General features: G+C 38.6%; 1 protein-coding gene across 1 annotated transcript; it reads right to left on the bottom strand.

Moving 5' to 3' along the window:
• Positions 1–35,538: 35,538 nt before the first annotated feature.
• LOC124621982 (ubiquitin-like protein 7) lies at positions 35,539–106,755 on the bottom strand. Its single transcript, XM_047147520.1, has 8 exons — positions 106,452–106,755; positions 94,600–94,701; positions 78,894–78,997; positions 73,673–73,806; positions 67,544–67,712; positions 63,111–63,210; positions 49,102–49,202; positions 35,539–35,991 (listed from the first exon to the last, which is right to left on the bottom strand). Exons 1-8 carry the CDS (start codon positions 106,591–106,593, stop codon positions 35,785–35,787), a joined length of 1,059 nt encoding a protein of 352 aa, XP_047003476.1. The 5' UTR covers positions 106,594–106,755; the 3' UTR covers positions 35,539–35,784.
• Positions 106,756–144,179: the final 37,424 nt, after the last annotated feature.

The following is a 144,179-nucleotide window of genomic DNA, read 5'->3' as shown; positions in this document are numbered from 1 at the left end:
CAATTTACAAAAGAGGGAAGTAAGTGAATGACTAAAGGAAGTCATACATGTATGTATTGCAAAAAAGCTGGATACTACTGCAAACTACAGAAAGCGCATGGACGCAGAAGAAGCAAAAGCGACAGCCAACAACAATAATAATTCTAGTTCTAGTTTAAAAGTGAGCTGCATTTCAAGTGTATTTCTACCCACTAGCTTGTTGTTTCATGTTAATTTTGATAGTACTCTGGCACGACACATTATATTTCGCCAAATAAATGGGATTTCGCTATATTCGAAAAGTTTCTGATTTCACAAAGTGTACAGACAGCAGGCAAAGAAGTTAGTTTTGCACATGGGACTGGCAGTATTCACACTGAAATATTCATAAACTTTAGGTGGACACCTGCTTTGCTTGAAAATGTCTGGTATGTACCTAATGTCATAAAGATGCGAGTTTGTCGACTGGGTTCACAAGTATTTATTAACTTTACCAACTTCAGAAGAACAACTACAATGTAGGCATGAGAGATTCTGTCATCAAGATAAATGTCATGTGCAAGATGTCCTCTCTCATTTCGGTATATCAGTTAAGTGCCCTGATACCACTTCGTTTTGTGTTGGATGTGTACTTGGCAAACCGCATCGCAAACCATTTAGCCATAGCAGATATTATCCACAAACTGTCGGCAAGTTGATCAATGTGGACGTTAACGGAACCATGTCTGTTGACTCTATAAAAGTTTTTTTTACTATGTGATTTTCAAAGATGATTATTCTCGTTTAGTATGGATATATTTCATGCGAAATAAATCTGGAGTGGCTAACAAAATGATAACATTTTTGAAGGAGTGTGATGCTGTTTGTTATCAGTTAAAAGTATGTCAATCTGACAGTGGAGGAGAGTTTAATAGTAACATGGTAGCTGCAGTGCTATGAGACAGTGGTTGTTGCTGAACAGGCAAATCAATACATAGTTAAATTAGCTCGCTCAATGTTAACATCTAGCGAGTTAACTAGATCATTTTGGGCTCATGCATGTGACACAACCGATTTTCTACTCAATCGTAATGGGAAGTCAAGTGTTAAAGGTAAAAAACCTTTACAATTGTGGACTGGCAAAATGTTTAAAAGTTTTAGCTATCTACATATTTTTGGATCAAAATGATATGTTTATTAGTCAAAGAAGTTTCGTTCTATGTTCGATGGCAAGGCTATACCTGGTCTTTTCATTGGCTACGTCAATGACAAAAATGATTATAAACTGTGGATTCCATCAGAACATCGCGTGATGAAATCACACAATGTCGATTTTCAACCAGAAAAGCTACATACAACTGGAAATTCGATTGACTTGGAATTTAATTGCCTACCTTAAGAAACAGGAGAGAAACGCTAATCTCCTGTTAACCAGATTGGAACTAGTGTAAATGAATATTCAAATGAGGTACCAAATCGACATCCAGTTCGTGAAATATGTTCCCCAGTAAAATATAGCGACTAGGAATTGGGATACCAGCCTCACCACTCTCAATAAGCAAATGCATTAGTCTCTCCAACAAAAGCTCTTCATAAAGAGCTTGCACCAACAAACTACAATGAAGCTATGGAAAATTGTAGTTACAAAAAATGGTTTAATGCAATGAAAGAAGAAATGAAGGCATTTGAAGAAGACGATATATGGGATTTGGTAGAACTGCCTAAAGAGAAACGTGTTATCGATAATCGATGGTTACTTTGTATTATATATAATATGGATCAGTATTTGCAGGGCAACAGTCTCGATGATTGACTGATCTGGCCTTGTAACACTAACCAAAATGGACTTACTGTTCTGGTACTGCAAACAGCTGAAAGGAATGGGAAACTATAGCTGTAATTTTTCCCGAGGGCATGCAGCTTTTCAGTATGATTAAATGATGATGGCGTCCTCCTGGGTAAAATATTCCAGAGGTAAAATAGTCCCCCATTTGGATCTCTGGGCGGGGACTACTCAAGAGGACGTTGTTATCAGGAGAAAGAAAACTGGCGTTCTACAGATCGGAGCATGAAATATCAGATCCCTTAATCGGGCAGGTAGGTCAGAAAATTTAAAAAAGGCAATGGACAGGTTAAAGTTAGACATAGTGGGAATTAGTGAAGTTCGATGGCAGGAGGAACAAGACTTTGGTCAGGTGAATACAGGGTTATAAATACAAAATCAAATAGGGGTAATGCAGGAATAGGTTTAATAATGAATAAAAAAATAGGAGTATGGGTAAGCTACTACAAACAGCATAGTGAACGTATTATTGTGGCGAAGATAGACACGAAGCCCACACCTACTACAGTAGTACAAGTTTATATGCCAACTAGTTCAGCAGATGACGAAGAAATTGATGAAATGTATGATGAGATGTATGAAAAAATTATTCAGGTAGTGAAGGGAGACGAAAATGTAATAGTCATGGGTGACTGTAATTCGGTAGTAGGAAACGGGAGAGAAGGAAAGATTGTAGGTGAATATGGATTGGGGCTAAGAAATGAAAGAGGAAACTCCCTGGTAGAATTTTGCGCAGAGCATAACTTAATCATAGCTAACACTTAGTTTAAGAATCATGAAAGACGGTTGTATACTTGGAAGAACCCTGGAGATACTAAAAGGTTGTTGTTGTTGTGGTCTTCAGTCCTGGGACTGGTTTGATGCAGCTCTCCATGCTACTCTATCCTGTGCAAGCTTTTTCATCTCCCAGTACCTACTGCAGCCTACATCCTTCTGAATCTGCTTAATGTATTCATCTCTTGGTCTCCCTCTACGATTTTTACCCTCCACGCTGCCCTCCAATACTAAATTGGTGATCCCTCGGTGTCTCAGAACATGTCCTACCAACCGATCCCTACTTCTAGTCAAGTTGTGCCACAAGCTCCTCTTCTCCTCAATTCTATTCAATACCTCCTCATTAGTTATGTGATCTACCCATCTAATCTTCAGCATTCTCCTGTAGCACCACATTTCATAAGCTTCTACTCTCTCCTTATCTAAACTATTTATCGTCCACGTTTCACTTCCATACATGGCTACACTCCATACAAATACTTTCAGAAACGACTTCCTGACAATTAAATCTATACTCGACGTTAACAAATTTTTCTTCTTCAGAAACGCTTTCCTTGCCATTGCTAGTCTACATTTTATATCCTCTCTACTTCGACCATCGTCAGTCATTTTGCTCCCCAAATAGCAAAACTCCTCTACTACTTTAAGTGTCTCATTTCCTAATCTAATTCCCTCAGCATCACCCAACTTAATTCGACTACATTCCATTATCCTCGTTTTGCTTTTGTTGATGTTCATCTTATATCCTCCTTTCAAGACACTGTCAATTCCGTTCAACTGATCTTCCATGTCCTTTGCAGTCTCTGACAGGATTATAATGTCATCGGCAAACCACAAAGTTTTTATTTCTTCTCCATGTATTTTAAAACCTACTCCGAAATTTTCGTTTGTTTCCTTTATTGCTTGCTCAATATACAGATTGAATAACATTGGGGAGAGGCTACAACCCTGTCTCACTCCCTTCCCAACCACTGCTTCCCTTTCATACCCCTCGACTCTTATAACTGCCCTCTGCTTTCTGTACAATTATATAATGGTAAGGCAGAGATTTAGGAACCAGGTTTTAAACTGTAAGACATTTCCAGGGGAAGATGTGGACTCTGACCACAATCTATTGATTATGAACTGTAGATTAAAACTGAAAAAATTGCAAAAAGGTGGGAATTTAAGGAGATGGGACCTGGATAAACTGAAAGAACCAGAGGTTGTACAGAGTTTCAGGGAGAGCATAAGGGAACAATTGACAGGAATGGGGGAAAGAAATACAGTAGAAGAAGAATGGGTTGCTTTGAGGGATGAAATAGTGAAGGTAGCAGAGGATCAAAATAGGGCTATTAGAAACCCTTGGGTAACAGAAGAAATATTGAATTTAATTGATGAAAGGAGAAAATATAAAAATGCAGTAAATGAAGCAGGCAAAAAGGAATTCAAATGTCTCAAAAATCATATCGACAGGCAGTGCAAAATGGCTAAGCAGGGATGGCTAGAGGACAAATGTAAGGATGTAGAGGCTTATCTCACTAGGGGTAAGATAGATACTGCCTACAGGAAAATTAAAGAGACTTTTGGAGAAAAGAGAACAAATTGCATGAATATCAAGAACTTTGATGGAAACCCAGTTCTAAGCAAAGAAGGGAAAGCAGAAAGGTGGAAGGAGTATATAGAGGGTCTATACAAGGGCGATGTACTTGAGGACAATATTATGGAAATGGAAGAGGAGGTAGATGAAGATGAAACGGGAGATATGATACTGCGTAAAGAGTTTGACGGAGCACTGAAAGACCTGAGTCGAAACAAGGCCCCCAGAGTAGACAACATTCCATTAGAACTACTGACAGCCTTGGGAGAGTCAGTCCTGATAAACCTCTACCATCTGGTGAGCAAGATGTATGAGACAGGCGAAATACCCTCAGACTTCAAGAAGAATATAATAATTCCAATTCCAAAGAAAGCAGGTGTTGACAGATGTGAAAATTACCGAACTATCAGTTTAATAAGTCACAGCAGCAAAATACTAAAGCGAATTCTTTACAGACGAATGGAAAAACTGATAGAAGCTGACCTCGGGGCAGATCAGTTCGGATTCCAGAGAAATGTTGGAACACGTGAGGCAATACTGACCCTACGACTTATCTTAGAAGAAAGATTAAGGAAAGGCAAACCTACGTCTCTAGCATTTGTAGACTTAGAGAAAGCTTTTGACGATGTTGATTGGAATACTCTCTTTCAAATTCTGAAGGTGGCAGGGGTAAAATACAGGGAGTGAAAGGCTATTTACAATTTGTACAGAAAACAGATAGCAGTTATATGTGTCGAGGGCCGTGAAGGGGAAGCAGTTGTTGGGAAGGGAGTGAGACCAGGGTGTAGCCTCTCCCCGATGTTATTCAATCTGTATATTGAGCATGCAATAAAGGAAACAAAAGAAAAGTTTGGAGTAGGAATTAAAATCCATGGAGAGGAAATAAAATCTTTGATTAGATGGGTAGATCACATAACTAATGAGGAGGTATTGAATAGAATTGAGGAGAAGAGGAGCTTGTGGCACAACTTGACTAGAAGAAGGGATCGGTTGATAGGACATGTTCTGAGACATCGAGGGATCACCAATTCAGTATTGGATGGCAGCGTGGAGGGTAAAAATCGTAGAGGGAGACCAAGAGATGAATACACTAAGCAGATTCAGAAGGATGTAGGCTGCAGTAGGTACTGGGAGATGAAGAAGCTTGCACAGGATAGAGTAGCATGGAGAGCTGCATCAAACCAGTCCCCGGACTGAAGACCACAACAACAACAATGGATCGATTGATCGATACTGTGCTCGCTTCCTTGTGCGCAATATGATTCAACATGGCGGACTTGATTATGATGAGCCTTTCAGTCCAGTTGGACATTATGACATTATTCATGTCCTAAGAGCGATTGCAACAGAAGAAATCTTGAAACTTGGTCAATTCGACGTCGGAACTGCATTTTATTTGGTGACTTGGTTACAGAAATGTACATGACTCAGCCAGAAGGTTTCGATCACAGGTCAGGTCGTATCTGTCACTTCAAGAAATCATTGCATGGACTTAAGCAATCACCTTGTTTCTGGAATTTCATTCATTCATGGGAAAAAATAGCTCTATTAGTTTGACAGGAGATCCTTGCATTTAGTTTCGACAAAGCGAAACAGAACAATTGCTGACTGTTATTTACGTCAATGATGGCCTTATTGCAGGGACAACTAATAGTACAGTGAATTCATTTTCAGATACATTAAAGTCAGAATTAAAATGAACATTGGGATCATTAGACTCATTTTTAGGCATGCAAATAGAGCATCGAAAGTCAGGCTTGTTTATTTCGCACTGAGCATAGACAGAGAAGATTCTACATCGTTTTAACATGGCTGATTTGAAACCATTAAAAACTCCCTGTGATAATGAACAATTAGACAATGAATATAGTAATACTCATGACAACAACGTTTCTTATTGTTGGGCTGCGGGATCAATAATGTACCACGCTCTACTTGTACAGATCTCACTTATTCTGTTTCAAAAGTTGTTTCATCTATGGCTAAACCTACTTCTTCTGAATAGAACGCTGTAAAACGCATTTTCAGGTATCTTTGTGGTACTTAAGACTTAGGTTTCTTCTGTACTTCATCTAGCGGTAAATTTCGTACTTATGCTAATGCTGACTTTGCTGGCAACACTAAAACAGATTAGATTAGATTAGTACTTCTTCCATAGATCATGAATACGACACTTCGTAATGATGTGGAACGTGTCAGGTTAATAAAAGGTGTGTGTACAAGATATTACATTAGACAAAATATTACATGACACTCAATATTTTATTCCTTTTCTTTGTTTCTTTTTTTGTGGGGTTGGGAAATTACCCACTTACTGTATCCAAAAATACATCTAATGAGTAGAAGTAGTTGCCATTAAGAAATTCTTTTCATTTCCTTTTAAATGCTATATGGCTATCTGTCAGACTTTTGATGCTATTAGGTAAGTGACCAAAGACTTTTGTGGCAGCATAATTTACCCCCTTCTGAGCCAAAGTTAGATTTAACCTCGAGTAGTGAAGATCATCCTTTCTCCTAGTGTTGTATCCATGTACACTGCTATTACTTTTGAATACGTTCGGATTGTTAATAACAAATTTCATAAGTGAATATATATTCTGAGGCTACAGTGAAGATTTCTGGCTCTTTAAATAAGTGTCTGCAAGATGATCTTGGATGAGCTCCAGCAATTATTCTGATTACACGCTTTTGTGCAATGAACACTCTTTTACTCAGTGATGAGTTACCCCAGAATATGATGCCATACAAAAGCAGAGAATGAAAATAGGCGTGGTAAGCTAATTTACTCAGATGTATATCGCCAAAATTTGCAATGACCCTAATAGCATAAGTAGCTGAACTCAAATGTTTCAGCGGATCCTCAGTGTGTTTTTTCCAGTTCAACCCTTCATCAATGCATACACCTAGAAATTTTGAATATTCTGCCTTAGCTACCGATTTCTGATCGAAGTCTATATTTATTAATGGGGTCATTCCATTTACTGTGTGGAACTGTATATACTGTGTTCTGTCAAAGCTTAATGAGAGCCCATTTGCAGAGAGCCACTTAATGATTTTCTGAAAAACATCATTTACAATTTCACGAGTTAATTCTTGTCTGTCGGGTGTGATTCTATCATCGGCAAAAAGTACCAGCTTTCCATCTTCGTGAATATAGAATGGCAAGTCATTAATATATATTAAGAACAGCAGAGGACCCAAGACCGAACCTTGCGGCACCCCATTATTGGTTGTTCCCCAGTTTCAGAAATCACCAGTTTTTTGCATATTATGTGAACTGCTTATTTCAACTTTCTGCACTCTTCCAGTTAGGTATGATTTAAACCATTTGAGCACTGTCCCCTTCACACCACAGTACTTGAGCTTATCTGTTCCAATTACACAATCAAAAGCCTTTGATAGATCACAAAATATCCCAAAGGGTGACTTCCGGTTACTCAGAGCATTTAATATTTCATTAGTGAAAGTATATATAGCATTTTACGTTGAGAAACCCTTCTGGAAACCAACTGACATTTTGTTAAAACTTTATTTTTACAAAGGTGTGAAGCTACTCTACAATACATTACTTTTTCAAGGATTTTGGATAAGACAGTCAGAAGAGAGACTGGGCGGTAGTTGTTGTCATCAGTCGTATATCCTTTTTTTATGCAGTGGTTTAACAATGGCATACTTCAGTCTGGGAAAATGCCCTGCTTCAGAGAGCTACTACATATGTGGCTGAGAATCCCACTTATTTCTTGGGAACAAGCTTTCATTATCCTGCTGGAAATGCCATCAATTCCATGTGAGCTTTTATTCTTGAGAGAGTTGAATTGTATCAAATGGTGTGGGTAAGGCCTCCTCCATTAACTGCCTTGCTTCTTCTAATGAACATTTAGATCCTATTTTCTCTACAACATTTAAAAAATGATTATTCAATATGTTTTTGACTTCCGGCTTGTTGTTTATCAAGTTTCCATTCGCTTTGATGGTGATACCGTCATCCTGTACTCTTGGTTGTCCTGTCTCCCTTGTAATAATATTCCAAATTGTTTTGATTTTGTTATCAGAGGTATTAATCTCAGACATGATGCACATGCTTCTGGACTTTTAAATAACCTTTCTAAATGTAGCACAGTAGTTTTTACAATATTTGGTCGTTTCTGAGTCATTACTCTTTCTTGTTTTTAGATACAGTTCCCATTTGCAGTTACAAGATATTTTTATTCCTTTAGTAAGCCAAGGTTTTTTGCATGGTTTCTTATAATTAGATTCAACTACTTTCTTGGGGAAACAGTTTTCAAATTCTCTTACAAGTCTATCATGAAATAAGTATTTTAAATTAGCATCGGGTTCCTTGTACACCTCATCCCATTTTAACTGCTGAAGATTTTCTCTGAAATTTCTAATTATTGAGTCATTAACTGAATGCACAACATTGGAGGGTAGTTTTGAATTACTGAATGGAGCTATGTTATGTACTGTAATTAGCTGAGCATTATGATCAGAAAGCCCATTCTCAACAGGACAAGAATTTATGTTTTTAAACCTCTCTTGGTCTATAAAAGTGTTATCTATCAATGTGCTGCTGTCCTTTACTACGCGAGTAGGAAAATTAATGACAGATGTCAAACTGAAAGAACCGAGGAAGACTTCCAGGTCATTCTTCCTATTACACTCTTTCAGTGAATCAACATTGAAGTCCTCACAAATTACAATTTGCTTTCCCCTATCTGACAGATAGCACAACAAGGCATCCAAGTTTTCCAGGAATAAATGAAAGTTTCCTGAAGGGGACCTATATACTGTTACAATTATAAAAGAGCCCTCCTTCAGTTTAAGTTGACAGGCACATGCTTCTATATGTTGCTCTAGACAATACTATATTGTATCTAAGCTTTCTACACAGTGATAACTTTCGACATATACAGCAACTCCTCCTCCCACCTTATTCTCTCTACTCACATGTGCACCTAGTTTATAACCACTGATATTTACCTTTTCCGTATCAGACACAATGTGATGCTCAGACAGGCGTAGTATATCTATTACATTATTAGATTCAATGTCATCTAAACAAACCAGGAGCTCATCTACTTTATTCTTCAATCCCAGAATATTTTGGTGAAAAATGGTAACATTATTTTTTACTTTGCTTTTGTGAGAATCTACTTTTTTCTTTAATCCACCAATATTTTGGTTAAATATGGTTACATTATTATTTACTTTCCTGTTGTGAGAATTTTGTGAGTTTTGGACCTCTTTATCACCTGCCTGCCTGAACTTCTCATTGGACACTGATATTAGGCTAAAAAAGAGGTACATCCATGAGTACTAGTGTCCCCCCTTACGGATTTCGCTAAAAACACTGCCAGTTTACCATTCCCTTTCCTATTGAGATGTAGGCCATGAGGCCATGACTTGTGAAATCTCCCCTATCAAAAAATGGTTCTGTTTAAATCATAGCGATACAGCTATATTATTGACTTGTCAACTGCAGAAATCCACTACTGCAGCGAAGTTCGTCATCGCAACTGAAGGAGCCAAGGAATTAATACGGCTTAATAAGCTGCTGTTGCAGATCAGAGGAAAAAGAAACATACCTGTATTGTTAATTGAGAATGCGAGTGCCATTAAATTATTGAAAACTGCAGAGTTTCACAAACGCGCTAAGCACATCGAAGTACGACATTATTTTGTGTGAGAACTCTGCCAAATTGGGGAATCAATGTGGAATATGTTTGTTCTTAAAATCAACTTGATGATATGTTTACAAAGCCTTTAAAATCAAACAAAATTAAAAGAATGTCTACCAAGATACAACTTAGTAACTAATGTGTTTTGACTTCTTATTTTCTTATATTTAATTTGTACAAATAATTACAGGTTTTAGGAAGGCAGTCGACATGAGAAACCTAGTTCACAGTTATGTTAATAATGATTCTATGCTACAGTTTTTGGAATCTTTTAAATGTTGGTTAAGCAGGTGGCAGCCATTAAATATAAAGGGTTCATCACTTTCAAAAGAAACACACTAATGAAGTTCTTCTGAGCATTATTCAGTTATGTTTTAATAATTCTAAAATACAGTATTTTCGACTGGAAAGTTTCAGACTGATAATTTAGAAGCAAGATTTGGATTGTACAGACAACTGTACACAGCAAATTATCATGACTCATACACTCCAATTTCACAATCTGAAAAAGAAGAGGAAAATTTCATGTCAAGAGTTTATTTGGGCTATGGTCTTCATGATAAGGAAGCATTTCTTTCAACAACTAGATTTTGAATGGTGATTTTGGAATGGTCCAGTCTGATTGTGGTGATGTGGATGACTGCATTTTTCTAGCAAATCCAAAATTTGAAGAGTCATTTATCAAAGTAACGAATAAAAATGATACAACTAATAATAATCCTCCTTTGTTTGTTTGTTTATGTTTGTGGGTGCGCAGCACAGAAGGCTTTACAAAATAGGTCTTGTGAAACTTTTGTTGCAGTCAGGTGAATGCTGTAGCCTGTATTTTCACATTTTCAACAAGGGTAGCTTACTGTGCCATCCTTGGCTATTATAAAAGTATGCCACCTGGGTTGGAGTATTGTTTGTGTAATGATATTAGATTCCTACAAATCACATTTTTTAAAAATGTGTAACCAAAAGCGAGTTCTAAAGTTAGTTTTGAAAAAGTTCTTTTGTCAGACACCAATGTAAACTTCGTTCTTCATGATACATGTTTGTGTGGTGGCGCTCTAAGCGACATATGAACATATAGCCAATGCATTGTGCAATATTATGCTGAATAATCATGCCATACAAAAAAAGACAACATCCAGTCAAAAAATAGCAAACAAAAATTCATTGAAGCTTGATGTATTTCAAGAAAATAACGATTTAGTTACGTTTTATTTGTGGTGTAACATTTTATCCAAGTAATTTCACGTTTTGCTCTTACATATTGGAGTCTGGTTTTTGCTTGTTGAGTATCCTGATTACAAAGTGTTGTATAAGGAAAGTAAAAAGGTTATATTAATATTCATATTAAGCTACATTATATGAAATTTTTCCTAGCAAAAGTTTACAGGCAGTTACTTAAAGGATAGTTATTTTCAAATTGCAACTTTTCCTCAAATTCCCAAATCTGTGAACTTTTGTTGTGACTAATTGCAAATGGATTTATAAACATCAAGAAAGCTGTCAAAATAGCTCATGGAAAATATGCCGCTTTCTATCATCAAAATAGAAATGTTAAATGCTTCCTACAGTGAACAATGTGGGAAATTTCATTAAAATTCTAATGAATTAAGCGACTGTGAAATAATGTTACAAACCCATTGGTGCACATTTAATTTAATACACAATAGCAAGTTAATATTTTCTTTTACGTGGGAAACATTTTTTTAAATGTAATTACATATTAATCATGCTGTTCTATACAGCTGCACAGTATTTTGTTTTCGGGAATCTAATAAGCTCTCTCATATTAAAATTCGACTCCTGGATATTTGAATGGGAAGAGTTATAGTAATTTCTTTGTGCACACTTCTGCCAATCGTAGAATTGAGGTGGTTAATGTGCATACTACACATCATACAGTAGATTTTATTTATGTACTAGTTATGTTTTTGAGTACTACATTTTACGACACCTGTTGAAACTGCATTCGCCGCTATTTAAATATTAAGAATATAAGTGATTTGTTGTTGTCTGTTTCCTATAATAATATAATAATGTGCGACAAGACGTCTGGTTTGGAAAGCCAGCTATCTATTTGACAGCTGTGTGATGTTGTCACATTGCAGGTTCCAGCTTGTGTAAAGTCCAAAGTGGCCATGCTTATTTCCTCGACCAAAAATACATTCCATTCTAAAGATAAGTCTCAACAGTGCACTCAACCAATTAAAATGTTTGGCGCGAATCGACTGCAAATTAAAGCCTGTTGTTTAACAAATGTTTGTGTCCCAATAAGTGATCAAGGAATAAAATAAATATTCGTTACTAAATGGCTGGGAGTTTCAAAAGCTACAACTCGTTCCAGTTCAGCAAACCATGAAACTCTTTGCGCTGCCTCCTTTTATCGACACAAAACCATCATATTGCAAGATATTTAATGTTTTGTGTTTGCTTGTTGATGTTGTAAGGTGAAATTCATTGAAACTGTGAATATGAAGAAGATGCCAGGTGAAAATTAACGGCTGTGGCGTCATAAACATTGTGCATCAATGAGAAACGGTACGAGTATTCAGACCACCACAAATCCAAGAAAAAATTCCACCTATGTTGGCCTAATTTGATTTTGTATTCTGGAAGTCAATAAAACCTTGAATAAAGATTTGCTGCATTATAGAGCATGTTTTCTTGTTTAACTGCTGCAGCAGCTTTTGGTGGCATTGGTGAATATTCTAAAAAGCGAATGACAAAAAAAATCGTGGATCGATACTTCGATTACAAAAACACATCATTCTTGCAATGATTTATTACAATTAATGCTGTAACAAATTTTCCAACTGTTAATGCCTTTATATTAGAGTGCTCTCATAGGAGTCAGTTATTGTCGTCAATAATTTAAAATTTAAGCATGAAGGTCAATTCACACTGGCCTCCATGGAACCATCACATCAATGTATACTCAGTATCCATCAAGTCACATATCGTGAAGTAAGTGCAAGTCACAAGATCTCAGCTCACAAGGTTGTTCTCAAATGTATTTTTCGCGCAAATTTAGATCCTTGTAAGATGATTTTCAACTGTTTTTTCACGTGGAAGTATACATACGTAATGCAGAAGCTTATTTGTGTGTATGCAGGTGTGCACATTTGTACGAAAATGACATTTATTGGACACGTGTTTTTTAGCGAGCAGGGATAGCTTGTATATTACACAAGAAAGACAAAGGTATAAAGCAACACAAAAAAGTGTGGGCCCAAGGAATGTCATTACATGGTACAGAAGGGGAATTTCACACAGTATGCAAGGGGCTTTAGGAAGAGGACTCTGCATCTTATGTTTTAGAAAGTCGAAGCGTCAGGTTTTTTTCATTTTTTACGTCAAATTCCACCCATAATTACTAAAAGAAACACGGTTTTATGAGCTGCCATCACATCTCTTGAAAATTTGGTTTCTTTAAATTTAGTGACATGTCCCTCGATACCTGTCCCTACAGGATTTATAGATTTTCTTTGAAGATTTCGAAATGTGGTGCTACAGAAGAATGCTGAAGATTAGATGGGTAGATCACATAACCAATGAGGAGGTACTGAATAGAATTGGGGAGGAGTTTGTGGCACAACTTGACTAGAAGAAGGGGTCGGTTGGTAGGACATGTTCTGAGGCATCAAGGGATCACCAATTTAGAATTGGAGGACAGCGTAGAGGGTACAAATCGTAGAGGGAGACCAATAGATGAATACACTAAGCAAATTCAGTAGGATGTAGGCTGTAGGCTGCAGTATGTACTGGGAGATGAAGCAGCTTGCACAGGATAGAGTATCATGGAGAGCTGCATCAAACTAGTCTCAGAACTGAGGACCACAACAACAATAAGATATCTTGTATTTGGCTTTTAATAGTTCGAATGCCTTATTTGTTCTGGGGTTACCTAGTGAAATGACATAAATATTGAGCACTAACGCTTGCAAAACAGTTTCACATACAACCCAGAGAACTGCTTAACAGTAAATAAGCCTGCTAGAAAGATATATGTAAATAAGCAACTAAAATCCACTTTATGAGGTCTGTTCAAAAAATTCTGGAACTTCTTCCACAGCATTTTTCTACACTTACCTTTCACTTACTGTGCTAGGTCTCGTTCGAAGTACTCTCTCCCATCATTGTTACACCGTTCCAAACGCCATTTCCACTTCCAGAAGCAGTCTTTGTACACCTATTGCTGGACCACACAAAAAGCCATATACGAAATTTCTTTTATTTCGTCTATAGTTGCAAATTTTCGACCTTTCAATAGGATTCTCAACTTCGGAAATTAAAAAAAAAGTCAACATGGGCCAATCTGGAGAGTATGGAGGATGAGGCAGCATAGTGATTTTTTTTTTTTTTTTTTGTACAACAGTGAAGCACCAACTGGGATGCATGTGTGGGTGCATTATCGTGGTGCAAGAGCTATGAATTGCCTCACCGCATTTCAGGCCATTTCCTTCTCATATTTTACTAGCAGGCTTTGCAACACTCCCCGATAGTAGTACTGATTAACAATTTGTCCCTGTGGCACGAATTCATGATGAACTAATCCGTCACCAAGTCAAAGAAAACTGTCAACATTGTTTTGACATTTGACCTGATGAGGTTTTTTTTTTAGTCTTGGACAACATTTTCTGGCCCACTGTGAAGATTGAACCTTGGTCTCAACATCTTAAGCGTAGACCAACATCTCATCACCAGTTATGATTCTCTTAAGGAACATCTCGTTCTCATTTGTGAGGGCTTTCTGGTCTTGACTCATGAGCTGTGGGACGATCTTGGCTGCAACACCATGCACTCTAAGATGCTGTGTCAGGATTTCATGAGATGATCCAACTGAAATGTTACATTCTTCTGCAATCTCTCTGACAGTCAATCCTCGATTGGCACGCATAATTTCGTTCACGTTCCTGACATAAGCGTGGTCAAAAGATGTCGAAGGGCGTCCTGAACGACGACCATCTTTAACTTCCATCTGGTCAGTTTTAAATCATGTGAACCATTCGTAGCAAGGAGTACAGCTTAAGCACTCATCGCTGTAGGCTTCCTTCACCATTTTGTGTGTCTCTGTAAAGATTTTCTTGAGTTTAATGCAAAATTTAATTCACACACGTTGTTTCTCTAACTGTGCCATCTCGAAATTCGCAAACTATGCGACACAATATTCCACTCAGTACAGCACTGGAACAATAACTAACAGACATACAACAACGACACTTCTGGCAGTTACAATTTAATCACAGGCGTCTGCAGGTATGCCAACCGCATTTCACTGCAACACACCACTGGCACAAAATTACAAATATTCCGGAAACTTAGAGCAGACTTCATATAAATGTAGCAGACTGCAAGTAATTTAGTACATTCATGTCGTATAATTCAGACTGTAACCTCACTGCTTCAATTAATCTTTCATCAGTTTTTATAAATTTTAACAAAAGAAATAATGAAATGAAACAACTTATAGCAAATAGCTGATATCAACCACGAAAACCACGACAAAACAGTATATTGAGGTTGTTCTTGGCTGTGTATCAGATGGAAATGAGCTTAGGTGTCATGTGATCAATAATGGACAGATGACATCGACTATCAGAACTTTCTTCTTCAGAAACCTTGACGATGCAATGATGTGACACAATGGGACGGTATGGCTGGTGTGGATGCTGGCATTTGAAATGCATTTCAGAATGTTTTGACGGGGTAGGATGTGACGTGACTGCAAGTGTGAATTGGCCTGGAAAGACGCTTGTTTCACAATTTGCAGTATGCTGTTTCAAGGTAATGAAGCAGTAAGAACTTATCACAAACACATCGCCACTATCATTAAATGTCACTTAATAACACAGCAACGATATAAGCCTTGAAGAGGGAATATGATAGCCAAACCAGGAGCAAATAGCACGTGATTTGTTGCTACTGTAATTAATAAAGTGGTGATTTCTGCACTCGAAAGTTGTGGGCTCACACCCCATTACATGTAATTTTTTTTCTTGTTAGCGTTGTTAACAAATTCTGAGACTTTATTATGAAAGTGATACAAATATGTTCAGCAATATTAGATGTTTTTTGCGACCAGTCTGATTTACACAAAGGCTGAAATACATATTTAGCGGATTCTGAGCATGTGGCTAGATAGGAACCTAAGAGGACTGCTTAAATTGCTGTGAGTGAATCGCGGCGCTATAAAAGCCAATTCACACTGACCGTCACGGCACCATCACGTCATGGAACCTTCATATCGAGGTGTATCCTAACTGTCCGTCCCGTCATAGAATGTCAAGGATCTCAAAGGAAAAGGAATCTGTATTTTATACGTATTTTAGGAACTCGAAGCACTAGTTGTTTCGTTTTTTTACATTAAATAATATCCAGAATTATTATAAAGAACACAGTGTTACGAGCTGCAATCATATCCTGTGAAAAGTTGGGTTGTGTAAGTTTAAGTTTAGTTGCCAGTTCAGTGCAAATTTTTGTGTAGTAATCGTATCCCAAAATATCTTTCCCTTTAAGATTTATAGGTTTTTTGGGTCAATTATAGTGTCCAATTCCACTCATCGGCTTTGAGCAATGATGTCATACCTAAGGCAGAGGTGCTATATAGACACAGTATTCGAAAGCAACTTATCATATTCATAAACAAACGAATATAGCATATGATAAAATTACAAATAAAGTTCACCTGATTAATTACTTAGCCACAAATTATACTGAAAAGAATTAAAGGCAACAAAAATAAATAAGAACAGAAAGAGATAAGTATACATGTCTGAAATAAATTATTATTGTAATTTATGTAAGAAAAACACAGAGAACCTTTAAACCCAGTACAGTACACCGCATGGTGAAGTCATAATATTATGAATCAGCATTAACTTTTAACAGTAATTGTGAAATCTAATGGGACGAGTCCACAAGTAACGAAATTTGACAAAAACTAGGGTCCAACAAATACTGTAATCAGTAACTGGAACTGACCTGTATAGGTTAATTCTAATTACCGATTCCAACCATTCCACATTTCGCTATTTAGATCCTTTTAAGAACAAGTGTGTGCACGAAAGTGTTACAGGATTTCTACATATTGTTTTACTATCTTCATTGCTATTAAAAAAAAAAAAAAAAAAAAAAAAATGGTAGCTGTACCAACAATATTTATTAGTTATTCGTAGTATTTCTGAGATCAATAAGAAATCCAGAAATCCTACAAAAACGCAATCCACAGATTTACTGCAGAAATGTGCAAAATTATGAACCATCGAAAAGCTGGAATCGGTAACTAGAATTGACTTCCTATATATGTCAATTCTAGTTAGTGATGCCAGCCATTCGGTGATTCATTAATTAGATTTTATTTTTAGCACATGTGCGCCCTAAAATGTAGGCTAATATGAGTTCTGCATTTCTAATTGCTCTCTGAACTACTGCTAAAGAGGTACTAATATTGGAATCGGTAACTAGAATTGATCTATATATAACGTCAGTCCTAGTTACTGATTCCAATTTTTGTTATGCACCACAGTGGTTTTACAGAGTCGTTACAAATGTAGAAATTGTATTACGTTTCAGTGCATAAAACTGCAAAAATAATTTACATATAACTCATGGAGCAGTTAGAATCTGTAACTAGAACTTACCTACATAGTCTGATTCTAGTTATCAGTTCCTATATTCTTTATTTTTTGTAGATATTTGTCTGTTGTGTACTGGCTTTTCTTTTATAATTCAGTGCATTGTTTTCTCCACTTTTTATGCTATTATTTCGTATTTGTTGTCATTCATTTAATTTTCCCGTTTTTCTCACACATTTTAGTTTCCCCTGCCCAGAACCCCCAATTTCCTGTGCTTCTCCCATTAGATTCAGTAATTAATATAAAATTAACACAACTGTATAACAGTATGCCTTCACCATGTGCTTTACTGTAATGCAATTTACACTCGGCAGTCGCTACATATTCGGAAATAAAGAGCCAAATATCAGTGAAAAGGCAGAATATGAATTTTATTGCTGCGCGTTTCAGTCGTAGAAATTTAAGTTGTCCTCTTAGGTTCCAGCCGAACCACATGCTCGGAAATCACTAAACATTTATTTCACAGCTGTTAAGTCTCATAGTGCTCAGAGCCAGCCATTTATTTCAGGCTTCATTCTTAGATAAAAGTGAATGTAAATAGCAGCCTATATTGCAGGGCATACTTTTTTAAAATCACAAGAAAGCAACAGAGAGATTGAACAATGCTAACATGAAGAAAATTACATGCAAGGGGATGCGAACTAAAAGCTTTTGACTTCAAAAAATACGACGTTATCCATTACGCTAGCTCTTAACCAGGTGATGTTTAACTCCAATTTTAGTTATCATATTCTCTCTTGAAGGCTTGCATCGTTGATGCATTATTATGTGGCATTTAATGATAATGGTGATGCATTTGTGACAAATTTTCAACGCTCTGTTACATTGAACCAGCATATTGCAAATTATAAAACAAAGGTGTTTCATCCTTAATTTGTATATTGTTGACGATAACATGTCGCCCTTAAGAGAGCATTCTTATATAAAGGCATTAACCATCGATTAACCATTACGTGACCTTTTATTATAGTAATAATCCTGATAAGTTATTCCAAGAATGACTGTTTTTGTAAATCTCCGGTAGGCGCCCATGAAATCTCGTGAGAGACCCCTATCGAATGCTAACCAAAGTCGATCGTGCGGTCGTCGATACTGTGTGTGACGTCAGAATGAAGTCACGTTTGCGGGAATTGTTGGGGGAGCAAACGTTAGACGTATATTTATTCCAAGAAATAATTTTTGTTCTCAAAGCTCTCGCCTTCAAAATTTTAATTTACCTTCCTCGTAATACGAGTTATTTTCCTTTTATGATTGCACTTGCAATTGTATACTGAGAGTCTAGTCTAAGTTACCCATAAACAAACATGTCATCATTCAAAAGAAAAAGCAATTCATTCTTTGTCGGCAGTGGCTGAAAGAATATTAAAGCAGTGGGAAGCCCCCTTCTATTTTTTACCGATGTCACGATAAATCGTGTATATAAAGCCAAAGCCGATGTGCTAAATCTGGCAGTATTTATTTCTGAAAAACTTTATTTTTGTTTCCTTGAATGGTCGGTCCCTTTATTTAATAAATTCAGCCTGGAATTTCAAAGCGAGAAAGTAGTTATTCACTATCTACAAGAGAAAATACGTGAACTCTACCAGGAAATTCCGTTGTGTTATTTACAACGCGAATATGTCATCAAGCCAAACCGAGGTGCAATAGACCCTGAAAGTCAGCGACATCAATTCAATAACAGTGAACTGTATCTTGGTGTCAAAGTGTACAAGCTCTTAAAACATGCAGGTGTGGTCAGACATCCTGCAGATATTAATAATTCTTCTAATGGTGCAAAAATTCCTACAAAGTTGCTGCTACAGATACAACATGGAGGACCCCGTGTCGTCAAAGTTACCTGTTTTCAAACAAGAATCAGCGCGCTCTTACAATTTCTGAAGCCGTTTCCCCAACACCAATGCCTCGGCTGCCAAACGCTCAAGTTCAATATCCTGAAGGATTGAATGAAATTAGTCAGCCAGATAAGTTTTGGGATCCCTTACTGAAAACTGAAGATTTTTCTGAGCTGGCTCTTTTTGCTATAAGTGCACGGTCCCTACCTCATACAAATGCTGACTGTGAGCGAGTTGTAAGGTTAATTTCATAAAAACATACACAAGAAACCGGCTAACTGTGGAAAATGTGAATGGGCCACTTCTTGCAGTAGAGAGCGTAAAAGGACCAACATGTACTGGAAATTGTGTCAATTTTGAACCGACAAAAAGACATGTATAGCCTTACCACTAGGGAAAAATTATACGGCAACATAAATGGAAATGATGTCATTGAGGCTGAGGATGTACCTGATATTATATTTGGAGACATAAACTAAAACTAGAAAATAAAACAAAAAAATTCATAGTTGTATGCAAATGTAGGTTAGATGTTGCCGCAGTTGAGTGGTCTGTGAGTGTGTGTTGTGGCGTAAGTTGTACCTCTAATGGCAGACCAGGAATGAAAAATGCTTCACCGTCACCAAACATTTGGCATAGCAATGAAGAGGTTTTTTCCCGTCAATGAGAGGGAAACATATTCCAGTCAGCTAACAACACAGTTAACTAAAGAGACTTAAAGATAGTCTAAATAAAAATAATATATCATGTACCAGAGTAACTTTATAAATGAATAAATTATCACCTGATTGTTATATCTCATGGTTAAATTATCTATTGAATTGTATTCTCATTTAACCTCAATGTATAATGTGCTTCTGCAAATCCTTCTTGCTTCCGAGAATGAAATAAAAATATATCGTAGTCGTTATCGATACTAAGCATTCACGCATTCCAGTATGTCTCATCTCATTGACTCTTCCCCTTGTTTAATTCAGAATTTTTAATTTACCAAATGCCTGCTAAATTCAAACCCATTTAATTTTTGGTTTTATAACATTTTAAATCCTTGATAAATGTAAGGATGTAGAGGCTTGTCTCATTAGGGGTAAGATAGCTACTGCCTACAGGAAAATTAAAGAGGCTTTTGGAGAAAAGAGAACCACTTGTATGAATATCAAGAGCTCAGATGGAAACCCAGTTCTAACCAAAGAAGGGAAAGCAGAAAGGTGGAAGGAGTATATAGAGGGCCTATACAAGGGCGATGTACTTGAGGGCAATATTATGGAAAAGGAAGAGCATGAAGATGAAATGGGAGATATGATACTGTGTGAAGAGTTTGACAGAGCACTGAAAGACCTGAGTCGAAACAAGGCCCAGGGAGAAGACAACATTCCATTAGAACTATTGACTGCCTTGGGAGAGCCAGTCCTGACAAAACTCTACCATCTGGTGAGCAAGATGTACGAGACAGGCGAAATTCCCTCAGACTTCAAGAAGAATATAATAATTCCAATCCCAAAGAAAGCAGGTGCTGACAGATGTGAAAATTACCAAACTATCAGTTTAATAAGCCACGGCTGCAAAATACTAACACGAATTATTTACATACGAATAGAAAAACTGGTAGAAGCCGATCTCGGGGAAGATCAGTTTGGATTTCATAGAAATGTTGGAACACGTGAGGCAATACTGACCCTTCAACTTATCTTAGAAGCTAGATTAAGAAAAGGCAAACCTACGTTTCTAGCATTTGTAGACTTAGAGAAAGCTTTTGCCAGTGTTGACTAGAATACTCTCTTTCAAATTCTTAAGATGGCAGGGGTAAAATACAGGGAACGAAAGGCTATTTACAATTTGTACAGAAAGCAGATGGCAGTTATAAGAGTCCAGGGGCATGAAAGGGAAGCAGTGGTTGGGAAGGGAGTGAGACCAGGGTGTAGCCTCTCCCCGATGTTATTCAATCTGTATATTGTGCAAGCAGTAAAGGAAACAAAAGAAAAGTTTGGAGTAGGTATTAAAATCCATGGAGACGAAATAAAAACTTTGATGTTCGCCGATGACACTGTAATTCTGTCAGAGACAGCAAAGGACTTGGAAGATCAGTTGAACGGAATGGACAGTGACTTGAAAGGAGGGTATAAGATGAACATCACCAAAAGCAAAACGAGGATAATGGAATGTAGTCGAATTAAGTCTGGTGATGCTGAGAGAATTAGATTAGGAAATGAGATGCTTGAAGTAGTAAAGGTGTTTTGCTATTTGGGGAGCAATATGACTGATGATGGTCGAAGTAGAGAGGATATAAAATGTAGACTGGCAATGGCAAGGAAAGCGTTTCGGAAGAAGAGAAATTTGTTAATTGAGTATAGATTTAACTGTCAGGAAGTAGTTTCTGAAAGTATTTGTATGGAGTGTAGCCATGCATGGAAGTGAAACATGGACGATAAATAGTTTGGACAAGAAGAGAATAGAAGCTTTCGAAATGTGCTACAGAAGAATGCTGAAGATTAGATGGGTAGATCACATAACTAATGAGGAGGTATTGAATAGAGCTGGGGAGCAGAGGAGTTTGTGTCACAACTTGACTAGAAGAAGGGATCGGTTGGTAGGACATGTTCTGAGTAATCAAGGGATCACCAATTTAGTATTGGAGGGCAGCATGGAGGGTAAAAATCGTAGAGGGAGACCAAGAGATGAATACACTAAGCAGATTCAGAAGGATGTAGGCTGCAGTACGTACTGGGAGATGAAGAAGCTTGCACAGGATAGAGAAGCATGGAGAGTTGCATCAAACCAGTCTCAGGACTGAAGACCACCACAACAACAACAACAACAACAACAACATCAACAACAAATATACAAGGCTTGAAAGCCAAAGTACGAGATTTTTAGTTGTTTATGTACGAGGAAAAAGTTCTATGGTTGATGACCCTGTTCAACGTAGAGAACTCTATTAACTTTGGATTGTGTAAATCTGATTTTTTTCATAAAATTGTCGAATGTACAGTTCCAAGTTTTTCGTGCCTGGTTCAGTCCGTATAAATCTCTATTGAGTGTTGTATACAAAACCTTCCTTACTCTTTACACATTGAGGAACTAACATTTTAATTTCTTCTGTCATATCTCCATGCAGGAGCTTATTTTGTACATCCATTTGTTCTATAAGCAAATCATATTCATTCACCTCACCAAAAAAGTTCTCAGTGTTGAGAGTCTAGCAGCTGGAGCATGTGTCTGCTCATAGCCGTATCCTTTTTCCTGAGCATGACTTTTAATAACTGAAAAAGCCTCATACTGTTTAGTATTTCCAGATCCATCTCTTTTTACTTCGAACATTCTCTTACTGTCAATGGCGCATGTATTTGCTGGAAGTGGTGTGCAAGTTTAAGTTCCACTAGATGACAGAGTGTCAGATTCTTCCTTAATTGTTTTTGTACAGCCTTCTTTATCATGTTGACTCTTCACATCTTCAAAATTCTGGGATAAGTTTTCCGCAAACACATCTGCATTCAAGGCGAACACTGCATAATCATCAAAGAATCTAGGTTTTCTTGTTATTCCATTGCTTTTTCACAGAGGTTCTGCTTTCTCCACTTCTAAAGACAAGGGCCCTGAGGTATCTTCAATATTTTGTTCAGTTTCCTCAACATTACTTTCCGTAAGGTTCCTTTGTCTTATGCTATGTTCTGTGTTGTGTTGTCCGTTTGAACAATCTCCTTCAAGATCCTATCATCACTACTTCCACCTTCAACCAGAAACTTTTCTTCTTCAAAAATTACATATCTTACAAATACAATCTTGTGTTGTTTGGGACATCAGTAATTATTTTGACTATATCCAGTAATGAAACATTTTGATGACGTGGTGTCAAACTTACTTGCCAGTAGTTCCTTTGGAAGGTATAAGTATGCCTCACACCCAAACACAAATAGTTTCTTCAAATTTGGCTACTTTGTATACCATAGTGTTGCCGGAATTTCTTCTAAAGGTGAAGTGGTACTACAATTAATGATAAAAACAACTGCCAGTGTCATTTCTGACCAAAATTGCTTTCCAGGTTTGCATACAAGAATCATACAATGAACTTTTTCAGTGATAGTACAATTTAGTTGTTTTGCCGTTCCATCTTGCTGAGATATGTGCCTTATAGTAAACTAGAACTGCACTCCCTTTCTTCAGAGAATTTTGTCATTTCATTTTAAATGTATTAACAACCACCATCACCTCTAAATTTGCTGATTTCCATGTTAAAATGAGCAGTAGCCATTCCATAGCATACTTTAAAATAATGAAATACTTTAGACTTTGACTGAAGAGTATAAGCTGCTGTAAAGTGAGTATAATCATCATTGAAAGTCACCACATATTTCTTTCCTCCAAAAGAAAGAGGCATTATAGGGCTGAGCACATTACTACGTGTAAGTTCAAGTTATCATTTGGCTCGAACACTAGACTGAATATGTGGTACTTGTTTTTGTTTACCCTCTGTGGAGGTCAAACATTTGTTTAGAGGTTTAGAAAACTTTACTTTGTCCATTACCTCTGCTAGATAATGAAGTTTCATATTCGAGGTTCGAATGTCCTATTTTCATTTTACAAGTAGCCAGCAGAGCCTTGCGCTCTGGCCTATATATTGAGCAGTTTCAAACGGGGGTGCAACCGGTAGGCTGTGTACGCAACTGCTGTCATATTAGCAGGTCAGGTGGCCTCTAGTGGCTGAATCAACACAAACTTCATGCGCAAAGAATGAAGTGGTACACTCACAAAATTGGTAGTTATGGGGGTACAAATGCCCAAATCTCTTCTGTGAGTTACAGCTTTAACTTTACCACCGTTTCAAATTGAACCCACTGGATTTTCAAAAACAATGCAGTATGCTACCATCTCTAGTTATTATTTAGTAAATGTGACACTATACTAACATCTTTTATTTTTATTTGAAATTTCTTTCCAGAAACAATGCTTTCAACATGAACTGCTCCAGTAGTTTCTAAGCCCTCTGTTACCTTTTCTATTTTCACTCAGTGACTTTGTTCTTGAAACCAGCGTTGTCTATAATTTTTACATCCAGCTTCAAATCTTTCACAGAATATTTTTGCTGCAGATTTCACTTATTTATTTATTTTTTAAAAGCAGAGTAGAATATTTCTCATTAACATCACTGATCTGGAATACAAAACAAAATTAATATCTTTTCAACAATGAAGGAACCCAGCACGAGACCCCAAATCTAACCAGCCCCATCCCCACTGTCCGTACAATACAAAGGTAATAAACTGATGAAATTTAAGTTTTAAAGTAACATTCTTCTCTGAAGAATCAGACATGTAAATGTTATTCAGTACACATGTATGATTGTGAAACTGCACATTAGAATACATTCTGAAGCTGATTGATGAATAGCTTAAAAAACAGTGAAAATACTCATCTGGAATATTCAATGAAATTCATGACCCAGCTCAATGCCCAATACATTTTGCTATATGATTCTTGATGAGACCCGGGCTTGTCATGCTTCTGAAAAGATATTAATGTGTTCAAAATAAATTATTCTAGATTCTAGAATATTATCAGGGTCCTAAGATTTCACTGTCTTACATAAAAGCATGTCCCAGTTCTTCCTTCCCACAACTGTTCATAACTAATATTCATGCTACCAATTCAACAAATATACCACAGTTCAATGATGAAAAGAATCAGCAATCTGTTATTTACAATAAGTCTACATTAACATTTCTAAAAAATGTGATATTCAAGATATTAACAATTTTTACAGAGATAAAACAGTTTTATATCCTTAAACATAAATCTGTAATGAAGATTTGGTGATGGAATAATGGTAAATACATAACTGCCAGTTACTGAAATATTTGGACTATTATAAGATAAATTAATATTCTTAAAAGTTAAAAAATTACAGAAATGTATTTTCAAAATATTGTAGAAAAGATATAAAGCATTGAAGGAGATTTCAAACAAAGGTTTCCAAATAACATATTGTTCCCGAAAGCTCCCTATAAGAACATAACATGCAATTTTCAAAAAACATGGATTAAAAATGAATGGAATCAGAGAATGCATTAAATGGAAAATATAATGGCATTTACTATGTTGATGCATAAGTTTATAGTGTTTTTGTTTCGTATGCTGGTATTCTGGTTGCTAGAAAATGGAATGCCAAGTCGAGAAATCTGAATATTTCCGACATAGTCTTCTGCTCGAGTTTGGTGACGGGGTGAGAGCAGCAGAGGCAGCCAGAGACATCCCTGCTGTTTATGAGGTTAATGCCATTGACCAGAACACACCAAGAAAATAGTTTTCTTGTGTTAAGGAGGATCGTTTTAACATTAGCACCCCTCCACATTCAGCAAGACCATCGGGATTTGACGAAGATTGTTTAAAGGATCCACATCAGTGCACTTAAAAACCGGCAAATGTGATGAACTTTGATTGTTAAACAATGGAAATGCCAGGTAAGAACATCAACAATGTAGGAAAAGATGGACTGCTTCTTACTGCAAAGAAGACACATTAAGTTGCAGACAGGCGTAATTAAAAGATACTTACATAAACTTTTCAGCTATAGTCTTCGTCAGCAAAAGAGAAACACATAACATTCACTCCACCATCTTGTGAAATTTGCACGCAGTGGAGAAAGTTAAAAAAAAATCAGGTGTTACCGCATGTTCTAAGCCAAAATCACAAAAATCAGCTGATGGCCATATGTGCATCTCTGCTTGCTCATCATCAGTTGGCCTTGAAAAGCACCAACCATTCCTACCTTGTATCATTACTCGCGAGAGATTGTGTCTTTATGCTAACAAAGGGAAAATAAAGGAATGGTTGGCTGAAAACAAAGCAACTCGCTATACAAAGACTTGTCTGGATCAACAAAAGATAATGTTATGTATCTGGTGGAACAACGAAGGTGTGGTGTTCTACAAATTGCTTCCTCCAGGTGTAATTATCAGTGCTGACATTTATTGTAAACAACTGAGATGTCTTTTCATACACAGTCCAAGTACAATGACCAGGAAGACTGCATGAAGTGATGCTACTCCATGATAATGCCCTCCTGCTTTCCGATGGACTGAGAAAAAACACTATACAGGAGATGAGTTGCAAAGTCATTCCACACCCACCTTCTTCACCTGATCCTGCACCCTTAGATTTTCACCCTTTCCTCTCTATTTTACAACCTGCAAGAAACTTCCCTTCTGGATGAAAATGCGCTCCGAACATGCCTCGGCGAGTTCCTCGCCCTGAAACCACATGATTTCTACAGTCCCAGAATTGACAAGTTACCCCAGCATTGGTAGACTGTCGTAAAAAGTGAAGAAGAATATATTATTGATAACTAATATTTCTGTTATGCGTATCTGTTGTGTATATTGAACTTATGGAAAAATGCTACAAACTCATGCACCGACCCAATAATACGAACAGAGATCCCTCTGGTACAGACTCAGCATATGATTCATATTCTGTGTTGACAGGACACCAAGTTTCAAAACCTGGATGTCAATGCAGTGTTTGTCGATCTTGCTGGCAATGGCACGGAATAGCATGCTATCGTTGTCCATTGTCTCAGTACGGATTGATCCGTTTGTCAAGAATACTGGTCAAAGCAAGGCAAAAAATTCTTGATTGGGGTAACCAATGATCCAGGTTACAAAGATAAGCCAAATAAGTTATGGTATGCATCTTTTAAACATACAAAATTGACTTTTATTTGCCAATGAAAGCAAGAACATATGGTAAAGAAGATAGTGAAAAGACTGAATTTACAGGGTCACGGTAAAGGTAAAAAAGGTTTATCAGAGAGGTAATTCACAACACACAAACACAAATACATTACTACCACAGAATATTTAATGACTTGCTTCATAATACCCTAATATATTCTGCATTCTGAAGAACCTCCATCCAATATTCTACCATTTATGCTGAAATTGAACATAATAAGCCTATAATTTGTATGAGGTATGATACGCAGAACAATAATGTGTGTGCCTGTTTATAACTTAAACAAAATGAAGTACTTCCAGCTTCAGGAACCATGCGCATGTTTATAATTTAAATAAAATGAACTATGTCCAGCCAGAGGAACAATCACTACCTGTTTAGCAACAATGCAACCAACACAATGCATAAAATTCCACCACTTCTAAAAATCATTCTCTAGAGAGAAACACTCATACTCTGTTTCACAAACATGAAAAATGAGTTATCCTGATGTTAAAAATGTTACCTAAAATTACAAATGACCATTAGAATGAAAAAAAAAAAAATTGAATTGCAACATTTATTGTAGCTGATAATTTGCAGCTGACGGTACAGACGTGTCCTTTTTACAATTTAATAGGCAGACAGACTAAGACAGTGTAACATTTTCTCCGACTCTACCATTTGTCTCACTGCCATAATAGTTTGAGATATACACCGGGTGTCCCTTCTGGAGTTTGTTAATACATATCGATAAAACATATACTGTACTGGACCAATCTGGGACTGTTCCATCACATGGATGTGTAAAATTCTGCCTTTAAAAACAAACTTCCACATTCTGTTGATGCTGGGCTTAGCATGGAAGACCTGATGAATGGTATTTGTTTAGGGTGACTCCAGGTACACACTGCAAAAACATAATTGCAAATATCTGCTGAAACATCTGAGGAACATACAGTGAGTGTGTGTGTGTGTGTGTGTGTGTGTGTGTGTGTTCAAAACTCGGTAAAAGCTACATAGTGGACAGACACCTCCTGCATTTTTCATAGTGTATGTATGTAATGCGTGTCAAAAACTTGTTGCAGATTTTTCCATTATCTAATGTATGTTTTCTGAATTTACCATGTACTTTTAGTTTTCATGATGAAAACTGCATCAAATATGGCATGGACATGGACATGAACATTACACTACACCACAGATCAGTCTATTACCACAACCGTTATTTGGCTTTCATGTTCATTGGCTCTGCCAACTCACAAAAAAATTATCACATTTCAACTTAATCTAGACTTCAAGGTACACTCCAAATTAGTCTGTCACCACAACCAAGAATTCAGAAGGTGCAAAATCACACTTCATGTCAAAACTTGTCTACAGGCCTGTATTTCGGCTATAATTATACCTTCCTGCTCTTGAACTTCCCTGTTTTGTGGTAGCATGAGCCCATAGTACATTGCCCTGAGAACAATAACTTTTGCTGTTTTGCTTATAAAGATAATTCGCGTGTTTATATGTGTGCACAGCGCATCTATATGCCGCCCCCCCTCCCCAAGACAAATGTTTATTTATAATAGTTACTACATGTACAGGGTGTCACTGGAAAAATGGTCAGTATTCAGGGATACAATAGGAACAATCATTTGAAGCCAAAAAAGCAAAATGGGCTTTAAAATGAATTCCTTAAAAGCTATGAGCACATGTTCAGTAGAAGACATTTGTTTCACAGAAGTAAAGATGAACAAGTGCTCACAGCTCTTACGGTGTGCACTTCAGAACCAATGTTTACTAGTCATTTTTCCTTGTTTTGGCCCGTACCACCACTTTTCAAAATATGGGAAGCAAAGAGCTTACAGTAGAAGAGATTTGTTTCACAGAACCGAAGATGAAGTGCTCATAGCTCCTAAGGTAAGGATTTTGGAGGCCATGTTTACTAGACTTTTTTGCTTTGAATGGTTATTCCTGTCATATCCCTGAGTATTGACCAATCCTCCAGGAACTCCCTCTATAGTGCTGTATACTTCTTTCATTGCTCCTATTTATGTTAATATTTACATTAAACTTTTCATTCTGATTTGGAACGCTGCTTACATGTTTTAGACTGATTTATAGAAAGATTGTTTCATATTACATACTTGTTTCTATTTTCAATATTCAGGAGTGTTAAACCTTATTTACAGGATTTAGTTGTCATGGTACTGTGTCTGTCAACAGCCTGCAAAGAGTTTGAGGTGGACCTACAAATTCATTACCCATCACAGGCATATGAAATTACCAGTATTCCAAGTACCAATATAGGAAAGTATCTCATGAAATTGAAAGAAAGACAAACTAGTGCCAAAAGGTGCAGTACTGCCAAAAAGACTCAAGTGTACTCAGTGCTGGAGCCATTAGTGAAGACCACAAGAAACTAAAGAAAGAATGCAGACATGACATTTTTGAAACACAAGTTGCCGCCAAAATGGGAGACCTTTTCACTCAAAATGTAGACTCTGAGCAGAAAAATTTATAAATGGCACCTTATTTATGGTGGAAATGGCTCAGTTAAAACCCACACATACTGTATGAGAGATTAGTGTTGCATTTAGTGGTCACTTGTATTATTCATAGCAAATTTTAGTAATGCTTAATCTGTATATTAATCACCATTTTTTCCCTTTGTGCATGTCATTTACCTATAAATAAAAGAGTTATTGTAAAAAAGCTTTTGACTTAGGTTAACTGAATCTTCCGTCGGTTCTTGGTAGAACTACATTATAATTAATGAAAAGTGCCAGTTTGCTTTTGTTCTATAACAACATATTGTAGTACAAAAGCATGCATTTGATTTATATTTAATGAATTATTTTTGAGCACCATTTTGATAGCGTGGCAGGTTTTCTGGCACTATGACACTCAATGCCTGTAGCAAAATTTTATATGTGTACTTGAGGTCTTTATAACTCCGTCTGGTCATGAGAAATTTCTAGGTTCCTGGTAGTAATGCTGTGTTACAGCCACCCTCATGACTGTGTCCTGCTTTATAATCAAAGGTGTAAGCAGTGACAGAAGGTTCAAATACACTTATTCATTTAGAGGGTGTATACGTGAACAAGGAAAAAAAATTCCAGGATTTCCCGGTTAAAAATACACTTTCTTCCGCTTGGAAACATAGTTTTTCCCCATTAATTAACAGTATATTTTCTCTCGGAACTGTATAACTTATCAATCTTTGAATGGTTATGGTTTTATACCTGGGCGTAGAATTTCCCGGCACTTTAGAAGATGAAACACCTTTTGGAAAGATGTTTGATGTGCAGTAACATGTTTGCTGCATATTTTCGTATTACGAAAGTATAAATTCGGATTCCACCAAACACCGCATGTTACTTTCCGAAGCATTGAAATCGAGATTGCGATGCGTATTTGTAAGCCAGTCACAGCTCATGTCACGTGATCTCGCCAGCCAATGACAGCGGATATTCAGAGCTTCGGACACGTGGTGTACTCAGCCAATAGCAACATCACTGTTAAGTAGCGCGAACACACGAACAGGAGAAGTTAATGGTTTAAATTAATATATATAATGTTGCTACAAGAAAAACAAAGCTTTCACATATAATATTGGTCTCTAAGGCCAATACGCTGCAAGAGAAGCTAAGCTTTCACATATAATGTTGGTCTTTAATGCACATATTACATTTTAAGATATATCACACAAATGTGCCAGTAAATTTTTTAATAACGACATAAAAGTGTGATCTTCTGGGCTATAACTTCTTCTAAGTGGCTCATCATCAAAGTGCTGATTTTTAAATGAGTCCCAGATTCCCAGTGAAGTAGGCATCGACCTGATATTAAGTTTTTCAATGTGATTTCGGGATGTAAATTTCCTTGGGTACCAGTACTTTGTTATCTCATGCCTGGTTCTTTGTTATGGCATAATGCCATACGTGCTAGAAGATGAAAACGTACACTTGAAATGCACCGAACAGTTGAAACTAGCCAATAGTTTGAAATTAAACCCTTTGTTTCAAATATATTGACTGCCTCAGTAGAAAAGATTAGTAAAAGAAAATTTCTCCAGCAAACCGATAAAAATAACTTCATTGTTCTGCATGGCAATTAATGCTTGACTGTCAGAAAGGCGGAAATAAAATAAAATCTGAAAATAATAACGTATTTCAGCCTTCCGTAATTATGTGAATGTATTTTAATTCACATGATAGCTCCCGGCCAAAGAAATCAATTTTGTATTCATTTGACGTGAGTGCAGTAGACAAAGAGGAAACAGCAAAATCACTAAATGTAAACACGGGTCACATGGAGACCACCCGCTTCCCTATTATAACTCAAGACTGCTCTATGCATCAGACCTGTATCTACGATATTTCTGAACTGGGGCAATAGTAGACAGTGGCATCCCTAGAATTTTCAAAAATACGTTCATTTTGTAGCGCACATCTTTCTGAAGACTCTGATACATAAAACATGTGTGTCCAAGGAATTGTAAGACATGTTATCTGGTCTTACGTGTGCCAAAGTGCAGCGCCACACCTCTTCACACAGCATTCTTCTATCGCACGTCACTGTATTTCGGTCTGTGGAATTGAAACATGTATATTTTGTACTGGATGCCATCAAACTATATTCAGGACAGCGGAAATTAAAACGTCCTATGGTGCCTCTCCTGCTTCCAGTCGGCCGGTTTGACATACAACTTGCTGCTTTGTGTGACATAAAATTAAGTATAGGATACATAAAGCCAGTAAAGAGAAGAGACAAGCAAGACAGTACACATTTCTTCAATCCTTAGCTACTAGAATTTTTTTCTCTCTAATCTTGCTACAGCTTTACATGACATGCTTTCCTTTTTGTGAAAGGATCTGTTACCTCATCAAAGTTCGTCACACGTTTTGTTACATGAAAAATTGAAATGTCGTTGTCTAATACTGAAAAAGCTGTAATTACAAATAGGCCCAAGACTGATGTGGTTTCTCGACCTGATTACCTATATTTTGTCACTGTCTGCGAGATAAAATTAAACAGGCCTTTATAATACGCAGCATTGTAACACACGCCAAATAAACGGGACTGTTTTGGCAGAAATGGTCATTTTTATAACACGACGGAATATAATTCACAAAGTACCAATATCAAATGCCTAATAGGCGTACAACAAGCAAAAAGCTTTATGTTAGGAAATAGTTTTACACTTCATTCATATGCTCCAGTTTCTCAAGCATGAGATAGAAAAATAGTAGTGCGAAATTTATATATAAGTTTGGAATAGTCTTATTCTTCCATAATTTGTGTGATGTCTCTGTTTCTTCTCCTTCCACGTTCTAACAAACCATGTTGTCATCACTAATTCTGTATCTATTCCTGCCAATGTCAAAGCTTATTCGCCGGTTAACTTCACTAACTCTGCCAGAATCAACAGTTTAGTTATCCCGCGATTATCTCCGGTTAGGCATCGTTACATGTTCGTACAACGCGTTTTCCGCCCTACTTGCAGAACAGACCTTAAAGAGGCTGCTAGCCGGAGACTGTACAACTGGCCCTTGCTAGTATAGCGATCTGTCCAAAAATTTTGTCAAAATTTTATTTTCTTGGATACACCAAGAAGATAGTATGTAATCTTTCTTGCTTGTTATTCCTGTTAGGCATTTATTCGCACTCTGGTAGTCTGAATCTATGGATTTCACTGGTAATCGTAACAACGCTCACCATTCGCAAACCCAATCAACCACATAATCAGACAGTGGTTGGCTGTCTTTCGTTTGGCTATACTCTGCTCAGTTCGTATAGCCCCTTTTGTCTGCAGGAGAGTTTATTTCTAGATGTGACGAGGATTCCACTGACAGAGACATCACGTACACTATGCACGCATTCACAAATCAACTTATGATTCATTAAGAAATCAACTTAGAATGTGTTCAACAATGTTCAAAAACCGACAGGGACACGTTTCAAAGTCATACGAATAATCGATAGATCAATGTGCGCTGGATGCTAGATGCTTTGTGAAACAAGGTATATATGAATTTGGGAAGGTCATCCAGTATTATATCACCCTCAGCTTCAAATAGATTTAGCTCCATTTCAATTCTGGAATGAGGTACATTAGAGGTCAATGAAGACTGGGCTTTTTCTATAAATTTAGACTTCCTGATATTACCTTCTGTCATGTAGGTGTGTGAGTGCAGAAGGTTACCAATTAGTGGGGTACTTGGTATTCAGGTTAGCAGTCCTGGGCTTTAATTCCTTATTCAGTGAATGTTCGATGGAACTTTATTATTTACGTAAGCGGTATAGCTGCAAGCTAAAGCTTTTTGCCAGTTTCAATCAGTCATTTGTGCAAAGCAAAGTTCTTGGACAATGACGAAGCAGAGCTGCAAATATCACAGGCTGTAATGCTTCAAATGCTTCTATTGATAGTCAGCAGAAGATTCAGTTAATAAACTTTGGCTCTTGCAAATTTTTCTCCTCACTGTAATGACAAATCTTTGTACCCGACTGGATGCTTGCTACGCAGTTCACATATTGCAGTGAAAACCATGTTGAAGCCTCCATACCACAAATTCCATATCATTTTCTGCTTAAAGATTATATTGTATATTCAATCTGCTAGAACTGGAAACAGTGCAAAGGATTTCGTACGTAAGAGCAGACTTTCAAATGGAAGGATATAATATTGATATATTGATCAATACTGTCAGATTAAGTGAAAATTTGTGCTGCAGACTTTTTCAGATTCTTCACTTGCTTCATTACAGACTTGACTTCCAGAAATTTAAGACTACTCTAGCTGTTCTTTCAGCTCAATATCCAAGTCTCAGTATGCAAGTAATTTGTTGGTAAAATAATGATACGACAAAACAATCACCTTCACACACATTGTTTCTGAGAAAGCAGATGTGGCAGCTACCAAGTATTTCCACTTTAAAAGGGACGACTGGTGTCTAACTGCACAAACATTAAGCTATTACAATAATGTGAGATAATCTTAAAATCAATTTCCTTTCACTTTAAGACATTTAACTTCAAAATCCTAACTTTTTAACTAATTCCAACACATATCCATCACTCCAAAAAACGAACCAGCATTGTGTACATATTCATACAAAGCAGATCATTTTTAAGAGTGATTTCAAAGTCTTCCCTGATGAGAGACTAGTAGTGTGTGTTTACAGCCCCTCGACTCAAAATTTACTATGCCAGCTTCAAATGATCTGTTTGCCACTGTATTAACTACTGTATAACACCACCAATCAATATATGAGGTCCATTTGATGTTGCACAGCATCCGTGTGGTTTCACACCAAAGAGAAGAGGTTCACACAAGTTATTGTCTACTACCAAACTTGCAGGTGAGTAAGCAGGAACAATGAGGAGTGATTTGATTTTTGGTGGTGGAGGGAGTTGGAGGCCGTGAAATGTATCGATGGATGAAGGCTGTATATGATGAGTACAGTGAGTTGTTCAAGTGCTGGGGAAAGGTGCAATCGATTCCTTGAGGACGTGAGTCATTGGAAGATGATGCTCGTCCTGGACAGGCTCATCGTGTTGTCACGCCGGAAATGGTTGCAGAAGTGAATGCTTTAGTCTTGGACAACAACAGAACCACCGTGGACGAGATCCACATCGGTTACTGGGTTTAGCATGGGCACCACCCACAAGATAATGCATCAACACTTGAACTTTTGAAAAATCTGTGTGCAGTGGTTTCCTCACCAACTGAGCGCAATACTCGAATGACGCTGTCTTTGAGTCATCTGCAGTGTTACCTGAGGAGGGATAGGTATTTCCGTTGTGAATTGTCACAGGTGATGAAACATGGTGTCACCATTTTGAACCGGAAAGCAAGCGTCAGGGCAGGTAGAGGGAACATGCGACTTCATCACCTCCAAAGAAATCAAAGGCCACGCACACCTGTCCTGTTAAGGTCATGATGTCCTTTTGCTTGTTGAGTTCCTGGAATGGGGAACCACCATCAATGCCCAGCATTATCAAGCCACTTTACCGAACCTTAGATGAGCCGTCATATCGAAACTCCTAAGTATTTTATCCTCCTGCATGATAATGCCCGCCTACACATGGCCAATGCGGTGAAGATGACATTGCAGCAGTTTCGGTGGGAAACACTGGAGCATCAGCCGTACAGTCCCATCCTTTCACCGTGTGACTTTCATTCACGGACACCAATTCGCAATGGACGACAAAGTGTGTGACTGGGTCCTGGCCTGGATCCGACAGCAGTCTACTAACTTCTTCGAGGATGCAATCGACTGGCTAGTGTCACAATCGGATAAATGTGCCAACAGTTTTGGCAACAATTTTTGAGTATGTGTACTGTGTATAACTACAGTTTTGAGTTCGTAAAATAGTTACCGTTACTTTACACCAGCGACCGGGTTTCATGTGAATGCCTCTTATATAACACAAAATTAATATCGTAATTGCTGATTAAAACCTGGATATTATTTTTGCAAATTAGTGATTCATGGGTGGCTTATTGAATTACATTGTGGGAGTTCTTAAACTTAACAGTAAATTTGGACAAATGTTTTATTCAGAATAGTTCTTACAACAGTAAGTGATGTCAGGTTCACCTTATTAGACCACCAAATTACTGAATATCTCAGCAACAAAATGAAACTCATCGGAACCTATGTGCAACAAAATACCTAAGTTTGCTAAAACTTGCTTTGTTTCCATGTGGCAGACAATAACATTGCAAACAAAGGACAAGAGATTTAGACCAAGCAGGAATGATGTACAAAATTAAACTATCTTAGTTTCAGGGAGGAGATGAAGATAGTCCCCAGCTGAAGACTAAATTTATTGCTGCCTGCACGTCACCACCTGTGGCTACCAGAGCTTGGCGATTCAGTGCTTCATCTGAGAGTCCCATCTCCTGCATCTGCTGCAGCTGTCTTGACAACCTTCGACGTGAAGGACTTGACTGACCCTCAGTGTCAGATGATTGATCTTCTCCTCCACCGGCCTGTAGGGAAGTTGATATATGATTTACTGGGTAAAAATCAATAAATATATACTCTAATCTCACTCTGATTAAATGAAGTATCTTATCTTTTCAAAAAAACTAGGTAAATACATTAGCCATACTTAAACAACATGAGATAGCCATATTTAAACAACATGAGATGTGGTAGTAATGCACACAGACTTTTGAAAAAAGTGTCATCTATTATGGAGTACTGAAGTCAGACAAACAGGAGATAAAAAGGGTTTCCACAGAAAGGTGTAAATGAGTGAAGTTGTCTAAGCATGTATGGAAGTTAGATTAATAAGCAGACACTCCCAGCAAAACTACTTTAAAGAGACTTGTTAAAATTGGTAAGCATTATATGGACTTACAACACTTTATTCCTTCAGCTGCACTATTTAGAAAACTGACAGTTTTTTCAAGCTTCTCCCACCTGTGTTCACTGAGCAGTCCCCTTAAGTGTAATCTGCAGAGTATTCATGTAGATGTAGTTGGTTGGCAACATAGTGTATGTAATTATAATGAACTATCACAGCACATATTCTTCAATAAAAGCTTTAGTGTGCGTTTTATTATTTGGAAGAAAGAACAGATTCCGATTACAATACCTTTGTTTATTTTAAAACTAGTAGTAGTCTATCTGAGACTCCTTCAATATTTGAATATGGTTTTTATTTTTATGTTTACAATGTAGCATACATCTGCATTTCTGCTTTGTTCTGTCTGTAGCGAAAAATCCAATAAATGATAATACTGGGTGATATCTGGAAATGGATAGAAATTAATCTGAAAATTGATTAAATCTGTCAAGCCATCAAGGAGGAGTTGCTTTACAATTAGGCAGACAGAAATTTTACATGAATATGGTATTTCACTCTTGTTTTGAGGATACAATTAACCACTGATTAATCTGTGATAAATAGCGTATAATATTGTGCAGTTGTATAAAAAGTTTTAAGCTCACTGATGTGAGCTTTGTGGTCAGTAACTGTTGTAAACAAGATTTTTAGGGTCTGGTCCCAAAAGTCAGTTATTTTGTAACTGACTAGGCAAAACTTTTTGAAGCCCAATGTTCACATAAGCATTTAAGTAATTTTAAATCTTTTGCACACCACCCATGTTCTAATGGCAACTTGCCATCTTTTTACACCATGTTGATAACCCAGAAGTAATACTTTATTGACACTTACTTGTTGCTCAGTATACGTGGACAAGCCCTTGAGCATCTGAATGAACTAGAGGCATGGCAATATGCAGCACTGAGCACTGCACGTTCACCGTGCAAATTGGAGAGAATACAATCATCCACCTTTAAGTATGTGACCCAGAGCATTGTGCACAAAACTGAAACAATGGAAAGTCTTATCCCATGTTTTGGTTCCATTCACCCCGTTGTTGTTGTTGTTGTTGTTGTTGTCTTCAGTCCTGAGACTGGTTTGATGCAGCTCTCCATGCTAATCTATCCTGTGCAAGCTCCTTCATCTCCCAGTACCTACTGCAACCTACATCCTTCTGAATCTGCTTAGTGTATTCATCTCTTGGTCTCCCTCTACGATTTTTACCCTCCACACTGCCCTCCAATGCTAAATTTGTGATCCCTTGATGCCTCAGAACATGCCCTACCAACCGGTCCCTTCTTCTTGTCAAGTTGTGCCACAAACTCCTCTTCTCCCCAATTCCATTCAATACCTCCTCATTAGTTACGTGATCTACCCATCTAATCTTCAGCATTCTTCTGTAGCACCACATTTCAAAAGCTTCTATTCTCTTCTTGTCCAAACTATTTATCATCCATGTTTCACTTCCATACATGGCTACACACCATACAAATACTTTCTGAAACGACTTCCTGACAATCAAATCTATACTCGATGTTAACAAATTTCTCTTCTTCAGAAACACTTTCCTTCCCATTGCCAGTCTAAATTTTATATCCTCTCTACTTCGACCATCATCAGTTATTTTGCTCCCCAAATAGCAAAACTCCTTTACTACTTTAAGTGTCTCATTTCCTAATCTAATTCCATCAGCATCACCCAACTTAATTCGACTACATTCCATTATACTCGTTTTACTTTTGTTGATGTTCATCTTATATCCTCCTTTCAAGACACTGTCCATCCCGTTCAACTGCTCTTCCAAGTCCTTTGCTGTCTCTGACAGAATTACAATGTCATCAGCGAACCTCAAAGTTTTTATTTCTTCTCCCTGGATTTTAATACCTACGCCAAATTTTTCTTCTGTTTCCTTTACTGCTTGCACAATATACAGATTGAATAACATCGGGGAGAGGCTACAACCCTGTCTCACTTCCTTCCCACCCACCGCTTCCCTTTCATGCCCCTGGACTCTTATAACTGCCATCTGGTTTCTGTACAAATAGTAAATAGCCTTTCGCTCCCTGTATTTTACCCCTGCCACCTTCAGAATTTGAAAGAGAGTATTCCAGTCAACATAGTCAAAAGCTTTCTCTAAGTCTACAAATGCTAGAAACGTAGGTTTGCCTTTCCTTAATCTTTCTTCTAAGATAAATCGTAAGGTCAGTATTGCCTCACGTGTTCCAACATTTCTACGGAATCCAAACTGATCTTCCCCGAGGTCGGCTTCTACCAGTTTTTTCATTCGCCTGTAAATAATTCGCGTTAGCATTTTGCAGCTGTGGCTTATTAAACTGATAGTTCGGTAATATTCACATCTGTCAACACCTGCTTTCTTTGGGATTGGAATTATTATATTCTTCTTGAAGTCTGAGGGAATTTCGCCTGTCTCGTACATCTTGCTCACCAGATGGTAGAGTTTTGCCAGGACTGGCTCTCCCAAGGCAGTCAGTAGTTCTAATGGAATGTTGTCTACTCCCAGGGTCTTGTTTCGACTCAGGTCTTTCAGTGCTCTGTCAAACTCTTCACGCAGTATCGTATCTCCCATTTCATCTTCATCTACATCCTCTTCCATTTCCATAATATTGTTCTCAAGTACATCGCCCTTGTATAGATCCTGTATATACTCCTTCCACCTTTCTGCTTTCCCTTCTTTGCTTAGAACTGGGTTTCCATCTGAGCTCTTGATATTCATACAAGTGGCTCTTTTCTCCAAAGGTCTCTCTAATTTTTCTGTAGGCTGTATCCATCTTACCCCTAGTGAGATAAGCCTCTACATCCTTACGTTTGTCCTTTAGCCATGCCTGCTTAGCCATTTTGCACTTCCTGTCGATCTCATTTTTGAGACGTTTGTATTCCTTTTTGCCTGCTTCATTTACTGTATTTTTATATTTTCTCCTTTCATCAATTAAATTCAATATTTCTTCTGTTACCCAAGGATTTCTACTAGCCCTCGTCTTTTTACCTTCTTGATCCTCTGCTGCCTTCACTACTTCATCCCTCAGAGCTACCAATTCGTCTTCTACTGTATTTCTTTCCCCCATTCCTGTCAATTGTTCCCTTATGCTCTCCCTGAAACTCTGTACAACCTCTGGTTTAGTCAGTTCATCCAGGTCCCATCTCCTTAAATTCTCACCTTTTCGCGATTTCTTCAGTTTTAATCTACAGTTCATAACCAATAGATTGTGGTCAGAGTCCACATCTACCCCTGGAAATGTCCTACAATTTAAAACCTGGTTCCTGAATCTCTGTCTTACCATTATATAATCTATCTGATACCTTTTCGTATCTCCAGGATTCTTCCATGTATACAACCTTCTTTTATGATTCTTGAACCAAGTGTTAGCTATGATTAAGTTATGCTCTGTGCAAAATTCTACCAGATGGCTTCTTCTTTCATTTCTTAGCCCCAATCCATATTCACCTACTATGTTTCCTTCTCTCCCTTTTCCTACTGTCGAATTCCAGTCACCCATGACTATTAAATTTTCGTCTCCCTTCACTACCTAAATAATTTCTTTTATCTCATCATACATTTCTTCAATTTCTTCATCATCTGCAGAGCTAGTTGGCATATAAACTTGTACTACTGAAGTAGGCATGGGCTTTGTGTCTATCTTGGCCACTATAATATGTTCACTGCGCTGTTTGTAGTAGCTTACCCGCACTCCAATTTTTTTATTCATTATTAAACCTACTCCTGCATTACCACTATTTGATTTTGTATTTATAACACTGTATTCACCTGACCAGAAGTCTTGTTCCTCCTGCCACCGAACTTCACAAATTCCCACTATATCTAACTTTAACCTATCCATTTCCCTTTTTAAATTTTCTGACCTACCTGCCCGATTGAGGGATCTGACATTCCACGCTCCGATCTGTAGAATGCCAGTTTTCTTTCTCTTGATAACGACGTCCTCCTGAGTAGTCCCCGCCCGGAGATCCGAATGGGGGAGTATTTTACCCAAGAGGACGCCATCATCATTTAACCATACAGTAAAGCTGCATGCCCTCGGGAAAAATTACGGTTGTAGTTTCCCCTTGCTTTTAGCCGTTCACAGTACCACAGCAGCAAGGCCGATCTGGTTAGTGTTACAAGGCCAGATCAGTCAATCATCCAGACTGTTGCCCCTGCAACTACTGAAATGGCTGCTGCCCCTCTTCAGGAACCACATGTTTGTCTGGCTTCTCAACAGATACCCCTCCGTTGTGTTTGCACCTACGGTACGGCTATCTGTATCTGAGAATACAATCATCCACCTTTAAGTATGTGACCCAGAGCATTGTGCACAAAACTGAAACAATGGAAAGTCTTATACCATGTTTTGGTTCCATTCACCCCATCAGCAAATATTATCAGACATCCAGAATATCATCTGGAGCTGTCACATCAAGGAATCTGATGGGACATGCTTGTCAATCAGTTTCGCAATTGTGAAATAAGTGTTGCCATGGCTGCAGCAGTGTGAGTTTGGGTCTCTGTATGGTTGTGTGTGTCCTTTCTCCCAAAAAAAAAGAGCCGATGCTCAAAAGCTAGTGAATACCATTTTCTGTTATGTGTGTCTAGAGACCACACATCAGTCTGCTACAGGTGAGAGGATGCCTTTCTCTTATTTTATTAATTGTTCCATTTATTGCAATGAAACAACAGTGAAATACTTAAAGCAACACATGCAACTTTTCACTCATCTGTATACAACATTCTGAAAATAGCATGTCTAAGTCAAGTTATTCCATGAAAGTATTAAGTTCTTTGTTTACCTCATTTTTCTCTGACGTATGTTTTTTACTGAGATATACTAGGAAAGTAAATGAGCAGTGTATAATTATTTTTTACATTATTAATTTAACTTGTTCAAAGTATGTACAACATAAGAGAACTATATGTCAGGTTTAATATAATGAAAGGCTGCATTTGTTGAGACACTGTCCACATACTCAGGAGGATGGAGCCCTAGTATCTGTCCAGCCATCATGATTTAGGTTTTTCATAGTTTTCCTAAATAATTTCAGAAAGTTGCTGGGACGGCTCCTCTAACATGGCTACAGCTGACCACACGTCCTCCACTCTCCTCATTAAACACATGTGCAAATTTGAATGGCTGTATATAAATGGCTAATGTTTTCTTTTTTTATGTTGACACATCCTGTATTATTGTGAAACTATCCTTACAAAAATAAATTACCAATACCAAGTTAAAGTGTGTTGAAACAGCCAATGACACGTATCAAATTGTCTGCAAGACATTGAGGTATGTCCTGTTGTTTTCTCTGAACAGTATTCCATTTTTGTGTGTGTTGATTCGAGTTGTGCAAACTATCACTCTGTATATTATTTTGTAATATTTTACAGTAACTGTTGACAAACAAGAGAATACCTTTGCACTGAGAGTTGTGATAGCACCAAAAGTGTCAATGAACAATGTAACTGAATAGAGCAGACCACTTAGAATAGATGGAGATGGTCTGATCATTTCAAGTGATAGGTGTGGGAGAAAGTGATCTGTTGCTTTACTCTTACTGGAACATACAGGTTCTTGAAGTTTTACAAGAAACATTTGTGTGACATGCAACTCATTTCCAATAACACTTCCCACTAGAGTGAAATGACCATCTTTGTGACACTCTTGATGGTCTAAGTTTTGCTTGTGGATAAGTCCCCAGTTCAATTATAATACTGGTCTGATATTTCATAATCCCTTACTTTGTCCACTAGCTGCAGCGCAGAACTGCATCGAGTGCCTCTTGGAAGTCAAAAGTGCACAGTATCAACCTGGTCATCATTATCTACTTCCTTCTCATTCTCATAGGTAGAGTTTCGCAGGACTATTTGGGCCAATTCCATGTTGATACCCACAGAGATATATAGAAAATATAGGCAAATGTGAAATGGAGGTGGTGTATTTGTCACAGTAGACAAGAAACTCAAATCCACCAAAAAGAAACTGCAGATGCATATGAGATTGTCTTGGCAAGACACAGTATCAAGGCTGTGCATAAAATGATAATTGCTGTCACTCACCAGACTCATCTTCTGATGTAACCGAAAACTTCAAAGAAACATCAGTTCACTTGTACGTAAGCTCCCTAACTGTACGTAATCATCAGTGGCAACTTTAATCATCAACAAATAATTATGAAAATTATAGCTTTGTTAGGGGTGGGCATGATAAGACATCCTGCAAAACATTATTAAATGCCTTCTTTGAAAACTACCTGGAACAGACAGAAACCCAATTCGTAATGAGCAACAAATAAACCTGGCTTCTTTGAGGATGTCTACATCAAAATGCCATGATGCGGTTGTATCAACAAAGAACAAGGACAACTGAAACAAACAGAAACATATAATTACATGCTCAGTGAACCAGATTAAAAATCTGGTATTGTCATACCTAAATTATTAAAATTTATAAACTATAAAAAAATTATATAAATATAAATTATTAAGAAATATTTAAAAATTATAAAACAATAGTTGAGCATGCACTGGGCAACTATGTACACAATAGAACAGTTCATAATGGGAGGGAACCTCCGTGGTATACAGTCACTGTAAAAATACTTTTAAAGAAACCGAGATGATTGCCTAATAGGTGTAAAACAGAGTGTATGGCTACAGATAGGGAGATGTTGAATGAAACGCATCTAGCTGTCAAGAGAGCAATGCGTGATGCCTTTAATGACTACCATAGCAAAATATTTTCAAACAACATTTCACAAAATTCAAAGAAATTTCCGTCGTATGTAAAGGATGTCAGTGGTACCAAAGATACTGTCCAGCCCCTAGCAAATAAGACAGGAACTGAAATTGAGGGTACCAAAGCAAAAGCTGAAATGCTTAACTCCATTTTCAAATGCTCCTTTACTAAGGAAAATCCAAGAGAATTGCCCCAATTTAATTCTCAAACCACAAAAAAGATGAATGAAGTAAGTATTAGTATCAGTGGAATAAAAACTGATATAATTAAAACTGAACAAAGCCCTAGGGTCCAATGGAATCCCTATCAGCCTACACCTAATTCCAGCTGAGTTTGCTTCGCTGTTAGCTATAAGCTATTGTAGAACCCTTGAACAAAAAACTGTGCCCAGTAACTGGAAGGAAGCACAAAAACACCTGTCTGCAAGGAACGTAGCAGAAGTTGGCCATAAAACTACCATCCAATATCCTTGACATTCGTTTCTTATAGATCTTAGAAAATATTCTTAGCTCAAAAACAATGAGGTATCTCGAACAGATTGACCTCTGCTATGCCAGCCAGCATGAATTTCAAAAACAGACCATATGAAACACAACTTGACTTTTCTCACTTGACATCCTGATAGTCATAGATCAAGGCAGTCACGTAGATGCAGTATACCTCAATTTCCAAAAAAATTTAATTTAGTACCACACCTATGTCTATTACCAAAGTATGATCATATGAGGTATCAGATTAAATAGATGACTGGATTGAGGATTTCTTGGTATGGGGGACACAGCATGTCATCTTGGCTGGAGAGCCATCAACAGATGTAGAAGTAATTCCGCGTGTACCTTAGGGAAGCATTTTGTATCCCTTGCTGATTCTTGTTGTATATTAATGATCTTGTGGGCAGTATTAATAGTAACCTCAAACTCTTTGCAGATGTTGTAGCTATCTATGGTGGAGTACTGCATGAAACAAGCTACATAAATATTCAATGAAAATAATCAATTTCTGACAATATAATATCATTGGGTAGATAAAAAAAATCTGCTCACCAAGTGCCCCCCCCCCCCCCCCCCCCCCCCACACACACACACAAAAGGTTTAATTTATGCAAGCTTTCAGAGCCAGAGGATCCTTCTTCTGGCAGAGCAGTTGGAGGAGGAGGAAAAGTGGTGAAGGAAAACACACACACACACACACACACACACACACGCACACACACACACACACACACACACACACACACACACACACACAAAAGGTTTAATTTATGCAAGCTTTCAGAGCCAGAGGATCCTTCTTTTGGCAGAGCAGGTGGAGGAGGAGGAAAAGGGGGTGAAGGAAAAGGACTGGAGAGGTTTAGGGTAACAGGTACAGTTTAGAAACACCATCCAGAACCCCAGGTCAGGGGAGGCTTACCAGATGGAATGAGGAAAGACTGACTGTTGGGGGACTACATCGGAAAAGATTTGAAAGCCTGAGAGCTTAAAGGTGGAAGAAAGAGTAATATGGAAGACAAAGATTACTGCTAAAACATTGTGTGTGGGTTAATAAGAGTGAAAAGCAACATGTCCTCGGTTCTCACCACCAACCCTGCCTTAAATTATGTTAATTCCTTCTGTCTCGTCATTTCTTCACAGCAACTACTCCTTTCCTCATTCCATTTTACTTTTCTACATCTTTCATTTTCTGACTTTTCTGTTTTTGCTGTTCCCTCTCCCACCTGTTATGTACAAAGCACTTAGCTTTACACTCTTATTAACTCGTGCACGATGTTTCAGCAATAATCTCTGTCTCATATATTACCCTGTCTTCCATCTTTAAAATCTCAGGTTTTCAGATCTCGTCTGGTGCAGTCTCCAACAATCAATCCTTCCTTCTCATCCTGTACAGTAAGTCTCCCTGACTCGGGGTTCTGGCCGACTTTTCTGAACTGTATCCTTTTTTCTAAATCTCTCCAGTCCATTTCCTTCACCCCTCTTCCTTACCCTTCAACTCTCCTGCTGGAAGCAGGAACCACTGGCTCCACAACCTTGCATAAGTTAAATCTGTGTTTGCGCGTTCTCCTGCTTGGTGAGAAGATTTTTTTTTTTAATTTTTTTTTTTATCCATCCAATTACATTTTAGTACACAAATAGTCAGTCAGATTTTGATAAGGTTTTAAAGTGGTTCAGAGACTGGCAACTTGATTTAAATGTTCAGAAATATAAAATAGTGCACTTCACAAAATGAAAAATTGTAGTATACTTTGACTTTAATATCAATGAATCACTGTTGGAATCGGCCAACACATGCAAATACCTGGGTGTATCACTTTGTAGGGATGAAATGGAATGATTGCATAGGCTCAGTTGTGGGTAAAGCAGGTGGTGGACTTCAGTTCATTGGTAGAATGCTGGGAAGTACAATCAGTACACAAAAGAGATCAAGAACTGGGTTTAAATGATGACTCTAGAAATCTACTACAACCCCCTGCCTATTGGTCACATAGGGACCGTGAGATAAAGATTAGAATAATTATGGGATTAAAACAATTATTCTTCCTGCACTCCATACATGAATGTAATGGGAAGAAACCCTAATAACTGGTGCAATGGGATGTACCCTTAACCATGCAGTTCACATTGGTTTGCAGAGTACAGATGTAGAAGCAGAGTCTAAAGATTCCAGTTGCGACTCCGTAATACTATATTCATAGGATACTATGTTTCTTGTTTTGTGAAGTGCACAATTTTATGTTTATGAAAATTTAAAGCGAGGTGCCAATCACTGCACCACTGAAATCTTATCAAGATTTGACAATATTTGTACAGCCTCACTCAGACTGCATTTCATGTGCAAAAAGTCTGAGGTTAGTATTAATATTGTCCACAAGATCATTAATGTATAACGTGAACGAGCAAGGGATCCAAAATGCTTCCCTAAGGTACACACGAAATTACTTCTACATCTGTTGACTCTCCAGCTCAGATAAGATGCTGTGTTCTCCCTACCATGAAATCCTCAATCCAGCCATATATTTCATCTGATATTCCATATGATAATACTTTGATAATAGGCATAGGTGTGGTACTGAGTTAAATGCTTTTTGGAAATCAAGGTATACAGCATCTACCTGACTGCCTTGATCTATGACTATCAGTATGTCAAGTGAGAAAAGTCAAGTTAGGTTTCACACGATTTGTTTTCGAAATCCATGCTGGTTGGTGTAGCAGAGGTCAATCTGTTTGAGATACCCCATTTTTTTTTTTAGCTAAGAGTATGTTCTAAGATCTATAACAAACAGATGTCAAGGGTACTGAACAGTAGTTTTGTGGCTCACTTCTACTACTTTCCTTGCACACAGGTGTTCTTGTGTTCTTGAGCTTCCTTCTTGTTATTAGGCACAGCTTTTTGTTCGAGGGTTCTATAACAGCTTATAGCTAACAGAGAAGCAAACTCAGCCAGAAATTTGGTGTAGGCTGTATGGATTCCACTGGACGCTAGGGCTTTGTTCAGTTTTAATTATTTCAGTTTTCTTTTAACGCCACTGACACTGATACTTACTTCATTAATCTTTTTGGTGGCATGAGGATTACATTGGGGCAATTATCCTGGATTTTCCTTTGTAAAGCAACGTTTGATAACAGGGTTAAACATTTCAGATTTTACTTTACTACTCTCAACTTCAGTTCCAGTCTCTGCCATGAGAGTGCCACTAACAGCCATCACATGTCACCACAATTTCTTTCGAATTTAAAGGCTTCACACATTTCTCTGTTGACCGCCAAATACGTTTCATCCAGCACCTCTCTAACTATAGCCCTACAATTTGTTTTGCATCTACACTCCTGGAAATGGAAAAAAGAACACATTGACACCGGTGTGTCAGACCCACCATACTTGCTCCGGACACTGCGAGAGGGCTGTACAAGCAATGATCACACGCACGGCACAGCGGACACACCAGAAACCGCGGTGTTGGCCGTCGAATGGCGCTAGCTGCGCAGCATTTGTGCACCGCCGCCGTCAGTGTCAGCCAGTTTGCCGTGGCATACGGAGCTCCATCGCAGTCTTGAACACTGGTAGCATGCCGCGACAGCGTGGACGTGAACCGTATGTGCAGTTGACGGACTTTGAGCGAGGGCGTATAGTGGGCATGCGGGAGGCCGGGTGGACGTACCGCCGAATTGCTCAACACGTGGGGCGTGAGGTCTCCACAGTACATCGATGTTGTCGCCAGTGGTCGGCGGAAGGTGCACGTGCCCGTCGACCTGGGACCGGACCGCAGCGACGCACGGATGCACGCCAAGACCGTAGGATCCTACGCAGTGCCGTAGGGGACCGCACCGCCACTTCCCAGCAAATTAGGGACACTGTTGCTCCTGGGGTATCGGCGAGGACCATTCGCAACCGTCTCCATGAAGCTGGGCTACGGTCCCGCACACCGTTAGGCCGTCTTCCGCTCACGCCCCAACATCGTGCAGCCCGCCTCCAGTGGTGTCGCGACAGGCGTGAATGGAGGGACGAATGGAGACGTGTCGTCTTCAGCGATGAGAGTCGCTTCTGCCTTGGTGCCAATGATGGTCGTATGCGTGTTTGGCGCCGTGCAGGTGAGCGCCACAATCAGGACTGCATACGACCGAGGCACACAGGGGCAACACCCGGCATCATGGTGTGGGGAGCGGATCCTACACTGGCCGTACACCACTGGTGATCGTCGAGGGGACACTGAATAGTGCACGGTACATCCAAACCGTCATCGAACCCATCGTTCTACCATTCCTAGACCGGCAAGGGAACTTGCTGTTCCAACAGGACAATGCACGTCCGCATGTATCCCGTGCCACCCAACGTGCTCTAGAAGGTGTAAGTCAACTACCCTGGCCAGCAAGATCTCCGGATCTGTCCCCCATTGAGCATGTTTGGGACTGGATGAAGAGTCATCTCACGCGGTCTGCACGTCCAGCACGAACACTGGTCCAACTGAGACGCCAGGTGGAAATGGCATGGCAAGCCGTTCTACAGGACTACATCCAGCATCTCTACGATCGACTCCATGGGAGAATAGCAGCCTGCATTGCTGCGAAAGGTGGATATACACTGTACTAGTGCCGACATTGTGCATGCTCTGTTGCCTGTGTCTATGTGCCTGTGGTTCTGTCAGTGTGATCATGTGATGTATCTGACCCCAGGTATGTGTCAATAAAGTTTCCCCTTCCTGAGACAATGAATTCATGGTGTTCTTATTTCAATTTCCAGGAGTGTAATATGAAATAGTCTGTTTCTTAAGGAGCTTCTTTACAGAAACTGTATACCATGGGCAATCTCTCCCATTATGAACTGTCCTACTGGGTACATTTCTACCCAGTGCATGGTCAACTATTCTTTTAAACTTGAGCCATAAGTACCTGTCCTGACCTAGGGGTTTCAAGTTCCTCATTGAGGTATGACATATATTGTTTCTTTGTCTAGTTTGCTGAACATATAAATCTGTCTTCTTGTTTTAGATGCTCTTTGTGTTTTGGTATTTACAGTTTCTGTAACTGCTTCATGGTCACTGATACCAGTTTCGAAGTGGACTTCCTCAAAAAGGTCAGGTGTAACTGTTGCCATTAGAGAGGCGTATAGATAGCCTTTTTTCTTTGCTCTATTTTCGAATGAAACAGAAAAGAAAATGACTAGTAGTGGTACAGGATATCCTCTACCACACACCACATGGTGCCTTGTGGAGTATGTAGGCACATGATGCTGTAATACATTTCCATCATGGGTGGGGTTCTGAAATATCTGTTCTAAGTAGTTTTCAAGGACAGCATTTAGTAATGCTTCGCAATCTCTCTTGTCACACCCATCACTTATTTTGTTACATGACACTGTTTTTTATTTTTATCTGTTATGTTTGATTATTGCTGTTGATTTTAATTAAGATCAAGACATTTAGTGTCTACTTGTGAGTCATCCATACAACACATGCAACTCATATTAATACTGAGTCCATTAGCATTCTCTGAACAATATGTAATACATAACTGCCGCAATATTTATCTACTTACACTCGCTATTGCTTGTTGCATGGCTTGATTGAACAGCTCTGGTGTAATGAGTCCACTCGTTGAGCCAGAACCTGAAGGTTGCGGTGAACTTGACATAAATCCTGAAGGGAAAGAAGTGGAAAAACATTATTACAAAATACAAAGATGTTTGACAGACTTCTTATGAAATGCTTTTGGTGCAGTTCCTCAGTTTGCTTAATGACACAGCTGATGTATGCTGGTTTAACTTCTGCAAGGATTTTATTTATTCTGATATATTAGCCTACTGGTGTGAGTGACTTCTTACTTTCTCTCCACCCTCCACAACATAATCCACTCCTTTTACCTGTCCTGCTTTTTCCTCTATGTCAATTTGATCTGAATATTTATCTTGCTTTGGACATAACAGATAATAAATGAGTACACATTATCTTCCACAGTTCCGATAGTCACTCAATTTCATGAGTCTCCAAAAAAAAAGCTTTCGGTCAACACAGCCTTTGTCAAAAATAGACAGACAGACATTTCCCTACCCCTCACACACACACACACACACACACACACACACACACACACACACACACACACAAACTGCAGTATCAGGCAGCTGAAGCTACACTGCGAGCAGCAGAAGCAGTGCATGATGGGAGAGATAACTGGGTGTGGGTAGGGTGAGGAAGGGATAGCAAGGTAGGGGTGGGAGTGAAGGACAGTGATGTGCTATTGGAGAGCGTGCAGGGAGGAAGTGGAGAGAGAGAGGGTAGGGCAGCTAGGTGCAATCGGGAGGTTAGACGGAGGGCAAGGGAGAGGCGGGGGGAGGTAGTGAAAAGGACAGAAGTAAAAAGACTAGGTGCCTTGGTGGAATAGAGGGCTGTGTAAGGTGGGTAAGGGAACAGGGAAGGGGCTGGATGAGTGAGGACATAGACTAATGAAGGTTGAGGCCAGGAGGGTTATGGGAACATAGGATATATATTGCAGGGAGAGTTCCCACCTGCGCAATTCAGAAAAGCTGGTGTTGGTGGGAAGAATCCATACGGCACTGGCTGTAAAGCAGTCACTGAAATGAAAAATGTTGTGATGGGTGGTACCCTCAGCAACAGGATGGTCCAGTTGTTTCTTTGCCACAGTTTGTCGGTGGCCATTCACGCGAACAGACAGCTTGTTGGTTTTCAAGCCCACATAGAATGTAGCACAGTGGTTGCAGCTTAGCTTGTGGGTCACATGATTGGTTTCACAGGTAGCCTTGTCTCTGATGGGATAGTTGATGTTTGTGACTGGACTGGAGTAGGTGGTGGTGGGAGGATGTATGGGACACGTTAGATCCATTTCTATTACAGGGATTTGAGCCATGAGGTAAGGGTTATGAGCAGGGGTTGTGTAGGAATGGACTAGTATACTGTGTAGGTTTGGTGGACGGCGGAATACCACTGTGGGAGGGGTGGGGAGGATAGTGGGCAGGACATTTCTCATTTCGGGCCACAACGAGAGGTAGCTGAAACCCTGTCGGAGAATGTAATACAGTTGCGCCTGTTCTGGGTGGTACTGAGTTATGAGGGGAATGCTCATCAGTGGCCGGACAGTGAGACTTTGGAAGATGGTGAGAGACTGGAAAGATAAGGCACGGGAGATTTGTTTTTGTACAAGGTTGGGAGGATAATTACAGTCTGTGAAGGCCTCAGTGATACCCTTGGTATATTTTAAGAGGAACCACTTGTCACAGCAGATGTGGCGCCCCTGGGTGGCTACACTGCATGGAAGGGACTTCTTGGTACAGAACGGATGGCAGCTGTCAAAGTGGAGGTATTGCTGGCGGTTAGTAGGTTTGACATGGACAGTGGAACTGATGTAACCATCTTTGAGGTGAAGATCAACATCCAGGAGGTGGCTTGTTGGGTTGAGTAGGACCAGGTGAAGCAAATGGGAGAGAAGTTGTTGAGGTTCTGGAGGAATGTGGATAGGGTGTCCTCACCCTTCCCCCCCCCCCCCCCCCCCCCATTCAGCCCCTTCACTGTTCCCTTTCCTGCACTATACAGCCCTCTACTCCACCAACGCACCCAGTCTTTTTACTTCTGTCCTTTTCACTACCTCCCCCTCTCCCCTCACCTCTCCCCAGCCCTCTGTCTAACATCCCAATTGCACCTAGCTGCCCTACCCTCTTTCCACCTCCTCCCTGCGCACTCCATAGCAGCAGTTCAGTTCACTATCCCCCACCCCCAACCCTGCTATCTGTCCCCCTCCCCATCACATCCGCCTCCTATCCCCATCCAGCTGCCTCTCCCATCATGCACTGCTGCTCGCAGTGTGGCTTCAGCTGCTAGAGACTGCAGTCACGTGTGTGTGTGTGTGTGTGTGTGTGTGTGTGTGTGGTGGTGGTGGGGGGGGGGGTCTATTCTTGACAAAGACCACCTTGGCTGAAAGCTTATTTTGTGACAGTCTTTTTGTTGTGCCTACCTGTAACTCAGCACCTCGTTTTCATAATATTGTTACCTTCCGTCCTGGATTTTTCATTGTTTAATTTTGTGAATCTCTTTTATTTCCTTTACAACCAATTCTAATTCTGTAGTAAGCAGCATCTCCATTACATGGAAAAACAATTAAAAATCTTTTTTACCTTCAACTATAAAGAGAGATTACAAGAACTCAGCAAGAGAGTTCTCACAGCCTCTGTCACCTCAATTCTCCAATTTCCTACCTACACGTGGTGCCCCTGTTAAGCCGAGCAACTCAGCGGAAGGTTGGGTACCCAACCCCAGTGGGAAACTGAGTCGGTGAGCAGATAGGAGTTGGAGGACAGTGGAAGGCAACGAGAAACCACCACTGAACTATCCCAAGAAAACCCCATGGCTTCGCTCAGCTCAAAATGTTCCGGAGTTTCAAGTTCCCCGATCGGATCTCCGGGGGGAACCAGGTTGAGAGGAGCTTCACGAAGAGTAAGATGGTGCAAAGGGAAGCACTGCATAGGAACATGGAATGTAAGATCCATGTATCAAGGAAAACTAGACATAGTGAAAAGAGAAATGGAGGAAATTAATATCGACATATTGGGAATAAGTGAAATGAGGTGGACTGGCATGGGAGAATTTGCTTCGGATGGCCATATGGTGTACTATTCTGGGCACGATAACAACAGAAGTAATGGAGTAGCCTTCATAGTTAGTGATAAAGTGAGAAAAGCTGTGATGGGATGCAAATATAAAAATGATAGAATGATGTCCATCAGACTTCAAGGTCAGCCCCTCAACATCACAGTAATTCAAGTTTATGCACCAACAACCGATGCTGAAAAGGAAATTATTGACCAGTTCTATGGAGATTTACAAGAATTACTACTGTCAACACCAAAAAAAGGATATCGTCTTCATAGTTGGAGATTGGAATGCAAAAGTGGGAAATGAAGCTGTAGAAGGTATAACAGGGAAATATGGTCTTGGTACAACAAATGAAGCTGGACAGAGACTCCTAGAATTCTGCCAAGAAAATTCATTGATAATTACTAATACACTGTTTCAACTACCAAAACGACGCCTATATACCTGGACTTCGCCAGATGGCCAACACCGGAACCAAATTGATTACATACTTTGTAATCAGAGGTGGAAGAGCGCGGTTCAGTCAGCTACAACAAGACCTGGGGCTGACTGCGGATCAGATCATGAGCTCCTGATTGCAAAATTTCGGCTGAAACTTCAGAATGTAGCAAAAAGTATCCCAACTTGCAGATACGACCTTAACTCTATACCCTCCGACTATGCTGTAGAGGTACAAAACAGATTTAATGTATTACAGCTGGAGGACAAAAGCTCGCAAGAGATGTGGACAGAAGTAGCTAATACTGTCAAGGAGGCCGCAGAGAAACACATTCCCAAGAAAAGGAACAGTAAGAAGGCTAGATGGCTATCAGTTGAGGCACTGCAAGTTGCAGAAGAACGAAGGAAAGCAAAAATCAAGGGAGATAGATCAGCTATGTTTGAATTAAATAAAGATTTTCAGAAATTAGCTAGAAGAGATAAAAATATATTCTTTAACGAACAGTGCAAGGAAGTTGAAGATAATAACGTAATGGGGAAGACAAGAGATCTTTATAAGAAAATTAGAGAAATTAAAGGAAAATTCCAGGCAAAAATTGGAATGATAAAAGATAGAAATGGGAAAGATCTGAGTGAAGCAGAGGATGTTAAGGAAAGATGGGCAGAATATGTAGAAGACCTATACAAGAAAGAACTGCATCATGACAGGGCTCCTACTGCTGATGTTAATGTTAATTTAGAACTAGAGCCAGATATTTTGGAGAGCGAAATCCAGTGGGCCCTCGAAAATATGGCTGATAACAAAACTAGTGGACATGATGAAATACCAGCAGAATTGTTTAAAGTCACTGGAAAGGATGCAGTGAAAGTGCTGCACTCAATATGTCAAAAAATATGGATCACACAGCAGTGGCCAGAAGACTGGAAAAGATCAGTATTCATCCCCATTCCAAAGAAGAAAAGTTCTAAAGAATGCTCAGATTACCGAACAATCGCACTTATTTCACATGCTAGCAAAGTTATGTTGAAAATCTTACAAAATAGACTTCGCCAATATCTAGATCGAGAGCTGCCAGAAGAACAAGCTGGATTTAGGAAAGGAAGAGGAACTAGAGATCAAATTGCTAACATTCGGTGGATTATGGAAAAAGCGAGAGAATTCCAGAAAGATGTGTACCTCTGCTTTATTGACTACGCCAAAGCCTTTGACTGCGTCGATCACAACAAATTATGGAGCGTACTGAAAAACATGGGTGTACCAGATCACCTCATTCATCTGATACGGAATTTATACCTTGACCAAGAAGCCACGGTGAGAACTGTGTATGGAACAACGAAATGGATAAAGATTCAGAAAGGGGTCCGGCAAGGCTGCATACTGTCACCGTACTTATTCAATCTGTATGCAGAACATGTCATGAGGAATGCGAGGCTAGATGAAGGAGAAACAGGAATAACAATAGCTGGAATAAATGTAAACAACCTCAGGTACGCGGATGATACGATCCTGTTGGCAGAAAGTGAAGAAGAATTGAGAACACTCTTACTGAAGGTGAAAGACGAAAGTGAAAAGGCTGGTCTTATGCTGAATGTGAAGAAAATGAAAATTATGGCAACTACACCTACCAATTCATGGGATATAGCAGGAGAATCCATGGAGGTAGTGACCACATTCAGTTATCTCGGTTCCCAGATCTCTGCTGACGGTGACTGCAGCCATGAAATCCGGAGACGCCTGTTGCTCGGTAGACAGGCGATGTCAAACCTTGACAAGGTTATAAGGTCCAGAGATATAACACTAGCAACAGAGATCCGTATTGTGAGGGCTATGGTCTTTCCAGTTGTGATGTATGGATGTGAGACCTGGACCATTAGAAAGGCTGAACGGCGAAGAATTGACTCCTTCGAATTGTGGTGTTGGAGGAAACTTCTTAGAGTTCCATGGACGGCAAAGAGAACCAACAGATCAATATTGGAGCAAATTAAACCAGATTTCTCCCTGGAAGGTCTAATCTTAAAAACAAAAGCTGACCTACTTTGGACACACAATGCGAAGGCATGTCTCGCTGGAAAAAACATTAATGCTGGGGAAGATTGAAGGAACTAGAAGAAGAGGACGTCAGAGGATGAGATGGATCGATGGCATCACAGAAGCAAAGTGTTCCAACCTGGAAGGTCTACGGGAGAAAGTGCAAGACAGGAAAAAGTGGCGTGATTTGGTTCATGGGGTCACGAAGAGTCGGAACCGACTAAACGAATAGAGAGAGATAAAGAGAGTGACATGGGAACATTATTGTATGATGACAATTTGCCACGTGTTTCAATCCCTGTTCTCTAACGTTTCTAATTTCCTTTGTTTTTCTCTGTCAATGAAACATATTATTAATCTGCCGTTTAAACAATAGTTTCTACTGACAACAGTACACTGACTTCAGTATGGAGTTTTCTGTCAACAATCAAACAGTTCAAAAATAACAATAACATTTACAAATATTAGAAGAAGAAATGACTTACACTGTCCCTCTCTTGATCTTAGTGTGGAACAAGAAGAAATGCAGAACTGGGACACAAAAACCTTGCCCCCCCCCCCCCCCTCCTATACAGTGATGTAAACAATTCAATAGATATTTTAATTAATTTTAAACACAAACTGAAATAATACCTGCTTCACAACTCCTGCTATTCCACAGAATAATTTCTGAATGTGTATTATTATTATTATTATTATTATTATTATTATTATTATTGCGTGCGTGTGTGTGTGTGTGTGTGTGTGTGCGCCTTTTTGCCAAATACATAATTCACTGAAAAAATGTATTTTAATTCAGTACACATGTTCCACATTACAGTGAGAGGTTGCAGTTATGACATACGGAACATGCAAAGAATGAAACTAAACTGTATGTGACAAGTTAAAACTATTTATTCAACAGACCTAGATTTGACAAATGATGTTTGCCTTTCATATGTCGTGGATGGGCAGTTAAGCTATAAAGAAAGATCTTTTCCCACACCAACTCAAAGCTTCAATGTATCACAAGCCTCCCTCCTTTTACTTCCAAGTTCTGCAGAGATGCTCTAATAACTCTGTTACAAGACACAAGACGTAATCGGGTTTTTTTGCTTACCCACAGCCTCTGGGTCATTCCAGAGAATTAATTACTTTACTTTATCTGTGACAATTTATGTGACAAGTTAAAACTAGGCACTAAATGGGGATTTGAACCCAGTTACCTCCTTTTTGTGAGCAATGTGCTACCATTTATGTCATAAACGGAAGAGCTTGTGACAAATTCATGCTTTGAGTTAGTGTTGGCAATGTGTTTAGGTGGCACTATTGGTAGTGCATTGCTTACAGAAGGGAGGGACATGGGTTCAAATTCCAGTCCAGCTCGAAGTTTTAACTTTTCACTTACAACCATTACAACAAATAATTCCTGTAATTTTTACCTGTTTCGTCACTATTCCTTCAGTTTTTATGTATTCAAACTGTGAAGGTTTTGCAGTTCCACAAATGTTATGAAGATATGTTTTCCTTAATAATTCTTATCTTCACTACTGTTCTCAACCTTTCAATATTTTCTGGAGCTGGATGGATCATTGTATAGTAACTTGTTCATTTTATACCTAGTGTGTAGACAGTAAACTTGTCATGAAAACATTATAATGTTTATTTGATGGCCCCTGACTTGGCACTGATTGGGATAGCTGCCTTTCTTGAAACATAATTTCATATTTATTTCAAGATTTTGACTGATTAACTTTCTAGCTATTAAACTTCTCACCAACTGTAACAGCTCACAAGATAAAAGAGTTATCTCATTTCAGCTCAAATCCTCATCTCTAGTCACATCTCTCTCTTCTCTTCGACTGTTTTTCTGCACAGCATAAGTCTTTGGGATAAATGCCAACAATATCTAAGGCCTCCTGAAAGAATTCATCCTGGAAACAATCGCACTAGTGTCACTAGGTATGCAGTAGAACTTCTGTGACGTTTGGAATCTAGAAGAGTGTTACTGGCAGAAGTGAAGGTGAGGGCAGATCTTGAGTTGTGCTTACATAACTCAGTCAATTGAGCACCTGTCCACTAATGACAATGTTCACAGGTTTGAGTCCCAGTCCAGTACACTCTTAATCTGCCAGGAAGTTTCAGTAACTAAGGAGTTATTTGTAGTGTTCACTTTACAGTTTGGTGGTCCCTACCAGTCAGTTTCTTAGGTTTGCCATAGCACTAACTGGGCTCACCACTCCCGTAACATTTTCGCTGTCCAACAACATGACAAAGTAGACCTGGGAATATAAACTACACTAACATAAAACATTCCTAACATGGCAGTGAAAGACTGTGTTTCATGGCTGAAAAATATACTCTTTAGATTGATGCACTTTGAAAGTTTATCCAGGAAATCAATTCTGTCCATGAAGAGGAAGTCTGCAAGTTCTGCAAAATACACATCTACGGATAACATCACCTGTACAATGGACTCAGGATGTTTTCCTGGCACAAATTTATTTGTAAGTGGGAGTAGGCAGAACTGATGGTACCACCTCTGCCTAAACTCCAAGACCCACACATATATACAGATGCATTATCTTGATTATTTTTCTTCTTTTAAATTCAAAGACACATTTGTATCTTTTTATAAACTTTGCTTGTTTTGGTGAAGGGTCACCAGTCTCCACACTCATTGATTTGATTACTGTGTCACGTGTTCTCCTCTATGTACTGATAGACTGCCCAAGATGAGTATTTATTTTTACTTGTTCCACAATTTGAAAGCCAAGATTTATCAATAATGTTCGTTACCCTCATAGATATAATCACGAGGCCTCTACGAAAAGGACTAACAGATTATTGATAGAAACAAATGTTGCAGATGAAAGTAAGAAATCCAAAACATTGGGATGAAAACTTAATTTGCGTTATTCACCAAATTATGGCACACTGTAAGCTATGGTGAAACAGATGAAACACAAAGTCAACTGATGAATTCAATCACTCAGGAAAAATCATTATCAAATGACTCAGTTGCTGGAGCGCTCACAAACTGGATCCATGTTGCAAGAAACATTTACTGAATAGTTGGAGACCTTCCACAGAATAACAAATCCCCACAAAAATGTAAAGTAACCATCTACAAAACATATTATCTGTTACCATCACTTCTGTGAATTATATCCACACAAGACAATTACATAGGCATAAAGTAGTTTGCCAGGCGAAAATCCTTCAGTTTCACTTTAAAAATTTGTTTATCATCACTGACATACTTCAGACGTTGGGGATGCTCAACAAAATGTATGTCAGAGAATGCTACATGCTCTTCTGAACAGTAATTAAGGATTTACTTTAAACACACAGATCATTCTTCTACCATGTATTCACAGAATGGATGCTGTTATTCAAGCATGCAAGGAGATGTAGTGCAGTGTCAATATAAGAATCAAATAGAAACCTGCATGAGCTCTGTGAATTAACACTACATGCGTGACTGGATTGTTCTGTTTTGAGATAAAAATGTTCGGACCACCTCAACTGAGCTATGGAAGAACATTATTCTGTATACACCTAAATGGCAGAATGTGGAGAATGTCTGCATATATTATTTGCAGTTTCAATAAATTTTAATCAGATAATTGGGAGCATTTCACTGAATCACTCTGTATTTTCAGTATTACTGTATAGCTGTAATTAGAAGAAATGACCAAAGTTTTTATGTTTTCCACATTTTGCAGTTTATCACAAACATGCTTAGCACTTATCTCTATACACATTTAAATTTCTTGCATTATTGTAGTGATCACATTTTAGTCTTAGTTTCCCTTTATCATCTATTACATATTTTAATGAAATATGGTACAGTATAAACCATCTGGCAGTAACCAAAAGAAAATTCTTTAACCAATAGGTAGCAATAGTTATTTGCATCAAAACAAGTAATATTATTTTACAAAAATCTTAAGCAATTTCATTTTTGAAAAAGAAGGACTTGTAGTCACATTCCTTTCTCACAACAGATGAATAGTCAAACAATAAAGTAGGTCAATGTTCAATACTCTAGGACAGTGAGTTAGAGGATTAAAATTACACTACAAAGTACATTCATTCAGACATCTTACACTCAACAGTAATCACACTGCACACAGCAGTCTCACAATGCCAAATGCTACCTTATGGAGATTATGTTGGACATCTGGGATGAAATCACTCTGGCAGAGCTTACAGGTGGGCGACTTAGACAACTGGCAGAGGCCTTCTGTCACACAGTCACTATGACTGATCACGACAGTGGTGGAGCCTTTGTCTGCAAGGAGGATCTGTTTTGAGACCGTCTACAGCTGTCCTTTCCTCCGCTGAAAGGTCAGTGTTCTTAGGAAGGGACAGGAGAAATATGGTTAGGTGGGAGGGGGGAAACACCACAGGTGATGGACTGGGAGAGGCAGGTTTCTAAATAACCTCCAATCCCTGCTTAAAGCTTTGGGCCCTTCCCCTGAATCCATTTCACTCCTCACCCCTATGACACCCTGCACACCCACCTTCTAAATGCTCCTCAAAATGCACAAACCCATCAATCCTGGATGCTCCATTGTAGCTGGTTATTGTGGCTCCTCTGAAAGGCCTTCACTAATGGACACCTCCAACAAACTGCAAGTCATCTTGCCTCCCATGTCAAAGATACCAACCACTTCCTTCACCGACCATCCTGAACCCTTTACTTCCTGGTTCCCTAACGGTCACTGCTGACACCACTTCACTATACACCAACATCACTCATACCCACATCATGTTGCAATTGTTCATTACCTTTCCAATGTTCTTCAGACTCCAAACTCACCCCTTCATTCTTCATACAAATTCCTACCTTTATTCTAACATGTAGCTCCTTTGAAGGGATGTTACACAAACAAATCCACAGCACAGCCCAGGGCACCAGCAAGGCACTCTCCTATGCCAACCTGTTTAAGGGGCATCTAGAGGAAACCTTCCTAGCTTCCCAAAAACCCACGCCCCTAGTCTGTGTCAGGTTCACTGATGATATCTTCATGATCTGGACTTAGGGCCATGACACCCTATCTTCATTCCTTACAGCCACAACACCTTCTCTCCCAAACACCCCCAATTGTCCCAACAACCCCAAGAGCCAGCTACAAAAGAATGCCCCCTTCATCACCCAATATCACTCTGGACTGGAACAACTGAACCACATCCTTCGTCAGGGCTTTGATTATCTACCATCTGTGGTGAAATGAGGGACATCCTACTCGGGATCCTAAAGCAGTATTCCACCATCCACCCAACCTATTTGTCCATCACTGTATCAATCCCAACCTCCTGGCACTGCGATCATATCCCTGTGGAAGACCCGAGCAGGACCTGCACCCAGCACTTCCCAATCCCCTTCTGTCAAAGGTTTACCTTACCATTACAACATATTCTCCACTTCTGAAACTATCCCAGGCTCAATCCACAGTTCCTACACCCTTCACCAAAAAGTTTCCACCCCCTCTGTTCTATCACCTCCACCCTTTTTTCATTCCCCACCACATTGTGTGCCGTCCTCTGCCAATGCACCTGACCATTCTTTCTTCTTTCCTGCTCCTATCTTTTTCTGCTCCCCAATCCTTCCCCCCTCACCCCACACCCTGACACTGCACCTGGCACTCTCGTCAGACCATTATCAAGTCCCTGCATGCCCTGCCACACAGTGCTCTTCTCTGCCCTCGCCTGTACCCTGCAGTTACTCCTACTTCCCCACCCCACTTCAGATTGCTATTCACTTGACTGTCACATTCTGGTCAGAGCTGCTGGTTGTAGTTGTCATGTGTGTAAGATGAGGGCTTGCTTGTGTAAATGTATGTTTTCTTTGCTCAAGAATGCTTTGGTCAAAAGTTATGAGGAAAAAGCATTGAAATCGAGATTGTGATGCGCTTTTGTAAGCAAATCATAGATCATGTCACATGATCTCGCCAGCCAATGACAGCAGATATTCAGAGCATAAGACCCGTGATGTAGTCAGCCAATAGCACCATCATTGTTCAGTAACTTGACGCACAGATAAGAAAAGTTAAAGGTTTAAATTAATATACATAATACAGCTGCAAGAAAAGCTAAGCTTTGATATAAAATATTGGTATTTTTGGTGTGTGTTTCACCTTAAAATACTTCAGACAAATGTGCCCGTAAGATTTCAAATACTGACATAAATGTTTAGTCTTCTGGCCTTGGAATTTTTCTAAGTGGCTGGCCCTCAAAATGTTAAGCTTTAAATGGGAATCAAACACTCTGTGACTTAAGAAATTCAAAGCATGTTTGCATAAATAACATAATTCATCTTGTTTAAAATGAAATTTGCTCTGAAAGTAACGCTTTTCAAACCAACATTGGTAATATTTTCCAGTGACCTGTTAGAATTTGTTTCAGCAATTGTCACAGCAGAAAATGGCATTACTGTGCGTGTGCAGCTACGATGACCATGGAAGCCCATCTGTTCCTACGTACATAGCATTAAGAGATCTTACATTGTCACAAACAAAACAAGACATCAGAAGACACTCCAAAAGCACTGGAATTTCGTAAACCAACCTAAAACACATAATTCAGCTTAAAATGCACCTTTGTTATGTCCAGATTCACAAAGAAGTAGGCTCCAACACGGTATTAAGCTGTTCAGTATGGTTTGTGGGTTGCAAATTTGCTTGGAGTACCAGTACTATATTATCTCATGTTTGGTTCTTTATTACAGCATAATGCCATGCGTGTGATAAGATAAAAAACATGCACTTTAAATTCAGCAAACAGTTGACACTACACAATAGTGTTTCAAATAAATTGACTGCCGCTGTGGAAAAGATAAATAAAAGCCATATTTCTTTAGCAAATTGACAAAAATAACTTCATTGATGTGCAAGGCAATTAATACCTGACTGCCAAAAACCTGGAAATAAAATAAAAACAGAAAACTAAAACTAATAACACAGTTTACACTTGCATAATTATGTGAATGTATTGTAATTCACTTGGTAGCTCCTGGCCACAGAAACTCATTTTGTTTTGATTTGACATAAGAGCTGTAAACAAAGAGGAAACAGCAAAATCACTAAATGTAAACATGGGTCATGTGGAGACTTCCCCCTCCCCACAACTCAAACTGCTCTGCAGATGCGCGAATCTGCCCACTTGAGTGGACCAGAAAAATTTTTCCAGGTAGCTAGCTAGTAGCTGCATTTCATTTCAAGTAGCCTGAATTGGGAGAAGGTATTGCTCATATGAGACTCAACTGTGCATGCGCATGAGGCCACTGGCAACTGCTCAAATGAACCTAATGTAAATCTTTGTGTCATGCTCATCAGAAACAGTTTGTTGTTATGAAGTATTGCATAGTCTTCATCCCAAAGCCCTTGACATTGTTGTAAACGGTGCATTTCCTTTGCAACTTAAGTTTTATTTTGTTGTTTTTTTCCCTTGTTTATGTTTTATTGTTGCAGAATTATTCTGCAGTCATGGGCTAAAGTAAAATTCTTTGTTAGAGTATCAGTTTTTACCAGTCAGAACTACAAAAATTTAACTGAAAACTAAAACAATGAAAAATTCATGGAACTCTAAAAAATCCCCGAGTTTTTCCCGGTTTTCCCCCAGATGAAAACATTCTTGGTTTTTCCCCGAATTCCCGTTTGTACCGGGGTGCATACACCCTGCTTTAGGAAGCAAAATTCTCTCATTGTTGCTATACACATTTTATGAGAAAAATGAAACCCTCGTTCTCATAACATCTTATCTGTCCCTCCTCAGCTTAACCATCTTTCCTGCTTGAGGAAGTAATGGATAATTCTGAAAGCTAGGAATAGCTTTTTCACTGTTAAATTTCTCTACTGGTAACACAAGAATTTTGTCTCCTGAAGATAAACAATGGCCAGCTGTTCTGTTTCTCTGTAATGTGAAAATTAAATCATTCAAAATTTGTCAGTGGATGAACATGATATTTGCACTGAATGAAGTGCCCTCCGCATCCAATAACAATGAAATTGTCCATGTCTAATATTCTCTAATATCACAGTCTCTGACAGCTGGAGCCTGCTAGCTCTAGCTCAAATTGCCAAAGACTGTGGTCATATGTGTGCGAGTTGCATTTGCGTGAATGTGTGTGTGTGTGTATGTTGTCTACTTTTGACAAAGGCCTTGTTGGACAAACTTTCCGACAGTCTTTTTGTTGTGCCTTTCTGCAACTCAGTATATCCGCTATATAGTGAGTAGCAACTATCCTTTTCATATAGTGTTACAATCCATCCTGGATTTTCCATCATTTGATAGACTGTATAAGCATATTTGATAAAATGGGAAAACACAACATGAGAAACGAAATTATAACTATTAGTTACATACATTACAACATTAAGAGGAACCATGTTATTACAATGTATTGGTTCACGGAAAAAAGCACAAAACAGCATAAACTGCTAATGAAACAAAATTAGTACAGTGATAAATAATTTGTATTTTTCTACCTGTTGCTGATGCTAGGGCAGCAGCTAACTGTGCTGAAGTAATTGCTGAATAAGATTGTTGCCTCGATAAGTCGCTACCTCGGGGTTGAGAATCAGAGGACTGAAACAGATAAGGAAATGAAATTGAAATAATTTCATGAAACACACAAACAACATGCCGTAGTCACATAAAATTACTGGAAATTTAAAAACAAAACCTATTTTGTAAGTTGCAACTTGTTATTGTAACACAAGGCCTCAGGATGGAATGGTTGCTGAAGGAAACATGCAAAAACCATTGCGCAAAGAATGTAGATATTCAAACTATTATTAAAATATATCCCCCTTTTTTAAAAAGCTATACAGATTAAAAGATGGAATGTGACTGATAATTTCAACTCACTTTGAGCTTGTTGGAGGTGTAGGTACTAAATGTAAGTCTACTGGTATTGTTAATGGCAGAGATGTATTACCTAAAATTATTTCAGATCTCGATAACAGTCAACTACAAAGGAACAGATGCTTTGAAAATAACCAGGATAATCAACATTTCAATGAAATACATTTTGATCATCAGGGGAACTGAACACTTCTTCAGTATGTAGTATATCACACCAAAATACTTCAAATCACAACTAAAAATCTGTTTGCAGAAATTCAGACTTTTCTGGTAACACTGTGTAATAAATGAAAGATATTAAACTGATTGTGGGGAGATTTAATGTGATATCTAAGCCTCTTATGCAGAATTTGTATAAATTAGAAAGCAGACGTGAGACATGATTACAAATCTGTAAGGAAATACAACTATATTTACTGATCATCTGTCCAAAAAAATTCCACTTTCATGTTTCCCAACAGAAGGTTGTGTAGCACTATAAAAATATAACCTTCCAGAAACATAATTTGCTTGCTGTTTTTACTGGAATTAATGATTTCAGTTACAGAGAAAAATGTCACCTAGTCGTGTCCTATCAACTATTATTAAAAATGCCCCAGTGTTTTCTAATTTGTCCATAGATATCTTTAGAAATTGTGACTTAAAAGTTGAATGTCCATGCATGGAATGTATGATCCATTAATTGGGAGATGGGTTAGAAAATTTAGACAGGGAAATGGAAACATTTGAAGTTAGATATAGAGGGAATTAGTGAAGTTTGGTGGCAGGAGAAACGCACAGCTATGCATAAACAGAAATGCACGCACACATAGCTGTAGTGGGACTGCTGATTATCAATTAGTGAGAGCAGTTGCCTGGGAAATGGAGGTGAGAAGAGGATAGGGAAGGAGGCACAAGGTGATGAGGGATAGTGTGAGACAACTCTTGACAGATGATATGCCCCGTCTTTTATATCAATATCAATATCCCATAATAGATTTGATAATATGAAACTACATCTCACATATGATTAAATCTGGTGCACCCAATGAGTTAGAAAATAAATAAAGAAATATTCACAAAACATAGTTTTACTTATATACCAACAACAAGAGACTGACCCAAGAAAATAAAAAAAATAAAAAATAAAATCTGAAATACATAAAATGCCTGAAAACCTGAGAACCATCCTGTTGACAGAAACAACCAGTATACATGTCGCTGACTAATAATGTTCAAAACAGAGAAATGTTAAAAATAGCTGTTCAACTATGATGTCATCTGTTAACACTATTTGTTTACAAATTTTCACATTAAATCATGTTAATGTGTTTATTGAGTTATTTTCACAAATTCTATATCTTTTAAAAATTGATCAGCATAATTAAAGTTTAATAAACAGGTTTTGGTTGTCTGGGTGAAGTATAACCACCTCAAACTGGCCGGTACAACCAATTCCTAGCAGTTAGGACTTAAATATGGTAGTTCTCATTTTCCCAGTATGATATGCTATTGTGATGGCATGAAACCTGCATTGCTGAATGCATAATTCTATAACTGCATCTTGAGCTGGCACTTCAAGAAGTTTGAGAAGGTCCCGAATCCCGTAGCGGAGAAACTTTTCTGCTTTGAAACTCTCATTATTTTCCTCCCTTCATGTGGAGAAAATGGTATTTTCTCTTTGTGATGAACACATCTACAGTATTGCAAAACTATGCTTCTTAGAGCCCATTATGATCACTCCGCTATTATAAAACAATAGTATGGTATTGGCAATTTGTAACAGGTCTTCTTTGACCAGGTATACAGTAAACCACTGTTGTGTTCAAGTTACGTGACAACAAAAGGGATGTTCTTATGGAAATTGGGAACATGTTGGCCAGGAATATTGCAGCCATTTTTATTTTGTTCTGGGAATATTCGCCAGACTATTTCTGTAGAAGAAGAGTATGAGGTAGAGGTAGAGAATGTATTGGGGAGTATTCTGGCACGTGTTTCATAAACCTTCACATTTACCTCGACTGCAGTACAGTGCCAAAACTACTCTGCATGAAGCAAGAGAGACAATTCCCCTTCACCAGCCTAACAACCAAACAAACCTAAGTTATACAGCGATTACTAAAGCCACAATTTTACATCGCACTCATCTACAGTGTAATACAATGATAGAGAACCATATCTAGAACTCAGCGAGAATGCTGTAAAGAACAAAAAAATCTGTGCCCATGATTCCAGGAGGTGTCAACTGTCTCCCCCCCCCCCCCCCCCAATTGTCGATGCCTATGATTTAGAAGAGCAAAAATATGAAAAGGATAGATTGCTACTCAGCACATACAGGCGGCGCTGAGTTGCAGACAGGCACAATAAAAAACTCTTCTAAACATTTAAGTTTCCAAGCAAAAAAAGCCCTCCTTTTGAAATATCACACACACACACACACACACACACACACACACACACACACACACACACACAGAGTGAGAGAGAGAGAGAGAGAGAGAGAGAGAGAGAGAGAGAGAGAGAGAGAGGAAGGGAGGGACTCTTGTCTTGGCACTACTGCATGGGAGACAGTGGCCATGTGTGAGTGAGTTGTGTTTTTAGGAAAGTGTGTGTGTGTGTGTGTGTGTGTGTGTGTGTGTGTGTGTGTGTGTTTTCTGTTTCAGAAGAAGGCTTTGTCCAAAAGCTTAATATTTTAGCAGTATTTTTCATTGTGTCTATCTGCAACTCAATGCCTCCTCTATGTGGTGAGTAGCAATCTATCCTTCCCATATCATTGTTATTCTATACAGGATTTTCCATTGCATGATTGGAAAAGTATTCATTTTTCCAAGGAAGGAATCATCCTGCCATTTGCCTTTGCCTTAATGGATTCAGGGAAGCAGTGGACTGAACTGTAATCTGACAACTCTACGGATGAGGGCTCATGTGATCTACAGAACTTTACTTTACAAAATAATTTTAAAAATCTGCCTTGAAATTGAAAAAGCAAAGAATTTTCAGAAGTAGTTAGATATCATCAAATACCAGCTTAACAAATGAAAATAATCAGCAGTTTACAAAAGAACATTGTGCTAACACATTTTTAGTTTATTCAAGTGTAGAAGAGGTTTCAGAATACACCAAAAAACGTTTTTCTCCCTCCAATTGTTTTGATCTATCAGTTGCTTAAAATAATGCCATGTTCCACAAAATGCCAAACACTGCAAAAATGTCCAACAATGTAAGAAAAGAAAAACAATGACTACATTATGGACAAAAACAGCAGATGAAATATTAAGTTTGAATTATTCTGGCAGATAACAATAAAAGCAAATCTGACTCACGTCTACGTGAAAACATTTACACACTTTCAATTAGTGTGTGTCAAACTGACACTGACAAAAAGACATTCTTCCTTCTTTATGTCAAGGTGTCTAACACTCCTTTGTACACATCAAACCATCCTCACAACTTCATTAAGAAACTGTGCTCTTGGGTATTCTATTTGGTATTACCCATACCAGTGCTTTCAAGACTGCTGCAGCATACTCAGAAAATGTCTATGCTGGTTACACAATTGTTTAAAGATTAATTTGTTTTTCAAAATTACTGTTGATATTTTAAGCACAGAACTGCTTTGAGATATCACAAGCACATTTCACATATGCTCCTGTCCCATGCACACACTCGCAATTAGAAAAAGTGAAGCTCTGGGATTTGATGAAGTGCAGATAGACAAGAAATTCCCAGTGGCATAATATTAATAACGCACCACAGATGAAAGTAGTACCTGCGAGTCGTGTGTCCCATGTGTATCACAGCCATCACTGACTCGATGGAGTGACTCTGAGCTGCCTGAGCTCGGAACTGACGAGTCTGGTGTGACGCTTGAGTCAGAGAAATGACGAGTATTTGTGCCCTGTACCTGAGAGGCACCTAGTTCCTGACCAACATCATCACCATCTTCACTATCACTGCTTCCATGCTGAAGCCAGTAGTAGTAATCCGAAGAATTCAATAAATGGGAGGAGTCCACATCCTCATCTTCACTGAGCTCGTCGAGTGAGTAGTATGAGTACTCCGAAGTACTCAGTACCTGAGAAGAATCCATTTCGTCATCATCGCTGAGCCCGTCGAGAGAGTACGAATACCCAGAGCTCGAGCCAGGTAGATCTGTAGGATGAGAACTGGTCGCCGCTTCCTCCTGTACAGCAGCTGCAATATGGCCAGCTGCTTCCGCAAGTGCCGGATGAGCTTCTGCAATTCTGATGAAACAATAGACAAATTATTACATCTTAAAAGCTTTTTTTCATATACACTCAATAAAAAACATTCTACTTTAATTACTGCTATTACAGTTCAACTGCAAGAACAACTCTACATCCATCTCTCACATCCGGCCCCATTAAATAATAATAATAATAATAATAATAATAATAATAATAATTTACCATATTTACCCGATTACAGGCATAAGTTTTTTCCCCAAATTTGTCATTCGAAAAATACAGGGTCATCTTATATTCACAGCTTAAACTGTTGCTGCTGAGGTTAACATTTGTAAGAGGTCGTCTTGCAGATGAAGCTTCTGATATTGAGGTTACGTGCAGTGTTATTTTGAAAATTTTGGAAGGGCAGGACCAAGCAAACGATACTCACGTTCGGACAGGCTCAAAATTTCCTGATACTCTAAAGTACTCGATACAATGTCGTTGCTGATTGAACAGTCACTTGGCATTTCACTCACGTGGCACTAGATCAAGTGAATGTGAGAAACTATGAACAAGTCAATACAACAATCTGTTGCTGTACTTAAAATTTGAAAATTTTTCGAAACGCAGAAGGAAACAGCACTAACTTCTTTCCTCTTACAAAGTCTTGTTATATCTGAACAGGTTTGCAGTAAAAGTTCTCACAAATGTATAAATACAGTGTGCAAACATTCAAAAGTGGAAATGTTGTCCTTCAAAAAACATTACTTGATTATGAAGCCAGATCAATATTTTATTTGATTATGAGAGACTGTAATGAACTACTAACTGGATCACAATTGAGAAATTTGGTCCTCTTCATGTACTGGAATACCAGGTAAAAATGTTACCAACTTTTAATCAGCTTTAGAACATGATGGTGACATTCAGATGAAATATGAAGGAAAATTAATTCAGGATGAAATGTCTAACAAATGAAGTAAAATGTATTAAACTGACTGTAATTGTTGCTGAGAGACTACATTAAAGTGGTGAGACCATCGTGGAAATAATACTAACAGATGTTGGTAAATCATGGGACGAGCAGAAGTTTGGAAATCAGAGTGAATTGTGAATGCCATATTTTATTTAGGTTTAAGTTGCTGTTGTTGGAATTCATTTCTGCAGGAGATGGTAAGTCAGGATGCGGTCAGTAGCATACTTATGTGTTTCATGCTGCAATCTTGTCGATGCTCAACATGATACTGATGGGAACAAAACGGGATACGTCAGCTGTTGGTTTAATGCAGCCAGCGAGAGGGTGGCAGGCAGATAACGTTTGGAAGCAAGAGACACTGTAACATTCAGATAGGAGTGAAATCTGATACGTATTTGGATAAAAGCAGCTGTGCTCTCAGGTCTCATGGTACCTACAACCTCAGAAATTACAAAATATTCAACAGAAACAGCCAAATATTTGTGACAACAGAGATATAAATTTCACAGGTGTGCTATTAGGATGATAATAATTAAAAATAATGATACCAAAGACAACACCGTAAGTAAGTGAAATGAAATGAAATGAAATGTCGTGTGGCTAGGGCCTCCCGTCGGGTAGACCGATCGCCTGGTGCAGGTCTTTCGAGTTGATGCCACTTCGGCGACCTGCGCGTCGATGAGGATGAAATGATGATGATTTGGACAACACAACACCCAGTCCCTGAGCGGAGAAAATCTCCGACCCAGCAGGGAATCGAACCCGGGCCCTTAGGATTGACAGTCTGTCACGCTGACCACTCAGCTACCGGGGGCGGACAGTAAGTAAGTGAAGAAAGTAAAAAAGAAAATGGCCCACAAATTAATGTAACCCACTTCTTTTCATTTCTTTTATTTCTCCTTGTACTATCAAAATGTAGACAATCAATAAATGACAAATTTAGAATAGGCATAATTTTAACATTTCAAGTGTGTACTTTATGTCAATAAACAGTTTGTAATTTTGATTATTCAGAATATGTTAAAAATAAATTTTTCTAAGGAGGATATTAAAAAAAAAAAAAAAAAAAAAAAAAAAGGGGGGGGGGGGGGCGGTGGGGGTTGTCTTACAATAAGGGTCATCTTATAATCGGGTAAAAACGGTATATTGCCAATTTCTTCAGGCACTCCCCTTGTTACATCAACAAATGCATAATATTACTGAAACAAAGAACACACTACACTTGCTATAATACATGCAAATATGTTGGCACACGAAATCAACATCTGTCTACATACAGACTCTTCCAAGTGCTTCCGTTTCTTTATCTGGTCGTCTTCTTCCAATTTTTCGGCATTCTTCACTCTCTTGCTTTCCAGCTTATGGGTGTAGTCCAGTCAACAAAGAAAATTAGGGGGAAAAATTCATGTAGTCACAAATTTTTGTACAGTGGTCCCATGAACAATGTACTAAAAATTGTAACTGGATGGGGTGTGAGGAAGGTGGAGTGGGGATGGGGGAAATTTAAAGCTAGTGCTCCCCCCTGCACTCTCTCTCTCTCTCTTCCTCTAAGTAACATCAAAAGCTGTGACCTCTAGTGAAAATGGTTCCCAGTACAAAATTAAATTACTTCAATTTCTGAGGAGAAAGTGCCCATTAATTTTTTATCCTCTCGTGGACTAACAGTTTGTGCGTTGGAGGTGTTGGCAAAATTGCCAGATACTAAAAATATTATTTTAAGGCTATATAAACTGCATTATGGGGATGCGATGGGCTGAAAGAGGGGAAGGGGGGAGATGATGGGTATGTGCATGAGATAAGGCATGTCGCTGGATTTTGGTCATGCTCTTTCCTCCTTCAAATTTGTGAAATCACAGTGAATACAATGGCTAGGACACATGGGGAGTGTGGCAGAGGATAGAACTGCAAAGAAAAAGTGATGAAAGGTGTGATACATTCAGCTAGGCAAAAAGGGAAACCTGGAAGAAGATGGATTGATGACGTAATATTGGATCTCCCCAGTATCGGAGTACAGGGGTTGAAAAGAGCAGCAAACAACCGAGAAATGTGGAGGAAGATCACTGAAGAAGCCAAGCCTCACCCAGGGTTGTAGCGATGAAGAACACACAAGGGATGACCTATACTGTGTTATGGGGGTTGATTTGGAGAGGCACAATAGCATTGTCAGGTTCATAAGGGACTGAGGAATATCTTCCTACCAAAGAAGGTGTTTTAACAGTAGCAGTAGTGAATTTTGTTTCCCATTTGTGAAAAATTCTCCAATCTAGTAAACTACAGGGTGACTTACTTTGATTGTGCTGGATACTGATAGAGGCCTGTCAATACATGTCCAAATGTAAAAGCAGATGTTATAACTTTGTGACTGAAGATATAGGGTTGTGATTACCTCGCAGCATGTAGCTCTGCAGATATGATGAAGCAATGTTCATTTAAATAAACTATAAATGGTCTATGTACAAGGTAGGGTAAATCACAGCAACTAGTCAGTGATTACCTCATTAAACCTAAAGAGGCAATAAATTTTAATATAATATGGAAAACCAAAACAAATATAATTTAATTTTTCCTGTACAAGTACTCATGTATTACAATGTTAGTGATGTAACAATTAACAATTCAAAGTGGTACCAACTGACTGTTTAAATACATGGCAGCAAACTATTCATCTTACTATACGCTGCAAAGCGGAGATGTTCTGCAGATAATCAATAACTTATAAAAGGAGCACTGAGAAAAAAACAGTAAATTAATAGAAGTTAAAATGAAGTTAACAACGAATACGCATTCTATAGCACCAATCATAAAACTACAGAGATGAAACGAGATTAGTGAACATAACTAGCAAAAAGGAGAGCTATGACCTAGGTTTTAAGAATATTGTAATAAAAGTTTTTCATTGAAAATATGTTTATGAGAAATGACAAAGTGCTAACACTTATTTGTTACACCAAATACATAACAAGAATTATAAGATGTGTTAGTTATTTTAAGAATGTGTCTTTCACATCATTCATTTCAGTGAGTTGATCAGCTTTGGTTAAACTATAAGCTGTAGGGGTGGGTAAAGAAATACCTATCTGTTATTAATCATAGTGAATGAGAATTCACAGTTTTCACAATAGCAGCTTTACAGTATCTGACTGCGATTACTGTCACAACTAAACATAGCATTTAACATTAATACTATGTGCTGTATGTTGGCTGTAGTTAATGCTTCTTTTTGAGAGCCTAGTGCCACACTATCAAGTCTGGCTGTGTTTTCACTAACCAGTCGCAAGTAGCAATTAAAAGCAGCATTTAAAATTCAAAGCCATGTGACTTCTGTTGACTGATGTTTGTACTTCATTCCAAGAACCTTGCATCTCATGCATGGATGTGTCACTTACCTAGGGTCAAAGAAATTAACTAAGAAGATAATATGCTATGAGAAAAGGGTAACATTTGGTGTTTTACCTGGTAGCAGGCACTCTCATGTTTGGCTAGAGAGTGATACTGGATGCTTCATCCCCCCCCCCTCCCCCTCCAGAATATTGGTTGCGTAGCATAGCCCGAGGTCTAGGTTAGGTTGAATAGTGATAATTTGTTTGAGAGTTGGAGAAGCAAATGGATGTGAACGCCAAATAGAGGCTGTGGTTAACTGACTAACCTATAGTGTGGCCTAATGTTACATGCATAAACAAGTCTCTATCAACTACTACTTGGCAGAAAATTTAGGGACATGAGCTTTTAAAAAAAGGGAGAATGAAATATTCATTATTCACTGAAATGCATTTCATGTATATTTATCATCCCTTTCAAACTGCATAATGCTTCACCAACACATTCTTGAAATACTCAGTTTGCACACCTTACAGGCTAGAAAATACCATTCCCATTGCACTGACACACTTCACCAAGACAGAAATAACACTCAGCAAACTTACTTGCCAATATCTATTAGTTGCTACTTGCAATGAATCAAAAGTGTAATGGTTAGGGAGTTAAATCACAGAAACTGCTATAAATGTTGTTGTGAATTTGTAAATTGTGATTATAATTGTGACAAACTGAAACCAAAAACTGCAGTTACCAAAAAGTAGCCTTCACAGAAATCATTGATATCAAGAGGTCACAGTTTAGTCTAGTCCTCGTAAGCTTTCGTCATTCACAGGCCATAATCCCACAAAAGTAAAATGTATACCTTTCAGACTTCAATAAACAGACAACTATCCTATTCTCACTTTGTAGACTCAGTGACTTCAGATTATGTGACCTAAGTCACATATTAGGCAGGGCAGAAATCTATTTCAAATTCGTTCAGCTCATCTTCTGCATCCCTACAAGGGAAGTCGAGTTATTGACTACAACCTAGGAATATGTCGACTGATTGAACTGCTTATCATTTACTGCATCACATGATACAAAGAACGGCCTGTGTGAAGCTGAAAGAAATCTTAAACTCACTCAGACTTGTTACAAATTGTGTAAAAACTGGATTTTTTAATTTGCATAATATATCCAGTTTATTCTTTAAAAGCTCACCTTTCCTAGAAAGGGGGCTTACTACAAGTGGTGAGGAACAACACTGTTCTTATGGGAGTTTTGGCAGGACCGACAGATATATTTGTTAAAGCAGGATTTTCTTAAAAGAGAATTCTTTAGTTCGGGGTTTCACTGTAAGTGTTGAAGTGTACCCATCTATCAGCCATGTTTTATGTTTGTTTTGTCATTTGCTATTTACACACTCCTCTTCTGACACAAATGTTGCATACATTTTACTAATATCTGCTCCACAGACGTAGCAACCAGTTTTCAAAATCAGTCTCTTTCAAAAAACCAGTCAAACAATGCAAAATACTCATTATAACAAGAAGCGGCTTCTTTACATAAGCTATTTATATCCTTCACATCCCATTTTTGTTGATAAGCCACTCAGCACAAAACTTAATCCATTGAATATGACAAAATACGTCATACAACTGCAGTAAATTAAGGCAGCAATCTCTCTTAAAATATTACATACAATGTATTCAAATTTGAGCAGTAAGTTTCGTCTCACCTCCTAACCGTGTCAGCATTCTCAAGATGCACAAGCAACTCTGGTTCCTGTAGAATGGAAATTGCTATAGGATCATCCAGCAATCCAGGTGTGGCCTGTATGATATTCTCTACTACTTCTGCTCGATTCAGTCTCTGTGAGAAAATACACAATATCAGAGTCATGATTTTGTGCAATACACACACACACACACACACACACACACACACACACACACACACACACACACACACACACGAGAGAGAGAGAGAGAGAGAGAGAGAGAGAGAGAGAGAGAGAGAGAGAGAGGGGGGGGGTCGAGAAGGCAAATGGAGAATAGAGTGTTTGTGGTAGGAGCAAAGAACAAGAATGGCCAGAGACAGTGAGGGTGGGGTGGGGTGGGGTGGAAGGGGGGGGGAGAGAGGGGGAGAGAGAGAGAGAGAGAAAGAGAGAGAGAGAGAGAGAGAGAGAGGAGAGAGAGAGAGAGAGAGAGAGGGGGGGGGGGGGGGGGGGGGGGTCAAGAAGGCAAATGGAGAATAGAGTGTTTGTGGTAGGAGGAAAGAACAAGAATGGCCAGAGACAGTGAGAGTGGGGTGGGGTGGGGTGGGCTGGGGTGGGGTGGGCTGGGGTGGGGTGGGGTGGGGTGGGGTGTGGGGTGGGGTGGGGGAATGAGAGTAGACAGAGTGAGTGGCAGTAGGAGGGAGGTGAAACGAAAATGGGCAATTGAGGGCCAAGAAGAAATGAGAGTGGGTACAGTGTGGGGGGTGGCGGGTGGGGAGAAACAAGAGTGGGCAGAGTGTAGGGGAGGGAGGAGGAAAAACAATGAGAGTGGGCGGAGTGTAGCAGAGGGGGGAGGAAAAAATGAGAGTGGGAAGAGAGGGGAGGGGGTGAGGGCAGAGATAAGGAAAGTGGGCAGAATTTGTAGAGGGTGAGAAGAAACGAGAGTGGGAGTAGTTACTAGAGGATAAGAAGAAACAAGACTGAGCAAAGTTTGTATGAGCAGTGACCAGAGTTTGTAGGGGGTGAGAAGAAATGAGAGTGAGCACAGTTTGTGGGGAGAGGGTGGGAAATAATGAGAGTGAGATGAATGGGGAGGGGAAAGGAAGAGCGAGTTGGGGGGAGTAGGTTAGTGGTGGAGCTACCTGAGGAAAGTGGATTGGGGGGAGCTACTGTGGAAGTGTGGTGTGAGGGGGAGCTACCGTGGAATTGTGGGGTAAGAGGAGCTACCAGGTAAGCAGGGAAGCATAGGTTCAGAGGAAGTACTAGGGAAGGATGGGTGAGGGAGGTGGGGCACTACCAGAGGAGAACTGCTTGAAGGGGAGCCACCAGGGAAGGACGGCTGGGGGGGGGGGAGGGGGGGGGTGCTGGAGCTGCGGAAAAGATGGGTTGGGAGGTGGTACTCAGAAAAAATGGGTTGGGGGGTGCTGCTGGAAGAGTGTGGGATTGAGGGAGCCGCCGGGAAAGGGTGGGATCGGGGGAGCTGCCGGGAAATGGTGGGATTGGGGGAGCCGCCGGGAAAGGGTAGTGAAACCCCACAGAGCACAAAGTGCACTGTATAGTTTTGTATTACTAAAGTTTAAATACAAATTCCATCAAGTGCAGCATTCTAGCTTCTGCAGTAGGTGGTGTGGGAGCAACAGGGAGGGAAGTGCCCCCATCAAGGGGGCAGGTGTAGTCTCCCAGCTCTGAGAGGTGACAGAAATTCGAGGAACTGATGGGGTGAGAACTGTTCTCGTAGTGGTGGCTTATGAGGTGGTCTGAATCGAGATTGGAGTGTGTGTTATCAGTCAATCATAAATTATGTCGCGTGATCTCATCAGCCTATGACAGCAAATATTCAGAGCATAGGACATGTTACGTAATAGCCTGCACATTTTTACTTGTTCCTCTCTGATTGGTGGAAGTCAGCTGTGTTTGTGCCACTCCGGAATATTTACGCCCATTGCTAGTGTTAGCTACTGTACGCAACAGTACTGTACGCAACAGTACTGGACCCACAGGGGGAGGGGGGGGGGGGCAAATATCCTGACAGTGCAGTTATTTATCTGTATTAATTTGATAAAATCAATTCACACAAAGACTAATCTGAAACAGAGCTCTCACGCAGCTGAAAGAGCAAATCATATTTCAAGAACTTTGTTCTACTGTATTGTTTTTGGAGAATTCATTTGAATGAGAGAGACTGAGAGCCACATAACTGAAAACATGGAGAAAAGACTATCCACAAGATTATGAACAGTCCACTGTGACGATCAGTCTTCTGTAATGCTACCAACAGGGAATTCTTATTTCGCATGACATACACTGGCTGTAAATATTTGTCAAGCTTTAATGATGAGATTTTGTGTGTGGTGTTAATTCTAACACATGCAATCATTTCTTGTTTTCACTAAATACTGTTGCATCTAGTAATATAAAATAAGAAAAACACAGAAGACCCATAAAACTGCAGTTAGGATGTGCTGTGCTTTGATAAATAGTGTTCAGCAGCGGCACTCTTAAAATAAGTTCGAGACATGGTTAGACTAATGTGAATACAAAAAAATCTGGGCTTCATGGATATGCTTCTGTTTCATGTATTCGGTGCACCCCTAACAATTTTGAACCGTAAGGTTACAGACAGGTGATAAGCAGAAATTGCTATCTTGAGCCCAATAACATACTGAACACTTTATCTGACTCAACATTGTGGTCAAACGAGCTACGCATTGATTTAAATGTGATTCAATGACATTCAGTTTCAAGTTGACTTCTTGATTTATGAAGAGGCTCTTAAAGGTCATGCTAGGACACAATGGTTCAAAGTTGTGTTATTCTCATCATTCAAAGTTCTGTTGAGTTTGAAAACCAGGTATTTGACTCTGAACTACTCAGAGTCATATTGTAACACATGGCATGTAGATGACATTTGTTGAGTGAAGTATTGGTTTTGTATTAATGCCAGAGTGCAGTTCTTGATGGTAGGACAATCTGCTGTCCTTATTTGATGCACTAATCCAGAGCACTGATGAACTCTTCTACACACAGTATATCAACTAATTCTGCATAAACTATTGATAATTCATTCATATCACTGAACTAGGCTTTATCTATACAACTATAATATATTAATTTAAATGACATGCATAATTAAGAATGTTTTCTTAGACACAGTACACACACCAAAGAACATGAGAATTGTAGGAGGGGAGATCTAGAATAGAGACATTGAGTGTTACAAATAAAATATCTTCCCATTGCACTACACATATAAAAAAGGTATATATTTCTATACTTGAAACAAATACAAAAGTCAAAAAAAGTTTTGCATCATCTCTGTTCCAAGAGTTGTGGAACCTGCACAGAAAATTGGAACAGAGATCAATGTAAGCATTTCTGCCCTTTATATTGCTCATGAAAACCACACATCGTATGTTGTACGACCATACAGCAAGACCTTCAGAGGTGGTAGTCCAGATTGCTTTACACGCGGCAGCTCTAATACCCAGTAGCACGTCCTCTTGCATTGATGCGTGCCTGTGTTCGTTGTGGCATACTATCCACAAGTTCATCAAGGCACTGTTGGTGATTGTCCCACTCCTCAACAGAAATTCGGTGTAGATCCCCCACGTCATCCATAAAGAGCCCTTTTCAATCTATCCCACGCATGTTAGATAGGGTTCATGTCTGAAGAAAATGCTGGCCACTCTAGTCGAGCGATGTCATCATCCTGAAGGAAGTCATTCACAAGATGTGCACAATGGGGGCGCAAATTGTCGTCCATGAAGACAAATGCCTCAGCAATATGTCACCGATATGGTTGCACTATCAGCTGGAGGATGGCATTCACATATCATACAGCCATTATGGTGCCTTCCAAGACCACCAGGGCGTATGTCGGTTCCACATAATGCCACCCCAAAACAGCAGGAAACCTCCACCTTGCTGCACTCGCTGGACAGTGTGTCTAAGGCGTTCAGCCTGACCAGGTTGCCTCCAAACACGTCTCCAACAATTGTCTGGTTGAAGGCATATGCAACACTCATTGGTGAAGAGCATGTGATGTCGATCCTGAGCGGTCCATTCAGCATGTTGTTGGGCCCATCTGTACTGCACTGCATGGTGTCATGGTTGCAAAGATAGACCTCACCATCGACGATGGGAGTGAAGTTGCGCATCATGCAGCCTGTTGCGCACAGTTTGAGTTGTAACACAATGTCCCGTAGTTGCACGAAAAGCATTATTCAACACGGTGGCATTCCTGTCAGGGTTCCTCCAAGGCATAATCCATAGTTAGGGGCCATAGACTGCAATAGTAGCCCTTGGACAGTCTGAGCGAGGCATGTCATCAACAGTTCCCTTCTCTCTGAATCTCCTCCATGTCCGAACAACATCGCTTTGGTTCACTCCGAGATGCCTGGACACTTCCCTTGTTTAGAGCCCTTCCTGGCACAAAGTAACAATGCGGACGCGATCGAACTGCAGTACTGATCGTCTAGGCATGGTTGAACTACAGACAACACGAGCCGTGAACCTCCTTTCTGGTGGAATGACTGCAACTGATTGGCTGTCAGACCCCCTCTGTCTAATAGGCGCTGCTCACGCATTGTTGTTTCCATCTTTGAGTGGGTTTAGTGACATCTCTGAACAGTCAAAGGGGCTGTGTCTGTGATACAATATCCACAGCCAACGTCTATCTTCAGGAGCTCCGGGAACCGGTATGATGCAAAACTTTTTTTGATGTGTGTAAATTTACCGAGTTATAATTGACATTGTATTTTGTTTTATATTTCATGACATACATTATGCCTGGTTTCATTCTATAAATTTTATTAAACATCACTACACAGTGAATGGTGGTCTAGCTCAAATGCATACTAAACACACTGGACTGATTGAGAGTCGTGTAGCTAGATGTGTTACCAGTAAGTTCGATCAACACTTATCACAGAAATGCTCCATGAATTGAAATGAAAATTCCTGGAGGGAAAAGTTTAGAAAGCTGGTGTTTGCAACAGATGGCAGAACTACCTTATTGCTGCCAACATAAATCTTTCATATGTACTGCAAAGACAAGTTAAGAGAAATCAGGGCTCATATGGAAGCTTTAAGACAGTTATTTTTCCCTTGCTACAATTATGAGAGGAGCAGGAAAGGGAATGACCTCCACCATGCACTGTATGGTGGCTTGTGTAGTATTTGTGTATGTAAATGTAGAGAACTATACTGGAAAAACAAACAAAACAAATTAAAATATACATACATGTAGGGCACTACGGTAGCTTGGATGCTTAAGAAATGTCTTGAATGCCATCACCAACTCTTGAATGTCCATTTCAGACAGGGGTCTTGATGGAACAGGTGCTTCTGTAGAAGAGAATGCCCTAACACTGTAAGATTGTTATTCCATACTCAAATATATTGGCTGTTGTTACAATACCATATTTTACTCCGAGAGGTATACATCTAACAAACAATTTTAGACTGTGACTAATTTCAATCTCATACTTGAGATTTAAGAATTACAAGCTTTATATTATTGTGTATTTAACTGTGACCTTCAGTTCCAATAACTAGGGGACACATATTTATTCTGTGAACACCTCCCTTCACCTGTTAAGTTGTACTGTATTGAGTAGCTATTTAATTTAAGTGCAGGTAGCTGTGTACACAAGTTGGTTTGAGTTTGTAATTTAGTTCCCTAGCAGTTTCTCTTTTTTCTTTGTTTCAACAATTCATCTGGGTACAACTTCCAAGAAGTCAAATAGGGTTATGATATTGTTTGTGTAACTTAAGGTTGAAAAACACAATAAAAGATCTTTATTTATAAGACAGTCACACACACACATAAAACCACGAAGAAGAAAAACAAAAAGATATATTTTCATGAAAAATGTCATATTACCAACTTGAACTGCAGGTAAAATACTTTATCTACACAACTAGTTTCAATCATCTGATCATCAACAGGTTCAGAAAAGTATTCACAGAATCAAGTTAAGTGTTCATAAAATCACTGTCATCAGGTGATACAAATGTAAATTACATTGACAATCCATAAAAAGAGTGATACGTAGTGTGCTCATTCACATTAAACTATAATTTCACTATACTACGATATACCATATGATAACAGTGTGTAGCTCATGGTTTCATCACATGATGTTAAAGATTTTATAATTCACATAAGATGATGTGAATACTTTTGTGAACCTGGGGTCAAATGACAAACCGGTTGTCTAAATAAAGTACTTTACCAGCAGCTCAAGGGAATAACACCAAGTTTTTTCAAATATAGAAGAGCTGTGCGGCACCACATCCTGAAAATATATTCGGATACTTTCATGTTTACTGCTAAGCAAAAGAAGGACCACAGTATATCAAGTACATCAGAACAGCAGTAGTTCACTTTGAAAAACTGGATTTTCGTTTTGCCAGAAGCCAGAAAGGTGTAAGTCAACTGACTGGCATATGAGCACAAGAAAATTATTTTGTCTTCTATAAGCAAATAACCCAACTGCTGATTTTACAGATGTACATAGTGGGAATAGCATCTTGTCATCACTATATTTTGGCGGTGTATATAGTAAACTGGTGTTTGACATATTGACCGTGGCCTTTAGAGCCTATACAGAGTGTTACAAAAAGGTACGGCCAAACTTTCAGGACACATTCCTCACACACAAAGAAAGAAAATATGTTATGTGGACATGGGTCTGGAAACGCTTACTTTCCATGTTAGAGCTCATTTTATTACTTCTCTTCAAATCACATTAATCATGGAATGGAAACACACAGCAACAGAACGTACCAGCGTGACTTAAAACACTTTGTAACAGAAAATGATGAAAATGTCCTCCGTTAGCGAGGATACATGCATCCACCCTCCATCGCATGGAATCCCTGATGCGCTGATGCAGCCCCGGAGGATGGCGTATTGTATCACAGCCGTCCACAATATGAGCACGAAGAGTCTCTACATTTGGTACCAGGGTTGCGTAGACAAGAGCTTTCAACTGCCTCCATACATGAAAGTAAAGAGGGTTGAGGTCAGGAGAGCGTGGAGGCCACGGAATTGGTCAGCCTCTACCAATCCATCGCTCACCGAATCTGCTGTTGAGAAGCATACGAACACTTCGACTGAAATGTGCAGGAGCTCCATCGTGCATGAACCACATGTGTCGTACTTGTAAAGGTACATGTTCTTGCAGCACAGGTAGAGTATCCCGTATGAAATCATGATAACGTGTTCCATTGAGCGTAGGTGGAAGAACATGGGGCCCAATCAAGACATCACCAACAATGCCTGCCCAAACGTTCACAGAAAATCTGTGTTGATGACGTGATTGCACAATTGCGTGCGGATTCTCGTCAGCCCACACATCCTGATTGTGAAAATTTACAATTTGATCACCTTGGAATGAAGCCTCATCCGTAAAGAGAACATTTGCACTGAAATGAGGATTGGCACATTGTTGGATGAACCATTCGCAGAAGTGTACCCGTGGAGGCCAATCAGCTGCTGATAGTGCCTGCACACGCCGTACATCGTATGGAAACAACTGGTTCTCCCGTAGCACTCTCCATACAGTGACGTGGTCAATGTTACCTTGTACAGCAGCAACTTCTCTGACGCTGACATTAGGGTTATCGTCAACTGCACGAAGAATTGCCTCATCCATTGCAGGTGTCCTCGTCGTTCTAGGTCTTCCCCAGTCGCGAGTCATAGGCTGGAATGTTCTGTGCCCCCTAAGACGCCAATCAATTGCTTCGAACGTCTTCCTGTCGGGACACCTTCGTTCTGGAAATCTGTCTCGATACAAACGTACCACGCCATGGCTATTGCCCCGTACTAATCCATACATCAAATGGGCATCTGCCGACTCCGCATTTGTAAACACTGCACTGACTGCTAAACCACGTTCGTGATGAACACTAACCTGTTGATGCTACGTACTGATGTGCTTGATGCTAGTACTGTAGAGCAATGAGTCGCATGTCAACACAAGCACCGAAGTCAACATTAACTTCCTTCAACTGGGCCAACTGGCGGTGAATCGAGGAAAAACAGTACATACTGACGAAACTAAAATGAGCTCTAACATGGAAATTAAGCGTTTCCAGACACATGTCCACATAACATCTTTTCTTTATTTGTGTGTGAGGAATGTTTCCTGGAAGTTTGGCTGTATCTTTTTGTAACAACCTGTATATTTCCATTATCTTATAATAGTTTGGACAAGAGTAACATTCTATTATATACTAAAATGAAGATGTTCAAGACATTTTCCTTTTGCTCAGGTCACAGTACGTGGCTTCATGCACAGTATTCTACCTATTTTCCATGTCCCCAGAGTATACCACTGCATCTTGCACACTGTATTACATCTCCTCTTGCTTTTTAGGAACCTATCAGTATTCTATTTGCAGCCCAAAACTTCAAGAGAGGCAAAAAAGTTGGGCCTCTTGTTGTTTGTTTGATCCTACAGCATTGAATTTCTAACACTACCTAAAATACTGTACTACTTCAAACCCCATTTCTCCTGTCAACAGTACTCATGTAGAGGCTTAAATGCTCTTTCAATAACTTCAAGGCCAGACCACAAGCTGTGTTAAAATGGTAGCCTATACACAGATATTACAGTGTCCACTGCTTCCATTTGAACTGACTCTGCATGGGTACAATACCCTTTTTAATTTCACAGTAACATCTGAACTGTCATTTTAAAGCAGTGAATCACACATCAGCACCATTTACAGAGGTCAGAAATGAAAGAACCAGATTGTCTGGTACTGGTGTTCAATATAGTGAACCTCCACCATCTTTATAATTTGGCTATCTGTGTGACATTCCAAGTTAACATGGAATTCTGCAAAAACTCAAAACTGTCTTTGTCACTACCTTAAGGGCCTCTAGCATGGGCAACAGGCAAACCATACACTTGATCCTACAATGCTGTAGGCTTCTGTCAATTTTCATACAGACTATGCAGTGAAATAAAATGTGTTAACTGCAAAGCAATTTCTATACTAATGACCCATATTGGGTGAGCTCATGAATGTAAACAGAACTGTCCATCTTGGGGACAACAAGAATTCAGTTTCTGAACACATTCTGAGGTACGTCTCTAAGGACTTGAGTGTGTGCTACACTCCAAAGCTATTTGGATCCTCACACTCACAAGGAGAGGTCCCCAGCAGTGGGATCAACTTTAAGAAACCATCTTTATGGTTATGGAGGTTAAGAGCCTAGGTATCACACACTGCAGCCATTCACTCTGGTGGGCCCTCGTTTGCGACTAAGTGATGAAAAAATATTTCAGAATCTTGTGCGACACTCAATAGCAATAAAAAATTTGGATGACATAGTCGTGTTGCATGGTATAATAGATAGGATAATAGCTTCACATGCAAGAGGTTGTGGGTTCAAACCTCATCAGGGGCAGTAATTTTTTTGTTTTGCTTTTAAATCATTATTGAAATGACTTTCATCACTATTCTTATTCTCTTAATTGGTTTAAATGTATTTTTTTTTGTTCCAATTCCTCTGTCATTTTAACACAATAACCTCCTCATTTTTCTTCCTATCACTCTTTTTCCACTTGAAATCTTTGTTCATGTGTTTTTAATTAAGTTTATATATTAATTTTGGTTTAATTTCTTTTGTTTTATCACCCCCCCACACACACACACACACATTACCGCGGTCTTCTCATTCTGCTTTAATTTCATTTTACTTATAAACAATTCTTTCATTTAAATCTTCACCTGCGTTATTTTGTCCATACTGATATAGGTTTTTAGGTTAAGTTTTATATGTTTTTATGACAATTACCATGTGAAAAAAATTGCGCATCTGGTAAACAATTTTCACAGCATTGCACAGTCAATATGAATAGATTATTTCATCTTTCATTTGGAAAAAGAATAAAATGAAGAAAAAATGAAACAAAGAAAAAGTTCATACAGAACTAGGAGGAAATGAGGAATAACCAAAAAGATGGGGAGGGGGTGCACATCTGGCAAACATTTTTCACAGCATTGCACAGTCAATACGAATAGATCACTTCATCTTTCATTTGGAAAAAGAATAATATGAAGAAAAAATGAAAAAAAGAAAAAGTTCATACAGTGATTAAAATGATGTGACAAAGGAATAGAAATAAAAAAATTACATTTACCAATTGCTTGAATAAAAATAATAATCAAAGTCATTTTGACAAAGATTTAAAAATAATGAAAAATTTACTGAGATTCAAATTCACAATCTCATGCATGCATAGCTATTATCTTATCCATTACACCATACAACCCGTCTGTGTAGTATGACTTTTTTTTAACATTACTGAGTATCAAGCAAAATTCCGAAATTTATTTTTGTCAATTATTTGCAAACAAGGCCCCATCAGGGTGCATGGCTGCAGGGTGGGATCTGAACCTGGATCACCGTATATCGGGTTTCAAAAATATCTAATGCACCGCTGGGGAACTCTCCTTGTCAGTACTAGTTTCTCTGAATGCCAGAATGGGGATTTGCTCTCCAAAATATTTTCCCAGCCTACAACCCTCCTGGATTTACCTTCTGTTATACAACCGCCCCATTTATTTATTTACTCAATTATATTCTTTGTTTTTTTTGTCTTCATTCAACTACTTGCAGACACCCCTCCCCATCTTTTTGGTTATTCCTCATTTCCTCCTAGTTCTTAATCGCAATTGTTCATTTCATTTGCCATTTCTGATCCTCTTAATCCATTTATACTTCTTACACTGTCCTATCTTCTCTACACTGAAGCTGTCAAGAGGGCTTAACAATTTACAATCTTTGAACTCTGACACCTCCCCCTACATCTTTGTCTCCTCCAAACATGTGAGCCCCTTTCACAATGTGGGCTTGAATGGCCTGTAACTTCTTCCTAACCTTCCCAGCTATCCATCTCCCCTCCCTGCACAAGGAATGAATTGTTCTAAAAGCTTGGTTAGTTTAATATTTATTATTATTATTATTTAATATTCTGAACTTCACCTTCTGAAGGTAAGTATTAGCCGGAAATTGTGTCTCCTTGCAATGTAACAGCCTTCTCAAGTGAATTTTCCTTTTGATACAGTACATATCTGACTGGACCATTATCTCCAATACACTATTCTTCTGTGTTGTATGACAACAGATGTCTAAATATGTCACAAAGCATTGGCTGCTGATGTGTGCAGTCACCCATCCACCCCTCACTTGACAACAGTTTCTTGAAATTGTATATTCCCACCTTTTGCAAATTCCATGGTGAGTTTTATATTACAGTAGGATGAGCTGATTTAGTGCAAGATCACTCTGTGTGTCATATGGACCACAAATGGGACACTACAACTACACAGGAGTTAATTTAAAAATTAGAGCACAATTTATAACACAACATGCTATGGGAGCAGAATAAAATTCACATACAAACTGTTAGCAGTGTAACAGGACATGGATTAATGATACATCCTCAACACTAGTGTTTTGACAAGGGCAGCGGCAACCGACCGAACCAGAGCAGCCTCAGGGAAGTAAACTATTTTGTGACTTTTAGGAGTTCCTAACCAGGAGCGAATTGTACAATTTCATCTGTGTGCTTTGATAGTTTAGGTCCCCGAGTTTCTGCATGTTAACTTAATATCTAATCGACGCAGTCCTTGAGTTTTCATTTGCTTTGGAAAGTAAACCAATTCTGTGACATATTACAAGTGCCAAATCAGGAGCGAATTATTCAGTCTTGCTTTGGTAGTTTGGTTTCCGAATCTCTGTGTATTAATCTAATTTATTAGACACAGTCCTTCTGTTTTCGTCAGGGTCTACAATAGAGTTCTGCAGCACATGTCAATAGTCCAGCTGTATGAGTAGAGCAGCTTTCCGTGGTCTTTAGCATGGATAGGGACTGTGATTGTTGCGTGCGAATGTGGGCCGAGTTGGTAACACTTCACTCTCAGCTTCGGACTGTGATGGCTCCTGTTACACAGCTTGAAGCTGTAGTGGATGGCCATCACTGTTGTGGGCCGGCTGTGAGGATCCAATGAATGTCCAGCAAGTTTGAGACCTCCAATCAGTCATCACCTGTGGCCAGCTCAGTTACTGCTCGCACTGAGTTTGATTCCTCATCCGTGGTCGAGTGGGAGGTCGCTCGGGATGTGGCAGGCGGTGAAAGACTTCCCTGAGAGCCGTAAGTAAGGCCTCCCCAGTTAGTCTGACAAACATGTTCCAGGCACTATCTATAGCTGACGCTGTTGCTCAGCTAGATGCAACAGCCTGTCCTGTTTCAGAGGAAACCTCTCAGTCTGCAAGATCCAGGGAATCACAGAGGGTGGGATTACTGGTACTTGGGAGCTCCAACGTTAGGCATATTCTGTGGCCCCTTAGGGACATGGATGCCAAGAAGGGGAAGAAAGCCAATGTGCACTCTGTGAGGAGTCATTCCAGATGTGGAACGAGTCCTTCTGGATGCTATGAAGAGCACAGGGTGCAGCCAACAGCAGGCGGTGGTTCATGTCAGTACCAATGATGTGTGTCACTTTGGATTGGAAGAGATTCTCTCTGGTTTTGAGTGGCTAACAGAAGTGGTAAAGGCTGCAAGTCTTCCTTGTGAGATGAAAGCAGAGCTCACCATTTGCAGCAGTCGACAGGGCCAATTGCATACCTCTAATACAGAGCTGAGTGGAGGGTCTGAATCAGAGGCTCAGATGGTTCTGCAACAGTGTAGGCTGCAGATTCCTTGACTTGAACCATAGAGTGGTTGGCTATTGGATTCCGCTGAATGGGTCAGGAGTCCACTGCATGCAGGAAGTGGCTACATGGCTAGCAGGTGCTGTGTGGTGTGGCGTGGCGTGGCGTGTGCAGTTTTTTTAGGTTAGAGGCTCTCGAGGAAATTCAAGAAGGGCTTCAGTCTCAACGGGTGCATGCAGAACACAGGAAGAACACAGATACAGAAACCACTGGTATAACAGCTGTAAACTGCCGTAGAGCTCCAAGATCTAATAGAAACCACTGATGCTCAAATCGTTACAGGCACTGAAAGCCGGCTAAAGCTGGAGATAAGTTCAACCGAAATTTTTGTGAAGAAGTTAACGGCGTTCCGAAAGGGCAGGCTAAACACAGTTGGCAGTGGCATGTTTGTTGCTGTTAGAAGAAGTTTACCTTGTCACGAAATTGAAGCAGATAGTTCCTGTGAGTTAGTATGGGCAGAGGTCATTCTTGGCAACCAGAATAAAATAATAATTGCATCGTTTTACCAACTTCCCAATTCAGATGATACAGTGGCTAAAAGGTTCAAAGAAAACTTGAGTTCAATTTCAAACACGTATCCAATTCATTTAGTTGGTGGTGACTTTAATGTACCCTCGATATGTGGGCAAAAATACATGTTTAAATATAGAAGTATGCATAAAAAATCATTCAAAATTGTGCTAAATGCAGTCCCTGAAAATTATTTTAAGCAGTTTATACATGAGCACATGCGAATAGTAAACGTCTGTGAAAGCACACTTGACATCGTGGCAAAAAATAATCCTGAGCTAATTACAAGCATCAAATCAGATACGGGGATTATGAAACACAGGGATGTCATAGTGAGATTGAATCCTCTAAATATATACCTATTCAAAAAAGCAGATAAAAATGCACTTAAGACCTTCCTGACAATCTCCACTCCTTCCAAATTAACAATATAAGTGTAGACTAAATGTGGCTTGAATTCAAAGATGAAACTTTGTCCCAAAACCTAGCAGAAAATCCACAGAGATTCTCGTCATATGTGAAGAATGCTAGCGGCAAGACATAATCAATGCCTTCTCTGCACGACAGCAATGGAAATACTATCGATGACAGTGCTGCCAAAGAAGAAGTACCAACACGGAATTCTGAAATTCCTACATCACAGAAGACAAAGTAAATATTCCTGAATCTGAATCAAGAACAACTGCCAACATGAGTAAGTTGAGGTAGATACCCTCTGAGTAGTGAACCAACTTAAATCACTTAACAAAAGCAAGTCTTCCTGTCCAGGCTGTACACGGTTAGGTTCCTTACAGAGTATGCTGATGCAGTAACTCCATATTTAACAATCCTTTCAGAGTATGCTGATGCAATAACTCCATATTTCATGATCATATACAGTCGTTTGTTTGACGAAAGCTCCATACCCAAAGACTAGAAAGCTGCACAGGTCACACATATATTCAAGAAAGGTAGAAGGAGTAATCCACTAAATTACAGGCCTGTATCATTAATGTTGATATGCAGTAGGATTTTGGAACATATATTGTGTTTGAACATTATGAATTACCTAAAAGAGAACGGTCTACTGGCACACAGCCAACACGGATTTAGAAAACATCATTCTTGTGAAAAACAACTAGCTCTTTACACACATGAAGTGTTAAGTGCTACTGACATGAGATTTTAAACTGATTCTGTATTTCTAGATTTCCAGAAGGATTTTGGCACAGTACCACACAAGTGGCTCATAGTGAAATTGCGTGCTTATGGAATATCGTCTCAGTTATGTCACAGCTCTTAGTAATTCACAGAAAGCCATCGAGTACAACACAAGTGATTTCTGGCGTTCCCCAAGATAGTGTTAACGGCCCTTTGCTGTTTCTTATCTATATAAACGATTTAGGAGACAACCTGAGCAGTCGTCTTAGACTGTTTGCACATGATGCTGTCGTTTATCAACCAATGAAGTCATCAGATGATCAAAATAATTGCAACACAATTTAGAAAAGATACCTGTATGGTGCAAAAATTGGCAACTGAACCTAAATAAGGAAAAGTGTGAGCTCATCCACACAAGTGTTCAACGGAATCAAAATCAATGAACAACTTAAATTGGAATGAACACACAGAAAATGTTGTGGGGAAGGCAAATCAAAGACAGCATTTTATTGACAGGACACTTAGAAACTGTAACAGATCTACTAAAGAGACTGCGTACACTACACTTGTCTGTACTCTGTTTTAGAATACTGCTGCATGGTGTGGGATCCTTACCACGTAGGATTGACAGAGTATATCAAAAAAAGTTCAAAGAAAGGCAGCACGTTTTATATTATCGCAAAATAGTGGAGAGAGTGTCACTGAAATGACACAAAATTTGGGATGGACATCATTAAAACAAAGGTATTTTTCGCTGTGGTGGAATCTTCTCACAAAATTTCAGTCACCAATTTTCTCCTCCAGAAGCAAAAATATTTCGTTGATGCCAACCTACATAGGGAGACATGATCATCATAATAAAATAAGAGAAACCAGAGCTCACATGAAAATATGTAGATGTTCATTTTTTCTGGGTGCTGTACGAGATTGGAATAACAGAGAATTATTGTGAAGGTGGTTTGATGTAATTTGCAGAGTGTCCATGTAGATATAGATGGGCAATGGATTAGAAAAATAGCGCTGGGGGTGGTGAGAGGGGTCCCAGGTAACTATCAGCAATTTTGACAGCATTTTGTGATGGAAACATATGCTTCTGAAATATCGTGTCAGTCAGACACTATTATCCAGATACCAAATAAGGAAATGCATACCAGAAAAATTTCAGAAATTAGAGGGAGTAATAACTCATACTGCTACAGTGGTTCAACCAAAGTTTGTGGTACCAACTGTCTGCTTTGACCCATGAAGTAACTTTGTGGTGGTAGGTGACATTATGGTGACAACATAATTGAAGCAGATCATTTTTGCAGAGGGCTTGGAGTATGCAGTGATGGTCTCTAGTGAGGGACGCTTATGTTTCTAAATTGTTTGTGAGTGATGTTGGTGATTTACTGAACTTCTTTAGTGCTGCTTCTAAGAATAATATTTGAAATGTTTGTAGCTGTTAGTGAGTTATTTTGATGTTGTCAGTAATGGGCAATACATTTGCTTTCCCTTTCAATATTACTAATGTGGTTTGTAGTTTGTAGTTGATGATTTAGTTTTGTGTTTCATTTTTTGTTTAGTTATAGATACGACAACAAAGTTTGAGAGACGACTGCTGCATGTCACAAGTGGGGGATGACATGTTGACTATGATTAAATTTCTTCAATTGTTCAGTGTAATTGTCATGTATGAGAAGTGTCATATTTGTGGAGAAGGTATGAGGTGGTCAAAGTTGTTTCATTTCAGGCCAAGGACTAGTATTTACTATCTACATCTATGTGATTACTCTGCTATTTCCAATAAAGTGCCTGGCAGAGGGTTCAATGAACCACCTTCATGCTGTCTCTCTACCGTTCCACTCTCAAACAGCACACGGGAAAAATGAGCACTTAAATTTTTCTGTGTGAGCCCTGATTTCTCTATTTTATCATGATGATCATTTCTCCCTATGTTGGTGGGTGCCAACAGAATGTTTACGCAACTGGAGGAGAAAACTGGTGATTGAAATTTCATGAGAAGATCCTGTCACAACGAAAAATGCATGATGATCATTTCTCCCTATGTTGGTGGGTGCCAACAGAATGTTTACGCAATTGGAGGAGAAAACTGGTGATTGAAATTTCATGAGAAGATCCTGTCACAACGAAAAATGCCTTTGTTTTAATGATTGGCACACCAATTCATGTATCATGTCTGTGACACTATTTCCCCTATTTCGTGTTAATACAAAACAAGCTGCCCTTCTTTGTACTTCTTCAATGTCATCCGTCAGTCCCACCTGATGCGGATCCCACACCGCACAGCAATACTCCAGAATAGGGTGGACAAGCGTAGTGTAAGCAGTCTCTTTGGTAGACCTGTTGCACCTTCTAAGTGTTCTGCCAATGAATCGCAGTCTTTGGTTTGCTCTACCCACAATATTATCTATGTGATCGTTCCAATTTAGGTTATTTGTAATTGTAATCCCTAAGTATTTAGTTGAATTTACAGCCCTCAGGTTTGTGTGACTTATCGCATAATCTAAATCTAGCCGATTTCTTTTAGTACTCATATGAATAACTTCACACTTTTCTTTATTCAGGGTCAATTGCCACTTTTCGCACCATACAATTATCTTATCTAAATCATTTTGCAAGTCGTTTTGATCATCTGATGACTTTATAAGACGGTAAATGACAGCATCATCTGCAAACAATCTAAGACGGCTACTCAGATTGTCTCCTATGTTGTTAATATAGATCAGGAACAGTAAGGGGCCTATAACACTTCCCTGGGGAACGCCGGATATTTCTTCTGTTTTACTCTATGACTTTCATCTATTACTACAAAATGTGACCTTTATGGCAGGAAATCACGAATCCAGTCGCACAACTGAGGCGATATTCCGTGGGCAAGCAGTTTGGTTAGAAGACGCTTGTGAGGAATGGTGTCGAAAGCCTTCAGGAAATCTAAAAATATGGGATCAATTTGACATCTCCTGTTGATAGCACTTATTACTTCATGAGTATAAAGAGCTAGTTGTGTTTCACAAGAACAATATTTTCTGAATCCATTCTGACTATATGTCAATAAATCATCATCTTTGAGGTACTTCATAATGTTTGAATACAGTATATGTTCTAAAACCCTACTGCAAATCGACGTTAGTGATATAGGCCTGTAATTCAGCAGATTACTCCTACTTCCCTTTTTGAGTATTGGTGTGACTTGAGCCATTTTCCAGTCTTTAGGTACGGATCTTTCTGTGTGCGAGTGGTTGCATATAGTTGCTGAATATGGGGCTATTTTATCAGCATACTCCGAGAGGAACATGACTGGTATACAATCTGGACTGGAGGCCTTGTCTTTATTATGTGATTTAAGCTGCTTTTTTACACCAAGGATATCTACTTCTATGTTTCTCATCTTGGCAGTTGTTCTTGATTGGAATTCAGGAACATTTACTTTGTCTTCTTTGGTGAAGGAGTTTCGGAAAACCATGTTTAATAACTCTGCTTTAGTGGCACTGTCATCAGTCACTTCTCCGTTGTTATCGTGCAGTGAGGGTATTGATTGCATCTTGCCACTGGTGTGCTTTATGTATGACCAGAATCTCTTTGGGTTTTCTGCCAGATTTCGAGACAGAATTTCGTTGTGAAAATTATTAAAAGCATCTCGCATTGAAGTAAGAGTTATATTTCGAACTTCTGATTAATTTATGCGGTATGTATCTCTCAATTGCTGTTGATACTATCTCTTTGAAAACATTCCACAACTTTTCTACACTTACATGATCAGATCGGAAGGAGTGAAGACTGTCTCTTAAAAAGGCGTTAAGAGCATTTTTATCAGCTTTTTTTTAAATAGATATACTTTGTGTTTCTTTTTGATGGTTGTAGGTGTTACGGTATTCAGCCTAGCAGCAACTGCCTTGTGATCGCTAAACCCTGTATTTGTCACAGCATTCACTATTTGTCCAGGATTATTTGTTGCTAAAAGGTCAAGTATGCTTCCGCAACCATTTACGCTTCGAGTGGGCTCATGAACTAATTGTTCAAAATAATTTTCTGAGAAAGCATTCAATACAATTTCAGATGATGTTTTATGCCTGCCACTGGCTTTAAACGTATAATTTTTCCAGCATATCGAGGGTAGATTGAAGTCACCACCGACTATAATTGTTTGAGCGGGGTACTTATTTGAAATGAGACTCAAGTTTTCTTCGAACTGTTCAGCAACTATGTCTTCTGAGTCGGAGGTCGGTAAAACGATTCAATTAATAGTTTACTCCGATTGTCAGGTATAACCTCTACCCATACTATTTCACATGAACTATCTACTTCAATTTTGCTACAAGGCGAACTACTCTGACAGCAATAAATACTCCACCACCAACTGCATTTAATCTATCCTTTCTGAACACTGTTAGAAAGTTTGAAAAAATTTTGGCTGAACTTATTTCCAGCTTTAGCCAGCTCTCTGTACCAACAACTATTTTAGCTTCTGTGATTTCTATTAGGGCTTGGAGCTCTGGTTCCTTCCCAACACCGCTACAACAATTAATAACTACAATACCAATTGTTTATACAACTACCTTACTGTGTTTTACCTGTCCACTTTCTGATGGACGCCTGTTCTGTGGTTCCCTGAGACCCTCTAACCTAAAAAACCGCCCAGTCCCTTCCACACAGACCCCGCTACATGTGTAGCCGCCTCCTATTTGCAGTGGACTCCTGACCTATTAAGCTGAACCCGGAAACCCACCACCCGAGGGTGCAAGTTAAGGAATTGCAGCCTACACACAGAACCGCCTGAGCCTCTGATTCAGACCTTCAACTCGGCTCTGCACCAAAGGACCACAGTCGGTTCTATCTACGATGCTGCAGATGGTGAGCTCCACCTTAATCTCGGAAGCAAGACTGGCAGTCTTTACCATTTCTGCTAACTGCCCAAAACCAGACAAAATCTGTTCCGATCCAAAGTGACACACATCATTGGTACTGACATGAACCACCACCTGCAGTTGGCTGCACCCTGTACTCTTCATGGCATCCGGAAGTCACCCTTTCCACATCCGGAATGACTCCCCCCCGAATGCACACTGAGTGCACACTGGCTTCCTTCCCCTCCTTGGCAGCCATGTTCCTAAGGGGCGGGCCCCATTACGCACCTAACATTGGAGTTCCCAACTACCAGCAAACCCACCCTCCGTGAATGCCCAGACCTTGTGGGCCGAGAATCTTCCTCTGGAACAGGGAGGACGACTGCATCTGGCTCAGAGACATCGTCAGCCACAGATAATGCTCGAAACCTGTTGTTCGTCAAACGAACCGGGGAAGCCCTACAATCAGCCCCTCGGAAAGTTTTCTGCTGCCTGCCAGACTTTGGAATGATCTCCCACTCGACCACAGGTGAGGGGTCAACCTCAGTGCAGGCAGTACACGGGGAGGTCACAGCAGTGGACCGATTGGAGGACGTGTTCGACGTTCCTCACATCCCCGCGTCCGATCCCCCACAGTGACGCCCCTTGGCAGCAGCCTGAAGCTGTGTGACGAAAGCCAACGCAGCCTGAAGCTGTGAGCGAAGGGTCACCAGCTCAGCTCGCACCTGCACACAACAATCACAGTTTCTATCCATTACTGCAGTCGCTCCTGTTTGAAGCTCGTAAAAATATGTAACGAGCGAATGGTGTACTCGCCTTATTAGTAGCAGGAACTGGCGGTTTGCTCTCGCCGACGGTCTGACAGACACTGCGTGTTATTTGTATTTCGAAATTAGTGTTTACGCAGTTTTTTTTATGAATTTTTGGGTTGCGATGTTAGTTGAAGATAATTATGTTGGATTGTGGTTGGCTGGTATCATGGAGCTTATTTCATCTACATTGGTGAGGTTAGGTTTTAAACATTAGACATGTGTGCAAGTTTTGGTGCTGTGGTAGTGTGGACTTCAGTTTGGCTATACAGGTGAAGTGAAGTGTTTAATACTGGATTTGTTGAGCTGTGTGTGGTTTTGTGATGCTGTAGATTTCACTTGAGCTATATAAGTCAACTGAAATTTCTGGTACCAGTTTTAGGAGCTATGTATGGGTTCGTAGTATGGCAGTGAGCTATCTAGGTTAAGTAATACTTGCAATACCAGATTTCCCCCCCCCCCCTCCCCCCCTTTTTGTTGATGATTTCATTCAAATGATTTTTGTGTAAGTGTTGTTTTCGGTATGTGTTCATTATTGGGAATGTCCACATATATAGTTTGTCCCCACCCAAGAACCCGTAATTCCCACATTTGTCCTGTTAGTTTCCTGTTATTTCACCAATCAAATGCTTTTCATATTATTTGTGCCTGTTTGCATTCCTTATGTGTGACATAGTCACAATATTGTATGACCCGAAATAGGCATGTGTGTCATCTTGATGACATCATGGATCACAGCCGACAGATGGTGTGGCACACACAAAAGTTGTACAAGGATTCCTTCTGTATTGCGAATCCCATACTCATCAGAAACTTGAATATAGTGACTCTTTTTTCACTAATGATAATACATATTCAACTGAAAAACAAAGATAAAACTCCTGAGAAGACCTAGTAGCAACATACCTTTTTCTCTCTTCTTCAAAACATGGACTGTACTATCAGATTTAAGTCCAGAAGCTCGAAGGGTAGCTTCATCTTCAAGGATATTCCCACAGTAAACAAGTTCTGGAACAGCAAGCAGTTATATTACAGTCAATTCTAACGTAAAACTGCAAAATTACAACTCATATCATCTGTTGAAAGCAATTAAGTAAATCAATACATAACCAGTATTTTCGAACCTATTCCACAGAAACACTGATACTGAATTTCCCCCACCAAATCTGAGGCTTCATTTAGTCTTATCAGGGCAATTTATTTACGTTTCTTTAGTGGTCATCAGCCACTAAATAGCTTGCAAATGTGATGGGATTGCCCTCTCAATGCATCCAAAACCTTAACGGTTTTGTGTGGATGGTCTTCCTTGACGATAAAGGCTGATTTTAGGTACCTGAGCTTCCCAGACAACCTAGTGCAAGTTTAAAAGCCTATACAAATACACCACAAATTTCTTCAACAATTCCAATGGTGTATTTATAAGACCTATAATAACTGATCAAAGATTTGGATAAGGTTGTTGCCTGTTCTCATTGTTATTCATCCTGTACTATAATACCGTGCAGCCAGACACACAGGACTGCCACCCCTGGGCACAGTGAGACCCACCCAAAGGCCAGCTCTGAAAGGGGTGTCTCGCTTAAAGACTGACTGATATTTGTCTGCCAAACAGCTGACACTTAATTAAGGGGAGTACATATGGCGGAATTGGTCAAAAAGTGACATTTTCGGATTATTATCTCTTATTAATATTTGATCTCTCCTGAATAATTTGATGCATTATTTGTCAAAAAATTCCAATTGGAAGTGTAGTTTTTATCATTTCACAGTTAACAGTGTGTCTGTAAAATTATCCAGTCATTCTGCACTGACTTGCCTAAGTATCTCTATCTCTTGAACTATTCAATCTAGAAGGCCGTGGTTTTCAGCTATTTATTCCTTGAAATCATGTTAATGTTCATGTTAAGAGGTTGTGTAAACAGAAATGGCGGTGTAGCACATGCATTTTGTTTATTTACTTTGTGGTTGTTGTGTTTCATTAGTTTTGAACTGAAAACATAGTGGTTTGGTGTGTTATTATACGCTCTTATACCTCTTTTCAACATGACGAAAAGAAAGGGTTGTTTTAAGAAGTGACGTTTCCATAGAAATCAGCCTATCACAAAATATGAATCCAGTGTTGATCCTGAAATACACTTTCCATAGACCCATGATAAGGACACGCCTACTAGTGCTTTGAAGAGGAAACTTGGAGACCATGAGGATTTATTTATTGGCAAAGATCAAAATAGTTTAGGTTATGTTCTTTTAGATTTGAGTGTGTTAGGACAGGTTTTGCAAGATGCTGTGACATGTAAGGTTTGTGGTGGGCAAATTAGCATCTCTGAGGACTCATCTGCAAGGACTGGACTGGCTAACAAACTTGATATTCAGTGCAAAGTTTGCAGGCTCTCGACATCATTTTGGACTTCTGAAAAGTGCAAGAATGACTTGTTTGAGAGCAATGTTATATTCCTGTATGGAATGAGGTGCATTGGGAAAGGATTGACTGCAGCTGAAGTATTATGTGCAACACTGAACTTGCCAAACCCACAAACCAGATCAAGTAAGTACACAGAAGTAATTGGTGAATGTGGCAAATCTGTTGCTGTTGCTTCTATGAAAGCTGCTGCTAAAGAAGCAGCAGAATTAAATAACACAACAGACTTATCTGTGGCAGTTGATGGCACATGGCAGAAGAGAGGTCACATATAAAAAAAATGCAGTTGCAACTGTCGGACTAGTGTTGACACAGGTAAAGTTTTAGACATTGAAGTGCTAACTAAATACTGTCATCAATGTAAATCAGTTGATGAAACAAGTGAAACCATAAAACAAATTGTTCTAAGAATTATGAGGGAACTAGTGGGGGTGTGGAGGCTACTGCAGTCGTTTCTATGTTCAGACGTTCACTACAGGAGAGAGGTGTGTGTTACACTGAGTACTTGGGGGATGGTGATTCAAAAGCTTACAAATCAGTAGTGGAAAGCCAACCTTATGGTAATAAGCACATTGTTAAGATTGAATGTGTGGGCCATGTTCAAAAATGGAAGGGAACACGTCTCTGAAAACTGAAGCAGACAAAAGGAAAAGAGAAGTTATCAGATGGAAAGACTTTAAATGGTAAAGGAAGACTTACAGACCGAAACATTGATGAACTCCAGTATTATTATGGAATGGCAATAAGAAACAATACACATGACCTACAAGGGATGAAGCAAGCAGTGTGGGCTACTTTCTTCCACTGATGATACACTTATACATGGTCTTTGTCCACTGGTGCTGATTCATGGTACAAGTACCGCAAAGCTCAGGCAGCGGGTAGCGAGGAACAATTTAGGCACAAAAATAGCATACCATCCGCAGTGATGGAAGCTATTAAACCAATATACAGAGAATTAGCTCATCCTGACCCCCTTTCCAAATGTCTCCTTGGTCGAACACAAAACCCGAATGAGTCTTTCAATAATGTAATTTGGACCCGCATACCAAAAAATGTCTTAGTAGGAAGGAAAACTCTATGCTTGGGTGTTTGTGATGCTGTGATAACATTTAAAGGGAAGTATTGGTGTACTAGAGGAACTTGGTATCACTCCAGGTGCCAACACACTGCAAGCCTCTCAGCGAATGGGTCGACTTAGGATCATGAAAGACCAACGTGCAGCAGAGGAAATGACTAAAGAAGCAAGAGGCAGGAAAAGAAGCAAGCTTCTTGGTTTGCAGGATAGTCAAGAACAGGATCCAGATAATGCTAATTACAGGCCTGGCTGTTACTAGAAGCTGGCATGCCTCCATGTGTAAGTTAATATCAAATAAAATGTTTGAACTTGATTTGCCGGAAATGACATTTTTAAAATTATTTGACCCATTATCTCAGGAACTATTACAGATACATATCTCTAATTTTACACTATGTTACCACTTAGTATACTGCAGCTACTGAACCTCCCAAAACATCTCTACCTCTAACCGTTTTTTACTTAGAGAACTGAACCTCCCAAAACATCTCTACCTCTAACCGTTTTTTACTTAGAGAAGAAAAAGTGGACTTTTAAAAGAAAATATTGAACAACATTTTAAAAAAATCATAACTAGCTAATTATTTCTCTGTACATTTTGATTATGGTTCAGTAATCAGAAAAGGAGGGATACTATACCTCCCAAAAATTTCAAATCTCTATCTGTCACAGGCTCCAAGATAATGCGTCATCAATATTGCAAATTTAACACTGTGGGTATAGGACGTACGTACTCCCCTTAAGGGCTTAAAATCATTTCCATTGAAAGCAAAAAGTTTCCTTCTCAATGCTCAGGAATAAAGAAAAATACCTGCTGGAATTCTCAGTAGTCTTCACAACAAAATCAAGCACGTAAGCTGGTAGGAAATCTGCAGCCAATGAAGGTAGGTGCCACAATGGGACACAGGATAGGAAGGATGTTGAAGTTCTCAAGGTTTTGGGCTAGCTGCTGCCCAAGGACTTCCCACTATAATGTTGTGAAGTTGGGACCCTGTATGGAGACTGGCAGGAGAGGTTACCCAGCAGCAATTGTTGTTTATGTGACATTGCAAATTGAGCCTATTAATGACAAAGACAACATGATGGAAAACTCAGTGCCCTGAAGGACAGAGTGGGGGAAAATGAACAAAACCACCAAGGAGTGGAAACCTAGAGATCAATTATTGACTCAGATCCATCAGTCAGTTGGAGAGCAATCAGATCTATCTGGGACTCTTTTGAATAAAAAGTCAAAGATGACTCTCACACTGCTACTCATAAAGAGTAGAAACTTTACCTTGTGTCAGAATATTTTCTACTCCGCTTTTAGACTGTGTCTGATCATAACATTCATTCTAATATCTAATGGCAATTAGCGATCTCCTTATTTTTCACTCCATGTTGGACCGTCTTTCTTGCGGTCTGGGTCATTCCATGTCAAGTCACCCAGGCCTTGACACCAACCATGTCAGATTTTGATGAAACTTGGTACAATTACTTCTTTTATCATCCTGAAAGCACTTGTAAAATTTTTTTGCTCTATCTCTTATAGTTTCTTTTTTAATAAATTTTTAAAGTTTTTAGATTTGGCTTTGTTTCAGCAGTCGGAAATTGTAACTTAAACGTGTCCTCACAACTAAAAAAATTTGTATATTAAAGAATACTCAAGATATCAGTATGAAATTTTGGAATAAGTTTGTGTATTATATCTAAATGTTAAAAAAAATTACCATAAAGATATATCAAAATCTTCCAAATGAAAAAAAATTTACAAGTTTTTTATTTTTTTTTAGCTAACGGATGTTTAGTTTTACAAAAACTGCAATATCTAGAGTCTCAGACCTGATAGAAAGCTCAAATTTGTTTTAAAATACTCTTAATTGTATAGGCTATTAGATAAAAGAAAAATTATGTTGGCTTTTTAACCTGTTTAATAGTTATCTAATTTTTAAAATAATATTAATTATATTTTAAAAATAAAAAATACCAAGTGACTTAGACACCGAAAATAAGTTTTTAACTTCTTGGAGTAACAATGTACACTTGGATTTTGTATTGTTACTCCTGTGTTTTGAAGTAAAAAATTATTACAGTGTTAAATAGTGCTTGGATTGTATTTTATTAAGTTTATTCGAACTCTCAGTAAGTACTGTTGCTTAGTTTACAGAGATTCTTTTCCAATATCCTACAAAAGTAACCAGAACAGTAATCAGACCAAAAGTGAAATCAGTATGTCAGATATTCAAACCTGTAGTGTAGGGTTATTTAAAAAATCTGACTGTTTCCAAACAACCTACACACCTTCAAAAAAGTTACAACCGGTATCAGAATTGAGTGAGGAAGAAAAAGATTTGATCCACTTACGATCTGGAATTAATCTGTGTGAATTTAAGAATATATGTTCACACCACAGCTACTACTTTTTAAATGTTTTTGAAAAGTATCAAACAACATGTGTAGACCCACTAAAAAAACACAAAAAGCCCATCAAAAAATCGTTGAGAAGTGTAGGCTTGGATCTTTCTAAACAATTACTGACAAAAAATATTAGCATAAAACCTGGACAAAAGCTTTGCTCAACATGCCGTAACTTTTGTGAGGAAAAATAAAGAGTTGAAGTCAATGAAAGTGAAACAGATGATGAAGTCATGGTTGAATTAGAATCACTGGAATCCCGAAATGAATCCCTCGTACAAACAAACATTGCTCTTGATTATTTAGGTTTAACACCGATAAAGCTTCATGGCCTGTCAGAACAAAGTAAAGGGTCTTATTTTAAAAGGAAGATTAGCAGTATTGAAAAGACTGCAAAAAAAGACGGTTTCAAAAGCATTAAAATATGATGCACCAAGTTCTGATGATGACGAAGAAGATAAAAGTGTGGTTGAGAAAGCAAAGGATTTTGATGTAATGATTTCTCTTATGAAAGAGAAGATTTCATCTGTTGGGAGGTCTAGAAAAATCCAGATTCTGACCTTGGCTCCAGATTCTTGGACTCGAAATAAAGTGATGAAAGAATTTAATGTAAGTGAGTACATGGTGCGACAAGCTAGAAAGCTAAAATCTGAAAAGGGTATTTTGGAAACTCCTGGTCCAAAAAAAAGGTAAAACTCTTTCTGAAAATACAGTAAGACTTGTAACAGATTTTTATGAAAAGGATGAAAGTTCCAGAGTGCTACCTGGAACAAAAGACAAAGTAAGTGTTCAAAAAAATGTGTACATGCAAAAAAGACTCATTTTGTGTAACTTGAGAGAACTCTATTATTCTTTCAAATGGGAGAATCCCGAGGTAGAAGTAGGATTTTCAAAATTTTGTTTCTTGAGACCTAAATGGTGTATCCTTGCTGGTGCTGCAGGCACACACACTGTATGTGTATGCAGTATCCACCAGAATGTTAAACTATTACTGGATGCTGTGAAAACTGAAGAATCTTATAAAGACCTAATTAAGATGCTTGTGTGCAACACAGAAAACCAAAACTGCATGCTACATCATCGCAACAGCTGTCCTGCAAATACTGCACTAACAGAGCGCTTAACTGAAAAACTAAGTGAAGATTATGATTTAGAAGAAGAAATTGTAGTCAGTCAGTGGGTTAACACAGACAGGGCAGAAATGATCAAACAGTCTATCAGTGTTGAAGACTACATTTCTTTATTGGTTAGGTCATTGGAAAAGCTCACCCCACACTCGTTTATAGCAAAATCCCAATCAGCAGCCTTTAAAAGATTGAAAGAAGACCCACCACCCAAAACAGCAATTATTGTGATGGATTTCAGTGAAAATTATTCCTTTGTTATACAAAATGAGATCCAAAGTTACCACTGGAATAGAGGTGGTTGTACTCTACACCCAGTTGGAGTTTTTCTAAGAAATGAGGAAAACAATGTTTTTGTTTCCAACCACTGTTTTATTAGTGATGACCAAGAACATGACACTGGTTTTGTTAACTTTGTACAAAAAGAAATTACAAAGTGGCTGTCATTACATCATACTGACATTGACTCAGTTCACTACTTTACAGATGGTTGTGCTGGGCAGTACAAAAATAGAAACAGTTTTAAAAATTTGACTGAACACTTCAGAGACTTTAATTTGAAGGCCCAACACACTTTTTTTGCAACAAGTCATGGGAAGTCAATTTGTGATGGCCTAGGAGGAACTATTAAAAGAATTTTAAGGAAAGCCAGTCTACAGCTTTCAGACAAAGAACAAATAATGACAGCAATCGATGTGTATAAGTTTTGTGAAAAAAATATTGAAAACATTCATTTTCACTTTATTGACAAAAAAGAAGCTGATTTGCTACAATTAAAACTAGAAAAACGTTTTTCAGCAACCCGAACCATTCCTGGAACTAGAAGTTTTCATAACTTCAAACCACTTCCAACAAACAACCTTGAAATTAGAAGGACTACAGATAGTGTAAAACCCTCCATAGTCTTTTCTTTTTATTCTTCTTCTGATTGGGTTCGTGTTGAACCATCCATATATTGCTATGTGGCTGCAAATTATGATGGTAACTGGTACTTTGGACTGGTAAAAACAATATTCAATGATGAAGAAGATGCAGAAATTCTATTTCTACATCCTTCAGGACCCGCTGCATCATTTTATTGGCCTGAAAGAGAAGATTCCTGCATAGTGCCTTTGGAGCACATAGTCTGTGTAGTAGACGCACCTCAATCAAGCGGCACTGGGAGAATGTATTACTTCAAAAAAGACTGTATCAAAAAGAACTGAAAGCTCTTGGATGAAGTGGAAAAACAGTTTGAATCAGCATTAATGTTTATTAAAAAGACAAAATTACTCAAAAAATTCAATGTTTCAAGCAATCAGTTGGGTTATACATAAGTGCTGTAAGTAAACTATCTTTGTACATAATTCTAATGTAATCTACTATAATTAATAAACATGTTAAAAAGCCATCATTATTTTTGTTTTATCCAGTAGCCTATATGTTTAAGAGTAAATTAAAACAAATTTGAGCATTCTATCAGGTCTGAGACTCGAGATATTGCAATTCTTATAAAACAAAACATCCGTAAAAAAAAAAAAAAATTACATACATATATATATTTTTTTCATAGAAAATATTAATATATTTTAATAGCATCATTTTTATCTTCAAATATGTATAATAAATAAACTTCCTGCAAAAATTCATGATGTTATCTAAAAGAGTTTTTAAGATAAGCAAATTTAAAGTTTTGAATACAAATTAAACTGACCATTTCCGAAGGTTCAGAAAACGCAAAAAAAAAAATTTGCAAGTGTTGTCAGGATGGTTTTAGAACCATTTGAGCCAAATTTCATGAAAATCTAAGGAGGTGGGTGTAAAATTTATTTTTTATTGGGTGATTTGATATGGAATGACCCGTCTAATACTTGAATCTTAAAATCTGATTGTGTTTTTGTTGTCCTAAATAAGCTTTAATATATGAAATGGCCACGGCCTCTGTGAGCCAGTTACCGCTGGCATTAAATGCTAGAAAAATTATGGGTCTAGCAAGTAACCTCTCAGTTGTTCAAGGACAATAGCACCACATTGGTCTTCTACCTGTAGAGTCATTACACAAGAATTGCAGATGGAGTTAAGTTGCTTAGGGTGGTGCAACCAAAGTTGTGGCACATGAAGATGAAAGCTGCTGGCTCTCAACCAATGGTCACATGACACTGCAAGAAATCCAGTAGGAGACAGACACATGGTGCCAAGATCACACAAATGAGCTGCAGAAGCATATAACACTGTCTGTAATGTGTTGAGATAAAGTGGTTAGTTCTCCCCTCCCTCCCTTCCCCCCCTCCTACAAGCAAAATTACAGAATTACGCCCACTTCTTGATAAATTGCCAACTTTTACTTTTGTATTGATGTTTTAAGAGAGATTATAAGAATAAATGTAAATGTTTCCTTGCTTTGTCATTAATTTGAATTTTTACTACATTTTTGGTACCCAATGTGGGGCAAATTCATTTCAGTTCCTTAACTTATTTCATTTTAGTGCTCAACAAGAAAGCATGCCAATAATAAATTCCATTTAATTATATTTTAGAGTGCAGCATGAAGCCTTATTATTAATTTGAAGTTTATGACATTTTGCCTCTCAATGTGGCGCCATGTCATTATTAATTTTGAATTTATTTACAGTACATAGGAAATACAGGGTGAGCACAAAGTCTTGTCCTAATTATAAAAATTTATAACAGAACAACCATTTGACATAATAAGTTACATTCTATGCCATTACATAGGTTAGTGTTACTAGTTTTCTTTTTAAGACCACTTACGTTAGTAAACCTCAACGTGTGCTCCCTTGGTAACTCTGAGAAAGTCGAGGTGGTATTCCAGTTCCTGCCAGGTGTTTTGTAACATGTGTTTTGTCACAGTACCCACTGCAGCTTGTATCCTAGCCTTCAGTTCGTCGACATCAGCAACTGGGGTGACAAAGACTCTGTCTTTGATATAGCTCCAGAAAAAAAAGTCAAGGGGCGTAATGTCTGGAGCGTGGGGTGGCCACAGTGTTGGACTGTTCCTTCCAATCCACCGATACGGACATTACTCCCCTCTACAGACATTATGCCCCTTGACTTCTTTTTCTGGGGCTATATCAAGGACAGATTATCCGTCACACCAGTTGCTGACGTCGACAAACTGAAGGCTGAGATACAAACTGCTGTGGTTAATGTGACAGAACACGTTAGAAACATCTGGCAGGGACTGGAATACTGCCTCGACATTCTCCGAGCTACCAAGGGAGCACACGTTGAGGTTTACTAACTTAAGATGCCTTAAAAAAAATCATCTAGTAACACTAACCTATGTAGCCTAATGGTATCAAATGCAAATTATTATGTCAAACAATTACTTTGTAATAAACTGTGGGCCGACACAAGCGTACGATCCCACGCGTCGGCTTTGACCCGTGACATAAGGGTGTTGTCGTGTCTGACGTCATGATGGCGCAGAGTTTGGTTTGTGAGTGTGGCGTGTTTGTAGATGTGGTCGTGTTGTGGTTTGTTGTGCTCTCTGGTGGTATGTTCAGGATTTTCGTTTGTGTAGTGTAATGGGCTCACTTTGCTTTTGCTCATTATCCAGAATTGTTCGAGTGTCGGCTGTGTTTTACAGTGGAATTCGTTTCAGTGAGTTAACGATTTTGTGTGAAGGTTAATTTAGTGTTGTTCGCTGTACATCGTGTGGTAATTTTAGTAAACTTAATCGGTTGTTGTTTTTGTTCAGGAATGGATATGATGGCTAAAATTAACAGTGCGCAGGTCAAGGGAAGTGTTCGATCCCAAAATGTGTGGCTGTGTATGTTGATATTGGTATCGGGAGATGTTTATGAGCTATAGAGGTCAAGGGAAGTGTTTGACCCTAATTTATGGGAACGGGAGCTGATGTTGAGCTATATAGGTCAAGGGAAGTGTCCGATTCCAGATGATATTGTGTTTAGTGACATTTGGGGAGTTTTGCGATGTCTGTTTTTTTCTTCGTTTTGTGTGGTTTTGTATGGGGGTGGGTGTCTAAATTTGTTTATATTTAGTTTGCCGCCACCCAAAAACACCCCATTTCCCGCGCTTGTCCCGTTAGTGTCATTAGGCTTTTTGTGGAAAGTGTGTGTGTGTTTGTTTCTTGATGTATTTTCATCCTCATAATGTGTACGTACTGACTTTATATGCACCATATCGGAATCGTGGTTTATGGTCGTCTCAGCCATATTTGTGACATCATGGGTCAAAGCAGACGGGCGGGATCGGACGCTTCCGCATTTCCTAAACTGTCACAATCAGGGCAAGGCTTTGTGCTCACTCTGTATTATGGTACAATGAAACATAGTATTACCAGTGGTTTTTAAGGTACAAAAACGGAAAACTTTTAACATATTACTCTTTGCGTATGGCCAGAATGCTGTCCATCTAGTACACAACACAGCCAAAACAAACAGCTTTGTAATCCCAGATAATATGCTTGCATGTCATCTACCTTGAGCTAATAGCAAATATTAATTATGTGAACTGCAAAACACACACACACACACACACACACACACACACACACAAACTAAACTACTGTATTAAGAAAAACAGTCTAGACCCAAATCATATGTATTGGTGACTGGTTTTAGTCCAAAAGCAAACCATCTTCAGACAATTCTCTTAAAGTGCAGATGGATGCAAGGAGCAGGAATCGCAAACATCTCTAGATTCTGTCAACTGTTGATAGCATCTGGAGACTTCTGCATCTCCTGCTCCGTGGACCCGTCTGCACAAATCAGGCTTTGGAGTGCAGTTGAAGCTTGTCCACCACTGGACTGGAACCAGTCACTAATAATTATGTGATTTGTGCAATCTAGACTGCTTTCCTAAGTACAAAAGTAGAACTGATTACCGTTCCTCGCAAAATGTTTTCGAAAATACGTACAAAACTACGACACACATTGGCAGTAAAATGTAGATCTCTTATGCTAACAGTAAGACCAATATTCAAGCCACAGAAAAAGGGGTTTGGGGAGTCAAACCTGTAACACACTGGAAGGCATTAATGTAAAAAGATCAGAAAATTCACGAATGTCTCAATAGCAGAAAAAATTACTTAATCACCTTATTAAAACGGGAAATGCCTGCCTATTTTACTAATACTTGCTATTGAGTACCAACAGGCAAAATATGTTTGTGAACGCCATGGAAGACGTTCTACATAACAAACACTTACCGGTACCTACACAGCTTCTACACAAATTTGTCAATCTTCAAGATTCTTGTTTCAGTTGTAACACATTACATTCAGTGTCAATACACGTAACATCCCAACGTTTATGTTATCGCATATGTATTTAGAGTTACGAAAAGTCATCTTTTTAATCATTTCTTCTGTGCAAATCTAAATTACCTTAACAATGGATGCTACAACGTCATGATAGGTTACAGTACTTTCCGTTTGGACATAACGCTGAAGCTCACCTCTGATAACTAGATGTCTGGCATACATCACAACAGAGAGATTTGAGAAACATTCCCTCCCTAATGTGACAATTTAACAATCCTGACTTTGTTGCGATTTCTGCCAGTCTCTTAACACAATGCTGAACAGTCCAGTGCAAATTTCTGCATTCTATGATGATGACAGATTGAATTATGGGAACCGTTTTTGAGCGCCGAATTAACAAGTTTCTCACACAAAAGACAATGAACCATCATCTCCAGTGTGACTACATTACGAAGGCATTACCCATAACGGACAATTATTATTAAAATACTCTACTGCCTCAATACAAACACTTACCTAGAAAGCTTTTCGGCAAATTTGTCACTCTTGAAGCTTCTTGTTTCAAGTGGTCCACAGTACACTCCAAATCAATCCCTTCAATTTTAACGCGCTGATACGTATTGGGTGAAAGTCTGATACCAAACACTATTCTTGACATTTCTAGAAACTGCTGTAGTATTCAGTACGAGAACTATCGTTGTAACACCTCAATTTGGATATTCAAACTATATCTCTCATACACAAACATTAAACTACTACACTTTCTGTCATCTTCCAATCTATGAAGTATGAATCTGAAGTTCTGTAGTGTGTTTGACTGTTTGTGTTTATGACGATGTCCAAAGATCTTATTACTGACGCCACTAAACTGGCGTCAACCTTCCTATATTTTAAAATAAAAAAATGTATTGATAATTATTCGACTTGGAAACTCTTTTGTTACTCCAGTTGACCAATTCGTAGCGAATCTAGCAAGACACAAGAAACCGCGTTGCATTAACGAGTTTCTCTGCGCGGTCGTCTTCCTCAGAAAGCGCAAAAATGTTTGTTTTGTAGGCCGGCCGAAGTGACGGTGCGGTTAAAGGCGCTGCAGTCTGGAACCGCAAGACCGCTACGGTCGCAGGTTCGAATCCTGCCTCGGGCATGGGTGTTTGTGATGTCCTTAGGTTAGTTAAGTTTAACTAGTTCTAAGTTCTAGGGGACTAATGACCTCAGCAGTTGAGTCCCATAGTGCTCAGAGCCATTTGAACCATTTTTTTTGTTTGTTTTGTAAATAAAAACGCATTCTCTTGCTGCACAGTGTTCTATTTTACTAGCTGCCTTTTGCCTTTTTTCACTTTAAAGGCCCGTCCACACGCAACGATCCGTCTGCGCAAATGTCTGCGCACATCACATCTGCGCAGACAGATCGTTGCGTGTGAACAGAAGATTTGCACCAACCTGAGGTGTGTGCAAACCTGGAAGTTGGAGTTGGAGGTTTGAGCGAAACCTCTCAAGTCTGTCGGTTCAAACCACATCTGCGCAGACAAGTTGGAGCGTGTGGACAGGAGATCGTCGCAAATCTGGCGCGAAACAGCTGTTTGCTCAGTCTAGTGTTTGTATTTGTGTGCACAGGGCATTAAAATGGCTGATACTCGTCAGTGTTCTCGAAAGTTTGTAAGTGAATTCATTTAAATATATATAGAAACCACCCATGTTTGTGGAAGATTAAAAGTAAAGAATATAGTGACCGAGACAAAAAGACAGCAGCATACAATGCTCTAATTGAAAAATTGCGGGCAGTTGGCGCCTTGGCAAACAGAGAAACGGTAATAAAAAAAATAATTTCGTTGCGAACTGGCGAATTTATTTGCGGATGGATGTCGAAACTTATAATTATCTCTTAAAGCATGTAACCCCTCATATTATGAGAAAAAGACTTGTATGAGAAGGGAAATTTCTCCTCATGAACGCCTGGCAGTAACATTAAGATTCCTAGCAACAGGAAGGAGCTACAATGATTTGGAATTTTCATCTGCAATATCGAAACAAGCATTGAGTGAAATAATACCCAACACATGTGAAGCTATTTACGCTTTCCTGAAAGATGAGTTCATGAAGGCAAGTCATGTAAATTAGTCTATCAGCGAACTGTTTACCGAAAAGAGTTATCCAAAGTTCAGAAATCCAGAAGATCTGGTGTAGGAGAAGATCAAGTATACCAGCCAACGTTATGGTATTTTGATCTACTTGGCTTTCTTAGTGATCAAGAAACGCCAAGACCAAGCAGGAGTACAATTGAAGATGAAATTGGAGTGCCAATGTGCGAGGAAATGGAACACGAGGTTATGTAAAACAAAACAGGTTCGCCCTGCAACTCTCGCAGTAAATTTACGTGACAAAACTGCTTTCGCTTTAGCAGCCACTGTCTGCACCATTTTGACCGCTTTCTCTGTTTCCTCCGGTTGGTCTGTATGTTTTTTGCAACACAAGTTGCGAACACAGACCACAACAGAACTTCCTCCATTTCCATTTTTCAAAATAACTGAATTAAATTTTGACGTTTTCGGGGAGCGTAGTCGCTTGCCACTGATATTTCTTTTCTACACCGACAGATGGCGGGCGAGTAGTAGATTGGGGTTTGTGTCGTGTGAACACACCACATTTGCAGCGATCTTTTGCATGTACAGACATCTGCGCCGATGTCTGCGCAGACAGATCGTTGCGTGTGGACCGGGCTTAAGGCGTCATCAGTGCGATCTATAATGCTACGGTTATGATACACTTTTGCTGTGACAAGTGTTATTCGTAGATTATAAAACAGTTCATTGCTTCCTTTTTATGTAAATATTACAAGGTAAAGAGAGTCCTATCAGATAACAAAATAGAGACAATATGGGATATAGTGAAGGAGGAGACTGGTAGAACCAGACATGAAGAGGGACAAATAGCATTAAGAGTAAATGATACTTTGGTGACAGATGTGTATAGTGTTGCAGAACTTTTTAACAAACATTTTATAACTGTTACTGAAAAGATGGGGTTGTCAGGTTCTGTAGATGCTGCTATGGAATACCTCAGACCAGATATTTCAAATAACTTCCATAATATGAATATAACCCTCACTACCCCAACAGAAATAATTTCCATCATAAAATCTTTAAAATCAAAAACATCTAGTGGGTATGATGAAAAAAAAGTTAGTTAAAGTATGTGTTTCTGAGGTAAGTAACATATTAAGCTATCTGTGTAACCAGTCGTTTATCAGTGGAATATTTCCTGAATGTCTGAAATATGCTGGAGCTAAGCCACTGTTTAAGAAGGGAGATAAAGAAATAGCATCAAATTTCCGTCCAATTTCACTTTTTCCAGCATTCTCAAAAATTTTAGAAAAAGTGATGTACAATTGGCTTTATACCCATCTTATCTCAAATAACATACTGTCAAAGTCGCAGTTCGGATTTCTAAAGGGTTCTGATATTGGAAAGGCTATCTACACTTACAGTGAAAATGTGCTTAATTCATTAGCCAAAAACTTTAGGCAACTGGTATATTTTGTGATCTGTCAAAGGCATTTAACTGTGTAAATCACAATATCCTTTTAAGTAAATTAGAATATTATAGTGTAACAGGAAATGGTGCAAAATGGTTCAAATCTTATATCTCTGGCAGGAAACAAAAGGTGTTATTAGGAAAGAGACGTGTATTAAGCTACCAGGCCTCATCCAACTGGGAACTAGGTACCACAAGGTTCCATTTTAGGGCCGTTACTTTTTCTTGTGTACATCAACGATCTTTCATCAGTAACATTACCAGATGCCAAGTTCGTTTAGTTTGGCGATGATATAAACATTGCAATAAATAGCAAATCAAGTGTAGTCTTAGAAAGATCGGCTATTAAAATATCTGTGGACATTAATCAATTGTTCCTAGACAATTTTTTGTCACTAAACATTGAAAAAACACACTACATGCAGTTCAGAAATTGCAAGGGGTGTCCCACGCGTATATGCCCAACATATGATGACAAGCAGATAGAAGAAGTGGACAGTGTTAAATTCTTGGGATTACAGCTTGATAATAAATTTTACTGGGAGGAGCACACTGCACAACTGCTGAAGCATCTTAACAAATTTCTATTTGCAATGCAAATTGTGTCAGACATAGGGGATATAAAAATGAAAAAACTGGCATACTATGCTTACTTTCATTCCATAATGTCACATGTCACATGGGGTTCATCAAGCCAAGCAAAAGTTTTCTGGGCACAAAAACGTACAGTAAGAGTTATATGTAGTGTGAACTCAAGAACATCCTGCAGAAGCCTGTTTAGGGAACTAGGGGTACTAACTACTGCTTCCCAATATATTTATTCCTTAATGAAATTCGTGCAAAAAATATATCACTTTTTCAAACCATCAGCTCAGTTCATGGAATCAATACTAGAAATAAGAATAATCATCACAAGGATTTAAAGTCACTTACTCTTGTACAAAAAGGTGTGCGTTATTCAGGAACACACATTTTCAATAAATTGCCAGCAGTCATAAAAAGCTTAACAACCAATGAAATTCAGGTTAAAGGATTTATTGGTGGCCAACTCCTTTCATTACCTTATAAATAAAAAAAACTTTTTTAATTTTAAATTCATTGCATTAGTGTTTGTAAAATGATTCTTTCATATAGTGTTCATTAAAATAACGACGATCATTCCACTTGGGACCTGTGGAAGGTATATTAGCTTATTTGTTTCAGTTGTAAATATTTGTGATGTATTATTGTTTTTATGACACGTTCTACATCCTGGAGATCCTCCTCACTACGGATCAATTGGAATGAAAGTTATTCTAGTCTAGTGATAACTTATGGTTCATTCTGTTTTCAGTTGATATTGGTGTCTCCTATCGTTGCTCACATGGACGTCATAATATTGCTCTGTTTATGAAACAAAAGCATGTTTTTTGTGTTAGAAACATTTTTCTTCTCACTTATTGTTTGCACTTGCTGTTTTGATGCGTTCTCAGTCTTCTGCCACAAGTACAGATAAATCACTAATATAGACATAACTACTTGACATCCATACTAGTGGCAGAAGACAGAGAATACATCAAAACAACAAGTGCAAACAAAATGATAAGTGGGAATGAAAATATTAGAAACGCAAAAACCATGTGTATGGTTCGTAAATAGGGCAGTAGTGCGACCACCATATGACCAGATAAGAGGAAACACCGGTGCCAACTAAAAACAGAAATAACGCATTACATTAATACTTATTCCATGCATCATGAATACAAGATTCTGTAATGATGTGAATTTTTTCTTTTTTTAGAGTTACTACTTCATCCCTAAAAATTCATCTACTGAGTAGAAGAAATTGTCATTCAGAAATTCTTTTAGATTTTTTAAAATGTTAGTTAGCAATGCTAATTGGCAAATGACAAAAGATTCTTGTAGCAACATAATTCACCCTTTTTTGTGCCAAAGTCAGATTTAACAAGAAATAGTGAGGATCATCCTTTCTTCTAGTGCTGTAACAATGCACTTTGCTATTATTTTTGAATTGGGATGGGTTATTAATAACAGCTTTCATAAATAAATATTTTTATTGTGAAGGTACTGTGAATATCCCAAATTTCTTAAATATATGTCTGCAAAGTGATCTTAGGTGGGTTCCAGTTATTATTCTGATTACATGCTTTTGTGCACTGAATACTTTTTCTATTAATGATCAATTACCCCAAAATTTGATTCCATATGAAAGCGGTGAATGAAAACAGGCGGATTAGGCTGATTTACTGACATATTTATCATCAAAATTTGCAATAACTCTCATAGCATAAGTAGCTAAACCTAACCATTTCAACAGATCATCAGTGCATTTCTTCCAATTCAATTTCTCATCAAAGCACAGACACAGCAGTTTTGAATATTCTGCCTTGGCAACAGACTTCTGTTCGAAGTCTATATTTATCAATGGTGTTATGCCATTTACTATACAGAACTGAAATACTGTGTTTTCTCAAAATTTAGTGAGAGTCTATTTGCAGAGAATGTAACGTCCCTTAGCAAAAGACATATTTTGTAGTAAAGAGAAAATATTGTGCATCGTATTCTGTTATTGTATGGAATTATGTATTTTTTTTATTATTATTTATTTTAGATAATATCTGTGTCGGCGAGGACTGAAACCGCACAGACGATAAATATCATACAGAGATGAAAATTATCCCTAGTATAAATAATACAGAACGAACAGTAATTTCTTTGTCTTCCTCTTGGAGTTACGGGAGTAAGATAGCCTGTGTCGCAGTTGTACATGCTAATGTAGTCTTCTTTTGTCATGGTTAATCGATGTACACCATTATGTACTCATTTTTAAAAAAGGTGTGTATTGTAGATAAGTTAACATATTTGAATGTTTTGAATAGAGTTATTTAATGAAACCATGCATCATTATTTGTAGTAGCTTGCTTAAATTATTATCCCATCCTTTTAAGACACTTTCAGTTATTTAAATATTATCCGTGGTGCAGAGCTGCGCTACGAACGAACAAGCCGCTGCCGCGGCGCATTCAAACTGCATTAAAAGAAATCGATCATACCGCAAAGAAGCGGGAAGGTAATAGTGAAATAAAATCATCTCTTTCAGCTTCCGGACGTGCAGAGCAGAGCAGCAGATTTTATGATGTGTTTTGCAGGTTGACACGGGCTGCTGATAATATATTGCTAACAGTACAAAAGAGATAATTTACCTTCGTAACATAATAGGAATTTTGTTGTGCTTAGTTCTGGTCTGGCAAACCTTATAGTGAAGACGTATTTTTCTCCGACAATAGTCTCATGTTCTTGTGCTAGTCGTGGTAATTATTGGTGTTTTACGCTTAACAAAAATCCACTGCAAAATGTTGAACAATCTTTGCGAACTGTAACATCAGTATTTCACAACAAAGTAATTTTCATTTTCAATAACTATAAAGTAGGGAAGATATGTTGATTTCTTATAGTGAGTTACAGTAACCAAAAATGTTCCTTTAATAGAAAGCCAGATACAGAACAATAAGAACCCAATATATTCTGTTTTGTTGAAAATTAATGATTATAAAGAAATTCTGTGCACAGCATTACTAAAAGGTATTTCGCGGCTCTTTTCGTATATGCGTTATTACGTGAGCAATAACAAAAACAAAACCAAAATAAATAGAAAAGAGTATATATATATATATATATATATATATATATATATATATATATATTTACGACCAAAAACGCGTAATTGTCGCCCAAAAACGCGGGGCCCGAATTTGCAGTGGCCACGAAAATAAAAATATTTTATGTACTTTCTTTCAGTGTTTATTGTTATATATATGTATGTATATAGTGATAAATGTATGTATGTGTATCATGATTAATGCTATGTATTAATGAATGTACAAAAATTTTTCATGAAAAACCGCACCACTGCAAGCAAGTTAGAGGAAACCATCCTGATAGTACTGAGAAACTGTAACGACTACATAATCCGGGGGCAGCCGACCCCGAGATCAGATAAATAAAAGGTAAGACTACAGTGTAGTTGTCCTGTTTGTAGAAGCTTAACTCCAGTGAAGTGATCTCATATCGCTAGTGGTGTGTAGTTTGATGTTAGTGTTTAAGACAGGACAAAGTTGATTGTAGATAGTAATTTTTAGTGTGCAGTGTATTGTAGATAAACTAACATATTTTGTGTGCAAGTGAAAAAACTGTCAGGTCTTGTGTTCGAGTAGGTAATTTATGAATATGGTTAAATTGCGTAGTCAACGTCCGAGCAATATGGATACTGAGGAACAGCCATTAGTTAGTGCAGGAAATGTAGAAACGGGTGCATTAAGCAGTACAAGTACTCTCTTTGTGGATATACCATGCGAAAATGTGGGGGCAGGGGCACAGGAAGTGGTGCCACCGCCCACCAGTGCTCAAGGAGAGGTAGATAAAGAAATTGCACCACCTCCAGAAGAGCAGCAACCAGAGAGTGGTAATCTGCCTGGTGGATATTCACTTCAGGCGATATTAGAGCGCGTGCTGGATTACCAGGCAAAATTCGCGCAACAACAAGCTGAAAAAGACGAAAAAATTGAAATCTTTCTTGCACAGCAAGCTGAGCGAGATCGCCAGTTAACAGAAAATTTACTTGCCCAGCAAGCTGAGCGAGATCGCCAGCAGGCTGAGAGAGATCGCCAGAAAGCTGAGCGGGACCAGCAACTTGTGCAATCGTTAGAAAATATGAAAAAAGAGATTGCCTGTACGAAACAGAACTATGAGTCGATACCTAAGGCCGTGCAGGAGTTGACTGTACAGGTCAACAACCTGCAAGTAGCAAACACTAACAGGGTAGACGAAATAGGTGTCTTAGCCAACCGAGTAGAAAAGCTAGAAATATATTCCGCACAGCTTGTAGAGCAGAAGTGGAACGAACAAGCGACTAAAATTGAAACCGAATTCAACTCATGGCTAGAAGCGAAGGAGAGTGAGATTGACAAAAATATTAATTCTAAGGTACAAGCAGCCATAGCGGATAGAGATTCCGAATCGTTCAGTACCGCAGTAAATAGTCAGGTACAGAACGACGTCCAAACCATCAAACAAATACTCAGTGAGGATATTCCGCAGTGGCAAGTGAATATTAACAAACGGATATCCGACTTAGAAAAGGGTTTAACACAAAGTAGCAAACATCTTGAACATGAAACTATGTCGCCAACAGCCAATGTTTTTGGCAACGCACAAACTTATACGCGACGCAACAATGGTGAATCTTTAGGCGATAATGCGAAGAGCTGTAGCTTCGGTTCGGAGCACACAGCCTATGTCCCAGGAGCAAACCAGTATAGCCCAAAAATATTAGTTGAAGAAAGTTTGATAAAATATAGGCAGTTTCAAACGTTTACTACTGAACGGAAGTCAGTACACCCAGTAGTATTCATAAAAAGCTTTAAAAATATCTTGCCTAGTGTGTGGAACGAAGCACAGAAAATTCAGTACGTAATGTCATACATTCAGGGTGATGCAGCGTTGTGGGCTACGGAAGTAGCAGACAGCTGCATGACGTACGAACAATTCGAGAGGGCGTTTTTGTCGAAATACTGATCGCCTTGTATACAAGAGCGGCTAAGAAAAGAAGTATACAATCCCGAACCGTACTCACCCCGTCTTGGGAATCTGAGACGGTATTTCGAGAAGTACATAAACAAAACGCGTTACTGGGACGAGCCGATCTCACCAAGAGACACAATAAGACTTCTAAAATCACATTTACCCATTCATATCAAAGAGAAATTAATACACGTACTAGAAAGCGACATGGAACGTTTCCTGTCTGTTCTAGATTCAATAGACTTAATCCAGGAAGACGCAAAAGCAGCGTGTGATCACTCGCGGAATAATGGATCAGGGTGTAAACATGACAGAAATAATAGTGCACAAAACCACAACCATGGAAATGGTGGGGGTGGTAACAAGCGGCAAGAGCATTCGCAAAATTGTAATAATGGTAGAAGTCAGAAGGGGTATGGGCAGCCGTCCCATAACAAAAAGCGTCGATTTGACGACCGGTACGATTCCGGATTGCCAGGGACCAACCGCTGGAAAAATGCGCGAGGTCAGTGGCATAGCAATTACAATGACGGTAATCGTAATTGGAATCAGAATCAGCGACCAAGCCCAGAGCGGCAGGGTAATGACCGGTACGATAACAACAGACCACCACTGCAGAACGCGCCTATTGCGCAGTCGTGGCGGCCCACAAACCAAAGCGTAAACATAGTAGAGGTCGCGGATAATAGCCGTCCGAGTACCTCGCAAGCAAGCCACCCAACAAACTAGAATCGGCCTCGATATGCTCTCCATCGCTGGCCGAGGGGTGGAGTGAGAGCAACACGAATAACAATAGTATCCCTGGAATACATATGCTGCGATACAACGACGGTATCAGTATGGATAAAGATCTACTGACCGAACCGCATGAATGTAAGAAAGATAGCAACGAAAATGTGCAAGCCATAATAGAAGCGAAAATCAATGATGTTGCAGTGAATATAATCATTGACACAGGTGCCTCAGTGTGTGTAATGAGTACAGAGTTGTTTAAAGCGCTAGGGAAGGGACGTAGTATACCGACTTTCCCGGTTAATAATTGCAAGGTGTCTGGAGCTATAAGTGCACAGAGCCAGTTAGTTAAGTACCAGGTGCAGGTGGAGATTTGTAAGGAGGGCGAAGCCATAGTGAGCTCGTTCCTCATTGTTAAAGGGTTAAAGGTGGCCTGCATTCTGGGAGTAGATTTTCTCCGTGAGAGGGATGCAGTGATCGACCTCTCCTCGGGAAAACTAAGTATAGTTAATAAAGGTAGGAGGATTGAGTTGTCTATGATGAAATCGAAGGAGGTACTTGTGCCATGTTGCAATCGAATTAATATCAAAGGTAGGAACCCCTGGGTACTACACTTTAATGATTATTCACCTGTAACGGATCTCTATTATCCGAATATAGGAGATAGAAATTTTGAACCAAATGTTGATGAATTACGAACCAAAGTACAGGAATCTGAAAGTTTAAGCAACATACAAAAGCAACAGTTGACGCAGCTGTTATCAGAATATAACATGGTATTTACCGACCGACCAGGAATAGTCAATGGGTACCACTATCACATAGAGGTGATGCCTCACAAAACATACTGTCGCGCATCTTACTCCATCCCTTGGTTGAGGAGGGAAGTAGTGGCGAAAGAGATTCGGAAGATGTTGCCACACGAATGTAGCTATTTGTTAGCACATCCCCAGACAGGGAAAATAAAAGGACTGTATCCACGTAAAGATGTAAAGTTATTTATTCAGTGACATGTCTGATGTAAATAGTAGTGGTAAGAAGATTTCAATTGTGTTTTAGAGTATAAGTATGTTAGTTTTAAGAAAGAATTTATGTATAGTTACAATTTTGAGGAAGTAGAATCAGTAAACTGAGCAATAATATGCAAATGGAAGACTTTGTTTACAGACAGTTAGTGTCATTAAAATACTACATGCTCTTCAAGCAATGAATAATCTTTTGTTGATAAAATAATGATTAATTTCTTGAATCATTTTGTAGTAAGTAAGTACAATTAATGATGAAATCTCATATAAATATGTAGCAGATGTAATTGTGTTAGAATTAAGGAACCCTGAGAGAGAGTCTATACTAGCCAAAAATTGACTTTGTAGTACGAAATAATTATGTGATGTAATGTTTACTGCCAATAGTGATCTGAGAACGACACTGGAGCAGAATCCAATAAAAAACAAAACCGTTCCGTGTAACCTATGCTTTGTATGTATTAATGCTTCAATTGAAGCCTGTGTACTTGGTACACGTTCTTGAATATTAATTACGCGGTACGCGAATCAAGTTACGCGGAAACTACACTGTAGTCCTGTAGGACGGACCGTTAAAAATAATACTAGTACTAAATGAAGTATTTATTGAACAATATGCCCAAGTCAAGCTGTCATGCACATGGTAAAATCTGTTTGCTAGATGGGTGATAACCTGGCAAGCTACACTAAAAGAGGAAAAGAAAGCTATGTAAAAAAAAAGAAAACACACACCTTTAAATAATTACAAAAAAGCAATATATGCCTAGTAATAGTATTAAAAGTGTGTAATGAGAAGGTAACACAATGGACTCAATGTAGATGAGAGTGATTATGCTAAGAACAGTTGTTATGCATTAAAAATGAACTGTGTGCATAAACAATCTAGGAAAGGACGGAATATTGTGTGTAGTAGGGACAGAAAATGACTGTTGTATCTGCACCAATATATACGTCGGTATAAGTTAAGTGTTGAGTGACTAACTGTCGTAGTGCAGTGCTCAACGAACAGTACACTGTGAGTAAAAACGGTAGTTAGTGATCCGTTCGGAGTCGATTCAAACAAACATCGCTCGACGGAGACATTTAGTATGTGTGTACCGAAATATTTTCGCGTGTTGAAAGACGCTCTGGCAGTGTATCAACCGTGAGAACAAGTGAAAGTGTGTAGGACAATGTGCGTGGGACGAACCCTGAATAACAGTGTCACAATGCCACAAGAAACCTGTTATCACGCCAAAACGTCCTGTGCATACCAGCGAAGCGACGGCGTAATGAACAATAAACGCTTTTAACCAAAGTGCATTTTCTTCCACAGCTAATAAGTTGTATCCTTAAAGACAGTACACCGTTGTGGAATATTTGTTTCATGCGTTACGACGGGGAGCCATGCGGAGAAGCAGAGACGGGTGCCGTGCCGCCAGCCAGCCGGTCGCAGGAAACCACTGCAACACGCCGACATTGGTGAATGGTTCGGCGCGGTTCGCGACTGCTCGGGCGCCACCGCAGCACGCCGTCGATGTTGCTGCTAGCAGGTCGTCGACCTCAGCGGTTGTTGGCACGCCGCGCTCCAGACGACGCTACGCAACAATTGCTTCGCGCCGCCCGCTCCATACGACATTGTTGACGTTCAACCGAACATTACCAACTACGTTGTTCATGTACTAATATGAAAATGATTTATTGAACACGAAATTACGTGACAAACATTTTTTTTTGTTGAGTATAACTCAAAACATTCACTTGTTCGATGATATATGTCATATGTTTTCGTCATATTAGTGACACAAACTGACACGAATGCCATACAACGGTAGAACATTTGTCGTGAGTAAGTGTAGAGACAATCCATTACATTGCTATCGAACTGTTTAATGATTGACCTTAATTGTAACACAGAACACAAATGTGAAAAAGTGTAGAAGGTACATTTTTAATAGAGAGACTAAAAGGTTTAACATTTTGACATAAATAATCATTGTTATCTGTGAACATTGGATAAAGTCCACCCTTGTTTCATGAACAAAACCGTGTGTTAAGACAAACCAGGCGAGATGACCATGGCTCCGGCGCAGTTTTCCCAGGTTTTGTGATCGCACGTAGCCCAAATGGGGGAGCCAGAAAACTGTAATGACCCTGGGACTAGGTTTACGGTCACCTCGCAAAGAGTGAAAAAACTATAAGAAGTGTAATTAAAACTATAATGTAAAAGAGCAAAGAAGTGAACAGTGAATATTCCAAACAAGGTGATAGACAATGACAAAACGGACATTAGTGGCAGCATATTGCCGAACATTCTTAACGTTAGTCAATTGCTGCCAGGGGGCATTGTAACGTCCCTTAGCAAAAGACATATTTTGTAGTAAAGAGAAAATATTGTGCATCGTATTCTGTTATTGTATGGAATTATGTATTTTTTTATTATTATTTATTTTAGATAATATCTGTGTCGGCGAGGACTGAAACCGCACAGACGATAAATATCATACAGAGATGAAAATTATCCCTAGTATAAATAATACAGAATGAACAGTAATTTCTTTGTCTTCGTCTTGGAGTTACGGGAGTAAGATAGCCTGTGTCGCAGTTGTACATGCTAACGTAGTCTTCTTTTGTCATGGTTAATCGATGTACGCCATTACGTACTCATTTTTAAAAAAGGTGTGTATTGTAGATAAGTTAACATATTTGAATGTTTTGAATAGAGTTATTTAATGAAACCTTGCATCATTATTTGTAGTAGCTTGCTTAAATTATTATCCCATCCTTTTAAGACATTTTCAGTTATTTAAATATTATCCGTGGTGCAGAGCTGCACTACGAACGAACAAGCCGCTGCCGCGGCGCATTCAAACTGCATTAAAAGAAATCGATCATACTGCAAAGAAGCGGGAAGGTAATAGTGAAATAAAATCATCTCTTTCAGCTTTCGGACGTGCAGAGCAGAGCAGCAGATTTTATGATGTGTTTTGCAGGTTGACACGGTCTGCTGATAATATATTGCTAACAGTACAAAAGAGATAATTTACCTTTGTAACATAATAGGAATTTTGTTGTGCTTAGTTCTGGTCTGGCAAACCTTATAGTGAAGACGTATTTTTCTCTGACAATAGTCTCATGTTCTTGTGCTAGTCGTGGTAATTATTGGTGTTTTACGCTTAACAAAAATCCACTGCAAAATGTTGAACAATCTTTGCGAACTGTAACATCAGTATTTCACAACAAAGTAATTTTCATTTTCAATAACTATAAAGTAGGGAAGATATGTTGATTTTTTATAGTGAGTTACAGTAACCAAAAATGTTCCTTTAATAGAAAGCCAGATACAGAACAATAAGAACCCAATATATTCTGTTTTGTTGAAAATTAATGATTATAAAGAAATTCTTGGCACAGCATTACTAAAAGGTATTTCGCGGCTCTTTTCGTATATGCGTTATTACGTGAGCAATAACACAAACAAAACCAAAATAAACAGAAAAGAGTATATATATATATATATATGTATATATATATATATATATATATATATATATATTTTACGACCAAAAACGCGAAAAGAACCACTTAGCAAATTTCTGAAAGGCATTATTTACAATTTCCTCAGCTAATTCTTGTTCATTGGATGCGGTTACTATACTTGTATCATCAGCCAAAAGAATTAGCTTTGCTTCTTTATGATTACAAAGTGGCAAGCCATTAATATTAAGAAGAATAAGTAACCCAAGACTGAACCCTATGGGACATAATTCTTCATACCGCCCCAGTCATAGGAGTCCACTGATTATTGCAGACTGACTGTACTGTTAATTTCAACTTTATGCATTCTTTCGGTTAAATATGAATTAAACCATTCATGCACTGTCCCACTCATACCTAAATACTTAAGTTTATCTAGAAGAATTTCATGACTCACATAGTCAAGAGCCATTGAGAGATCGCAAAATATCTCAATGGGTGATGTTCAGATGTTCATAGCATTTAATATTAGATTAGTGAAAGTATATACATCATTTTCTGTTGAAAAGCCTCTCTGAAAACCTAACTGACATTTCGATAGTGCTTAATTTTTACAAATATTTGACGCTATTCTTGAATGTATTAATTTTTCAAGAATTTTGGATAAAACTGTCAGAAGTGAGACTGGGCAGTAGTTGTTAGCATTAGACCTATCCCCTTTTTTTATGCAGTCGTTTAACAATGGCATATTTCAGTCTATCTGAGAAAATGCACTGTTTCAGTGAGCTACTACATTTGAGACTGAGAATCTTACTTTTCCATTGGGAACAAGGTTTTAGTAATGTATTGAAAACGCTGTAAATTCCATGTGAGATTTTACTTTTTAGTGAATTTATTATTTTCCTAATTTCAGTAGGAGAGGTGGGCTGAACTTCAGTTTTATCAAATTGCATAGTTTTTGCCAATTCCGTATACAACCTTGTATTTTCTAATGAACACCTGGATCCTATTTTTCTACAACACTTAAATATGATTATTAAAAATATTTCCTACTTCTGACTTTTTGTTAACAAGCTTTTCCTTGAGTCTGATAGAAACACACTCTTCCTATGCTCTCACTTGCCCTGTTTCCCTTTTAATAATATTTTCCCTTTTAACAGTTATTTGGTTTGAACAGCCAGTGTCAATAAGACAGCTGAATAAGGCGCTGCCTCCGGCTCCAGCAACATCGTAGAGTCTGGCACACACTGAGCTTGAAACATGTTTTCGAAACATATTTGCAGGTACTTGATGTGAATGCCATTTGGAAATATTTTTCGAAACACAGAAGACCGTTCCAAGATGGCGCCGGATTTAGAGTGCAGACCCACATCGCTCCTGACAAAGAATAAAATAAACAGTGCATTGTGAAAGAGGCACCAAAAACGTGTAGTTAAAAGAACTCTGTGAGTCGGAGTGGTCGTGTTCTGACTGTTTATAACAAGAAAACGCTCGTTTAGCATCAGCAGTGAAGTCGAAAGACGAAATTATTGAATCGCTGTTAAGTGATGAAGACGTTTTGAAAACTGAGATATGATTATTGATGGAAGAAAGTAAAGACCTGAAGCGTCAAGAGAACTTTAGTCGTGTGAAAACATCAGCTGTTGAGGACAATAAACATGAAAATGAGAAAAACATTAACATCGGTCAAATACGCGAAAAACGCTGGAGTGATACAATTTGTTGTTCCTCAGAAGAATGTGTAAGAGTTTTGGAATCAACTGAAGACTGTAAATCCGTGAATAAATGTAATTGGACATAAGTTACATACAACAAAAGAGTAAATAAGCAACACAGTAGTGAAATTATATTGTCAAACACAACGTCCTCTTTGTTGGCTACAGTATACTGAAAAAATCGAAGTACCAAATGCAAAAATAGATGTATTCCCAGGAAACAACTCTCAACAAATGAGTAAACATCTCAATAACGAATTATGGTCGAAAGAAACTTCAAGAGACGAATCCAGCAGGAACTACAAAGCTGTATTCTTATAGATGGGGACAAATTCTCTTCAGAGTAGCAGCGAGGAAGAAATCGTCAGTGAGACAAGAAACATAATTCGAACGTCAAGACACCTCTACAAAGCTTCTAGGATTGTAATAAGAGGCATAATACATGGAAGATCAGTGAGGTAAATGTACAAACGAGAATAAAATCTATTATCAAGCAGCACTGCAACAACTTAGGAGGTGTATTTATTGTTCCTAATAAATTCTTAAACAATAAATGTCTGGAGTAAAATGGTTTATATTTTAATAGATTGGGTTCCAAAACACTTAGTAAATATTCACTGATACTTGTTATACATAAGAAAGAGGGAAACATGTAAGTGCTGAAGGGGATGTTAAAGAATCTTGACGATTTCCAATAGTAAATAAAAAAATTATAAATAAAACTGAGAGTATGTATGTCATACACTGGAATGTAAATGGATTAAATGCTGAATACTCATGTGACGAAAGCTCTAAAAGAGATGAGCTTCAATTTTCTTGTCTGATTTTAAAAATATTAATGCAATTTGTTTACATGAATGTTGACTTGGTGAAGGTACAATAAATATCTTCAACGAAATTGGATCTTTAAGTTTGCTACCAGGTTTTGTAGCAAGTGCAAGTCTTGAGGAGGTTCATGCATACTTATTCTTTCAGGTTTAGGTTGTGTAATATTATTGGATTTTTGATACTTTGCATACGAAGTATTTGTCATAAACGAAAGGACAGCCAACGAGCTGTAGTTCGTAAAGATGCCAAGCATCACAAAGTGAGAGTAAAGAGACGTAATTTTTTTTAAAAGTGCGCCTATTTCAAGACGCACGTCCAGCATTTAAATACTCTAAATAAACACTATGACACAGCAAGAAGCTGTGAAACAGTAGAAAGAACAATCTATTATTTGTTAAGAAATATGCTAGAGATTTTATTATCCCCTGTACTTTCGGTCGCCGACATGTTAAGAGGTATTACAAAGCTTTGCCACAATTTGTATTTTTTATTTTGTGTAAAAATTGTGTGAAACGATGTACAAACGATTCGATAACTCGGGTGAAGATAAAATCAATCCGTATGTCTCCTGAACACAATCGAGAACTGATGCTTTGGTGATCAGATAATAGTCTCTGTCTACTGAAAAACGGCCATACAGGATAGCCGTAAGTATGCAATCTAATGTTAGGTTGCACATTTCCAGTAAATATTACCAACCAACAGTGACAGCATCGCTATTATTATTTACTATTATTTCTTATACAGAATAAGCAAGTTCCTAACGCCAGATGTGGCGCCTGAACTAAAAACTAATCTGTTCTTTTTATTTTTCATGCTACCATCTGGAAGAAATTTGGAAACACACGCAAAAGAACCAGTAAAAAAGGACGTATGTGCAGAAAACCACAGTATAAATCCACAACAGCAGTAAATAGCAGCACACAACACAACTAAAGTGAGCACAACCTTTCATTACGTTTGAACTTTGCACACCTAGCATTCAATCGGCTAGTGAACATTCACTCTCTATGCTTCATTCCTTTTCCTCTCTACGCTCCTTTCTTTTCCTCACGCTATTTAATTTCCAAATTTCTGCTTCCTTTTGTTATTAGATCGGCCAAAATTTCCATTGTTGTAAATTTTAATGAGTCAAAATGACCGCTATCTGCACCAGTTTCAGTGCTGTATAAGTATTTTTCATTTATTTTATCTCTCCAGTTGCCATATTGGCGTCTTCGTGTGCTAGAATTTCAATTGTTCATAATGCGCAAGCAATATCTGAGAAATCAGGACGCGAAATCATTGGCGCGTCTGACAAGTGAAAATCAGAATTATAAATTATCTTTTCTGACTCATGTGTTGTAACTAAGCTAAATTTAAGATGACAGATGAGCAACCCAGACAACGTAGACCGCTCGCAGGTGTAAAGAATCTTGAATCTCGTAGTGAAAGAACAACAGACGACGAAGCGACACGCAAGGTGTTAGCGCCGCAGTCCGCGTCGCAACAGCGTGAATGCTCGTTGTCAGATGTACTAAAATTTTTTGCTGATATGAAAACCAGTTTTGAAGCACACCTGGGACAGTTAGCAAACAAAAGTGACAACATCGAAGTTCACAAGGATAATCTTAGAAGCCAAATAGCGGATGTTGATGCCAGATTACAGGATGTTGATGCCAGACTACAGCAACAGAACAAAGCTGTAGATAGAAGGTTCAACAGTTTAGAACTGAGGCTAGAGGACACTCAAGTGCGAATGACCAATATAAATTCTGTTATTACCGTCATCTAAACACAAATCAGAAGTTCGAACGACACCATGGAGGAAAAAATTAAAGCTATTACCACTGCTTATGCAAACGAGCTAAACGCAAGCGTACATACAACAATAGGCAGTGTTCTTTCCATGGTGGAATCCGCTGATGCCAACATTGGTAGGAAGTTAACAGATTTGCAGACCCAAGTCGATGTGTGTAAATCAACAGTGAGTGACTCTTTGAAACATTACAATGATGTTTCAGAAAGAGTAGGCCAATTGACGGAAGGTGTCAGCCACATTGGCGAGCGAGTAGAAGATCTTGCTCAACGAATATCCGTTGTCAATATTGACAAAAGGATCGAAGATGTCACTGCAAGAATAAGCACTACGCTTAATACGGAATTTGAAGAGTGGATACAATCCAAGGAACAGTACATTGAAAGTAAGTTAAACTCTGATCTAAAAGGTGCAGTTAAATCCGCCACAGTAGAAATTATAACCGATCCCGTTAATTCGGGTGACACTTTAACCAGTGAATTAGGCGAAATTAGACGAGCCTTCAGCCACGATCTTCCGGAATAGAAGCAATGGTTGACCAATGACATAGAACAGCTGAAAAGGCAAGTTATAGAATTGCAAGGTGACAATCAAAGCGATTATTCGCTACCGCCAGAACAAGATACTCACCAATCTCCCGAGTATCACGTACAATTTTCACCAACTGTAAATAAAACGTGAGACAAAGCCTCAACGTCACGTAGTCATACCGATCAACTGACAGTCGTTGAAATAATGCACGATGAGAGTCTGCTGAAACACAGAGTTTTCCAGCCTCTTACGCCTGAAAAACGAAATATACATCCCACAGTATTTCTAAAATCATTCACAGGTGCTTTTCCAGAATCATGGAACGACAGACAGCGAATGCAGTTCATGTTAGGATATGTACACGGTGAAGGATCAATTTGGGGTACTGAAATAATAGACAAATTTCGAAAGGCATTTTTTGAATAAATTCTGAAGTTCTGGTATACAAGAAAGACTCTGAAAGGAGGTCTACAACGCCGAAACTTTCAACACCAAAGGAGGAGGTTTGAGGCGTTATTTCGAAAAATATCTACGTAAAATTCAGAATTGGGCCATGCCCATTTCAACCAAAGATGCCATCATGATCTTAAAGCCAAAACTTCCTGTGTCAGTAAGGGAAAAATTAGTTAATGTGTGTGAAGAGGACCAAGAAGCCGTTCTTTCTATTCTTGACAGTGTGCGAGTGCACAGAATAATTAAAATAATGGACGGCCTGTTTTGCAACAGCACATAGCAAACTGAGTCAACAGAATGTCGCACCAACATAACATGGAACAACAAAATGCTCAGCCTTACAGAAATCATAATTATTTCAACGACCACAATGGAAAACCATATAGTAAATATCCAAGCCAAAATAGATACAACCTGATTTATCAAAACACACAGCGATAATTGGAAACTCACCAATAAATCACAACTGTAATTACCAGTATCCGAATAACAGGAAATATAATGGAAATCGTCACAAGGGAAAGAAATGGAACAATTATGATGGGCCACAAGAGTACAGTCAGCCAAGTCACTTCACTCCCTAACACCAAATGAATTCTTTACAGCCTCAAAATGCGACATTTTCTCACCAAGTCAACCAACAGTTCATGAATAATAATCAGGTCAAAACGTTGCATGCTTTTCTTAACACTGCCAGTATAATAGCCAAGGAAACCCGACCATTTTTTGCACACAGGCGAACCACACATCAAATGCAATGTCAAATAACACACAGTTAAGTGAGGCACAGTTCTTATGGGATACGAACACAAGTTTTCAGCCTGGTATCACACAAAATACTAATCAAGTAAAAATAACTGACATTTCAACTCTATGAAGTAACATTAAACGACAAGTTAAGACAAGCTCTCATTTCTTTAACCACTCATGCCAACCTAAGAAAAAAGGCACATGACAAACACATTAGCAACGTCTTATCGTATCGTATAAATGTATGAGTGCTATTGAAGACCCACTTCAAACCATCTTTGATTCATCATAGGAATAGCAAGTGGCAGCACTTGTATGAAAGACCATTTATTATACTAAGAAAACCGAACATTGGTTGCTATCTATTAGCTGACCCTGAATCTGGACGAATAAAAGGATTGTTTCATCACACAGAATTAAAGAAATATCGAGTTAACCATTGAAGATATCTGCTAATATATATATATATATATATATATATATATATATATATATATATATATATATATATATAATTACAAGTTGTCATACTACGTGTGATGTACAAGCACACATAGGACTAATACCCTGTCGACCTGCCTCAACAAGAGAAGTAATTTATGTGAGCACCTGAAATAAAATACATTTATTGTAGGAGAGCAAGATTTGCCTTAGATGTAAGTTAGTTTTAAGTTAATTGAGCTATGAATGGCTACAGCCAAAGAGCTGACAAATAAATAATATATTAGGGTCATCCTAAGTGCCACCTGCTACCACTAGTTTTAAATATAGCAAAGCTCTCTCCTCTTGAATGAAATAAATTAAAATGATCATTCGGACCAGAATGATTGCTCATAAATAAAAGTTGATTAAGGTCACTTACTATAATGAGGTAAATGTTATGTGTAAGGAGTGTTTGACAACAATTTTTATGAGACCACCTGTGAAAAGCAGCAGACAAAGGCAGCAGCTTTGCATATAAGAATCAAGTAAATCAATAATGATCCAGGTACCAGGAAAGATGTGTGCAACTCATTTATTTTTATTACAACATGGAGAAAACCGTATGAATTCGTAAGAATTCTGTGGTACAGTGCAGCTGAAATTCTTACAAAGATCATTTATAAGTAAACTAATTTAGTACCAGAAGTATCTGTTACAGGTCCTCGAAATACGACAACTGTTTCTTTTTTTTTGGGAAAACAAATTTTACAATACCCAGAACAGAAAACAGCTAACAGACTCTCTTCACTGCTAATGCATGGTATGAGTAATTTTAGATATGCATAGAGAAATGCTTGGAGAGCTGGATCAGACGATACTACTGTATCGATTTAATTACGCTAACTACTTGTCATGAAAAACTAGGATGATAATGCACAATTTATGTTAGGCTCATCATTTCATACGTCATTAACATTATGTCTTCAGATCTCTTCACTCCATAAAAGTGTATTGTGTTTTCCTCTAATCAGTATGCTTACCTTCCTACCTTACCCAGTAGAGAAGTGAATTTTACGGACTGATTACATGCTTGAAACATACAGACTGTGCATATGGATGGGCGTGACACATTGGTTGTCGACAGGCTATGCGTATTATCTGCAAACCGCTAATTCAATTAAAGTTTGTTATGTGCAATTGCTCGACAGAGAACGCCACGCTTCCCAATTTCCCTAATGGAAACTTGAACATTAACTGTTCATCAGGTAAACGAAGCCACATTGATTATGTCTTCAACCTAATGACGTAACTAACAGAGAGAAGATAAAAGAGCTGAACTTGAGAAAAGAGTAATTATTGTTAAAAGAAAAGAATAACAAGATTTTGAACAAGGTGTAAATCTAAAGCGCATTGGAAGCACAAACTATGAATAAGAGACACGTTTTTTCGTCAGGCCTTGTAGTCACAGAGACTAATTTTTCTTTGTAAATAATTTTTAGACGCAATATGTATACCGAATGTTAACTGTACTTTGTAGTAATAATGCAGTCATCAATTTATGGACACGTATATGCTGCTACATGTGAACCAACTATAGACAAGCAATAAACGGACACATATAAAAGTGGTGTTTGTGAACTTCAACATGACAACAAAATACATGTGGACACGAAATAATAATAACTTGTGAACTGAAGAGGTGATAACTCCATGGATAGGTGCGAAATTCAGCGTGTGAACTAATGTTATAAGTATTTGTACCAAGAAACCACACTGTATAAAGCCGAACTGTGCAAGTGAATAAGTGTTGTACTTACCACAACCTGTACTGAACGCCTTTCCATGGACACATTCTTCGACACAGCTACGGAAGTCGCCGAGTCTGGCTGCTTCCGTAATTCCGAGTCGATGAAAAACTGTAAAAACTCACAACACGGCTAGTAGACACGAAATGTTCTGCATCTCGTAGAACACTGCTGCTAGCGTTGTGAAGCCGGCAAGTTACTATCACGTGACTATGACAAACAGACATAACACGGAATATGCTGTGTGCTCAACAATCTAGTTTCCTTTGCACAACGAGCGCGGGCGCCAAATGTATTTGAAATACTTTCAATATAAAATCTGATAAACCATGAGTTAAGCGCTTATGTACCTTATAAAATCACCAAGGCACTAATCTGAAAAGTCTTAAACTCAACTTTGACAATTGCTACCAAATTTATAGACCAGGCCAAGTAATGACGAAAACATGTTGACCCAAATACAACCAGAAAAGTAAATAAATACGAGAACTAAGCACTTCTGAGAGAATGAGACCTTATGTACATAAACAATTGTTATCCTTACCTAATCCAATTTTCTTTTAGACTAAGTTATTAGTAAGTTAGCACATTCTAATACAGATTTTCCCTGTATTTTTCATGTACGAGAACATGGATGGAAGCTTGAACATGTGTCAAGTGAGATAGAGACCGCCACCAAATGGCTCAACACGTCACACAACCAGTCTTCCATTTCCTGCTCCATGACGTATTCCCAACGGGCCATCACATCCAGACAACCACTTCAACTTTCACAGTGAAAGTGATGCCCTACTTTCCTCCACTTGTGAAAGTGCAATCAATTTCCCCACTCATGTGCAGTGCTACCATTTATAACCAAAGTTCCACCACTCTCAGTGAAAGTCATACCTACGCAAGTATAGTGAAAGATTTTTTTTGTGTAGGTCATGAAAGCTATAAATCGGTAAAATGCTATGTGTTTACCACAAGAAATCTTCATCGAGACCACGACAAAAATGTTTCTGTAAATGTCACTGTAGAACAAGAATGTCCATTCCTTGTAATATATTTTTCCAAGAGTGCACAATGTACCAGGACTTCCTGTGAATCAATGTATTTCTTTATTATTTTTTAATATTTATGATGCCATGTATCATGTATCTATGAACGTGTATCTTTACCCTAATTTTACTGTCTCTTACAGAGAAATGAGCATTTGTTATCCTTGTGTAATACATTAGAAAGAGGACGGCTCAATTGTCATGTAATTACCCTATGAACAAGTTATCATCAATTTCAGTTGCACGAATATATTTACCTGTTGTTCTTTATGCCATCCACTTTGTCTAATGTCATATATGAAATCTATTGTAAATAATTTTAGCAAGTAACACCAACTTTATTCACGAAAGCAATAATATTACGACTACGAGTGAGTCCCGATGATCCTGATGGAGTCAGTGCTCCTCACACGGGAAGCAATGTAATATTATTGGATTTCAGATACTTTGCATATGAGGTATTTGTCATAAAAGAAAAGGACAGCCAATGAGCTGTATTTCGTAAAAATGCTAAGCATCACAGTGCGAGAGTAAAGAGGCGAAATGTTTTTTTTTTTTTTTAATGTGCGCCTATACCAAGACGCGAGTCCAGCGTTTAAATACTTTAAATAAACACTATGACCCGCTGGGTGCAGATATTTAAAACCATTGCCACAGTGCTTGATAGCAAGAAGCTGCAAAACAGAAGAAAGAACAATCTATCTTTTGTTAAGAAATATTCTAGAGACTTCTTTATCCCTTGTACTTTTGGTCGCCGACGTGTAAAGACGTACTACATAGCATTGCTACAAGTTGTATTCTTATTTTGTGTAAAACTATGTGAACAAATGCTTCGGTAACTCGGGTGAAGATATAATGTACTTACATGCATGCAAGGACATTTAATTTTAAGAAGGAACGGTCTGACAGAGCAGCTATTATTGGACTGCGCCATGTGCCAAAGAAATATCAGATGTAAGTTATGTATTTATTTTGTATTTGTCAATGTCTTGAAGTTTAAAGCCATTTTGTTCAAAATATATCAATATTTTAGGATGCAATAATTTTCTTCTTATTTTTTCTTTTACTAACCAAAAATGATCTTCAAATGTCTATGAGCTTTGTTACAGTGAAGGCAATGTGGGTCTAAAGAAAACCCCTTCGTGTAATCAATCTGTATGCCTACTGAAGACAATCGAGAACTGATGCATCGATGATCAATTAATAATCTCTCTCTCTTTTCAAGTTGTACTGAAAAACAGCCACACAGGATTGTAGTAAGTACGCAATCTAGGGTTAGGTTGCATTTTGCCATGTAAGAAGTGACTGATCGTTTAAATGAAGAGTGTATTTTTGAGGGTTGCTGTACGAAATTAAGCAACCTAAATATTGGTATAATGTCAATTTATAGAATCCCAGGGAAGGTCACAACTGAGTATAACCTACATAAATTTCAATTTTTGCTAGAACACCTCAGTAAAGAGAAAAAGGAAAAACGTAATTTCTGTTGATTTCAACAAAATGGTTCAAATGGCTCTGAGCACTATGGGACTTAATTTCTGAGGTCATCAGTCCCCTTGATTTCAACCTTAATGTGTTGAAAGAAAAGGGTGAATCATCAAAATTCGTGCAGTTAGTGAAAAAATATGGTTTCAATTTAAATTTTTCTGAATCAATGAGAAAAAATGCTCAGTTATCTGCATGTACTGACAATATTTTAACTAATAATATTTTTTAAGATGCACATAAATTTGGTTTTGATTTAGAAGTTCCTGATAATGCAGCATTATTTATTGAGCTGAGATCAAGTAAGGAAGTCTTTTGTAAAAATGTCTACATGAAAATGAACTTCAGTCAGGAAGACATGGTTTTATTGCATGATAAGAAGAATGAGACTTAATAGCACTTTGACCAAAATATTTCAAGTAGTGTAAATTCTGGAGCATTCTTAAGTAGTTTTTAAAATGTTTTCAGAGAAACGTTTCCCACCTAAAACTGATTTGAATAATATGGCAAAAAACTGAAATGGACCAATAAAGATATAAAAACCTCTAGCTCAAAGAGAAGATATCTACATAATCAAATAAGAAATAACAAAAATGCTGACTTTGTCGAACATCTTAGACAATACAAAATTACGTTTAAAAAGTTGTCAATGCAGCAAAGCAAATGGTAAATAATAGTTTAATTTTAAGACATGAGAATAAATGAAAGGCGGTGTGGTCATTTGCGAAATCTGAGTGAGGTATTAAAGTCTCTAATCATGAAATTTGTTAATCAGATTGAAGACAAGTTTATTGTTAAACCTGCCCAAATTTCAGAGCACTTCAATGAATTCTTGATTAATGTAGCATAGTCAGATATCAGTGTTGTACATTATGACAACAAAGTATGTCCCTCCAGACTAGATCAAATGCCTGAATACCTCACAAAATTTCAAATGGTGTCAGCAACAGAAGTATAAAATATTATATTTACACTGAAAAGCAAAAATTCTGTAGGTTGGGATGGGATGCACATGAAAGTTCTCAAATTTGTGGGTAAAATAATAGGACACTCATTATCCACAATAAGAAACCAACCTTTTGAACATGGATGTTTCTTAGAGCTGGTAAAGTATGCAAAAGTAAAACCGCTATTCAAAATATGGTCAAGAGAGTACATTTCTTCTTCTAGTCCTTTCTAAAGTATCCGAAAAAGCTGCTGCCATGCAGATTCGAAATTTCATTGAAAAATATGAGATTATGTTGAAAAATCACTTTGGTTCCCAGTGTGGAAAACGAACTACAGATGTAATTAGTAAGTTTGTTGACAAGATTAGCGCATCATTAGACAATAAAAATAAAATTGCAGGGATCTTTTGTGATCTCACAAAATCCTAACTTGACAGTTATGGAATTAAGGTTAATGTTCTACATTGACTTACTTCATACCTGTGCAATAGGAAATAAAGAGTGGTTGTCTCTATAAATGCAGCAAATTACTCTTCCAGATGGAAGACAATATCACAAGGTGTCCCTCAAGTTTCTATCCTAGGACATGTTTTGTTTCTGTTCTACATTAAAGACCTATCAATCAACATAAACGTTCCATCTGTTTCATTTACAGATGACATATCTCTTTTAATTGAAGAGCATGAGTCAGAAACTATCCCTGCCTGCGTCATCAACACAATAGATCATTTAGAAACATAGTTTCATCTCAATAGATTACCCCTGAACGTTCCAAAAAAAACCCATGTCATCCAGTTGAGAACTAAATAGTCCACATGCCAAGAAATTAAAGTAAATCAAAAAATCAAAATCCAGACGAGCAGATTCTATGAAATTTTTAGGATTAAACCCAGACAAGAATTTATATTTGAACAAATATGTGGAATATCTAGCAAAAAAACTATATAGCTTTTCGTTTGCATTACAAATATTGGTAATATTCGTAAATAGCTACTTCCAATCAGTTACAAGTTACAGGTTACAGTTTTGGGGAATTTTGAGCAACTTAATGTGCATACTGAAATTACAGAAAAGAATTATTAGAAAGATGTGTGCTGTGCATCGAAGTATGTTATATTGCTCGTTATTGAAAAACTTGAAATTATTAACAGGTTCTTCCCTATATGTCTTTGATATTGCCATTTTTTGCGTAGCAATTTAGAATTATGCAAGGAGAACACTTTGATCACAGTTATAACACAAAAAATAAAAAAATATGATCCCTGTCATGATTTAAAGTTGAATGCTCAGACTCCCCAGTTTATGGTGGTGAAAATTTGCAATAAACTAAAAGCCAAGAACATACAGAGTATGAACACAGATTCACTGAAAATAAACCTATATGATACTCTGCTTCAGAGATGCTACTACTCTATTGAAGATGAACTGAATATTTGAGCAGGATGTAGTTGTTCAGAAGTCTTGTTATATAAATATGTATAGGTATTGTTTCATAAAAAAGTTACATTAACTTTTTAATACAGCTCCACCTTATTAATTGTCGTGTAGTTTTATATAAGTGAAACTGTATTAACCATATTTTGATTTGTCTCCTGTACTCTGATCAAATGATTAGCATTTGTATGTTATGAGATGAATAAATCACAATTCATCTGTTGGTAGAAGTGTCAGTACATATAAAAGGAAACAATATTTCAGGCTAGCTACCACATGTTACTGAGGCATGGCGCTGGTGTATTTTTAGATGCCGCATTGTGTCGTCTGTTGTGAAGAGTAAGGGATTTTGTTTTCCCGTGCTGTATCATTTTTTTCCGAAAAAAATGCAGTGGTCGAGGAAGCAGAGTGTCGAGTTCCTATCGTTGCACAAGCCAGATGGCTGCTTGAGGAATATCTGAAGCAAGCAGTAAAAGAATAGCAATAAAACAAAACGCTCTGTGGTGAACTGGTGCTGCATTTGGTAGGGTACTGACAAAGACTCATAGAAAAGAAACTAAGATCGTTTGTCGTAGGTTGCTTCGAAACGTGAAATAAATGCTCAAGGTTTTGGAACGAATCTCCCATTACCAAAAAGCTAAGTCTAATAACATGGCTGACTGTAATTGATTTACAGAAATTTCTGTGTTTTTTTAGTAAACGGTGTTCCGTATTCGCTATAAGCTCAATATCATTAGATGATATCCGAGTGAAATTACAGAAACTAGAGCTGTCTTCGACATTCAGTTCTCATAGCAAGTTACTCCCACCAGTTCTTCTATAGTGTTTTCGTTCGCCATCGACGATGACTGTATGGAAACCAGCATATCAGTCACAAAACAACTAATCAATTTTATCAACCATTACCAACTGCTATACAAACTCTACTTCATCAAAATAATACAGAAGTTTCAAAACAAGTCATGAAAGCCTTTTATAAGCGCAACCTTCTTCTGTAAAACTCTGAAGCACTGAGTGATAGCTGTATGGCCTTCAGGCCAAAAGTCACGATAAATAAGAAAAGAAAAAACGTCGACGATGAGCCTTTCATTTTGTTCGCATGAACCTTCGAGTATTAATAATGCTGCAGTGCATATTACAGGTAACATACAATAAGAAAACAATACAACAAATAGCTTAAGAATGAACATGAACAGTCACAACCGCGAGAAACTTCTTATTTTATGAGGTTACCTGTTTCGGTCTGTTTTAGACCATCTTCAGACCTACCACCATAATGGTAGATGGTGGCGGTGAAAGGATCAGGCACTATGTCTCCACAAACGCTAGGGCAGTTAGTGGAGGCATAGCGCCTGCTCGTTTCACCGCCACTGTGCATCATGGTGGTAGGTCTGAAGAGTATCTAAAACAGACCAAAACCGGTAACCTCATAAAAAAAGGAGTTTCTTGCGGTTGTGACTGTTCATGTTCATTCTTAAGTAATAAAAAAACCGCTGGTTTCCAAGAGGCATGTTCCCAAAAATTACAACAAATAGTGTTGGAGGCGATGTGAATGTTGAGAAACGTTTGCTGCCAATGTGTACAAAAACTAAGACAAAGTCGGAAACATAGCCGGAACACTGCAGGGAACAATGTTTCCAATTGAAACATGTTTCCAGTGGCAGTATGGACGAGTCTTAAGAGAATGCAGCGTTATTTTGTGAATTATTTTTACGAGGTTCTAACTAGAAGCGATTATTTTTGAATTACTTTTGTGCTTAGTAGTTTTAATGTTTAAATTTCTTACATGTTTATGTACTTACTAGGCACATGCTCACGTTTTAGTAGGTGTGTAGTGCATATTTGCCAATGGCTTTGTTGCAATAGTAACACCGCTTCCTATCTATCACTGAAGTTAAGCACATTCAGACTTGACTGGTATTTGGATGGGTGACTGTCCGGGTCTGTCCCATGTTGACAAGTAGGATGCACTCAGCCCATGTGAGGCCACCTGAGGAATTAATTGATGGAGAAGTAGTGGTTCAAATAATGAAAACTGGCAATGTCTGGGAGAGTTGTTTGCTGATAACATGCCTCTCCATATACACATCCAGTATATGGCCTGTCAGTATTATTTGGCCATCTGTCGCCTGTTCACATGATGTTTGTGTCTGAGAGCAATGTGCCTTGCTTGAACTGTCAGTGTTGGTCAGACAGCTCAATAAGACGGCAGTTCCTGCTCCACCATCACAACAAGAGAGTTGGCCACTATTTGTGAACTGTTTTTCAAACTTCTAACCAGAAGAAACTTATTTTCATTTACCTATATGGTTAGTAGATTAATTCTTCAATTTATTGCATGTTTATGTACCTACTAGACACAGTCTCACATCTTAGTAGCTGTGTGGAGTTCTGCCGTCTTCAATATGGATAGGGCTACTACTGTGGCTGCTCCAGTTACTGCCTACAATAAGGTTCACCCTTCACACTTGGTCGATTGGCAGCTCGTTTCAAGGTATGGCAGGCAACAAAAGGCTTTCTAGGGGGTCGATCAAAAGGCCTACCCGGTTTGTCTGACAAACAGGCTTCAGATGCTATCTGTGGCTAATATATATTCTGAGCCAGATGCACTTGCTTTTCATGTTTCTGGGGAAGCCTTTCAGCATACAAGACCCGGGCATTCACAGAGGGTAGGATTACTAGTAATTGGGAGCTCCAATATTAGGTGCTTTTGCGATATGGTCCCAAAAAAGGAGAAGAAGCTCATTGTGCACTCTGTGTGATACTGAAGGAGTCACCTGAGATGTTGTTCTCAATGGAGAGACGTCTACAGACGTTAAAGTAACCTCTGGCGTGCCACAGGGGAGTGTTATGGGACCATTGCTTTTCACAATATATATAAATGACCTAGTAGATAGTGTCGGAAGTTCCATGCGGCTTTTCGCGGATGATGCTGCAGTATACAGAGAAGTTGCAGCATTAGAAAATTGCAGCAAAATGCAGGAAGATCTGCAGCAGATAGGCACATGGTGCAGGGAGTGGCAACTGACCCTTAACATAGATAAATGTAATGTACTGAGAATATATAGAAAGAAGGATCCTTTATTGTATGATTATACGATAGCGGAACTAACACTGGTAGCAGTTACTTCTGTAAAATATCTGGGAGTATGCGTATGGAACAATTTGAAGTGGAATGATCATATAAAATTAATTATTGGTAAGGTGGGTGCCAGATTGAGATTCATTGGGAGAGTCCTTAGAAAATGTAGTCCATCAACAAAGGAGGTGGCTTACAAAACACTCATTCGACCTATACTTGAGTATTGCTCATCAGTGTGGGATCTGTACCAGGTCGGGTTGACAGAGGAAATAGAGAAGATTCAAAGAAGAGCGATGCGTTTCGTCACAGGGTTATTTGGTAAGCATGATAGCGTTATGGAGATGTTTAGCAAACTCAAGTGGCAGACTCTGCAAGAGAGGCTCTCTGCATCGCGGTGTAGCTTGCTGTCCAGGTTTTGAGAGGGTGCGTTTCTGGATGAGGTATCGAATATATTGCTTCCCCCTACTTATACCTCCCGAGGGGATCACGAATGTAAAATTAGAGAGATTCGAATGCACACGGAGGCTTTCCGCCAGTTGTTCTTCCTGCGAACCATACGCGACTGGAACAGGAAAGGGAGGCAATAACAGTGGCCCTAAAGTGCCCTCCGCCACACACCGTTGGGTGGCTTGCGGAGTATAAATGTAGATGTAGATGCAGATGTGGGACAGGTCCTTCGAGAAGAGGACGAGGTGCGTCCGACTGCAGGTGGCGGATCATGTCTGTGCACATGCGATGTGTGTCGTTTTGGATCAGAAGAGACTCTGTCTGGTTTCAGGTGACTAGGTGAAGTGTAAAGACTAACAGTCTTGCTTGAGAGATGAAGACTCGCCATCTGTAGCATTATTGACAGGAACGACTGCTGACCTTCGGTACAGAGCTGAGTGGAGGGTCTGAATTAGAGGCTCAGACGGTCTTGCGACTGGGTATTCTGCAGATTCCTAGACTTGCAACATTGGTTAATGGGGTATTGGGTTCTGCTTAGTAGGTCAGGATGTAGCTGCATGGGTAGTGGGGGCTGTGTGGAGTGGACTGGGCGGTTTTTTAAGTTGGCGGTCTTGCGAAAAAACAAAAAGGGATTCAGTCTCAAAGGGTGCTGTTCAAACTCAGGATGAGGGTAGAACTAGGAACCATAGTACATTGGAAAAGAACCATAGCTCGAAGCGCTAATAGGAAGCAGTGATGCTAAAATCATTACAGACACCAAAAGCTGGCTAAAGGTGGAGATAAGTTCATCTGAAATTTTTATAAACGACCTATCAGTGTTCAGAAAGGATAAATTAAATACATTTTTTAGTGGCATTTTTGTTACTATTAGAAGTAGTTTATCTTGTAGCGAAATTGAAGTAGATAGTTCCTGTGAATTATGATGGATACAGATTATACTTAATAATTGGTTCCTTTTACTGACACTCTGACGCAGATGGTAGAGATACTGAAAGGTCCAAAGTAAACATCAGTAATATTTCAAATAAGTACCCTATCCACAGAGTTAAAGTTGGTCGTGACTTCAATCTACACTCAAGATGTTGGCGAAAATACGTATTCAAAGCCTGTGGTAGGCATAACATGTTGCTTGAAATTATTCCTTCACCTAAAGCTACTTTGAACAATTAGTTCAAGGGCCTCATGAAGTGTAATCGGTTTCGATTAATAGGATCATCTTCACAGGAGAAAAACAGAATACACCAATCGATCAAAGATACACTTTGGTCATATATGAGCCAACAAAACGTAGAACATATACAAAGTGAACATTAATGAAACAGACGAACTGCAGGGATGGATTCCTGACTGGAAATGGAGGAAAAGAGGTCCTATGAACATGTGTCCAGAAATGTATCATTGCCATGATGATTGGCACTGACGAATGAGAGTTCCTCTGACCATATGCCGTGTGTTCCTTGAGTGTGCAGGTTGTATGATTGAAGCAACCTGCTGTAAGTAGTAGACTCGTCCAGTATGCATGTCAGGAACAAGCCGGTATGGTGTTTACGTATGGCCAAGATGAAAACAGCCGAGAGGCAGCACAGCTATACAAAAACAAGTACCATCAAAGACACCAATCACATCATACAACATTTCACGCCATTGTGGGCGCTTGTGTGATCGTGGGTTCTTTCAAACAGAAAAATATGTAGGGAGGCAGCGGACTTAACATTTAGTGTGGACTTCAATTCGAGATGCTCTTAATAATTTCCACAACGAAATTCTGTCCCAAAATCTGCCAGAAAACCCAAAGAGATTCTGGTTGTATGTAAAGTATACCAACAGCAAGGCACAATCAATACATTCACTGCACAGTAGCAATGATAATGTTATTGATAATCGTATCACTGAATTGGAATTACTAAATTTAGTTTCTGAAATTCCTTCACCAAAGAAGACAAAGCACATATTCCAAAATTCGAATCAAGAAATGCTGCCAACATGAGTAACTTAGAAGCAGATATCCCTAGCGTAGTGATGCAACTCAAATCACTTAATAAAGGAAAGCTTTCCAGTTCAAATTGTGTATCAAGTAGAATCCCATCAGAGTATGCTGATAAAATACGTCTATACTTAGCAGTCATATGCAACTGGTCACATGATAAAAGATCTGTACCTAAAGACTGGGAAGTTGCACAGGTCACATCAATGCTCAAGAACGGAAATAGGAGTAATATGTTGAACTACAGATCCATATCATGGATGTGGATCTGCAGCAGGATTTTGGAACTTGTACTGTGTTCAAACATTATGAATTACCTTGAAGAAAACGATCTTTTGAGACATAGTCACCATGGATTCAACATACACAACTGGCCATTAAAATTGCTACACCAAGAAGAAACGCAGATGATAGACGGGTATCCATTGGACAAATATATTATACTAGAACTGACATGTGATTACATTTTCACCCAATTTGGGTGCACAGATCCTGAGAAATCAGTACCCAGAACGACCACCTCTGGCCGTAATAATGGCCTTGATATGCCTGGGAATTGAGTCAAACAAAGTTTGGATGGCGTGTACAGGTACAGCTGCCCGTGCAGCTTCAACACAATACCACAGTTCATCAAGAGTAGTGACTGGCGTATTGTGACGAGCCAGTTGCTCGGCCACCATTGACCAGACGTTTTCAATTGCTGAGAGGTCTGGAGAATGTGCTGGCCAGGGCAGCAGTCGAACATTTTCTGTATCCAGAAAGGCCTGCAACATGCGGTTGGGCACTATCCTGCTGAAATGTAGGGTTTCGTGGGGATCGAATGAAGGGTAGAGCCATGGGTCAATGCGATCAAGAGGTGACCGAGACGTGTAACCAATGGCACCCAATACCATCACGCCAGGTGATACACCAGTATGGTGATGACGAATACACGCTTCCAATGTGCGTTCACCACTATGTCGCCAAACAGGGATGTCACTATCATGATGCTATAAACAGAACCTGGATTCATCCGAAAAAATGACGTTTTGATATTCGTGCACCCAAGTTCGTCGTTGAGTACACCATCGCAGGCGCTCCTGTCTGTGATGCAGCATCAAGGGTAACTGCAGCCATGGTCTCCAAGCTGATAGTCCATGCTGCTACAAACGTAGTCGAACTTTTCGTGCAGATGGTTGTTGTCTGGCAAACGCCCCCATCTGTTGACTCAGGGATCGAGACGTGGCTGCACGATCCACTACAACCATGCGGATAAGATGCCTGTAATCTCGACTGCTAGTGATACGAGGCCATTGGGATCCAGCACGGCATTCCGTATTACCCTACTGAATCCACCGATTCCAAATTCTGCTAACAGTCATTGAATCTCGACCAACGCGAGCGGCAATGTCGCGATACGATAAACTGCAATCGCGATAGGCCACAATCCGACCTTTATCAAAGTCGGAAACGTGATGGTACGCATTTCTCCTCCTTACACGAGGTATCACAACAACGTTTCACCAGGCAACGCCGGTCAACTGCTATTTGTAGGTGTCGCCACAGGCGCCAACCTTGTGTGAATGCTCTGAAAAGCTAGTGATTTGCATATCACAGCATCTTCTTCCTGCTGGTTAAATTTCGCGTCTGTAGCATGTCATCTTCGTGGTGTAGCAGTTTTAATGGCCAGTTGTGTACATCACTCTTGAGCAACACAATTAGCTCTTTAGTCTCATGAAGTAATGAGTGCTATAGTCAGCACAGATTCAAAATACATCACTCTTGTGCAACTCAGTTAGCTCTCTATTCACCTGAAGTTATGAGTGCTATCGACTGGGGATCTCAAATTGATTCCATACTTTTGAACCGATCCTTATAAGCAGCTTCTAATCAAATTGCCTGCTTGTTAAGTACTCTGTCAGTTGTGTGACTGGATCCATAATGTCCTGTCACTTGGGCACAGTTCATAGTGATCGATGAGAAGTTATCAGCCAAAACAGATGTGATATTTGGCGTTCACCAGGGAAGTGTTGTAGGCCCTCATCTGTTCCTAATCTGTTTAAAAGATTTAAGAGATAATCTGAGCAGTTATCACAGATTATTTGCACTTGTTGCTGTCATTTACTATCTAGTAAAATCATCAGAGGATCAAAACCAACTGCAAAATGATTTAGACAAGATATTTGTATGTGCAAAAAGTGGTAATTGACTCTAAGGAATGAAAAGTAAGACTCATCTAAACATTTCTATCACTTGATAAATCATACATTCTAAAAGCTGACAAGCCAAAAACATACCTAGGGATAACAATTATGAACAACATAAATTGGGATGATCACATAGATGATGTAGTGGGGGAAAATGAACCAAAGACTGTGTTTTCTTATCAGAACACATAGTCTATTAAAGAGACTGCCTACGCTACACCTGTCTGTTCTCTGCTAGAATACTGCTTTGGGCTACAGGATCCTTGCGAGATAAGATGGAGAGAAGATATCAAAAAAGTTCAAAGAAGGGCAGCTCATTTTGTATTATCGCGAAATAGGGGAGGAAGTGTCATATGATATGTGACATGGGTTAGTGATCATTGAAACAATGGCATTCCTCGTTGCAGTGAAATCCTTTCACAAAATTTAGTCTCTTTCTATTATATTTGTAAAAATATTTTGTTGACGCCCACCTACACAGGGAGAAACCATCATTGAATCAAAATAAGAGAAATCAGAGCTTGCACAGAAAGATCAAAGTGTTTGTTTTCCAATCACACTGTTTGAGAGGCAACAGTAGAAAGATAGTGTGAAAATGGTTTGATGAACCTCTGTCAGGCACTTAAATGTGAATTGGTGAATTGCAGAGTAGTTATATAGATGTAGAGATAGACTGAATTCTTAATGCTAAAAGATAGATATTGAACATATAAATTCCAATTGCTTTGAAGCTGCTTTAATCTATATTTGGCCACCAGCAAATATTTGCAACTATTATCAGTGTTGTAGACTAGTGTATTAAGAAGGGAAGTATAAGATTAGAGCTAGTTGTCTCCAGTGCAGTGTTTTGACTGTAGTTAATCAGATTCCTTGGGACCAAGTGAGTCAAAGCTACGTGGTTTTGTAAAGAGTCACTACATAAGCCCTTTTTACAGTTATTTGTTTAGACAGTTACAAACATCATCTTATGTACAATGTTAATACATATCATATTTTGTGTACAAGGTTTCACATTTTCATGTTTTCATATTGTTCATATTTATTATCAACCACTGATCATGTGTATGATGTGGTTTTAATCAGTTAATATAGCAACATGTGTATAAATATATAACACAATCAACAATATTAATAACAAGGTAGAGGAATCAAGGGAATAAATATATGTGAAACAATGTATTACCTACATTACATTTAGTTAATTAAAAAAGTTAGTTAGCTAAAAAAGTTGTCAGTTATTAATTTTGCACACTTTATTAATTACTAGCTGAGTTACATTTCATTCAAATAATCTTTAAGAGTGTAAATTTTTTTGAGGGGCTACTTTAATAGATTTCTTTGAAGCTGTTTAATTAAGATTTTTCTGTAATATCTTGAAGTAGTTTATTATATAATTTTAACCCCTGGTGTACAGTTTCGAGTTCTTGCTTTTTGTTTTCCTTTCAGATGCAGGAATTCACTAGTTTTTGTGTTGTGTTTGTTTGTACAGCTGCATATGGCATTTTTGACACGCATTTTTCCTAATATACCATAATGTTTGGAAAAGATATTCACAGGGAACAGTCAAGATTCCTAGCTCTTTAAATAATTCCAGGCAGTGAGCCAATTCATTCTTATTCATATTATTCTTAGAGTCCTCTTTTGAAATTTGAGTTTCTTCTTATCTTCTGTCTGCAGACCCCTGCAAACTAAACTGTATCTAGTGACTGAGTGATCATATGCATAGTAAGTTTCTTTGATACAATTAACGTTACAAGCAGATGCCAGTATCCTTAGAGCTCAGTACTCAGTTCAAATGAAAGATTACAGGATTAGCAGTAAATCACAGATTCTTTAAAGAATCGAATTCAAACATATGAAGCAGATTCAGACATCTGATTACTTTACTAATGAATTAACAAGTTAAATGTTGTTGTTGTTGTGGTCGTCAGTCCTGAGACTGATCTGATGCAGCTCTCCATGCTACTCCATCCTGTGCAAGATGCTTCATCTCACAGTACATACTGCAGCCTATATCCTTCTGAACCTGCTTAGTGTATTCATCTCTTGGTCTCCCTCTACGATTTTTACCCTCCACGCTTAATTATATGACGTTAATCATGTAAGATAGAAAGAATTTAGAAACACATTGAAATTACATTTAAGGTCGCTAAGTGCTCTTAATATTAAGCACTGGATGAATGTAATTTGCGCTCTGTTTTCAGAAAAAGTTGGTTTTCTACACACCCCAATATGTTTGAACTCATATTTTGTAAACTGTGTGTCGTAAAATGATTTAGTCCTAATTTTGCAGTTACAGTCAGTGGCACATTTAGATACTGTCTGCAAAATATCTTCTAAATCGAGTTAGTAATAAAGAAGTAATCAACCGCCAGGTCTGGTGAGGAGTTTTTACTGCATGAACAGCGAAAATGTAGCACAAGATTATCATTTTTCATTTCATCATTTTATGTGGGTGTCAGCGAGAAAAAGTTTCGTAATGATTGGAAATTATGTGTCAAGTTTGTTGAAATCACTAAGTGCCCTGTTCTCACATACTTGAAGCACACAATCTGCTTTGTTGCACATGGTGAGTTACATGCCACAAGTCATATACACAGTTTCCATCCATTTTATTTGTATTAAACGTTTAATGTAAGATTATACATTAAAATGAATAGATTATGAGAGCACTTTAAATTCTTAAAATCAATCAATAACTACCCAACATATTTTTTTGTCGTTAAAGTCGTTAAATAGGCATCCTGCAACTGAGACAGTGATCCACGAACAAAGAACTGGGTTCGGCATTTAGTAAAGTAGATTTATTAGTCTCCAAATCGGTTTAAAAAACGAAGTTACAAAACCGCTGACAAAACTGTGGAGTGTGTGGAAAGTGATTCTACCAGACAAATAGACTAAATTCATGAGCAAATCAATGACATGAGGTCTTACAACCAAAATGTGAACAGTAAAGCAGATGCAAAGGGAAAAATTACGCGAAGCGAAATGTAGTGTGAGGAGGGCTATGCG

Source organism: Schistocerca americana, chromosome 7 (assembly GCF_021461395.2).
Source record: "Schistocerca americana isolate TAMUIC-IGC-003095 chromosome 7, iqSchAmer2.1, whole genome shotgun sequence".
In the NCBI taxonomy this organism is placed as follows: Eukaryota; Metazoa; Arthropoda; class Insecta; order Orthoptera; family Acrididae; genus Schistocerca; species Schistocerca americana.
This window is presented reverse-complemented; position numbering and strand designations above follow the sequence as displayed.

What these genes read in the sequence shown, in the direction of transcription:
- LOC124621982 (XM_047147520.1), bottom strand. Translation starts at nt 106,593, where the DNA reads ATGTCAAGAATAGTGTTTGGTATCAGACTTTCACCCAATACGTATCAG. An exon ending in TTTGAAGAAGAGAGAAAAAG is followed by an intron (nt 78,998 to 94,599) that starts GTATGTTGCTAC and finishes TCTCTTCTACAG; the next exon opens with AAGCACCTGTTCCATCAAGA. An exon ending in TGCAACAAGCAATAGCGAGT is followed by an intron (nt 35,992 to 49,101) that starts GTAAGTAGATAA and finishes ACTTCCCTACAG; the next exon opens with GCCGGTGGAGGAGAAGATCA.